This window comes from Choloepus didactylus, chromosome 1, assembly GCF_015220235.1.
Source record: "Choloepus didactylus isolate mChoDid1 chromosome 1, mChoDid1.pri, whole genome shotgun sequence".
Taxonomy (NCBI): domain Eukaryota; kingdom Metazoa; phylum Chordata; class Mammalia; order Pilosa; family Megalonychidae; genus Choloepus; species Choloepus didactylus.
In genome coordinates this window covers 178,575,430-178,719,608 of record NC_051307.1, presented here as the reverse complement: position 1 = coordinate 178,719,608, position 144,179 = coordinate 178,575,430, and the positions used below count along the sequence as shown (strand labels likewise).

General features: G+C 40.0%; 1 protein-coding gene across 2 annotated transcripts; it reads right to left on the bottom strand.

Annotated features, from left to right (window-relative positions):
• Window positions 1-60,381: 60,381 nt before the first annotated feature.
• On the bottom strand, window positions 60,382-143,968 carry LRRC3B (leucine rich repeat containing 3B). 2 transcript variants are annotated; one of them, XM_037828363.1, is made up of 2 exons: window positions 143,383-143,968; window positions 60,382-61,636 (listed from the first exon to the last, which is right to left on the bottom strand). In XM_037828363.1, exon 2 carries the CDS (start codon window positions 61,473-61,475, stop codon window positions 60,696-60,698), a length of 780 nt encoding a protein of 259 aa, XP_037684291.1. In that variant the 5' UTR covers window positions 61,476-61,636; window positions 143,383-143,968; the 3' UTR covers window positions 60,382-60,695. The 2 variants fall into 2 exon arrangements, with proteins under 2 accessions (XP_037684291.1, XP_037684302.1); XM_037828374.1 differs by lacking the exon at window positions 143,383-143,968 and adding an exon at window positions 141,162-141,182.
• Between the last annotated feature and the right edge of the window lie 211 nt (window positions 143,969-144,179).

Sequence of the window (144,179 nt, the reverse complement as noted above, 5' to 3'; positions counted from 1 at the left end):
TTCCATATAGTTAGTGCAGAGCCAAGATTTAAATCTAAGCCTGTATGGTTCCAAGATGGTGCTCTTAGTCACAGTGCTGTATACCTTCCTTATTCTCTAGATGTCTAGCATTGACAAGATGTTAACAAGACATGAGGAAGAGGTCTCTCTGTCTCATCCAGAACTTGCTCTGACATACAGTGCCAAAGAGAAAAGTGTATTTCTTTGTTCTGCCTCCATATGCCCACTGGACATGGGGCTATGGAAGGCATGCTTCTAAAGGACTGTGAAAGAACAAGGACATAAAGGATATCTTTTCTTATTCATGCCTCACTAAGCTGTATAGTAGGGAGTATACTGTCAGAGTATGACAGACCTAGGTGTGAATTTTCTCCTAAGTACTTACCAGCTGTGTAATGTTGAGAAAATTTTCTAACTTCTCTGAACTTCAGGTTCTGTACTAGTCAGCTATTGCTACAATATGCTCTGTAACAAAACTCAGTTACAACACATATTTATTCTCATGTTCATCAACTGTAGGTTGGCATCAGATTGGCTGATCTTGGCTGGGGTCATTTGGGTGTCTCTGCTTCAAAATATGGGTCCAGCTGGACTTGCTTCCTCACTATTGGTTAGACTCAAGTTTTCTTCATTTGGATTCATTCCGGAGTCCAGGATGAAGGGAGAAGGAATAGCAGCTGTCTGGGGGAAGCTCTTCACATAACAGTGGAAGACTCACAATAAGGCATATCCAGCATCACAAACTGGTTTTATGACTTTGTTTGCATCACATACACTAAACATTCCACTGGTAAAAGTCACCAACTCCATCATCAATGAGAGTGAGAAAATATACTGGGGGAAGAGGGGAGTATAAATATTTGCTAAATAATTCAAGCAATCATTATGTCCTTTATATAAAACTGGAATAATATGAGCTAGTTTTAAGGGATGCAATGACAGAATGAAATAGCATACACTGATATGTTTTATAGGGTATGAAGAACTATCCAAATAAAGTATTGTCATTTTTTTCTCCAGAGAGAGGGATTAATGGTCTGTAGAGTGTTTTTGTTTTGAAAGGGGTTGATATTTTCCAAAACAAAAGACCAACTAGTGCTCATGAGATGATAGCTGCTCAGCCATTTGAAATAACAGTGGTGAAATGTCATTTACAGAAAATAGCCTGTGTCTGCAAAGCTTGGCATTTTGATACTTGTTTTATTGTCTTAGATAATTAAATCCTGTGAGTAAATATTCGTTCATTCTGGTGGACTGGCCAGATGACGCAATACCTAAAATCAGTGTTATGTGAGGAGTCAGGAGTTCAGCGTGAGAATGAGCAGAGGGTGCCATCAGAGAAGTTGGAGGATAACCTAAAATCAAATGAAGTAAACCAACTCCTAGAATTGAAGGCAGGATAGGTGGGGAGAATTCCCTCCTCCTTCCATGAATCAAGTGGCAACGGCTTTTTTCTGCACTCTCAACCAAATCCTTCGAGTGATAATCCTGCAAAAATAAATCTTGCTATTCAAAGTACAGCTCATGATTGAGCATCATCAGCATCACCTGGGAGCCTGTTAGAAATGCAGATTCTCAGACCCCAAGCCGTCCAAGATCCACTGAATCAGAATCTGCATGCTAATCTGATCCTCATGTATTTGCATGCACTTAAATTTAAGAAACACTGACTCAAAGTTATTTTGTTATGAAGCAGCATAAAGTAGCTCTGCTTAACTTGAACTTCAAGGGGAGGATTTATTAGAAAGTTGTTCAGGATCTCAAAAAACTTGAGGAGTTGACCATCCAAGAGTCAGACAGGGAAGGAATCTCAAAAGCATGAGAACAAGGAACTTCTCTGTGGAATGTCACCCTTAACAACAAGCAGATCCATTGAGTTATTTTTTTTTTCTTTTTCTTCTCTTTCTTTCTTTCCTTTCCTTCATTAAATATATATTTACTGAATGTCTACTATGGGCCCAACACTGTGCGAAGCTGTGGGGATCCCATGAACAAATCTGACATAGTCTGCACCTTCATGGGACTTACGGTCCCATGGGGAACAGAGACATCAATGAAATATTCACACAAATACAAGCATAATTACCACTATTTAAAATTCAAGAAGGAGAGTCACTTTGTTCTATGAAAATATGTATAGTAGGACAATCTATTTTTGGAAGGTTTTCCCAAAGAATCAATGCTACAGTTGAAAGGATGACTGGAAGCTTACAAGGCAACAGTGGGATAAGGGATATTTCGTGTGAAGGAAAAGCGTATCTTCTGTGGCTGGAACAGAAGGAAGTTCTGTGTAAATAGATTGGATTAGATTCCAGGAGGCCTTAAAAGCCACATGTAAGAGAAATCTCTGTGTTCCACCAAATCCCTCCCTTTTCCTCATGAGCCCATGGCCACATTTGAAATTAGGTTCAGCCACCTAAGTGAATTTTGACCAATGAAATGCAGGTAGGAAGCAATAAATGTCACTTCCAGACCTGGCCCTTGATACTTCATGTTCAAATGTCCCCTTTATCGTTTCTGTCTGCTCTCCATTCTCTGAAGATCCAGTGGAGGACTCCAAAGCTCTAGGGAAGGATAGAGCCACAAGTTGGAAGAGTCTGGGCACCAAATGACTGCAAGAAGCAGACCTATTTTCTACCAACTTCTTTGGATTAGAAGCTGAACAAGAAAGAAATCTTTTTTAGATTAAGCCACTGGGATGTTGGGGTGTTACAGTGGTTAGCCTACTCTGACTAATACACACATTAAAGATTTTGTTCTTTCTCCTGAGAGGCCTTAGAGGGTTTTCAGTGGAAGAGGTCCCAGTTTCTGGCCAGGAATCATGGTTACATCCAGCATAGGTCCAGTAGGGTCTCAGCCCTACATTATCAGGGATGAGGGAAGATTTGTGACCAAGAAGTTACAACAAAGGCTTTCTCCTATAATCGCCAACCCATGGATTAAATAGATTTCAAGGTGATGATGCATGAGTAGGGTGGGATTTTCAGTCAAGCACGAGCAAGGCATGCTTCTTCTAGGATAATGGTCCCCAAAGTGCAGTCCCAAACCAGCATCAAATCCTAATTTGAAATGTGCAAATCCTCAGGCCCTACTCCATATCTACCCAAGACAGAAACTCTGGAGGCAGGCAGAGCAATATATAGTTTAACAAGCCACCCAGGGGGTTTTAATGCATGTTATAATTTGAGAGCTCCTGTGCTAGCTAATGATAGTAATTAAATGAGGAAAAATAAAACATGCACATACAAGAAGTTGCAGTTTACAAAAGCATTTTGCAAATAGTGCCCCATTTTAATGTCACAGAGTTTTCTGGTTGCTTTCCTGACATTTTCTCATTCCCAACTTGCACATTCAGTGCAGTGAGGTTGTTGCTATTTTCTGGAAGAGGAAATTGAGATACAAACAAGTGAAGGAATTTGACTTCCAGAATCCTTAAAGAAAATGGGCAGGTCTTTCCAGAATGAAACTGTGGGGGTCCTTTTAAATGAGGAGAGAGAGGTCTCTGTAGGTCCTTCCACATGAAGGACCACAGCCTCAGGCTGGCCAAGGCCTTGTCCTGCCTCTATCCCCAGAGCCCACCCTATCCCCACAGTATCTTTCACTCATTATAACCAGACAACAGAACTGAATTTGGAATCAATAGGTTTGGGCTCTAATCTCAGACCAGATATTTAGATGCTAAATGTTTCGGGGGCAAGTTATTAGAATACTGGAGGATTTTCCAGAAAGGAGAAGGGTAAAACCTTACAATGAATGGGAAAGCTTGAGGGCACAATGGGGACTATGTGTACTCAATAAATGGTAGGGGATGCTCAATAGAAGATGAGGCAGAGTTATGCCAAGCCCTTGTGTGGGCATCAGATCCCAGGAGACCCTGCTGCTGGTCCCTCGCTGACTGTGGAGGCCAACAATGTCGCAATGCATGTCCTGGACTGCAAGTTACCACAGAGCCCTGCTGGAGCAGATCTCGCGAAGAATAAGCCTAGCATCCCTCCAGCTTGGTTTGCTGGGTTGTGGTGCACTTTTTATGACTTCTTTCCTTTTTGTTGTTGTTACGGCTTTCATTATTAGTGCTGTTACGATTCCAAAAGCTTTTGAGCAAAGGGCAGAAAGTAGCCCTTAAAAACATCCCCAACCTCACATTTCTGGTAGCATAACAGAAAGAGGGCAGGAAGACACACCCCTGTGAGGTTTCCATGATGCTTCCAGCAGTCTCACAGGAATTCAGAATTCATTAGGACTTTGGCTTTACCAAGCGTCCTGATGTGCCCTCTCTGTCAGCTGCTCCCACCTCGACCATTTTTGTGCCAAATTCTATCTTCTTCCAAAGGGAGTTTCCCATTTACTCCTACCCACCCACAAAGGAATCTTTTGTCCCAACAAACCCATATGTTTGTGCCAGATCCACAGCTAAACTGTGGATTAGTTAAGTGCCTCAGAAAATCTAACTGAAGCTTCTGCTAAGTTTTCTGCTAATCAGCATTCTCTTCCTTGGTCTAAAGGTTTTTTCTTCCTGACTGTCTTTTCTATCACTTTTGAATATAGTAATAAAAGTAGACGCTAACTCTTAATGAGAGCTTATTATGTGCAAGGCACTGTGTTCAGTGTTTCACATGTTTTTCCCTTTTAATCTTCACTAGTGTAGTGCAAAGTACATATCATTATCTCATTTTAAATACAAGGAAGCAGAACTCAGAGAATTGAGTAATTGGCCCCTAATAGAGCAGACAACACACAACAGAACTCAAATCAGAATCTATGTTTTAGCTCTCACCAAAGCCCTGTCCACTGGGCCACTCTGTCTCCTCCAGGCACTTCATCATCTGGGCTATGTATAATTTCTGAGATGTACACTCTGCTCTTTGCCACTAATAGAGATGATCAGTGGTCAGACATATGTAGTTAAGTTCCTCTGGCAAATACATTGGCCATGAGCACAGAGTTTAATAAGTCACAGGACTGGAATTCAAACCAGAAGACTTTTTTTTTTTTTTTTTTTGGACTGATTGGACTGAGGAAGCACTGCAGGATTTTAATTTAAAACTTATTTTCACATACATGTAATAAAAACAGCAAACATTTATATGATGTTTACAAGGTGTCAGGCTTTATTCTAGGCACTTTATAGTAGTCTCTAATTTGATTTTACAACAGCCTATGATATAGGCACTATTACTATCCCTGATGCACAGATAAGGGGAACAACCATGCAGCGAGGTTACGTGACTTGTAAGAGCTGGGGTTCTAATCCAAGGGGTCTGACTCCAGAATCCCTGTGCTTACCCTCTCAGTTCCCACCGTTCACAGCTCTCCACTCTCCCCCACATCACTCTTTTTCTCCCCTTCCCTGCCCTGGCCCAGGTAATCCACGCTAACAATCTAGTTAAGGATCCTTCCATATCTTCTCTATCTTCATGGAATATATACAAACCTACATACATATATACAAACGTATTCATATGGGTTACCGTTGTTTGTTTCAATAAAATGCAATTTAAAGATGTGAACTTTTCTGCATCTTGCTTCCCACAATCAAAATAACCTTAAGAAAATACCCCCAAGTCAATGGATAAATAGCAAATTCATTCTATTTGGATAGCTGCATAGTGATCAAGTTCTAACTTTAATTTTTAACCAGTCTGATGGGTATAAGTAGTAGTGTATTGTTTGTTAACTTTGCATTTTTCCTGATACTGCTGAGTTTGAGCATCTTCCCATGTCTTTGCTGACTATTTGGAGTTCCTCGGTGGTGTGAACTCATTGACCATGCTCTTTGCCCATTTTTCCTTTTGGTTATTTGAACTCTCTTCTCTGTGTGTGAGAACTACTGCTTATCAATATTTTAGATACGAACCCTTATGATGTCTGCATCAAAAAAAAAAAACTTATTTACAAATATGCCCATCTCTTCTTAATAGCTTTTCAATGCCCAGTCTTGATGTAAGAATTTATATTTTTATCATATTAAAACATCCTATTCAAGAACATGTTATATATTTCCATTAGCTGAAATTTTATGTTCTTCAATAAGACTTTAAAGTTATCGTCATAGAAGTCCTATACCTTTCTTCAAGTATATTTTCTTAAATATTTTACCGCTCTTGTCACTATCATGAATGGTATATTTTCCCATTTCCTTTTCTTATTCCTTCAACTAGAATAGAGAAAAGCTATTGAGTTTTGTATATATATCCTCAACCCAGTTGCAAAGCAATAAAGAATTTATAAGAATTTATTTATATGTTTATTTATATAAGTTATTACTTCATGTGTTGTTTCATTGTATTTGTCTCATGTTATTCATTAGAATCACAGAAAACTGTTGAATAATAATGTTGACACTAGCATTGCTATCTTGTTCCTGATTTTAATTTTTTTTAATTAATATGGTTTTGGTGTTTTATCCTTTAGAATAACATCTAGTTTGGGTTTTGGTAAAAGTAGTAGTTTTAATTAGTTTATTTCTATTCTTATTTTATTTGGAATTTTATTAGGAATAGCTGCTGAATCTTATAAATCCATTTTTTTATCCTTTGATTTGAGCATTTGATTTTGTCCTTTAATTTGATATAATGGCTTGTTGGTGGGTTTTCTGATAATAAAACATTATTGTATCCCTTTTTATTCTTTGATGCACTGCTGGAATATTTAGCTAATATCTTATTTAAAAATTCTTCAAATTTATCATTGGCAAGATTAGTATTTTGTGGTATGATGAATTACATCAGTGTTTATTGATACTTCAGCTGGAACAATTCTTAATTATGTGATACTGTATAAAACAATGCAAGATTTTTAGTTTACCTGGCCACCTTCCACTAAATCCCAGGCCATACCCTCCAGACATTGTGACAACCAAAATTTTTCCTTTTATGCTTCTAAATGCTTCCCCACCTAGTTATGAACCTTTGGTATAATTTTCTTTCTTTGTACTATCTTTGTCAGATTTAGTATTAAAGTTGTGCTGGTTACGTGAATTGCTTTGGGAACACTTTTGATCTTTTTTCTATAACACAGAATAAATTCAGTCATTTTGGTATTATCCTTTTTTAAACTTCCAATTAATATAATTTACTTTTAGAGCATGTTTCGGTTTACATAAACCAACTTTTAGTATGTAGATCCAAGTTGCCCTTAATTCTTAAAACAAAAAACAAAAAACTTCAATTGTAGCTTTAAATATATTTTCTATGTTCTATTATTTCAAATTTTTGAGAACTCCAGTTATGGATATGATGGATCTCCTATCTTCCATATCTATTATTTTCTCTGTAATCTATGTCAATTTTCCTTTATTTTCATTTCTTTTGGTTTAATTTTCTTATTTCTATCCTTTTCTGTTGTTTCTTGTGTTTAATTTAGGGTCTGTTTTCCACTTGCTTCTTACAATTTAAACTTCATTTCTGTAATAGTTTTGCATTGTTTTGTTTACTTCTTTGAAAGGGATCAAGATCCCCTTCTTGATCTCTGCCATATCACATCTCATTTCCTCTGTATGTCTCATCATTTCTTCTTTGTGATCTTCCTGAATAGAGATAATTACCTCAACAAACTTTAAAATAATTCTCTCAATTCTGGGAAAAATGTTAAAAAACATGATTTTCTACACCATAGTTATCATACTTGTCTTGCTAAGTTTGACTCATTTTCTCATATTTTTCTGCAAAGTAGCTTTTTGCAAAGTTAGACCCATTCCTTTTTTTATTGCTCAACATTGAATAAGTTTCAGGAGGTTTCTTTAAGAAAGGTAGAGCCAGGATGACTTTCCAACATCACGCCTAAAAGTTCTCTCCCTCTTTGCTGCTGCACATACAGATGATTTCTTCTTAATATGGCTCCTATGTGTCATTCTTTGGATCTCCCTGCCTCTCTGCTTTTCTACACCAAACCAGTTTGTAATAGGGAGAGGGTTGTATTCTGATACTAGCCTTGCTCACCTCAGTTCTTCCATTGGTTGTTGTAAACAAAATGTGCAGCTTTTGCTACTTTGCTACAAAGGCTAAATTTCTCACCTTCAAGGAGTGTGTGTTTCTGTTGGGTATTCTGAGATTTGCCCTCCCTTGGTCAACTCACCACTCTCTGAGCTGCTTCTTTTGCTTGCTAGGCTTTTGCACAATTTGATCTATTTAGCATCCTTTACACATATTCTGGAGTCTGCAGATTTTACGACTCGTAGTTTTTCCAAAAATTATGTCCTCTGGGTTCTTTAATTTTTTATCTTTTCACCTTTGTAATACATTTAGGAGGAGAAGAGATAAAATTCTGATTTATACAGCCATATTTATACTAGAAGAATTGTACATTTTTAAAATATCTTGGTAGTTCCTGGCTCAAAATTGTTTTGGTGTAGAGGTTTAGCATTCTTGGTTCTTGCAATGGCCTTGGTTAACATCTCCTCAGGTTGGCTCAAACCTAGCAACCTCCATTGGTATTCACTTGACCTGAGTAGCCACCATCTTTTGTAGTGGATTTGTGTTTTATTTGCTATGCTGTCAGTTGGTTTCAAGGGGGGAGGTGCAGCCATGCAACTCCCCAGGAGGCCAGTTCATGATACTAATGCTTGTTCCCCCTATCTTTCTCTCTTCTTCTCATGATCTTCTACTCATATTATCTGAAAGAGAGTTGGTGCTGATTCTTTGATCAAGAATAGCAGAGTACTTAAGAGTATCTTTCTCCCCTGGATTGGGGTCTCATTGCAAATTCTAGGACTGCAGGAAAAGGTCCAGTTAGTTCCCTGCTGAATATCTATTATGTGCCAGGCTTTATGCTAGGGGCTAGAGTTCAAATTTTTATCAGTCAGAATCCCTGCCCTGAAGGAGAAGCCAGTTTTGTTGGGTAAATGAGAAATTTAAAAATTTCTCTAATGCAAGAACTATAATGAGCCCCCTGTAGAAGGCACAATTTTCCATAGGATTTTGGTAGAAGAATTCCAAAAGGTAAAACCATGGAGAAGAAAATATTTGACTTGGGGAATGTCGGGTGAGTAGGTAGTCTCTCACAGACCATTTTCCTCCTAGGATCATAGGATGCTTGTGCTAGGAGCCACTTCAGATCAATTAATCTGGATCTCCTGGCTTCTCAGATGAAGAGACAAGCTCAGAGAGCAAAGTTTGTTTTCCAAGATAGTAGAGTAAGTGTTTGAGCCAAGACTTATCAGGATCCTGAATCTGTTGCCTCCCAAAGCTGAAACATCATCAAGTTTAAAGGCCATCTCCTAACCAAGTACTGACTTGATCAGATACCCAGGTCAAAGGAATGAGATTGGAGGAATGAGGCCTGTGTGTGTGCTTGAATTTTATTTAATAGCATGTAGATCCTTACCTAGTCATGATGCCTTACCAGACACCATTAAAATTAACTCAGTAATTCCCTCTGCCAAGAATTTAAAAGACCAAAGATGAATTTAAAAGACCAAGTCTTCATATGCTTACCATACATCATCTTCATTCCCCACATTTTCTATCAACACACTCAATCTCTTTCAGAATATTAATCCTTTTCTCTGATGTTTGAATTCCAATGGCACATAATCACTGATGAAAAATAGCAAAAAGTTCAAGACAATTCTTCCCCAATGTTATTACTTAACCTTTGCAGAGTGCTGTGTGTTTGCGGAGCATTTACATGCTAATTAACTCTGCTTCACCATTACTCTTGGAAGGGTGCTAGGCTGTTTATTTGAAGGCCTTAAGTAAAACAGAGTTTAATAAAATGACCCTGTAGGACTGGAAGAGACTTCAAGAGACTGTTGAGGTATGTACTCTGCTCTCAGAGATGTCTGCATTGAAACCACCCTCTCCCAGCTTCTGATGTTCATTACTCTCTATATTCTCTTCATCTACTTTTTCTAGGAGTTACTAGGGCCAATTGCTTCCTTTAATCCCTTCTCACCAGGCAGAAATGTGAGGTATGAGGTTCTCTCACTTTAATTTTGGTTTCTCAAATCCATTATCTCCAAATGGTCATGTTATGAAGCAGGTGGAAAATCACCCAGGCCCACAGTTCATGAGACCTCTCAGGGTTTACATCCTATGACTCCACTTCATGGGATTTTAGATACAGAATAACATAGTAAAGAAATGGAAAGAAAAACGGAATTTACAATTATTTATTACAAGTTATGGGTCAATAATTTTCTAGACACCTCACATACTTGGTTTTATTTAGTCAGTATGATAACCATCCAAGATAGATATTTTTATCTCTATTTTCAGATGTGAAGAAACTAAGAGAAATTGAGTAGCTCATCTAAGGTCAAATAGCTCAGAAGTGTTTTGCTACAATTTGTAGTGGTTGACTCCAAAGCCAGAACTGTTTATGTTACACCAGTCCTAGGAGCTCTGAGCACCCTTAGGATTGGGAGTTCTGGAGGGGATCTTTCTTTGTTATCTGCCCCAAACCCATTCCCTCTTCTTTTGAAAACAGCACCTGAGTTTTGTATGGGGAACCAAACTGCCTCCACTCTTGGTCTATATGGCTTGGCTGGGGTTTACTTACCCCACATTCCCAAAGTAAAGGTTTGGACATATGTCTGAGGGATGGCCAATCAGAGCATCTCATCTCCCTAATCACAGAAGTTAGTTCAGAGATGGAGAAATGGTCTTCTCTGGGCCTTGGAGAGTCTGTGGAAGACAGAATATGTTACCTTACACAGCAAAAGGGACTTTGTAGACGGGATTAAGCCAAGGATTCTGAGATAAGAAGACTATTTTAGATTGTCTGAGTAGGTGCAATGTAAGAGTCTTTATAAGAGGAAGAGGGAGGCAAAAGGATCATAGTCAGAGAAAGAGATGTGAAGATAGAAGCAGAGGTGAGGGATATACAGAGAGAGATTTGAAGATGTTATGCTGCTGGCTTTGAAGATGGAGGAAGGGACAATGAGTCAAGGAACGCAGGTGGTCACTGGAAGCTGGGAAGATGGCAAAGGCAAGGAAACAGATTCTTCCCTAGCACCCCAGGAAGGAATGCAGTCCTGGCTGACCCATTTTAACTTATGGCCTCCAGAACTATAAGATAAGTTTATGTTGTTTTAAGCCATCATGTTTGTGATAACCAGTTACAACAGCAATAGGAAATGAAAAAGAACTACCCTTCTTCCATAGGGGTTGCTAAATCACTAGAATGCAAGATGGGAGATTTGGATGGTAAGTTTTTCTTCCACATTAGGAGAACCTATCTGTGAATAAGTCAACCAAAAGAAAAGCAGAGCTGATGTTCTCATAAACATTGGGGACTGATGGCTTGATGTGCTGAGCCCTCTGTCTTGGGGCTGGCCCCTATGAAGCTCATTGCTACAAGGAGAGGCTAAGTCTGCTTGTAATTGTGCCTAAGAGTCTCCCTGGAGTGCCTCTTTGTTGCTCAGATTAGCTAAGCCACCTTGGCGGGTGATCTCACTGCCCTCCCCCCTATGTGGGATCTGACTCCCAGGGGTGTAAATCTCCCTGTTAACGCACAATATGACTCTTGGGGATGAACCTGGACCCATCATCGTGGGATTGAGAACATCTTCTTGACCAAAAGAGGGATGTGAAATGAAACGAAACAAAGTTTCCATGGCTGAGAGATTCCAAATGGAGTCAAGAGGTCACTCTGGTGGACATTCTTACACTCTATATAGATAACACTTTTTAGGTTTTAATGTATTAGAATAGCCAGAAGTAAATACCTGAAACTACCAAACTCCAACCCAGTAGCCTTGACGCTTGAAGACGATTGTATAACAATGTAGTTTACAAGTGGTGACAGTATGAATGTGAAAACCTTGTGGATCTCACTCCCTTTATCCATTATGGATGAGTAGAAAAATGGGGATAAATCTAAATGAAAAATAAGGTGGGATGGGGGTGTGTTATGTGAGTGTTCTTTTTTATTTTTATTTTTTATTCTGATTCTGATTCTTTCTGGTGTAAGGAAAATGTTCAAAAATAGGTTGGGGTGATGAATGCACAGCTATATGATGGTACTGTGAACAGTTGATTGTACACCATGGATGATTGTATGGTATGTGAATATATCTCAATAAAACTGAATTTAAAAAAAAAAGCAGAGCTATCAGATGATGATGTACAGCTTTTATTGTTTGAACAACACTGTTTGAACATCTGAAGCCAATCATGCCTAAAGACTGATACAATGGACTTTTCAATTCCATTAGCCGTTAGAATCTTGAGTAAAACAAGAGTGTCAATTTTGATGTTTTTTTTTAACAGTGTCAAAATAGTTAAGCTAATGCTAAGCTAAACTAGATAACTGTCCAGCATTTCCTTCCCTGTAAGACTGCAATTTCTCTACCAGAGAAATTCACATAAAATTGGGAAGACAGAAGTGAAATAGCAGCCATTACACTCTCAAAATCATTGCCGGGCTCTGGGAGGTGTTGCATGTTATATCTGATATGCTGTTCCCACCTTGCTGGATGCGGTAGAAGGACTAGGATCCCTCTCAATCACCTCCTTCAGCTTCTCAGGGTCTTGGGCCAGATTGTGCAGCTTGTGGCAAAGCTTGCTACCTCCTTTTGCAGCCTATCTGCATCACTGAGGCTGGAGGCAGTAAGAAACGCACACTCAATGCAATTTGCCTTTGTGGGTTCCAGTTTTTCTTAGCAGGTTCAAGTTTGCCCTTACCTTTCACCACATCATGTCCAGCTTTCATTTCTGACTATTAGCCCAGTGACTTCAGACCTATGCCAGACTCAGAGGCCACTGCCTTCCATAGACTTCCTACAGCAACCACTACTGTGTAAAGTCTAATTCCTAGAAGCATCCTTATTCCATATGGGTCTCTTTTTTTTTTTTTTACTTTTTTACTTCACTGAACCCTGTCAAACCTTAACTGAAGCCTGAAACACAGAGTACCCCAGAGGTCATCAGCAGCAGGCAATAGCTAAATGGATTTCAGCAACTAGAATAAAAATTCATTTCGTTTAACAGGAGGTTTTAATGCCAGCCATAAATAACTTCTCTATGGGACAAAAATTTGTTAGGTGACCAAACTTCACAAAGTCAGTCTGTAAATAGGGGCAATATGGTCAAAAGTTTAAGGGTCAAAGAAAGCTACAGGTAACTTAAAATCTTTCTAACCTAAGAGAAAAGTGAGAATAAGTAATTCTTTATTAGGACAGAATTGGAATTTAAAGTTTTTGGTTTCCATGTTATACTAACACTTTAGGTTTCAATTTCTTTCTAATACCCTAAAATACATGTTCCTTTTAAGGTTTTAAGTTTAGTTTTTTTTTTCTTCACATCCTGACTGCAGTCCTATGTCATTTTCTAGGGAAACAAAACCTGTTGGAAGAGAGATTTCAAGAAATTTGAACAACAATTGTTTAGTACCCAAACACTAAATAGTTCCTACTTTTACCAGTTATACCTTATTTCCCTTACTCCAAATCTATTTTTCTGCCCCCCCCCCCCTTTTTTTTTCCACTGTTTCCCCCCCTGGGTGCTGACCCCTGCAGTCAGCATGTCCCATTTTCCCTTCCTGATGGCTTCCAATTGGTTATGGCCAATGGAAGGCACTGGCAGGAGATCATCGGGTGGGAGAAAAGTTAGGCATATGTGTGTTTGCTTTGGTGCTGTATCTCCAGTATAGCTCCCTTAGTGGGCCCACTCTGCCATTCCTGCACTTAATGGACTGCAGTAATGCTATTTCCTCCCCTTGCTCCTCAGTCAGGAGGGGGGTTGTATTGGTTCTTTGCTGTCACCATAATGCTGCATAACAAATCACCCCAGAATCTAGTGGCTTAAACTCCTGACACTTATTGCTTACAACTCTGTGGCTTGGCTGAACTTGACTGGAGAGTTCTTCTCATCTCAACTGCCCTAGCCAATCTGCAGATGAGTGAGATATAAAGGCTTATCTTTGGACACCACTGAGATTTTGTGAATGTTTGATATGCAGCATTACTATGGTAAGAGCTGACTGATACAGGAAATTTCTTTGCTCCTTCCTAAGTTCTAGATAGAGGATTTGAAGGAAGAACACACGTAACAATCTACGGCAAAAGAGAGCATGACCAATGTGTTAGTTTCCTAGAGAAGTTATAATAAAGTACTACAAACTTGGTGGCTTGAAACAATAAAAACTTATTCTCTCACAGTTCTGGAGGCCAGAAGTCTGATTGATCAAGGTGTCAGCAGGGCCATGCTCCCTCCTCCTAGGGGAGAATCCTTCTTTGCTTCTTCCAGATTCTGGAGGCTCCTGGCATTCCTTGGTTTGTGGCAGCAAAACACCATTCTCTGCCTCTCTCTTCATGAGGCCTTCTTCCCTGAGCCCCTATGCCTCAAGTTTCCCTCTCCTTTCTCTTATAAGGACACCAGTTATTGGCTTTAGGGCCACCCTAAATCCAGGATAATCTCATTCTAAGATCCTTAATTTAATTACATGGACAAAGATCCTATTTCCAAATAAAGTCACACTCAGTGGTACCACGGGTTAGGACTTGGGCTTTCTGTGGGACACTATTCAAACCACTACAGCCAATCAGAGAAACTGAAAGAAATTCATCAGAGCAGGACTCAACATCTCCTCTATAAGGTGGGGATAACAACATAACCCATCTCATAGTATTGTTGGGAGGGTTAAAGAATTCATTATGAAACAACATTAAAACTGTGTCTGGCCTATGGCAAGCATTAGCCAGTATCAACCTCATTATTAGTTATTGTTATTTACCTGTTTTGTCACTATTATTATTATAATTTAAATAATGATAATTGCCTTACCAACTTCAGAGGATTATCTGAAAATAAAATGAGATACTAGTTGGCTAAGCTTTTTTTAAAAGTGGTTTTTAAGCATCAAAACAATTCAGAATAATATTGCTCCTGAAAAATTCCCATGCACGTATATATTTTTAAATTCAGTTTTATTGAGATATATTCACATAGCATATAATCATCCAAAGTGTACAATCAATTGTTCACAGTATCATCATATAGTTGTGCATTGTCACAATTTTTGAACATTTTCATTACTCCAAAAAATAATAATAAAAGAATAAAAGCCAAAAAGAACATCTCAAACATCCCATCCCCCATTCCCCCTTATTGTTGATTTAATTTTTGTCCCCATTTTTCCACTCGTCTGTCCATACACTGGATGAAGGGAGTGTGAGACACAAGTTTTTCACAATCACACGGGTACACCATGTAAGCTACACAGTTATGCAATCGTCTTCCAGAATCAAGGCTGTTGGGTTGCAGTTCAACAGTTTCAGGTATTTCCTTCTAGCTATTCCAGCACACTAAAAACTAAAAAGGTATATCTATATAACACATAAGAATGACCTACCAAATGACCTCTCAACTCCATTCGAAATCTCTCAGCCTCTGAAACTTGATTTTGCTTCATTTCACTTCCCCCTTTTTGTTAAGAAGACTTCCTCAGTCCCACAATGCTGGGTCCAGGCTCATCCCTGGGAGTCATGTCCCACATTGCCGGGGAGATTTCCAACCCCTGGGAGGAGAGTAGTGAGGGCTGTCAAGAGGGCTTAGAGGGAGAGGCCACATCTGAGAACCCTGGGGGTGACGCTTAGGCACAGTTATAAGTAGGCTTAGTTTCTCCCTCCCATGCATATATTTTTAAAGAAAGGAAATCACATTAAACATGTAGTGGGTGCTAAATGGGAGATACAGTAGATAAATCTTTTATAAAGTATAGAAAAAATCAAATCCCCTGCATGATTCTTTTTTTTCCAGTGAATCAGACTTTTTTACAAATCAGTAAGCTAGAAGAGGAGAACATCTGTTCACTTTGCTGTTAATGCAACATGCTAAGAAGTTGATTTAAAAGTGAAACTTTTTAATTAAAAGAACAGAATCAGACAAGAATACAAGCTAGCATTTTTCTTGGTTGGAATCCCTGGGAACCCTGAACACTCCCACATAAATATACCATTGTCAGATTTTTCTTATGAAAATGCTTATTTATCTTTTTTTGGGATGCCTTTTGTGTGAACAATGGCTTTTAAAACATTTTAAAAGCTCTCCTACAGTTTTTTTAGTACCCTTCACAAGTGGGGTTGGGAAATGTCCTTTTTGCTGAACAGTGGGAGGAAATAATTCATTTCACCTTTAAAAATGAGCATCAGGTTTTACTGATGAAAAACAAAACTAAATAGGATTCAGTGTTGCTGCTTCTGGCACTGGCTTCACTCTTCAGCTCAAGAAGTATTTACTGAGAACCTACTATGCCCTGTGATTCTAGGGCAGAAAATTTTAAAAGACATTGTCTTTACTCACATTATGTACGTATAATTAAGGGCAGGAGACAGATGAGTAAATCAGCAAGCACTGAATAGTGTAATGAACATTTTAGGAGACCTGTTCCAAGGAAGCTATGGGGGCACACGGTTGGGCATCCTGATAAAAGGGATGGAGGGAGTGACTTGGCAGAGGGAAGTGTTGCAGAAGTTGAGCTCTGAAGGAAAAGAAGACATTAGAGCCCTGTCATGGAGAGGGGGCTGGTCTTGCCAGAGAGAGACAGAGCTCTATGTGCACATATATGGGGAAGGGATAGAGCCCACCGAAGTCAGGGATTTTTATTTTGAGTGCTAAGTGTTTGCTGAATGAATTTCAAATGATTCGTGAGTTTAGAGGGTTAGTGTGTCAGAGGATAGACAGAAACACAACCATGGAGATACGGCAGGTGCGGTGTACCTGTGTAATGAGCTTTGTACTTTATTCTGAACACATTCTAACCAGGGGATCCTCCAGCAGAGCATGAGGCAGAGACTGGAAGCAACTAGCTTAGAGAAAGGGAAACTAGTTAGGATACCAAGGCATCAGCTCAGGGACAAAAGCCTCCCCTAAGGAAGGTAAAAGGAGAGGGTAAGAGAATGTGAAGGTGGATAACATCAATAGAAAGAAGTGATCAGTTGAATGCTTGGGTAACGGGACAAGTTACGGGAGTCTAGAGCTGTGCTGTCCAATGCAGAATCCAACTAGCCACATGTGGCTGAGGAACACTTTAAATGTGGCTAATCCAATTTGAAATGTGCTGTAAGAGTAAAATACATACCTAATTTTGAAAACTTAATGTGAAAGTAAGAAAGTAAAATGTTTCCTTCATAATTTTGTATGATAATTATATGTTGAAATGATGTAATATTTTGGATATTTTGGGTGAAATAAAATATATTATCAAAATTAATTTCACCTGTTTCTCTTACTGTGTTTAATGTGGCTCTTAGAAATTTCAAAATTAACATACGTGACTCCCATTTGTGGCTCAGTTATATTTCTAATGGGCAGAAACTGACCTTAAATGATTATTTGGGTGTCTGTCTTGGGAAACTCAGGAACTGGATTTTCATCAACAAAGTACAGATGAAAGAAGGAGGAAAGGTCTGGAGGGATGACTGAGTGTTCTGCTTTTAACAGGTTAAGTTTGAAGTATTCGTAGAACATCCATGTGATGCTTTTTTACTTTGTAAATATGCTGCATAAACAGTTGGCAGGATCAGAATAGTGGCCAGCCGGAGATAAAAGATCTCAAAGAGGTGTGGATGTTTTCATCCAAGCACCAACATTCCATGAGTGTTTACCATGGACCAGGCCTTGTGCTAAGTATTTTACATGCATTTATTTTTCTCAACAATTTTATTAGGCATGTAATATTATCATCATCACCATCCCAATTTTCCAAATAAGGAAACTGAGGTCAATTTAAATAAGGTTGCAGAGGTATTAGGTATGGAGCACTAATGATGCTTAAGCTCAAGGGCCCAAGTCTTGCATGGGCCTATTCCCTTTCTGTGGATGAGGGCAGATAGGATGAGCACATAGCATCACCCCTATGCTAGGGGAATGAGGCAGTGCCCCAATCTGGGGTTCACTTCTGTGTTCTGGAGGTGGTCCTGGGACTGTCAGTATTATTTGTACATCCTCTCAGCTACACTGGCAACTTATGTCTGGTGGCAAGTATCTAGGCTCTATCTTTGTCTACAAAGGGAATATTCTGAAGGAGATGCTGGTCCACTCCCCAGTAGGAACCACTCTGACCAAGGCTTCATGGCCGTCTTATTCCCCAGGATGAGCCCTGCAGGGAGGTGGGGTTTCAGTGGGGGGCAGGGTCAAGAGAAGACCTGGCTGACCTAGACAAGCCACTGCAGTGGTCCTTAGAAGTCATTCTTTGTTGGTTTCTGATGCTGCTTAACAAACTGTCACAAATTTACTACCCTAAAACAACACCAATTTGTTCTCTTACAGTTCTGGGGTTCATAAAGCTAAAATCAAACTTCAGCAGGGCTGCATTCCTTTTGGAGGCTTTAGTGGAGAAATCCACTTTCTTGATTTTCCAACTTCTAGATGCTGCCTGCATGCCTTGGCTCTTGGCCCCACTCTCCATCTCCAAAGTGCATTGCTCCAAACTCTGGTTCCATCTTTACCTCTCCTTTTCCTGAATTTGATCCTCCTGACTTCCTCTTATAAGGCCCCTTGTGATTACGCTGGGTATACCCAGATAATCTAGGATAACCTCATCATCTCAAAATCCTTACTTAACCACATCTGTGAGGTTCCTTTTACTATGTAAACGAACCTATTCACAGATGCTAAGGGACCTCAAATGACTAGAGATATCTGAGACTGCTCTTGTGCAAGAAGCACCTCCTTAAGCAAAAACTATATAAAAATTCAATATGTGAAATCACCAATAATGATGGTGAAAGAAGCTAAAAGAAACTCTTCCAAATTATCAATAAGGAAAACAAATGCCATACAGCTATTCCAGAAGAAATAATGAATTTTCTAGTTTCTCTACAGAAAAATTATAAGCTCTTTGTTGTTTGAGCAGGCAATCAAAGAGTTGCAGATTATGTTACAAAACATTAAAAAAAAATATATAATAGTGGTGCATCAGTTATAATGATTATTACAATTTGATACTGAGAAAAATGTGTTATTTTTCTGATATGGGGATGTTTGTGATATTTGTAAGCTTTTTAGAATTTGTAATTTGGTGGTATTTATTAAGTCTAAGTAAACATTCATTTCTATACATTATTTTGTAATTTTTTTAAAATCAACTTTATTGACCTTTCATTTATATGAAATTAAATTCTCTATTTTACATGTATAACTCAATGAGTTAGACAAATTTGGCAAGTGTAACCACTTTCTCAATCAAGTTTTAGGACATCTCCATCACCCCGGAAAGTCCTTGTGTGCCCCTTTGAAGTCAATCAATTTCCATCCCCAGTCTCAGGCAGCTACAGATCTGTTTTCATTATAGATTAACTTTGCCTATTCTAGAACTTCAAATAAATCAAATAACGCATTCTGTACTCTTTTGTTTCTGGCTTCATTAGCTCACCAAAATGTTTTTGAGATTTAGCAAGGATTTTGCATGTATCATAAATTAATTCTATATACCACATTTTGTTTATCCATTCATCTATTGATGGACACTTGTAATGCTTACATGAACATTAGTATTCAAATATGTGTTCATGTCCCTGATTTCAATTCTTCTGGATATGTACTTAGAAGTAGGATTGCCAGGTCATATGGTAATTCGAATTTTGACATTTTGAGGAATCTTCAAACTGTTTTCCACAGTGGATGCACTATTTTACATTTCCACCAACAATGTACAAATGTTCCTATTTCTCTACATCCTCTCCAATACTTATTTTCTGTTGTTTAATATTAGCCATTCTAGTCCATGTGAAGTGATATCACACTATAGTTTTAATTTGCATTTCCCTGATGGATAATGACACTGAGTATCTTTTCATGTGCAATTTTCCATTGCATATTCTTTTTATAGAAATGTCTATTCAACTCCTTTGCCCGTTTTTTAATTGGGCTGTTTGTATTCTTGTTGTGGGGATATATGAAGTCTTTACATATTCTGGATATTAAGCCCTTTTCAGATATTTGGCTTCTAGATATTTTCTCTCATTCTGTAGGTTGTGCTTTCACTTTCTTGATAAATGTCCTTTGATACACAAAAGTTTTTCATTTTCATGAAGTCCAATTATCTGTTTGTTTTTCTTCTGTTATGCATGCTTTGGTGTAAAATCTAAGAATCCACTGACTGACACAAGGTCTTGAAGATATTTCTCAATGTTCTTTTCAAAGATTTTTATAGTTTTAACTCTTATATTTAGGTCACTGATACATTATGATTTAGTTTTTGTATGTGGTTGAGGTAGGAGTTCACTTTCATTATTTTGCCTGCAGACATCTAGTTTTCCCAGCACCACCTGTTGATGACACTGTTTTTTAACCCCATTGAGTGGACTAAGATTTGTGGATTTGTTTCTAAACTCTCAATTATATTTCATTGGTCTATAGGTCTGCCCTGTACCAGTACCACACTTTTTGATTATTTTATTTTTGTAATGTTTTGAAATTGGAAAGTGTGAGTACTATAATGCAATTTTTTTTTTTTTTTTTTTTTTTTTTTCAAAATGGTTTGGCTATTTGGGGCCACTTTCCTTTCCAATATGAACTTGATGATTGACTTTTCCCTTACAGGAAAGAAGGGTATTGGAGTTTTAATGGGCTTGTGATGTGTATGTAAATTGACTTGGGTAATATTATCATCTTAATGATAGTAAGTCTCCCAATCCATGAACCCAAGATATCTTTCATTTATTTAGATCTACCTTAATTTCTTTCAGGAATGATTTGTAGTTTTCCATGTACAAGTCCTTTACTTCCTTGGTTAAATTTATTCCTAGAAATCTTACTCTTTTATATGCTATTGCAAATAGAATTGTCTTCTTGATTTGCTTTTAAAATTGTTCATTGCTGTTGTATAGAAACACCATTGAATTTTCGTTGATCTTGTATGCTGCCACTTTGCTGAACTCATTTTTTAGCCCTAGTAACTTTCTTCTAGATTCATCAGGGTTTTCTAAAGATAAGATCTTGTCATGTGCAACTAAGGGTAGTTTTACTTCTTCCTTTCCAATTTGGAAGCCTTTTATCTCTCTCTCTCTCTTTTGTTTGTTTGTTTGTTTTTGTTTGTTCGTTTTGTTTTGTTTTTGCTTAATTGCTCTGGCAAAACTTCTGTACAGTGTTGAATAGCAGTGAGGAAAGCATGCATCCTTGTCTTGTTCCTGATCTTAGGGGAAAACTTTCAGTCTTTCAACATTGTGTACTGTGTTAGCTGTGCATTTTTCATATGTGATCTTTATCATGTTGAAGAAGTTCCCTTCTATTCCTAGTTTTCTGAGGAATGTGTTAACTATGGAATTTAGTCCCAGAGGTGTCTGTCCCTTAAGGGTGTACATAGCTAGTGTTATGTCAGAGAGTTTTAGTTACCACAAGGTAACCAAAAGAGAAAAAAACCACCTTATTCAGTCTTTTCAGAGTGACTCTGTTCTGGATGGTGTTCTGCTTCAGAGCTTGGCCAGCCTAAAAGCGAGACTGAGCAATAGTCTGAGGCAGAAGCATAGGGTTCTCTCTCATCTTTTCTGAGCATGCATTTTGTACTGGACATGTTCTCACAGCCTTAAGAATTCCTCTTGGCCTTAAGAATTAACACCGGTCCAAATGCCCCTTCATCCCCTAGGAAATAGTCTTTCCTCCCAGATCCCTGGCACTCTATTGTGTGTCTTACAGCCTATTCTTCGCCCCAGGCAGCTGTAATTTCATTGTTTCTTAAAGAAATCAACTGCCTAACAAGTCCCTCCTATGTGTAGGCTAAGTTCTGAGATGGCAATCCCCAGCAAGTGTCCTGGTCAGTCCTTTAGGCTCCACGAGACAGACTCGCACAGACAAACATGCACACCAATATGCAAATAAGGGTTAGTGTGCTCCCTCCATAACAGGGAACAGATACCTGCGCTGGGAGGGTGAACTGTCTCCGCACCAATCTGGGAAGGGTGTGGGGGAAGGGCTAGCAATGGCACCAAGAAATAGCATAAGGTTTTCCTATCCTACCATTTTTAGGTTGCCTCTTTTTTTTTTTTTTTAATTTGGCACTTCCCCAATCAAGACTGATTTCTGGAGCTCTGAGAAAAACGGTTCTGCCAGTTTTTATTTGTTGTTTAAAAATTCTGTTGGGGAACCAGGGAACTGAGACAAGTAAGGAAGAAGAAAATGGGAAATATTGTTGCCACTGTGTATCAGGAGCCATCACATATATTGAGGCCTGTGATGGTTAGGTTCATGTGTCAACTTGGCCAGGTGATGGTGCCCAGGTGTCTGGTCAGGGAAGCACTGGCTTAACTGTTACTGCAAGGACATGTGTGGCTGGTTAATAAACCAGAAGGCTGGTTTATTATGCAAAATTGCCCCTAGCCACCCTGGCCCTGACCTAACAGTGAAATTAGAGCCACAGGCATGGACACAAAGAGTCCCAGTACAATTAGATGCAAGGAGAAATGATCTCTGTCTGCAAGGAATAATAAAGGGGAAGGATGATTCTGGAAAAGGGAAAGCCTTCTGTTCTGCAGCTGGACATTGAACATTGCAGAGCTCAGGACTCGCCTAACTTGTGCATTCATAGAACTGAAGAACTGAAATTATTGCCATTTTTTTGGCCTTGATTTTGAGCTAAATGTGCTGTTGGTTTTGTAGCTGTGATCTATGAAATCAGTGGGACTGTTATGTTAGTATTTTCTATTAATACTAATGAGAGTCATTTTCCTGTGGCTTCCTTTAATAAAATTATTATTACTATTACTCTATTATTAATGGGCTTCTTCACAATACCATTTTTGCCAATCTGTTTTATCTGTACAGAAATGCACCCAATTTCTTTTAACTAAAAGCTAACAATAGAGCTAATCAACCCATATGGAGTAACCGATAGCAATGGAATTCTTTTGGCTGCATCATCAGGCAACCAAGAAGGGGAAATTCCTGTAGGAAGCCACGAGATCCACCAGACCCTTCTGTGAGGGAGTAGGAGTGGAAAGCAAAACGCTAATGAACTGCTCGCACCTGGGTTAATTTTATTTTTTGGTGTTTAAACTTTCTCATTTGTTTTAAATTCTAAGGGAGAATATAGGCAGTGGTGGGAAGTTAAATTACAGATCGAGCTTCCCCAACACTGAAAAATTCTGTTGTTAGGAAGGGGCAAGTTCTCGGAAGTACTGAAGATGAGCAAAGGAGCATTAACATTCCCACTGAAAATAAGACATTAGGCGATCTTTTTTCTCAGTCATTCCTATACCCTTACACTCTAAATACTGCTTTCTGAAGATGAGGTGTGATCTATCTTTGCAACAGGAAATTTAGGTGCTAGTCTCTTTTTTGCTTCATTTTTTTTTTTTCATTGTTTTATGCATCTTGCTACGTTGTACTAGATAAGTTCTCAGGATATGTTAGAAAACCTCCTTGAATCCTGGCTTTCCTCCCTTTAGTGCTTGTATGTCCTTGTCAGCTAATCTTTCTGAATCTTATTTTCCTATTCTGTAAGTAGAGGAAATAATAGTAATAACCACTTCAATGGGTTTCTTTGAGATCAAATAAGAAAATCCTTATAAAGTGATTTGCCAGTTGATCTCATGGCAGAGATGACTTGCGGGCCATCAGCGATTTATGGACCCCTCCCATAGTAATTGTTGGGAAATGATCACCCATCCAGGAACTACATTTCCTAGCTCCCTTGCATCTACGGAGGGTCATGTGATGAGTTCTGGCTAATGGAATGTGAGTGGAAGTGACGTGTGCTACTTTTGGTCCTATGTGGTTAAGCATGCCTATGCACCTTCCCCAAACCTTCTTTACTTCATCTTTCTTTTTTTATTCTTTTTCTGCAGGATGTCCAGGGATCTTGGAGAGTAATTGTGTCCCTGAATCACCTCTCACATGAAAGTAATCCCAAAGAGCCACACTCCACAGTGGACTTCTCAGTAGTAAGATGAAAAACTTTTTATTGTGTTTAAACACTGAAATACCCAGGCTATTTGCAATAAAGTTAGCATCATCTAATTAATAGAAGGATTCATTATTATTTCTACTGGTGAATCACTACTTATTATTAACCCAAACACTAACATTACTTCACATTTTTCTTCACAAATCATCACCACCACACAGGTGATAAGCTTTAACATCATTTAAATGTTAAGAGCTATTGGGAGGTTTCTCCCCAAGAAAGATGTCTAAGAATACTATAAATTTTATGAGGGCAGGAATCATGTCTCTCTTTCTTTCCACATTTTGTTAGTGCCTATTACAGTACAGGTGCTTAATAAGTATTTGTTGATTAAAGGATGCATTAGACAGGATAGGATAACTGCTGAACAACAACCTACCTAAAATCTCATTGATTTAAGACATTAGAACTTTATTGCATTTTTATGCATCAGTTCAATGTGATTCTTTGGTGGATTACTTTCCATGTGGAGATTTAGTGGAGCAGGATCCCTCTATTTCTGACTTTGGCCTCTCATAGACTCTTAGAGTTCTCTACTGCATCATTTTCATCCACCTAGCAAAAGGATAAAGAGAGGGCATAGAGGATCATGGGAAAGGATTTTATTGGCCTAGTCTGGAAGCAGTTCACTTCTTTTCTGTCACATTCCAATGGCCTGAACTCAGTCACATGACCACACTTGGCTGCAAAGGAAGTTGGGAAATGTAATCCACTGTGTACCCAGGAGGAATGCATTAGTATCTATTGCTGCTGTAGTAAATTACTGGTATCTATTGCTGCTGTAGTAAATTACTACAAACTTAGTTAATAAAAGCAGCACATCATTATTATCTTACAGATCAGGAGGTCAAAAGTCCCCAAATCAAGGTGTCAGCAAGGTTGCATTCCTTCTGGAGTCTCTATGGGAAAATATGTCTCCTTGCTTTTTCCAGCTCCTGGAGGCCATCTGCTTTCCTTGATTTATGGTCCCTTTTCCTCATCTTCAAATCCACAGTGTAGCATCTTCAAATTTCTCACTCTATATCTGACTTTTGCTTCTGTCATCATATCTCCTTCTCTTCTCTTACTCTGACCCTCTTACTTTCCTCCTGTAAAGACTTTTGTGAATACTGTAAGGCCAACCCAGATATTTCAGGATAATATTCCCAGATCAGGATCCTTAACTTAATCCAATCTTCAAAGTCTCTTTTTCCATGAAAGGTAACATGTTCTGGGGATTAGGATGGGGACATCTTTGGTGGGTCACTCTTCTGCCCATCATAGTCTACCCCTTGGCTCCCCAATATTCGATCCCATATGCAAAATAAATTCACTCCTTTCTGAGGATCCCAAATGTCTCAACAGCATCAATGCTTACCTAAGACTCATCAGCTCAAAGGTCTCAAGTCTCATCATCTTAATCATTCAAATCAGGTATGGGTAGACCTGGGTATGATCCATTCTAGGGCAAAATTCCTCTCCATCTGTGAACTCAAGAAATAAAACTTATCAGCTACCAAAATACAATGGTGGGAAAGACATAGAATAACAGTTACAGACGTTCCCATCCTCAGAGGTAGAAAACTGAAGGAAAAAAGGAGTTGCTGATCCCAAGAAACTTGGAAATCCAGCTGGGCAAACAACATTAGTTTTAGTTATTTATTTATTTATTTATTTATTTATTTATTTTTTATTTATTTTTTTCCCCATTTTTATTGAGATTGTTCAGATACCATACAATTATCCAAAGATCCAAAGTGTACAATCACTTGCCCCTGGGTACCCTCATACAGCTGTGCATCCATCACACTTAATTTTTTGTTCAATTTTTAGAAACTTTTCATTACTCCAGACAAGAAATAAAGTGAAAGATGAAAAAAGAAAAAAAGGAAACTCTAAACCTCCCCTATCCCTAACCAACCCCCCTCAATTGTTGACTCCTAGTATTGATATACGTTTGTTACTGTTTATGAAAAAATGTTGAAATACTACTAACTGTAGTATATAGTTTGTAATAGGTATATAGTTCTTCCCTATATGCCCCTCTATTATTAACTTCTAATTGTATTGTCATACCTTTGTTCTGGTTCATGAAGTGATTTCTAGTATTTGTACAGTTGATCATGGACATTGCCCACCACAGGATTTAGTTTTATACATTTCCATCTTTTGACCTCCAACTTTCCTTCTGGTGACATATATGACTCTGAGCTTCCCCTTTCCACATCATTCACATGCCATTCGGCACTGTTAGTTATTCTCACATCTTGCTACCAACACCCCTGTTCATTTCCAAACATTTAAGTTCATCCTAATTGAACATTCTGCTCATACTAAGCAAGAGCATCTACATTTCTTCCACAAGGCAGGAGGGAGAGTCAAAGAAGGTAGAGAGGCAAAAGAAAGAGGAAACAAACAAACAAAAAAAAATGACAGCTAAGAAGCAGCAAAAGGAAAAATAACCTTAAATCAAAGTAGAATAAAGAATCAGACAATACCACCAATGTCAAGTGTCTAACATGCCTCCCCTATCCCCCCTCTTATCTGCATTCACCTTGGTGTATCACCTTTGTTACATTAAAGGAAGCATAATACAATGATTCTATTAGTTACAGTCTCTAGTATATGATGATTGCATCCCTCCCCCAATGCCTCCCCATTTTTAACACCTTGCAAGGTTGACATTTGCTTGTTCTCCCTCGTAAAAGAACATATTTGTACATTTTATCACAATTGTTGAATACTCTAGATTTCACCAAGTTACACAGTCCCAGTCGTTATCTTTCCTCCTTTCTTGTGGTGTCTCACATGCTCCCCATCTTTCTCTCTCAACTGTATTCATAGTTACCTTTGTTCAGTGTACTTACATTGTTGTGCTACCATCTCCCCAAATTGTGTTCCAAACCACACACTCCTGTCTTCTATCACCCTGTAGTGCTCCCTTTAGTATTTCCTGTAGGGCAGGTGTCTTGTTCACAAAGTCTCTCATTGTCTGTTTGTCAGAAAATATTTTGAGCTCTCCCTCATATTGGAAGGACAGCTTTGCTGGATATAGGATTCTTGGTTGGTGGTTTTTCTCTTTCAGTATCTTAAATATATCACACCACTTCCTTCTTGCCTCCATGGTTTCTGCTGAGAGATCCACACATAGTCTTATTAAGCTTCCTTTGTATGTAATGGATTGCTTTTCTCTTGCTGCTTTCAGGATTCTCTCTTTGTCTTTGACATTTGATAATCTGATTATTAAGTGTCTTGGTGTAGGCCTCTTCATATGTCTTCTGTTTGGAGTACGCTGCGCTTCTTGGATCTGTAATTTTATGTCTTTCATAAGAGATGGGAAATTTTCATTCATTATTCCCTCTATTATTGCTTCTGCCCCCTTTCCCTTCTCTTCTCCTTCTGGGACACCATGATACGTACATTATTGTACTTTGTTTCATCCTTGAGTTCCCGGAGACGTTGCTCATATTTTTTCATTCTTTTCTCCATCTGCTCCTTTGCGTGTAGGCTTTCAGGTGTTTTGTTCTCCAGTTCCTGAGTGTTTTCTTCTGCCTCTTGAGATCTGCTGTTGTATGTTTCCATTGTGTCTTTCATCTCTTGTGCTGTGCCTTTCATTTCCATAGATTCTACTAGTAGGTTTTTTGAACTTTTGATTTCTGCCGTATACATGTCCAGTTCTTCCTTTACAGCCTCTATCTCTTTAGCAATATCTTCTCTAAACTTTTTGAGTTGATTCAGCATTAGTTGTTTAAATTCCTGTATCTCAGTTGAAGTGTACGTTTGTTCCTTTGACTGGGCCATAACTTTGTTTTTCTTAGTGTAGGTTGTAATTTTCTGTTGTCCAGGCATGGTTTCCTTGGTTATCCAAATCGGGTTTTCTCAGACCAGAACAGGCTCAGGTCCCAGAGGGAAGAAATATTCAGTATCTGGTTTCCCTGCAGGTGTGTCTTAGAAAATTGTTCCACCCTTTGATGCCTCGGGTCACTGTGCTTTTCTGCCCAGCAGGTGATGCCTGTCAGCCTATAATTCTTGACTGGTGTGAGGAGGTATGGCCATGTTCCCCCAGGCTCTGGGGTCTGGTTCTGAATGGAAAGGGTCCCACCCCTTTCCTCCTAGAGAAGACAGACCCCTCAGGTGGAGGTCATTAGCATTTCAATGGTCTCTCTCTCTGCTTGTGGTGTCTCCACCCTTCCCCGAGTCACAGCCCTGGAAACTGAAAATGACTGGGGCTTTCTCCACTGAGCCAAAAAAGAAACAGATAGTCCCCTTCAGACCCAGTCCAAGGCAACCCTCCAGCTCTCCCAGGTCAGTCGTCACCCAAAGCCTCTGTCTGTTTTTTGGGGCTGCGTACCTGTAGTGAGCAGTTCACACTCGCTACTTAAAACCCCAGTTGGAGCTCAGCTGAGCCGTATTCGCTTGCTGGGAGAGAGCCTCTCTCTGGCACCACGAGGCTCCGCAGTTCGGGCTATGGGGGAGGGGGTCTCCCGACCTGGTTCCACAGGTTTTACTTACAGATTTTATGCTGTGTTCTCGGGCATTCCTCCCAATTCAGGCTGGTGCACGATGAATGGATGGTCTCGCTTCTCCCTCCGCAGTTATTCTGGATTATTTACTAGTTGTTTCTGGTTTTTTGTAGTTGTTCCAGGGGGACTACTTAGCCTCCACTCCTCTCTATGCCGCCATCTTGCCCAACTCCGCCTAAGATTAGTTTTTGAGGCCAGGAATAATCCTCTGTGATTTGCAGCTTTACCTTCTGAGCTCACAGATCGGCCCTTGCAGTCATTCTTCCTTTTTCTTAAAGGATAACATGTGTTTACAGCTAAGTAGGTTTATCAGTCCATTTCCTGTCTGTCAAATATTGGTAGAGCCTTCTTTTATTTTGTCTTCGCTCTGTCCCTTTCACTTCTGGATGGCTGTGTTTCTGCTGGTATAATATCCTCAAGAGCCTTATGGTATTCCATGTATGTCTCAGAGATTCATTCAGTTAGACAAGAGGCTTGTCCACAGATCCTTCCTAGATAATCTTATCCCCAGTCCTGGATTCTGCTGAGGTGGCAGAAAGAATCTGAGTCACAAGCCTAATCTCCTCAAAGTGCCCTCAATGTGACTGATTACTTTGAACTTTTGACACTTCCAAGACACTAGGAAAATGTTGTCTGGCCACACTCTTGACTTTTTCTCCATGTCCTGCTTTCATGGCAAGGGATCTCCTAATTTTAATGTCTTTTGCAATCTGTATAAGCTGAGAAGTTCACAAATCATCAAGTCATGGTGTCGCTTTTGCTTAACAGTTCTTCCCTCAGTTTCTTTTCTATTTTGCTATAAGCTGCAAATAGAAACCAGGTTGTACCTTCAAAACTGCTTAGAAATCTCCTCACCTAAGTATCCAAGTCCATCATTTCGAAGCTCTGCTTTTCACATAACTGTAAGAGTCAATTCAGCTAAGATTTCTGCCAATACGTTACAAGGATCCACTTTCTTCCACTTTTCAGAAACATGCTCCTCTTTTCCATCTCAGCCTTCACCAGCAGCACCTTTAACATCCATATTTCTACTAATAGACTATTCAAGCAATTTAGGCTTTTAATATAATGCTCCTCAAAATTCTTCCAGTCTCTTCCCATTGGCAAATTACAAAGCCATATCCACATTTTTAGGAATTTGCTACAGTACCTACTCCTCTTACCAAAAGGTGTATTAGTTTCCTATTGGTGCTGTAAGGAATTAGAGCAGATTTAGTGGACTAAAACACAAATTGTTCATCTTAAAGTTCTGGAGGGCCAAAGTCCTAATATCTAGGTGTCAACAGGGCTACTTTCCTTCTGCACACTATGGAAAAATCTCTTTGACTTTTCCAGCTTCTAGAGGCTGTCTGCGTTCTTTGCCTCAGGCACAGTTTTTCATTTTCAAAGCCAACAGCAACCAATGTCTCTTTCTCTAAACTCTCCTTTGGTCACTGCTTCCGCTTTTCTTACTGTGACTCTCTTGCTTTCTGTTATAAGGACCTTTGTGATTACATTGGGCCTGCCCAGATAATCCAGGGTAGTCTTTCCATTCCAAGATCATTAATTTAATATCACCTGCAAAGTCTCTTTTTCCTTGTAAGGTCACATATTCATAGGTTTTAGGGATTAGGATATAGACACCTTTGGAGAGCCTTATATTGTCTGCTATAAGGAGGAAACATATATATTTATGTTTATATATATATGTATGTTTATATGTGTGTGTGTGTGTGTGTGTATGTGCTGAACATATAGCAGTCTCCACCACAGATGAATTAATTAATTATGAAAAGATAACAAGGATTACTCTAGGTAAACAAAGAGATCATTTTTTTACTTTGTTCAGCATGTTACATGCCCTATCAATGGTGGTTTTTAGAAGGATGATCATCACTAGGGAAGTCAAACAAGAATAAAATGAGGCTCCGATTTAGAAAGAAGGGGACAGGTTTCCAGCTCCCAGAACTAGGGGTAATTTGAGGGCTTTTTGCAAGAATCAGATAGTAGCCAGTAGCTAAAATGACCTTTGTCTCTCTTGTCAAAAATTAATATAAATGTCTCTGCTTCTTAAATTTGTTCTAAGACTGAAGCCATCATTTGCATGTAGTGCCTTAAGATCTTGGACCTGAAAAACCAAGAGTCCTATAACAAAAAGTCCTCAGAAGGGCAGAATATGGTTAAGGTTCAGTTAATTTTACAAATATTAATTGAAAAATATCTGTGCTTGCTATTTAGGAGGCTTTACTAACAGTAATTAAAATATCCTTATTAACTTCTGGCAGGCAACTGCTGTTCTTAATTTGAGGAAAACAGATCTGGAGGAAGGGTTTGGAAATCTTAAAGAGGAAAAGCACTTCCACAAAGAAACAACTTTATCATGACATAAACCTTGCATCTATTTAGCACCAAATTGGCAATAATCACAGGAAAATGAACTCTAATTCTGCTTCACCTTCATAATATTAGAGATATTACATGGAAATAATGTTTAAGAAAACACATCTGTTTACATTTTCCATATGTTCAATTAAATCTGAATCCAGTGGTTCTTTTTCACTCTCATAAGGATACCTTGATGGGGTATTCTTGGTTGAGAATCTTAGTCACAGACAACAGATCCCATGATAGCTATTAATCAGAAAGAGATATATGAGGGTATTAAGTAGTTCACAGAGATTCAGGCTTAGGTGCTACTCACTAAGGAACAATGCAGATCGGTGAAGCAAACCATACCATGGAACTTACTACTAGAAACATCACTGCGACGCCACCTACCACTCAACAATATGATGCCAGGGGCTAGATCTTAGAACAATCTCCTTGGTCCAGAATAACTAGACACCAGCTTGCCAAAAAATTAGACTTTGTCATGTTGGGTGCTGCTTCAATTTGCTCCTTTCCCTCCAAGACATGTGAGATTGGGTCCACATGGTGAAATTCAGTTCACTTGTGGATTTCTAGTTTCACGACAGTTTGTAAAATGTAGATTTTACTTTGCCAGACTCTATAATTCAGGAAGGGAAGCTAAACTATGGGTTGAGTCAAGCAATCTAAAGAATATTCCACAAATATTAAGATTTCCTCTCGGGAGTTACTTTTGTCCTAAAGCATTCATTGGACATGTATCTGGCACCATGTGCTCTCGCCAGGATGGAAAGCCAGTAATAAAAATCACATAGACCCTGGGGACCCTTGGCATCTGCCAGACCCATGATGATTCCGTGCCATCTCCATGAAATCTGGAGATTCACTGCTGCCCCTTGCTAGGACATTCTGTCTTCATTTCAGTGTGGTGCCGTGTTTATCTCAGTCATGAGTTTCAGAAATCAGAAGGGAAGAGATTTTTGCCCAAATATGGTGGAATGTATGTACTATAGGATGAGTGAGAATAGCAGCCCGTGGCAACCAACATGTGAATCATGCATAGAACCTGTCTGGGAAATGGGGAAAAAAGAAATCTATTAATACATGTTTATAGGTTTACAAAGCACCTCTTCAAAAGTTCTTTAGAGGCTTCAGAGGTAGGCAGCTGCAAGGGAAATGACTAACTTCATTTTAGAGACAAAGAAACTGATGCTTATTTTGAGTTACGCAAGTTCATAGAGTTGGTAAAAAGTAAAATTAAAACCCAAATCCATATCTTCTAACTACATGCCTAGTACACTTTGGACCACCCAGATTTGCATCACGTGGAAGAGAAAGGAGAGCACCTGAAATGTTCATTTAGAAACTTCTATGTGCTGGGCACTGTCCTAGACATGTTTCATTTACTAGCTCACATTTCATCAAAACAATCCCCCTGGGGTGGTGTTATTGCAGGTAAGGACACAGGTTCAGAGTTATCCCAAAGGTGTTAGTTCCTACATTCAGCATCAGACCCAGTCTTCTCTAAACATTTTGATCATCTCTGAAAAATCTGCTTCCAGAATATTGGTAAAAATAGTTTTGTTATGGAATGGAGAAGAACAAGCGGAAATTCCAAGAAATGAGGAAGAAGAAGAGAATGAGGAAGAATTGTTGATGACTTGCCCCACAATTGGTATCCCATTTGAAGGGTCTCATAGAAAACTCCTCTCTTTGCTGGCATTTCCTGCCCCACTGATTTCTGGAAGGTGGCATCATTACCTTGAGGGTTGGGGGTGTGGGAAACAGACTTAGTTATGGCGATACTCTCCCCATCAGTGCTAATTCATTCTTCTCACAAATTAAGCCCAGCTTCCTCCTCAGTATTCCCTATAGAAGTGGAGAGATAGCTAGAATTTATTTTGGGGGAAAATGTAAAAAATATATGTAAGTTTTATTCTCATGTGTCCCCCAGTATCTCAGTTTGGGAAGTTCCTCAAAAAATTAAAAATAAAATTACCACATGACCCAGCACAATTGAAAACATATGCCCATACAAAAAACTTATACATGTTCAAAGTAGCATTATGCATAATAGCAAACGCGTAGAAACAACCCAAATGTCCTTCAACTGATGAGTGGTAAGCAATGGAATGTAATTCACCCATAAAAAGGAATGAAGTACTGATACATGCTATAGCAGGGATGGACATTGGAAATATTATGTTAAGAGGAAGAAGCTGGGTACATAAGACCACAGAGCATATGATTCCATTTATATGTCCAAAATACATAAACCCATAGAGACAGAAAGTAAATTAGTGGTTGCCAGGAGCTGGGGTGCAGGGGGAATGGGAAATGTCTGCTAATGTGTGTTTATTTTTGAAGTGACAAAAATGTTTTGGGATTAGATAGTGATGATGGATATGCAACTCTGAATATGCTAGTAATTGCTGAATTCTACATCTTAAAAGGGTGAACTTTATGGTATGTGGATTACATCTTAATAAAAGTGTTATTAAAAACTTTAAAAAATACTCATTGTTAAAAAAGAAATATGTCAGTTACCTAATCATATGAAATTCATCAAGCATGTGACTGTAATCCTCTGGTGGACTTAGAAGCTTTCCATAATCACATTGGAGATATGGAATTCTTTCCCGAACATACCACAGTTCAAGGCTCAAAGTATTGAAGTAAAAATAAAGTCCTGAGAGTACATGCTTTGGAAAAGAGTCTATGCCTTCCTTTCAGTGTGTTTTGATTCAATTTCAATGGATAATTTCACACTTCATCAAGGTTGAAGTATCCATTTATTCCTTCAAAATGTCTTACTAGAGCAGCTACTGTGTGCGAGACACAGAGAGAGCTAAGGGCTATGGATCATTCAGAGAGAGAGGAGCACGGAGAACATGAGGACCACAAAACTCCTGAAATATTAATACTGGGTCTAGTGCTGGGATATCTATTCTTGACACCTAGGCTGCCATTCTCCTACTCTGGCTGCAGCAGTCATTGCTAATTAAACTCTTTCCCACTGATATCAAAGACTGTTTAGAATTCCTTTAAAAGCCCTGCTCCATATAAATGCTATGAATCACTAAGCACCATGCAAGCCCGATTCTTCAAGTCCCCTCAATAGATCTAGTGTAGTTAAGAGATTTGTTCATAATCTCATAATTGGACAGTGCAGGTTAGGACTAGAACTTGGGTCTCCTGACACTATGCCCCATGCTTTAGTTTGTAAATGTTAAATAATTATAAATAAGTAATAGGAGATTGGTAGCAGACGTTCTAAGTGATATTGTGCTTTAGAAGAGGACAGATGAAAATGAGCCAGCAACTTGAGGAGGCTTCTTGGATGGTTAGGGGCTTGGAAAAATGGGAGGCAGAGAGAAAGGCATGCCAGACGGCAGAAAGTGCATGATGAAGGGACTCAAGTTGAGAATGACTACATCTTTTGGGAGACACAATGGGGAGCATATGGCCACTTAGGAGATACACTGTCATGTGTTCCAGAGGACTCTTCTGCTCTTCATAAATGCCCTTGCTAGCTACTGGTACCTGAAAATCAGAAATTTTACCCTACTTTGTGCATTTCTGTTTAATAGTCAAAAAGGCTCTGAGAGAATCACATTGTGTTCCTTCATTTCAGAAGTATTTATTGAGTACTTCTGATGAGTTAGCCTGAGCATTCATGGAAGATAGAAATCCCTGCTAGGGACTTCTTATGGGGTGGGTGGGTAGGTGGGGGATTCCAACAGATATTGTAGATTTTGTGGACCTTGGGATAACTGTACTTTTCTCATGACTTCTTAGGGATAGATTTCTTGTGGGTAGGGAAAAGAAGGAGAGTATAAATTTGGGTTAGATTGCTACAAGCATGTAAATCCACTATGATAAGTTTGACCTTTATATTCCATAAACCACAGAGAGAAGCTGGGACTTACCAACAGACAGCCTCCATGACCTCTGTTAAGGGAAGAACTTTCAGAATGATATAACCCTAACCTTTTATTTTTATTAGGAGAACTAATTGTCAGAAGAGGCAATAGTTTGTCTGGGGCCACACTCTTGTTAGTAGCTATAACCAGGACTAGGTCCTCTGTTTCCTAGACTTGTCATACCACACCTGCCCCCTTCACTTCCCAAATGCCTGCAAGGGTTGGAGATAGATTTATAGTGAGGGGCAAGGTGTCATAGATACAGCTTGGTCTTGGATCTTCACCACCACACCTGTCTACTTCATTTGATTTATTTGTTTCATCAAAGCAAACAACGATATGAAAAGCATATGGACTAACAAGCGAGTTAGCTTCCCATGTGGTTGTTATCACCTCACAGAGCCATCTCAAGCCTGTACCCTCCATTTGTCTCAGATAACTAGGTGGTTGGAAGGGTGCTGGGGCTGTGCTTTAAAGGACCCAGCTGGATACAGCATATTTCATGATGTCATTTGCAATTAATAGTAAGAAGCTACTTGTATTAAAGGAGTAAGGATGCTCCTCAGTAGGCAGATGCTATATTTTGGGTGAAAGGGCAATTCTCAGCTAGGGCTTCAGCCATTCCTGCTGCTTTGAAAGGAGACTTTGGTGACCTCTAGAATGTTGGACTCTTCCATTCCTTCAGGGACTCTGGTCCCATTGATCATCTAGTGGTGTATCTATTCAATGGCAATAAATTAAAAATGGAACTTCCTGTAATCTCAACCTGAAACCTTTAGGCAGAATCAAGAAATAGTTATGAGAAGCAGGAACCTAGTTAATGCAATTTAACATGATTGAAAAAATGCCTCCCTGGGAGAGGAAAGTCAGTTACTTTTTAAGACAAGGGTAAGGATTCTGATGTGTAAATTTTAAAACTTAAGCAGGTGTTTGCTTCAGTTATGTCAACTGTAAGGAAGGCCACAGATGAAATCCAAATGGAAGAACTCAAATAGCAGTCTTTCAGAAAATGCCTCCTATTGTGGCCAGATGCCTCAAGAATGGTGATGGAAAGTTTGACATGAGCTGGGCAAAAATGGAGTAGAGGGAAGGCAAGCAGTGGGTGGTTGATGTTGGCCCTGCAGTTATATGAATCTCAGACACCATCCGGACCCTTTGTCCTATTGGAGATTTTGAAAAATGTTAGTCTCCTTGAGATCTCTACAAATTCCCAGTTACAATTCCTTAAGGCACATACTGCTTTGGACTTGTTTTTTTGAGGTATTCAATTTAGGCACTGCCTAATTCTAGCTTTTTGCTGAACTCTATCCTCTACCCATTCCAATGATTTCTTACAGAAACCCGGTCAATATTTGAGTAGAGTTTTATGGGAACACAGGGGAAGGAGGATGCATTTCATACTTTTCAACTCATGACCCTTTCTTCTGAGTGTCCAATCCATCCAACCCTACCCATGCTAGCTTCGGTGTTGTCACCAATGAGCTTCATTTGCCAAGAGACAAAGGGATGGTGACAGGTGCTGTCTGGTTGTAAATTATATACATCTGAGATATGATGACACATAAGATAGCCTTTTAAAATAAAGGAACAAAATTTTAGCTTCATTTTATTTGCTATACAGTGTTTAGGCATGTCTTTCTCCCTCCGGTCCTCAGGAAAGCTCCCTCTTAGCTCACTCAGTGATCTCAGTCAGAGTCATTTTTTTGCAGAGACTTGCCACCAAAGTTGATTATTAAACAGATAAAGCATTACTCTGCTGTATGGTTTATATAATTTCAAGCTGTCTTAAAATCAGTTTTGAAATGAAAGATGGTATGAATGAATAAAAGAATGAATGAATGAATGAATTAATGAATGAAAGAAGCCCCCCAAATGAATCCTTTCTCCCTTCTCCTTTACCTATCATAACAATTTTCAATTATGGCATTATTTAATCCATTATTAAAAACTGAGACCAGTGTAACATATGCCTTTATTTCTACCATCTTTGTTCCTCCACCACTGCATGACATGCACCCTGGCATGCACGATGAACATTGACAAGCCCCAATAAGAATCCTAGCTCATGTTTTATTTGTTTGTTGTTTGTTTGTGGTTGTATTTTATTTTTCCTGTTAACCCTGTTTGGGAGCTTTAATCTTTTCAGAACTGGCATTTTGCCCAGAATTCTAGGTACAAAGGAAAAACAAAAACAATCTTATCTTGGTATTTAAACCCATCAGGTGCACCATAATATTCAACTTTTAAATATGTTTCAATTTTTAAAAGCCAAGACACTGCTCTACCTTCATAAATGGAGACTGCCCCTCTTGTGCAGTCTGTGGTTGAGACTGGGATCTGTAAGATGCTGAGGGTCCTGTGAAAACAAGTGTTGGGTGTCTTCAAAGAGCTTCTCTTGAAATGGGCCTGTAAACACCACAGCTAAGGTTATTGCTGAGGTGGGCACTGGAACCTGGATTTAAGTGAATGGCATTTCCTCTAGTCCTTCACAATGGAATGGGTCTCTATAAGCCTTCTCTCAACAAATATCCATTCTTATTTTTAATAAACATTTTTTAAAGAGCTTAGTCTGAGCCAGGCTCTAAGGTCAGCACTGGGACTATAAGAATGAAAAAGAGAAGAGTCTTATAGGACCAATAGGAATTCACAAGGTGAAAAGCAGGGGAAAGACATCTTGAAATGGCAGGACTAGCATGTTCAGTCTTTCACAAATTTTCCCTTAGGCTCAGGATAAACCCTTCTCTCTACAAAGATTCTCTCAAGCCCTCAGGAATGTATTTGGCTGTGGAGGTGCCTTCTGGAGGGGTGGTGGGGTCCTGTCTTTCCCCCAAGATGCTTGCTTTATAAACCTTGTCTCTTTGGAGAAACTTTGTACACTATTAAAGGATTTTCATTTGTTAAGTGAAGGTTTAAAGGTACCTGTGGCAGGGCACTGAGACCATTTCAAGTATTCTTTCAATCACATGACTTAAATGACCACTCATCATTTTGCTTCTGATAGTGCAAGCCGTGAGCTTGGGGAAGAAATGCTTATAGGCTGTTGAACAATTTATGCATATTTTAGGATCCAAGGTGACCAGCAAAGAGTTTGGTTTGGTTCTCTGTTATGAACATTCCTGGCCACTTTTCATGTATCTTTTTTTTTCCGATTTCCTCATTGGTTTATAAGCAATTTGAAACCACTATGTTTTTCTGGAATTCAAGTGGGAACAAAGCTCAAACAGAAGACATTTCTACCTGTAAAGTGACAGTCAGTCACACTGATGACCATGAGGACTTGGCTTGCTTTAGAGTAAACATCATGTCAATTCCCAAGTTCATTTTATAAATGGTACATGTTTTGTAAACAGTATTTAATAAGTATTTTGTTAACTTGGAAAACTACAATTCACTTATTCAGCAACCATCTAATAGGTACTGCAAAAGATGTTTTGGGGTTGTCACCAAAGTGTCCATTACCCCTTTTCATACTAAATATTCCTTTGGAATTTACCCCTCCTGTATTTCTGGGGAATGTGGTTTGGAAGGATTTGTTCCTACCAAGCTCCAGAGAGAGAGATCTGATTGACTTAAGCCCAAGAGCACATCCCATTCCACTGTCCATGGATATTGGTTTATGCATGGGCAAGTGACTATAAGTTGAGGATACTATTACTATAGCTTCTCAGAACAGTTGTTTTTTGCTCTCTCCCAGTGATACTATAAGAGACGTTCATTTCTGAAAGCTATTTGTGAAGAAAAGAAGTCTAGACTTGCTGCACTCAGTGAAAAGACAGAGAGAAACCAGGTACTTGAAGACATCACTGATGCTTCTGGATCAAGCTTCACCTACAGCTAGACACACCTCTAGATGGTTCAGGTCCCTTTATTGTTTAAGCAAAATTGAGTTACATTTTCTCACTACTTGCCACGTAAAAATGCCTAACTCATGTAGGTGTCTGCTGCACACTGAGTATGTGGCCACGAAGATAAGTATGACATAGTCCTTGAATTCAAATAGTGAACAGCTGAGCCAGGGAGAGAAAAGCACAGAGTGATGTTTTCAATACAATGTGATAAGTACTGGGATAGAATTTATGTTCAGCATTTAGGATAGCATGGTTAACGTATTTAATTGACCAGAAAAATTCCTTCCTAGATAATCTACATAAAAGGGAGATTGGCTTCATCTTGACCCTGAGCTGAGCTATAGCTCTTGGCTAAGTTGATCACAAACGCCAATTCCATTGTGATGGTTTTTTCTGGAGATGACCACTTCTTTTCCCTTCCTGGATATCATCCACTTGAGTCATAACAATTGTCTTCCTTTGGAAACCTGGACATTCTCTTAGAAGAGTTCTGTAGAATTACAGAAACTTTGAGATGAAAGCAGTTTGTCCTTGAGAGGGCATTATTTTTACAGAATCATCACAATTGCTATGGATTTTTTTTCTTTAGAAAGCAAGTGGATCAACCTTTGTCTTCCTTAAACTTTTAACGTGATAAAAATCACCTACAAGCAGGGCTGTCTGTTGGAACCTCACAGATAAAAATATAAAATTGCCTCCCTACACCAGTTTCCATTCTTTCCTCCATCCCCAGATCCAAAGAAGCTGAGCAATCTTGACGAATCCTATAACTCAAATGCCACATTCCACTGTGGAGAAGATAGGATTTCATGAAAAGAAGCTGTCTCTGAAAAATCAGGGAAAACATCTCTAGAAATTTCATATGAAATTTAAAATTATGCTATGATGGCTCTATACTGGGAAACAGGAGGGGAAAGGGAAGTACTGATGAAAGAGAGAGCAAAGAAGAAGGACTGAAAATAGAAAAAGAAACGTAACTTTAAGGACAAAGAAAGGAAGTAATAGGGTAAAATATGCAATTACAGGGATAAGACAATTTTGTAAATGTATGCACATATTATTATGACACCTCTTATTCATGATCTTTTCTTTTTTATAATGAGACAAAACATTAAATGGGATAAAAACACTTTAAGTAAACAAACAAACAAACAAAAAAACACTTTAAGTCATGTAGTGTGTTAAGGATCTTGTTTGGGAAGCCTGCTTTTTGAGAATAAAACAGCAAAACAATATGTGGCAGAGAGAGGCCTTTATTAAAGGTTCCCTGTATGTTGATTGAAGTTTTGTAAATCTGTCCCTAACAAGAGTACTTGGAGTCAGATTATCCAGATCAACTTGCTTAGCCAAGGATTGATTGTTTTTTTATCCTGATTTTTTTTTTTAAGCCTAATGTTTAAACCCACAGCCTATAATATTCAATGAGTTTGTTGACTGGTGATTTAAAGAGAAGATGTCAATGGCTTGTCTCAAAACTGGGCTCCACTAAGAATGTAAAAAGGCTGGTGGAATAGGTGAGGGATTCGAAATCAGTCCTAGTAAGGATGGGACTGTTTTTCAGAAATTGCTTTATAAAGGTTTCAAGAAAAGAACTTTTTAAAAAATGGATTTAAGCATCACTAGATACCCATGTGTGATGACAATGAGAAATAAAATTGAATAGAATTCCAGTAGAAAACTGAGCACAAGCTTCACTTGCACAGATAAAGAATGAAAATCATAGAAAGACGTTAAAGTTTTAAGCCCTTTTGGGTTATCAAAGATGCTATTCACAGGATGGGTGGTTTTTTAAAAAAATATGTATTCTAGTATCATATGTACAACCTAGAATTCCCCCCCTTTAACCACATTGAAATATATAACTCCGTGCTGCTAATTACATTCACAATGTTGTGCTACCATCACCATCATCCATTACCACAACTTTTTCATCATGCTAAACAGAAATTCTGTACCAATTAAACATTAATTCCCCATTCCCTGCAACCATCCCAGCTCCCTGGTAACATGTATTCTAGGTTCTGATTCTGTGAATTTATTATTCTAATTATTTCATATCAGTGAGATCATACAATATTTGTCTTTTTGTGTCTAGCTTATTTTATTCAACATATTGTCTTCAAGTTTCATCCATGTTGTGGCATATATCATAACTTCATTCCTTTTCACTGATGAATAATATGCCATTGAATGTGTATACCACATTGTGTTTATCCAGTCATCTGTTGGTGGACCCTTGGGTGGTTTCCATCTCTTGGCATTTATGAATAATGCCACTAGGAACTTTGGTATGTAAGTATTTGTTCAAGTCCCTGCTTTCAATTCTTTTTTGTTAGTGAGATTGCTGGGTTATATGGTAATTCTTTACTTAACTTTCTGAGGAACTGTCAAATTGTCTTCCGCAATGGCTGCACCATTTTATATTCCCAATATTGAACATATAGTCCTATTATTCCATATACTCTCCAACATATTATTTTCTGTTGTTTTTTTTTTTAATAGCAGCCATTCTAGTTGGTGTAAAATGGTATCTCATTGTGGTTTTCTGATTTATATTTTCTTATTGACTAATGATTTTGAGCATCTTTCATGTGCCTACTGGCCATTTGTATATGTTTTTGGAGAAATAAGGTGTTTTGAAAATATGAAATATCATGACTCCCTGCTCACGCAGACCAGCACCAATTATTGTCCACTCTGGAGCATGGTGTTTGAAGGAAATCTTGTAACTAGTTGTCTGCCTGAGATTCTCCAGGGCAGTGGGTAAGGGAGGAATTGCCACAGCTGGACACAATCTATGCCCCACCATTCAGCCAGAAAGAGAGCAGGAAAAGTCCATTCACTTTAGTTATTTTTTCATGGGCAGAAGGACCACCTGGAAGTCCCATGATTGGGGCGAAGATGATGTGTGATTTTCCACAACTGCCACCATCTTTAATCATACAGCTGATACCATGTAAAGCTTCTGAAACCTGTGGATTTTCCAGAATCTGACCCTGTAATTTATTCAAATCAATTTCCCATGGACCCACATTTTTTATTCTACTGACCATGTGGGAACTGATCTTGTTTTCAAGGCTTCCTTTTGTCCCTTGTAGTTGGGTTTTTCAATACTAACTACATTTTCTTTTGGCTTCAATCTTAGTTTTCTTTTCTCAGTCTTAATTGTGGTCTTCTCCTGTCAATTGTTCTAACTGACCCCTAGGACATTTTACATTCAGAACTATTGGTGACTCCTGTCAATAGTATACCCAGTCCCTAGTTCAGACCTTGAACAGGGGCTTCCCAAAACTCCCAAGGAAACTGTGGAATTGAATTAGTACCTCCTAAAAACTTCCTGACTTGAAAATGGGCCGGAGCAGTGATTGGCAATCTTGGCTGCACAATGGAATTACCTAGGGAGTTTGGAAAAAATACTTGTTCTGATTTAATTGGTCCATGTTGTGGCACAGGCATCAGGACTGTTTAAAGTGCCCCATAGATCTCCTTGTTCCATGGTTTTTCACCTTCTAACCATCCCCCTCATCTCCCCAAATCCTTTCCCCCTCAAGTATCCCTGTTAATTTTTTTCTTCTGGGAACCACATTTAAAAAAAAAAAAAAATCAAATCTCATTCTCTATCCCCTCTGATGTCCTATAAATTTAACAGTGTAGCACACTGGATTGCAATGGATTTTATCCTCTGCCTAGTTGCTATTTTTCTGGTGTCAGCATCCACGGCTCCCACAGTGAGCTTGGTCCCCATGACCTCAGCATGGGGAAGTGGGGAGGCAGGAATGAGATCTGCATTCCACTCTGTGCTGCAGATGGTCCTCTCCAGGAAATTCTAAATTCAAACGTATCACATTACACCAAGGTATAATTTCCTGCCTGAATTCTCAAGTCTGAGCAACTTGAGAAAATACTATTCCTTATGCTAATTTTACTTTAACTCTTTTTCTGTGAACCAACAGCCAGACTTTATAATGATCGTGAAAGCCTTTACCAATTGCCCTGGGTTATAGCCAAAAACATCTCTCATTACCATGACAATGAGATGCTCTAACCCTAAATCTGTAATTCCTAATCCCAAGGAAAGGTTATGTCAGATGGCACAGTACTAGTCATGTGACTAAAGGAAAGCATTCTAAACTTCAGATTATTTAGAAAATTGTGAGACATTGAAACAAATGCATCAGACATAAACAGATAACATCGTTCTGGTCTAGAAATGATGTCTCTATTCTGAAACAGTAACTAGAGGACAATGTGTGTGTGCGCGTGTGTGCGTGCGTGTGTGTGTGTGTGTGTGTGTGTGTGTGTGTGTGTTGGTGGGGGCTATAGGTTAAAAGTTGCTACTCAGAACTATTTACATCATCCATAAAACATTTAAAAAGTATCAGTGAATAGTCTGTATCTTTCCTATGCACATTGAAGTTGGGATAATTTCTCAAAATGCAACACTGTATTTTATTCTGAAGGTTAGCAACTCTGTCGGTTGCTAATGGTATTTTGTCCATTAATCCAGACTCTTAAAAGACAATATTTCATCCTCTAATTCTAATATTTTGACATAGAACCACACCCCCAGAGTAAGAGAGAAGGAATTTGATTTCACGTCTTTTCCTAAAAGCATGACTCCTGGTTTCCTATTTCTAAAATGTGGATTTTTAAAAACATTTGAAAGGTACCATTACTTTCCTTTAGTGATAGTATTTTATGTCGCATTTCAACTTCTATGTCTCAGATATTTGTCACCTCAACATTGCTTTGTCAAGTCTTCATTGTGGCATGGCTCTCTTTTTATTCTGCATATAATAAAAAAGAGCATCGAGAAAAAACTGACACTTTTCATGAGTTTATTCCTGAGGTAGAAATTAATTTACATGGTATCAATGATATTTTAGTATCACACTGGGTACACTAAATTTCACAGCTGAGAACATTCAAAATTGATAATGTTGCTGTTTGAAAGAAAGTGAAATGGGACAAAATGACTCTTTCTTTTTGCAAGAAATCCTTTAATTTTCATACTTTGAGTATGATACAGAGAAGAAAATTTATTTTAAAGGTTCACAAGCATTTCTTGTAGGACATCATGTGCCTATTTGTCTACATTTTCATTTCCTTTCCTTTTTCCTTTTTCTTTTTTTTTTTTTAAGTAAGGGGCGAGAATATATAGGACATACTACAATGTGAAAGTATGGGCTTCTGTTCCCACTCTTTCCAGCCACAGCTGACTCCTTATTTTCATCTCACTTTCTTCTCAGATCTTTTCAGACTCAGCTCAGTTCCCAACTGTTGGGGATTGAATCATTTACCTCACAAGAGACATATTAACATCTTAATCCATATTCTTGTGGATATGAGCCTATTTGTAAATAGGGCCTGTGGAAGATGCTGTTATTAGGTAAGATGTGGAATCAGGGTGAATCAGGGTAGATCTTAATCCGTATTACTGAAGGTCTCATGAAGAAAAATGAGAAGGCAGAGAAATCCACAGGAGGAATGAATGAAGCAGATCACCATATGACACAGACTGCCATCACCAGAGCACTACCAATTCCAGGGATAAAGGATGGTCTTACCAACACCTTGATTTTGGATTTCCAGCCTTCAAAACCATGCGATAATAACTATTGTCGTTTAAACTAACCCATTGTATGGTATTCATCAAAGCAGCTCTGGCAAAATAAGATATCTGCTTTCTTCTAAGGACATACTTCAATGTGAAAGTATGGGCTTCTGTTCCCACTGTAACCACCCCAGCTGACTCCTTATTTTCATCTCACTTATTTCATCTCATTTCATTCCTTTCCCATACCGAGTTCCCCTTTTCTGACTCCTAGCTTCACCATTAATGGTTCGAGAATTATTCCACATATTTTTGATGTACTATAGGCTACTTAAGTGTAAAGACCATGTTTTATAATTCTTATACTCTTATAATGCTAAGTGCATAACAAATTCATTTCATTCATAGATTCATTCAAGAATTCATTCAACACATGTTTGATGAGAACCCTCTCCATGCAACCCTCTCCATGCTAAGTGCTATGAAGACAACAGTGAACAATATGGTTACTACATCTCATTTAGTGAGATGTGGAACCTTTAGGAGGAAGTGTTCTTATGGAAACAGTAGGAACCAGCAATTGAGGATGTGCTCCCTCCATCGTTAGCCCTCCAAGAATACTTAGAGGTCCTGCCTGCACTCTATCTTCTCCACATGCACTTGGGGGGTATATATTCAGGCTCAGACCAGGAAGCTTCAGCATACTGAGACTCTGCCAACAACTCTGACAGGTCCCTTGGATGACCTCAAAAGACGATGAGAAAATCATGGTGATTATGGAACCTGACTTTTTATTACTGTTCTCTTTGGGTTGAGGGCCCAAAAGTTTCCTTGGTACCTCTCTAATCATGGCCCTCAATCCTTTCCCCTAGCCCAGCATCCACATGTTAGCTTCTGGGTGACAAAGGACAGAGGCTGACTATCTGTAGGGGTATCTGGGAGCCTGGGGAGCAATAGTAAAGCTTATTTTTTTAAAAAACTATAACATCATCTGCCATACATTGTTTACAATGCATCAGGGATTCTACTATGTACTTTATACACATTATCTCATTTAACTTTCATAATAACCTGACTAGATAATTAGTTCTACTTTCCATTTTATAGTCAGGGAAATTGAGGTTTATAGATTTTAAGTGACTTGTCCTAAGAGACTTTCCAGTAAATGGAAAATTCAGGATTCAAACCTCGATCTAGCTTATTCTATAGCTGTGACACACACAATGTCACAACTTGTGAGGGATTCTTTATGAATTATCCCAGGCCAGTACTTCAATTAACTATGCATTTTGACATCAAGATGTGAATGAGAAAACGGAGTGGAAATCTTTGATGCTCCTGACACTTAATGTCTTCTCAAAAAGATATAGCTCCACTGTTGGGAAGCCCATGGATATAGCCAGTAGCTTATATTCTTAAGCAAAGTGCTAATCATCTTGCAAAAACCTCAGCAAACTCTATTTCCCATGGCATTGTGTTCCTTGAGTTTCATGAAGTTTTCAGACCAATTTCATTCTCAGGCAGGCACTTGGGATACATGTGCCTTGGAATGAATGGCTCTAATCAAGCCCATTGAAGGTGATTTTCAAAAATAAGCTAACATTAATTGATATTCATGACTAGAATCATTTGCCTTTTATATCAGCATCAGGTTGAACACACAAGAGAGGCATTTGGTATTGACGAATGGTTTGTCCAAAGACTTTTACAAAGGGAGAGCATCAATTGTTTCTATCCACATCAGACATATAGTTTATTTCTTCCTAAAATAAAGTGATTGCTGTCTTCAGGCTCAGAATGCATTTATCTAGTAGCATTTATCTATTTCTTCCCATTGATGTTTGGGGACATTTGCTTATCTCAGCAGGTAGAATCCTAAAGGGCACTCTTTTGTTCATTCCCTTTCCTTTGGGTATACTTTTGTGTATACATATGGATTGCATAAGTCAGCTACTCTGAGTCCTTTAAAGAAGGAAACATTTCTTTTTCTCACTTACAGTTCTTCAGCTCATCAGTAGTAACTCTGCTTCAAGCTACTTAATGGTCTGTTTCAGGACATTCAGGAAGTCTGTTTTATTGGTCTCTCATCCTCTTTAGACTAGTAGTTATCCAAGATATGTTCTTCTCATGATGAATAACAGGAGCGCAGGAGGATGAGCTTTAAGATGCTGATGCGCTTTTAAGATGAGGATGAGCTTTGATGCCTGTTAAAGTCAAGGCTCTGAATTTGCACAGTTACTTCTGCCCAGTTTCCATTGGCCAAAGAAATTCACATGGCCAAATCAAAATCAATGATGCAGGGAAACATTTTCACCCATTTTAGAGGGAGATACTGAAAGTCACATAGCAATGGATAAGAAGTAATTGGCAGCATGGACCAATCTTCTACAGGTATATTTGTTTTACTCATATTGATATTTAAATTTTGTCTCCTGAGTCCCCTGTCTCTCTGTGTGTTATATATAGCACAGTTAAGAGCTATCAAAAGACCATCTGAAATTGTCATTTAATGTTAGGGTTAAAACTCGAGGGAAAAATAACACCAAAATCATACAGGTATTACTTTACCCTTATGATGATTAAGTTCATGTGTCAACTTGGCTAGGATATGGTGTTCAGTTGTTTGGTCCAGTAAGCACTAGTCTGTGTGTTACTATGAAGATATTTCATGGATTTATATCATTAGTCAGTTGATTACATCTACAACTGATTCCATCTACACTCAACATAGGAGATTGCCTTCAGCAATGAGAGTGTCTTATCCAATAGTTGAAGGCCTTGATGGGAGAACTGATGATTTCAGCAGCCAGGAAGAAGAATTCTCTCTCTCCTTCAGCCATCCTGCTTTTACTGGAGAATTCATCCAAACTATCATTGGAGATGCCAACTTGTGACTCGTTCTACAGAATTTCTACTTGCCAATTCCTATAATAAATCTCAAAATATTTACATACATGTATCTCCTTTTGGTTCTGTTTCCCTGGAGACTCTGGAGATCCCTGTTTAATATATATTTAGTACTTGAAAAACAGAATCTTAAAGATGAGATTTATGAGTTGATTCTGGGGTTTTTGAAATTAGTTCTTTTATCTGATTAGATTAAAAGCCAATAATGACTCTGTTTACAATGATCCATGGTTTGAATTGGCAATAGAGAGATGCAAAATATCACCATTGGATACAGCTACTCAAATGTTTATAAGAGGAAAGGCTCTGGGTGACAAGTGTATTTGATATCTTAACAGAGTATTGTAGACTTAAAAAGTATAATGATGTTAGTTGGTTGTTCTTCAATGCACTGGATACAGTTATTAAAGAAAGGGAAGAGTTCAAGGCTTGAAATTCCCAGCTCAAGAGTCTCATGAAAGACATGAAAGTTTCTAGGTGTGCCTTGAAAAACCCTTATTTCTTATAGCCACAGACTTGAGATTTCTGAAAACAAGACCCAGAGTCTCACTGTGTGAGTGGCTGAATTAAAATATAAATTGAGTTCCCAGTCTTGCAGATGTTACTACCTAAAGTAAGGACATCAATGGGGAAGGAGTAGGATTCTGAAAATTGGAATGGGGACATATAGGCTGATAATGAAGATGACAGGGGTGCTGAAAACCTAAATTCTGCTGAGTCTTCTTTGCCAGATAAACCTGTAGTGGTCTGCTCTGAAGAAAATCCACTCAACCTCCAGTCTATCCTGAGGAATCAGTCACATGACCACAAGTCTACCCTGAAGAGTCAGCTGTCCTGGCCCTACCTGAAGAGATTAACCTTGCTATGCCCAATAAACCTGTACATGCTTCCCCTGAGGAAACATCTTTCACACCTCCATCTGAAAAGAATAACCCTGTTTTACCATATGAAGCTATAATGGAATGCCTTGAATTAGCTGGCTTGCAAGACACTGCTAATTCCTCTCATGACCCACCCCACCACCCTCTTTTCTTCAAGACCTATAACTAGACTGAAGTCCCAACAGGCACAACAAGGTGAGGTACAAAGTGAAACCCACGAGGAGGTGCATTACACTACAAAAGAACTGCGTGATTTTTCCAATTTATGTAAATAGAAATCAGGAGAATATGTGTGAAATGGATATTAAAGATATGAGATAATGGTGGAAGGAATATAAAGTTTGACTAGGCTGAATTGATTGATATGTTTTCACTAAGTGGAGATCCTGGATTCAATGTTGTAGCTTGAGGAATTAGAAAGGGCTCTAATACTTGTCTGGGTAGTTGGCTGAAGCATGGATCAAAAGGTGGCCTACATTACCTGAAGTTGAAAGCCTGGAACTGTCCTGGTGTAATACAGATGAGAAGATCCAAAATCTTAGAGAGACTGGAATGTTGGGGTGAATTTATCATGTAAGACCAGCTTACCCACCCCAGGAATGTGCAGAAGACACACCTATCACCAGTTCTGTGAGGAATTAATTTGTGAAAGCAGCTCCATCATCCCCGAAGGGCTCTGGTTGCGCTTCACTGTAGGTCAGATATCACTGTGAGAACTGCTGCCACTGAACTTGGATCTTTAAACACAATGGAGGTAATTGGATTCTGGGTTGGCAGAAGCCAAGTGTCACCACTTAATTACCAAAGACAAGGTGGGCATGTCTACCATAATGGACAACAGAGTCCAGCTATAATCAGAATAGTCTGAGCTGCAGAGAACTGTAGCATACAGAAGTGAAATAGATGGGCAGTCTACTAAATTCTCATTTGATCTGTATAGGCAGAAGAGTTCTATGTCAAATGAACAAAAGTTTCACTTGAATCAAGAAAACAGAATCACAGCCTCTCAATCAATTCCCAGACTTGGGAGAGTTTACAGACCCAGAACCCCTTGAATGAAGGGAAGGCTGGGTCCCTTTGGAGAAGGATCCTGCTACACTGACAAAATTTATACTATTAATCTTCCTCCCAGCTTTCCCCAAAGGGACATATGACCTTTTACCAAGGTGTCTGTCCATTGTGGTAAAGGAAATTATCAGACGTTTCTGAAATTTTTAGACATTGGCTCTGAACTGGTATTAATTCCAGGGAACCAAAATGTCACTGTGGTCTGCCAGTCAGAGTAGTTGCTCAAGAAGGTCAACTTATCAATGGAGTTTTAGCTCAGATCTGTCTCAGAGTGGGTCCAGTGGGTTCCAGAACTATTCTGTGGTTGCTTCCCCAGTTCCAGAGTGCATAATTGGAATTGACATGCTCAACAACTGGCAGAATCCCTAAATTTGTTCCTTGACTTGTGGAGTGAGGCTATTATGGTAGGAAAGGACATCTGGAAGCCTCTAGAACTTCTTCTACCTAACAAAATAGTAAAACTAAAGAAATACTGAATTCCTGGAGGGATTTCAGAGATTAATGCCATCATCAAGGATTTGAAGAATACAGGGGAGGTGATTCCCACCATATCCCCATTCAGTTCTTCTATTTGACCCGTGATGAAAACAGATGGATTTTGCAGGATGATAGTGGATTATTATAAACTTAACCAGGTGATGACTTCATTTGCAGCTGCTATTCCAGATGTGGTATCTTTGCTTGAGCAAATCAACACATCCCCTTCTACCTTGTATGCAGCTTTGATCTGGCAAATGCTTTTTTCTCAATACCTCTTAGAAAAGACCACCAGAAACAGTTGACTTTCATTTGGCAAGGCGAACAATATACTCGTATTTTCTTATCTTAGGGGATTATCAACTCACTGGCCCTATGTCATAATTCATTCTACAGAGACCTTGATTGCCTTTCTGTGCCACTTGGGACATATGATTCAGCAGAACCAATGGTGCTGGAAGTTTCAGAGGCAAATAGAGATAGCATTTTGAGTCTTTGGCAGGCCCCTACAGGAGAATCACAGCTCAGACCCTTAGGATTTTGGAGCAAATCTATGCCATCCTCTGCAGATAACTACTCTCCTTTTGAGAAACCTTTTTTTTTTTTTTTTGCCTACTACTGAGCCTTGGCATAAACCAAACACTTAACCATGAGCCACCAAGTACCATGGAAACTGTATTGCCTATTATGAACTGGGTGTTACCTGACATAACAAGACATAAAGTTGGGCCTGCACAGCAGCACTCCATCATAAAATGGAAGTGGTATATACATTATAGGGCTTGAGCAGACCCTGAAGGGACAAGTAAGTTACATGAGGAAGTGGTCTATGTGCCCATGACCCCCACTCCTGCCACATTACTTCCTCTTTCCCAGCCTCTACATTTATGGCTTCATGGGGCATTTCCTTCCTCAAGGGAAGAGAAAGTTGGGGCATAGTTTACAGATGGTTCTATATGATATACAGGTACCATATGAATCCCTTCCTGGGATATCCCTGAAGGACACATGTAAAGGGAAACACTCCCAGTGGGCAGAAGTTTGAGAAGTGCACCTGATTGTTAATTTTGCTTAGAGGGGGAAATGGCTGGAGGGGCATTTATATGCTGATTCATGGGCCATAGCCAATGGTTTGGCTAGATGGTCAGGGACTTGGAATGAATATGATTGAAAAATTGGTGACAAAGAGATCTTGGGGAGAGGTAATATAGATAGACCTTTCTGAGGGGGCAATTAAACATGAAGATATTTGTGCTATATGTGAATGCTCACCACAGTGTTACTTAGCAGAGGAGAATTTTTGTAATCAAGTGGATAGAATGACCCATTATGAGCATGCCAGTCAGTCTCTTTTCCAAGTCACTCCTGCATTGCCCAATGGGCTCATGAACAAGTGGTCATGGAGGTAGGGATGGAGGTTATGCATGGGCTCAGCAACATGGACTTCCACTCACTAAGGCCAACCTGGCTACAGCCACTTCTAAGTGCCCAATTTGCCAGCAACATATACCAACACTCAGTCTTTAATATGGAACCATTCCATGGGTGATCAACCTTCTACCTGGTGGCACTACCAACTATGGTGTTATAGAATGCCTTATCCACCACCATGCTATTCCATACAGCATTGCTTCTGATCAAGGAACTCATTGCATAGCAAATGAAGTGTGGCAATGGGTATATGCTCATGAAGTTCACTGTTCTTACTATGCTCCCCACCATCCTGGAGCAGCTGGGTTGATAACGCAGAGGGAATAGCCATTTGAAGACTCAGTTACAGCACCACTGGGAGGCAGTACCATGTAGGACTAGGGCAATGTTCTTCTGGAGGCTGTATATGCTCCAAGTAAGCATCCACAATATGGTGTTTTTATCCATAGGCAGGACTTATGGGTCCAGGAATCAAGGGTTGAAAATGGAAGGGCTACCACTCACCCCTAGTGATTAACTAGGAAAATTTTTGCTTCCTCTCCCTTTGACCTTAAGCATTGCTGGCCTACAGGTCTTAGTTCCAAAAGGAGGAGTGTGTCCTCCAGGAGACACAACAGTGATTCCATTGAACTGGAAGTTAAGACTGCCATCCAGCCACTTTGGGTTCCTCATTCCTCTGCATCAACAGGCAAAAAAGGGAATTACTGTACTGAACCGGGGTGACTAATCCTGATCATCAAGGGGAAATAGGAATGCTCCTAAGCAATGGAGGTAAAGAATAATTTGCCTAAAATATGGGAGAACCCTTAGGGTGCCTCTTAGTACTAACCATGCTATTTTGGTTTACTAAAGCTGCAGGAATGCAATGCACTAGAAATGGCTTGGCTTTTACAATGGGGATTTATTAGTTTACAAATTTATACTTCTAAGGCCATGAAAATGTCCAAAGGAAGGCATCAACAGGACTGATACCTTCTCTGAAGAAAGGCTGTGGGCATCCGCTTTTCCTCTGGCAGATAGCAAGGCACATGGCCTGTGTTTGCTAGTCTTTCACTCTCAGGTCTCACTGTTTTCAGCTTCTGGTTCCAGTGGCCTTTCTACCACACAACAAGGCAAATTAAAACACTGGGTTCATCGAGCCTCTCTGCACTTTAGCTTCTATTGTAGTTGAATCTGTGGCACAATGTACTATTTTCTAATAAGCTTCCCACAGGCTTCTAAGTTTCTTGTTTGCAGAAATCTTTTACTAGTTGAACCACAATCCTTGAAAGCTAAGTGGACCCATCTGTGCGTCTCATAGACCAATGGTAAGCCAATTCTATGTTTTTATTGCTTTTCAACAGGTAAGAAAAAAAAGCCATCATTTATAATCCTGGTCAGAGTTTTGGAGCCCCTAATCAGAGAGGTGATCATTGGAGTTCTAACCGGAGCCAATCTATTGTGAACATTGCTGGAAAGGAATTGATAAAAACTTCCCATTTTAAAGCACCTGCTCTTAAGGATTGCTATTTAAATGGAGTAGTTGGGATTTTAGCTGAGAGAGAAATGAAGAATTCTTGATGAAGCTGGGAAAGAACATGGAATAGGAATTTGGATGTAATTAAATATGGGAACACAGATACTTATATTATTCTTCTAATTAAGACAGTTTTATTACTTAAGGCCATTTTTCTCTTAAAAGTATTCTTAGTTATCTGGAAATGAAGCCAACACAACCTGATCATTTATTCATTTTGTTTCTTTTGCTCTCATACATCTGTTTGAAAATCTTCATTTCCCAGAGCTATTATACTTTCTTCTCAGCACTTGGGCATTTCTAGGAGGCAGAGGTAGGTTCATTACAAAAGCAAAGTTGTCCCTGAAAACAAAAGCAATGCAGAATGACCCAGATATGGTGCCCCAAAATGTGATGCCATTAATAGGGTAATTGTGTTTCCTGAGATTTTTCCTATTTTGCCTCCCAAGAAAATCCTTCAAAATGTTCCCTAGAGGTCATGACATCAGTTGGAAAGAATGAATGGAGGAAAAAAAAAAAAACAATAAAGCAACTAAATTTTTGCTTGTTGTTTTGTAATGTCTACAACATAATCTGTCAACTCTGAGTAAAAAGATAAACATGGTTTGTTTGTTTTTCATCCTCCAAAACAAATGTTCTTCTCCTTGCAATTATCTGAGGCTTCTCCAAGGAGGTTCTTGCCTCATAAATGAGAAGCGGACAAGAGATCTTCATGGAATCCCCAGCTATTTCCTGAGGACACCATGGACAGATTAATTAGCCTCTCTGAGTCTCAGTTTCCTCATTTGGAAAATGATGCTCTCATCCACTCTGCCTCTCTCCTTGCAATCTTGGTGATTCAGGTTCAGTTTCACAGCACAGTATATCAGGAATTTCTGGAACATGAAACAAAGTTTGGGGAAACAAATTATAAGGCATTAGAACTTAAACAATAAAGAATGTGAAATGAGTGTGAGAAAATCTACAAATTGGAGGGAAATTAAAAAGACAGTAAATAAATATAAATGTTTTCCTGCTTTACTACATAAAATGGTTTGAGGGGCCTTAAGAAATACTTACCATAAAATGGAAATATGCAAATAATAAATTAAAAGCAATCAACACCACTGAATTGTATACTTGAAAGTGGTTAAAATGGGAAATTTTAGGTTGTATATGTTACCAAAATAAAAATTTTATAAAGAATTATAGAACTGTTCAATACAAGGAGTGAACACTAACATAAACCATGGACTATATTTTATGACATAAATAAAATAACATTGGTTCGTCAGTTGTAACAAAGTTGCTACACTAATGTAAAATGCTAATAATAGGGAAACTGAATGTGGGGGCTTTTTGGAATCCTGTATGTTCTGAATGATGTTTCTGTAAACCTACAGCAGTTATATATATATATATAAAAAAAACAACAACAAGAGAAAAACAATCAGAATAACTGATGCCATATGTAAGAAAGTCAAAAGTGGAGGAAACTAGATGGCAACTGGGTGGGTTACGGAGTTGCAGATAATTATTAAAGTTTAAGCACAGACTTTTTATTCTGAATTTCTTGGCATTTAGGCCAAAAAGGGGAACTTGATTATGGGTTGACATGAAACTCACTTCTGATATAGCAAAAAAGCTTTGCCAAGCACAATGTTCCAAATGCAATTTCTAGTGCAGGACTCCCTGTAGATCAGTGCTTACCACCCTGCCTGATCACCCCAGATCTCCAGGGCAAAAACCAACAGAAAACAGAGATGCCTGAGCCCATTCTCTAGAGATCCCAACTCAGTAGGTCTGGGTGGGGCGTAGGTATATATATTGTCAAAAGCTCTCTCATTTCTCTGATCATCAGCCAGGTTTGGAGAACACTGTTGTAGGGTAAGTTTGGGTTCCTCTGATAAGCATACACTGAGGCAAAGATTTGAGTGCAAATAGTTTTTCCTCAGGTGAAGGAAACACGCTGATGGAGGAGTGGAGAAGTGAGACGAGGAAGTTAACACAGCTAAAAAGGTGGCCCACCAAACCCATTACTATGATGGATTGGTAAGTGGAACTTCATCTCACTGCGGAAACTCTAGGAGCTGGGTGTTTGTATACAACTCCCCAAGTCACTGGGTGAGGGCTGCTCCTACGGGTTGTAACTTCCTCTCATCTCATCTTCTTCTCATATCCATCGTGCAAGTGACGTGTGCTGTGGTGGCCAGAGAAAACCCTCTGGCAAATGAATGCAAGAGGTGCCAGTAAATGTGGCTGCTATAATTCATGGAAATGTTAAGAGTGAAGGCAGATGTGCCCGTCACAAAAGCAATGTACTGGATACTACCCTCACTACCAACCCTGGAGCAATCGTAGAACAAGGATCATTCCCAAGATTGAGAGGTTATTCACATCTGCCCCACCCAAGGCTGGGGATAGGAGAATGGGCGTGGAAAGGGGATTAACTATTCTGATCCCCAAACACCAGACCCTGCTAATTGGATAAGTGATTTAAATCTTGCTTTGCTCTTTTGGATGCCACTTCCCTCTTGTATAAATTAGGAACAATATCTTGCTTTATTTTCTTCCATTAATTATTTGGGCCTTACGATGGGACTATAAAAACGTTAAAGGATGATGCACAACTAGGCAGTGTGGCATAGGTAGAGCAAAGGGCTTTGAAGACAGCTACATCTGACTCCATTAATGCATACTAGTGGTGTGATCTTAGCAGGATGCTTTCTGAATGTTAGTTTCCTTATCTGTAAAATGGGAACAATTATAACAACTACTTAGCGGGACTGTTTGAGAACCAGAAAAGGTAAGACTAGAACTTTGCACTGTTCTAAGTAAATGACAGCCATTGTTAGGGAAAGGTGCGTTGATTTGATAAAAGGTTCTTTTATTTGTGACATTACATGGGATGCCTTAGTTCATGTTTTAGTATGAAGACAGAAAGTCTTTTCAATGGCAGAGTGCTGATAATTGTGGTGTACATACATCAGTCTTCTTGTCCCCTATAGCCTTGCTTCCAGGTAGCACTTTCCCATATTTGTCTTCTCCATTTCTCATTTTGTATTCTCCTCTTGTTACCATAACTCACTCACAGAGAGCCCAGGAATTGGCAAGATTATTTGTGGAGATGAAAGACTTTGAGAGCAGACTGGCATTTTTCAGATATTTTTCTTCCAGAAGAAATGTGGACAGTCCCAAGCAAGCTGGATTTGTGTAAATTAATCTCATCTTACTCCTCAAGGGCCATTTTATTTTAAAATCTATTGAAGAGTCAATGCCATTAGCTCAACAGATGGCTTGTTAATCTTAAGACCAAAAGCCAGATTTCAGTTTGTCTTCTATTTTACAAACTCTTCTCTAAGGGAAGAAGAGAAGAGAGGAGAAGAGGAGAGGAGAGGAGAGGAGAGGGGAGAAGAGAAGAGAAGAGAAGAGAAGAGAAGAGAAGTGAAGAGAAGTGAATGAATGAATGAATGAAAGAGGCTTTTGTTCCCAACCTCCAAAAGATCCACAATGTATTCATTTCAGGCCTACCCCGTAATGGCAGTGCTCAAGAACTTTTGTCAGTTTGATGATCAGACATCCACAGGAAAGGCAAGAAAGGCATTCATTCTTTTTTGAAGGTAGTGGGCAAAATGCAGAACATTTTTCAGCCAAGGAAGGAGCAGAACTTATGAACTTGATGAATCAGTTGCCATTAGTGGCAAGCTCAAATGTTTTCACTGAATTTTGGGACAGCTTATAAAATACATCTAATAATTTCCCCCAGAAACTCTAAACACAGGTCATCCTGGATTGTATTATTAACTAGATTTTGTTGCCATTGTTCCCCGTTTCTCCTTTTCTGATGATTTCAGGACATACACACACATACACACATACACAATTCTAAAGTGATTCACTTTGTCTCTTGGTTCTTTTAATATTGAAGAAGTTTCAGCCATAAAAATAGGTAGATTTCCTTTTACTGCTACTAGTGATGCAACTGCAGAACACTCTGTCCATCTTGTGATCTCAAGAGCATAATTTCCTTGAGTTGGAAAAAAAAAAACTTGAACCCTTGAAGAGTGCCCCTGGCTCAGTCTGTGCGATCCACCAAGCCATCTTGTGCATTTGGGACCATCCTTACGGTGAGTGTGGGCAAGTGGGGGTCACTTGGACTATGAGGAATTAAGGTCTTCCTTTTGCCTGAATCCCAGTTCAACTATCTGTGTGCAGGAAAGGGTTGGAGAATCATTTTCAAATGTGTGGTAACCGAGTTTTCCTCTGACTCGTTGTGACTGTGTCAGACCCAGCCAAGGTGAGGGATCAGTGATACCACTCTGGGGAGCCAGACCAACAGAGCTCTGGAGATGGAAAAGGGCACTGTGTTCGAGCAGTCTCTCTGGTCCTGCCAGGAGGGCTGCACCCAACCACTCATGGTTTATGTTGCTATTTAAGGAAACAAATGCTAATCATTTGTCACGCCCCAGGAAGTAGCTCCAAGATAGTTTTCTCCATGTCTCCACTGGGAAGCTGAGTCACGTACAGAGTTGAGCAACGTTACCCTGGTTCTATTAGTGAAGGGAAACTGATCCCCTCTCATATCCTGAAAGAATGAGAAACTATTTAGAATCATAAATATTTTTGATGATGCCCCTGTGGCGATGTGGGAGCCTGAAGTGCCATCTGACAGCCAGTGATGTTTTCATGCTACATATTATTATATAATTGTTTCTTTAAAAATGGCTATCAGGTTATTAGGAGAGGCCGTGGGGTCATGTAAGGGACACTAGATGGGGAACATGGAGACACTGGTCCTAATCCCCAAGCCTATAAAGGTAAAATCAGTGGATGAGATCACGTCTAGGTCTCTTCCAGTCCTGACATTCTAGGATGCCCCATCTCTAGTAACCAGAACATGCAATTAAGCAGGTTTTTCCATTCCCCAACTGTGCCAGATAGACAAGAGAAAGTCTTAGGCCAATAAGGAAAACCTGTCACATCCCAGACTGCCTTATGCTTGTTGATGTCAGAACAAGAATTACTGTGGGTAATCAGAGAAGGGCGTAAAAAAGTACAATACGTACCTGGCAGAATTTGTATATCAGTGCATTACAACTTGCCAAAGTGTTCTTGAAAGTTAAATCCTCCATTACATAACTTTTTATCACTTTCTTCAAAATGTTCCAGTTAGGTTAGCATGTTTTATGATTTGCCTTCCTTAAGAGATAAGTACTTCATCAAAGGTTACACTAAAATGCCCAGGTATTTTTGAATTCAAAACTTTGAGAGTGACGCCAAAGGAAAAGATTGAGAAAAGATGCTGCTATTAAAAGTATTTAAAACGTAAGATGATATGTACCTCTGATATGTAGGTAATTTCAATTAGATAACTAGTTAATTTCAAAAACCTTACAGCACCAAAACAGGTAGCTTTCCAGGAATACAAGCTTCTGCAAGAGTCTGGAAAGTTAAGGAGTGAGCAGTTTTCAAAACTGGAATTTGTGTTGCTACAGAATGCTGTGCCTTTTTCTGTATGGATGTAGGCCCCCCAGTAAATTTTTTCCACTTAGTGGAATCATACGCAATTGTTCTGGTAGGGTAGAATATCTCTACAAATTAGACAGGAAGAGAATTTCTTTTCAATTATGGACAGGAATGGGCTTTACCGTCTATTTGTTAAAATGTAATTAATTTGCTCCTATAATGGCTTATGTAGTCCAATTCATGGCAGCCTAATTTGAAAGTTTCAAAAAGAAAAAGCACTTAGAGCACCATTAACTGACAATCTGCATGTGAATACAGGCAAGGACATCATTAGTAACCTTCATCTCTGTGTATGTTGGGAATTACAAACTTAATAGGTGGGAACTTAAATGTCCTGCTTCTGAACAAGGATATGACTTTTTTTAAAAACATTCCTCAGAGATTTTGCCTTTATGACTTTCACTTGACTCATGCATTTATAATTTTTTGGCTATTAGGGAAATAAACTCTTGTTTGCCAGGATATAAAGATCATTTTTTAAGGAGCAAGCTGGAATGGATTATCTGATTTGTGAAAGCTTTTCTAAAATGAATGTGATTCATAAACTCAAATAAACACAATTTATTTAAAATTTTCATGGGTTAGCTTAGCAAAGGCTTAATTTTTATATTCTTTAGGAAAAATGTAACTATTCAATTCAGCTAGGCATTTTTCTGTGGTAGATCTTAAAGAGACGTATTATAACATTGTCCTCCAGGGGGTGTTAAGTCTTCAGCAAAGCTCTGATTTCACTGGCAGGTCCAGTTTAGCAAAAGCAGTTTGGATTCCTTCTTGCTGGAATGAGTGAATTCTAGGGCCCATATCCTGAATTTCACATCAGCCTTCAAGTTTCTAGACTAAACCTTGAACTTTTCACTACAGATGGGTAGAAGTGAGAAGTCCTTGGCCCTGGGGTGTGTGCTATGGGTCTAGCCTGGTTACATTGCTCTGAATGCCCTGTTACGGGTCTTAGATTGGCTGATCTTCATTGGTCCCTTCAGGATGGGTTGTATGGTGTGTGAATATATCTCAATAAAATTGCATTAAAAAAAAAAAACTATTGGGATGGGTATGTCCTCTAGTGCTTTGCAAGGGAAGGAACATGATGCTTGGTGGACCTAAGATTGCCTAATATGGGTTGGAAAAGGCTACATATGTGCTTCAGAATGGCAGTGAGTCCCTCCTTACATAAGCTTCACAAAGAGCTATTTCTGCTATTTTTTTCATGAAACCATTGCTTAGGAGTCTAACAACCTAGAGGTCTTAAGAACCAGCAATTTTGTGTAAGACAGTATACTATAAAGGAGAAGAGGTCCAGAGGTTTCTGGAGTTGACTAATTGAGTTTCAATATCTGTTATGCTTCTTATAAGCTCTAAGATCCTGAATTAATTACTTAAACTTCTTTGTCTCTGATTCCTTACCCACAAAATACTATCTCATAGGTAGTTGTAAGGATTAAGAAAATCCAAAGAGAGTACATGGTGCATAGTAAGTGTTCAATAAATGCTATTGGTTACTATTATTCCTTAGTTTGGAATCAAGATCTCCATCTTCTGGCTCCAGCATTATTTCTCACTTCTCCCCTATGTAGACTTCTTCATCCCAAATACCACCCCATATATTTATGCTTTACTCTCTCTCTGTTCCCTCTACCCTCCTCACCCTTATCTTAGTCTTATGAAATGCCACCCAAGTTTCAAGGGTCATCTCTAAAACCAAAAAAACAAAAACAAAAACAAAAACAAACCCACAATTCCCTACTCCAAAAACCGAATGATCACTCTCCTGCCTTTAACCAATGTCAGGGACACAATAACTTGATTGTTGTGGTAGTTAGGTATACACATTTGTCAAAACCCACAGAACTGTACACTTAAAATGGGTGCATTTTTTAACATGCAAATCATTCCTCAATAAACAACCCAGCAGGAGTGTAATGAGAAGACCTTCGGATTCAAGAAGATCCGGTTCAAATGCCAGCTCTGCTACTTTCTACTTGGCAAATCACTGAACCTTTTTCACCCTCCTTTTTCTCCTATGCAAATGGTACTTGTCACTTTCTCCTATTATCTTGAAGATTTAGAGATATAATAGTATAAAAATGCCTTGCACAGTGCTTGACATACAGTTGATGGTACATGATTATTAGGGCCTTCCTTTCCAGAATAGCTATTTCTATATTTGCCATGTACACCTCCCACCAGTCTGTAATCTTGAGGACAGAAAATGTGCCTTTCCATTTATTTTCCATTGTGCCTAGCGTAGAGTAGAAGCACGGTAAGTATAGTTTATTACTAAACACATCTACTTTTAGACAGCAAACACCAAAAGGTATCTCACCTTAAGCCTCTGCAGGATGCCACCTTGTGCATTAACACCTGGGGTTGCTAAGGCTCAGCATTTGAAAGTCTGACAAATACACTTTTCTTGGTCGATAATTCAGCCATGGCTCCCCAGTGCACAGTAGGGCTTACTGACACATCTGCTATTATGATAGTATTATGATAGTTCTTTAGGTCCACAAGGTTTGTTGTTATTTTTCTTTAAAGCAAGTGGAATGACTACTGTTTTCTCAGCCAATAAGTCACTCTGTTTTCCATGGTTCAAAGTTAAGCTTTTATTTGGTTTTAAATTAAAAAAATAAATTTCATTATTAAATAGTGGGATGGATCTAACTAACGCTTGGATAGTAGCTTACTCAAGGATATACCACCAGGGGTACAATTAAGGGGGTGGAACACCTAAACTAAAATGAATGTTTTTTAATGTTGTAGTATTTGTTAAAGTTCAACAATGGCATAATTCAAAAGAAACTGAAGTACAAAGTTAAATGTTTACAATGGATGGGACAAGTAAACAACTTATTCTACTGCAAATTCAAACTACTTTCTTTCTCACTGCCAGTTAGCTTGGACACTATACCACAGTGCTAATGTCATCAGGTTCATCTGCTTTCTTTTGCCTGCTTGGCAGGGATTTCAAGTATTCAAGGTGTCTCCGGGCGTCCTCCTGATTTTGCCTCACATAATATACCACATACGAGATCACCATGGTGAACCAGCCAAACATGGTGACCAACATAGCATAATCGGTAGTTTTTTTAGGGAGGTTACAAAGGTCGGCGTCATTGGCAGCATTGAGGAAGGGTCTCCCGGCATGTTCATCCAACACGGAGGTCTTACAGATGATGTTGTGGGCTGTCTCGTGATTGGACGCCATGCTCCTCAGAACTTGCTGTAGAGTACAGTCACAGTGCCAGGGATTGTTGGCAATTCTGGCCCTGGCCTTCAGGTTATTGAAGGCATTTTTGTGCACACTTTGAATCCTGTTGTCGGACAAGTCCAGAGTCTGCAAGGTTTCAGCTACTCCCTTGAAGGCATGCTCGTCAATAAATTCAATGCCATTTTTGGACAGGTTGAGAACTCTCAGTTGATGGAGGTCCTTAAAAATTTCATTGGGAATAGAAGTGATCTGATTGGAGTCCAGATACAGTAAGACTGTTTCAGGAGGAAGATCCCTAGGTATTTCCTTGAGATTTGCATTGCTACAGGTGACATTTAAACCCCCAGAGGAAGAACAAAGACAGCCCTTGGGACACATGCTGGCAGAGTGAAAGCACAGTATCATCAAAACAAAACTTTGTAGGAGGAGACACATGGAGAGGGAACGAGTTAACCACAGGTCTACCAGATTCATGCTGGAATGTCAGCATAATCACAAGCCCATTCCTCATTTACTCCAACAAATGTAGCAATGGTTCCAGCCCTGTCCACACCGTTGATTTCCTTCTTTGCGTGGTTCAAAAGGCTGCAACTAACACACTTGTCTCTTCATCATTCCTGTCCTTGCTTGGGTACCTAAAGGAAAGGGAAGCAGATGCAATTAGCTCTTTTGCAAAGGGAGGTACAGTGCAATTAAAAGGGCTCTCAGGCATCTTTTATTCTATGTGGGTAGGAGGGTTAGTTATGCAGGTAATTTCCATTAATGCCACTGGGAGTTTTCTGCATAATGGGAGTCTCCAGCTCAAATCCCAGGTGCTGGGTGAGAGGACACTATTTCCGAATTAGGTTGCTGTGTTTCTAATTGTGCAAAATTAGAGCAAGCAATCCAGATTTCTCCTCCCTATGACTCCTCTTCACATCTTGAATCCCTTCTAAATTCTTCAGCATTAAAATTTAGTTACATCTTCCCCTTCCTATAGTAACAGATGCATTAATACAATTTAGCATTGCACTTGTGCAGCACTGAGAAATAATACCAGTATCAAAGTTAACATCCACAGTAGAATATCTTTCATGGCTTTAGAATGGATACCCAACTTGAAATATTTTCTCTAAAAATCTTACTCAAATTAAGAAGTAATGAATGTACTCCAACCTTCACAGCCAAAATCTCCAAAAGAGTTGCTTGCCTTGTGACCACCTGAGATTATATTATATCTGTGAGGATGCCTTTAATTAATTTTCCAAATGATTCTCTGTTTTCTAAACAATATATCCCTTCCTCCATAGATCTTAAAAGTATGACACATACCCACAAGCCTTTTCTACCTAAGAGGAGCATTAAGAAATACTAGCCTTTAAGAATTCTCTTATAGCCTGTTTCCTTTTTTCCAACTAGAAGTATCCAAATACTGTTGGTATTGGAAGTGGTTTCGGAAATTGCAAAAATTAAGTTATATGTGCAAACTAGTTTTAAAGCTACTCAAAAGCACTGATAAGACTACAGGCTAATCCTCAAAACTGCCCTCTGAAAGAGAGAGGACAGGCATCTTTGGGACAGGTTCACAGACGGGGCAAATGGATCTTGGAGAGATATGTGACTTGCCCAAGGTCAAACAGCTTGTCGGTGGTGAAACAGGACCCAAGCCAAAGCCTTTATGCTGACTCATTAATCTCATAACTCTTTCCACTACCCCCACAGTTCTCTCCCAATCCCATCTGCTCTAAGAGGACAGTCAGGATCCAGGGAGAATTGCTTGTGATTTCCGAGGCTGTTATGTTGCAGTCCGGTCCCTTGTGCTATAGACTTGGTCCAAGTTAAGTGCCCCATGGAGGTCAGCTGAGGGTGTCCTCCACATTTTGGGGGCAATCACACCTGACTTTGAAGGCTTTCCTCCTAGGATCTGAGAAACAAGGAGAGCATTCATTCATTTTACAGCAGTGAGCAACAGATGACTTTCTGCAAACTTATCTTTTCTAAAGCTCCCAGATGGATAAATACAGAAGAAAATGACTCCAAATGTTACCAAACTAACAGAAGAGAAGATTAATGTGAGCTGAAAACATAATGAACTGGGTTGTTAATCATGGAAAAAATGAGATTAGCAACAGCAGAACGGAGTGGATGTGCTTTTGGAATCCTGAGTCCCTTAAATGCCAGAGCATGCTAAAGGAGGACCCCTAGGCTTACTGAGCCATCCATCAATAGCTCATCTCATTTGCAGTGAAAATTTCTCTCCTTTCCATGTTTTCCTTTAAAATTGCATTGCTTGGCATTTGGGGACTCGAGAAATTTTTCTAGAGAAAAAAACAAACAAAAAGTGTGGAGGGGAGGATACTCAGAGAAGAAAGAGAGGGACAGAAGGACAAGGAAAATGATGCTTGAAAGAGGTCATGAGAAGGACACGTGGAGATGGGAGAGATGAATGTGAGAAGAGAAAATTAAGGGAGTCTACGTTACTAAGGGATGCCTACCAATCGACAATGTGCACCAGCTTAATGCCTGCTGAGGTTGATTAAAAGAGTCTATCTGAAGAAAAGTATTCTTTAATTTGGACTCTAAACTCCTCAAGGGCAGGGACTTGTTTGTCTCACAAAAACGAACAACGTAAAGTGGAAAGTACTTCCTATTAGCATTGTGCCCCTCGGCAAGTTACTCAACCTCTCATAGCCTCACTTTCCTTATCTTTGTATAGAGATTTTTAAAGCACCTAATTTACAAGGTTTATTTGAGGGTTACATGAGATAATCCATGTAAAGCACTTAGCACCGTGCCTAATAGGTAGTAAGAGTCAATGCATGTTAGCTGTGGTTACTAGTATTACTCCTGGATATGTTCCTAACACCTAGCATAGTGCTTCGCATAGAGTAAGGACTAAATAAATATCTGTCGTGTGAACGAGTGAATGAAATGTTAAAGAGTCAAGCTGTACTTCTGCTTCCTGATGGTGATTATTTCTAACACAGAGACTGGTTCATCAGAAGCCTGTTGGTTTTACATGACAACATGAAGGTCTTTGGAAAATTCATGACCCCTTCCTAGGAGATTGAAGGAAGAATGGAACTTTCTCAGCTGGCTCCTCTAGTTTTAGTCATGGTTTCTCCAGAATGGTCAATCCAATGGTCATAGTCACAGACAGAGGCTACTCAATTAAAAACAAAACAAAAAAATGATTAGGACACATCTTGAGTTCTCAATACCAGGGTGCAAAGCCTCTTGTTATGGGTCCCACATGCCCCAAATGGCCCACCCACTGGCTCGATGGAATGTCTCTTAGGATTGAATATATAGGGCGACCCTTATATTTAAGGAGGTTGAATTCAAACTGTAAGTAGTGAATTTTCTCTCTATGATGTTTGAAAAAAGGTAAATACACAACTTTTGGGATTGGCTAGATTGATGGGCTACTCTGACTCAGTATTTAAAGCTTCCACCTTAGGCAGGACAAAGTGATAAGGGAAGAAGGATGTAGGGAGCTGAGCCCTTGGATGTCAGACGGAATCTAAAGATATCATGTCAAGGTCATCTTCAATAGGGAAGATGAAAGAGTTGCCTCTACTCTTTACTAGTTTGAGAAGAGAGTTCCAGCTTGACATTGCCTTAAATTACTGTGTAGGCCACAGTAGCTGCTGGAAAAGGAAGACATGAGGATATGTGCCTCAGACAAAACAGGTGGCTTTTTTCCTGACAGCAGTTATAACCCAGTGGCTTACCAGAGCTAAAGATGAGCTTAGAACCCTCCCCTCGTCCCTCGCCCCCACTCTGTTTCTGGTCAAGTCTGCCCAAACAAGCTTTGCTGCTGGGAAAAAAGAGCAACTCCTTACTAAGTTTAGAATGAGTGGGTAGAACATAAAAAAGGCCCTGGTACCACACGGTAATTGCAACAACAGCAACATCAGTCTCCACCTGTCACTTGTCTTTCCTATCAGGAACTCCCCTCAGCATTTTTCAGTCTCTTGGGAATGAAGGAGGCAGACGGCACAATCAAGTCCCACCAAAGGTTCAGACCTAATTAAAAGGCATCTTTTCTATCTCCCACCTCCTAATTTCCTCCTGCAATTCTCAACTCCATAGGCTCTCCTGTCCTCATTCCCTCATTCCCTCCAAAGATGCCTAGGTCAATCAGGAAGCCATGATACTTCTGGATGTGGTGTTTAGACATGAGTTTTGTCCTCACAGAGAGCCATTTTATTGCCAAACCCATCATGCCTTCCTTGCTCACCTGTTTCTGCCATTCAGGTTTCTGAGCTACAGTAGTTAGTGCTGTGCCTGGGCAGCAACCATCAAATGCTGCTTCCAGAATAAAAGTGCACTTAGCAGACTGCCTGAGAAGAGAGTTCATTCACGACTGATTAACAACTCTGTCTTGCTTCATATCTCTTTCTTCTCATCATTAGGAGATAGTTAGGGACACTCAGCATTTCCAATCCAAGAGCTTTTGTTAGCCCTTTCTGACTGAGAAAGAAATGTCAGACGTACCAATTACTTCCAATTAACTTCCAAGCAACTCTGTTACCAAGCAGGAGGATTTGATTAAAAAGCATAAAATAGCAAAACAAGATCTTCTAATTCATGACACAAAATTCAAATCAATAAAAACTCATACATTCAAATACTTAAAATTTTAAACTTCTGCATGACAAAAAGTAAGGCCATATACAGAGTCGAAGGAAAAATGACAAAACAAAGGGCTAATTTCTTTAATATGTAAGAAATTCTTACAAAGGAATAAGAAACTCATCCAACAGAAAAATTGTCAAAAGGCATGAACAGTCAGTTCACAGAAAAACAAATGCAAATGAACAATAAATTACAAGAAAAGGTTCTCGAGCTCACTGACAATAAGATACATTCTAATTAAAATACTTTTATATTGGTTAAGACCAGGCACCTTGACAATATTTAGTGTCAATGAAGGTGTGAAGAACAAAGCGTTCTCAAACCCTTGATGAGAGGATAAACTGGTATACTCTATTTGAACAATTTCACAATAGTTAGATTGACTGATGTAAAAATTTAAGAACAAGTTAGATCGACTACGTTGATGTAATAAGATGTCAACAGTTGTCCAGAAAAAGTAGCTTGAAAAATGTGAGCTTACAGCATAAACCCATTTGCGTAAAAGCAAAATAAAGTTTAAAAGTAGGTAAATATGCATGCATAGGCATATAATATATTTGCTTGTATGTGCATGGATTATTTCTGAAAGAATATTTAAGAAACCATTAATAGTACTTTTAACTCCAGGAAGTGGAATTGAGGGCTGGCAGGGGTGAAGGGGAAGTGTCATTTTATTTTGTACCTTTCTGGATGGTTTTTAATTTCTTGTGGTACAGGGTTTTGTTGTTCTGCTGTTGTTTACAATAAAGATCAAAAGGATAATAAAACAAAATGACAGAGGCTTAACTTAACCAAACGAAATTGAATGCCTCAGAAATGAACTTTTCAAAACATCAGGCAACGGAGGCCGGGAGATAAGGGCAAATGATAAGACAACAAATCTTAAAGATTAGAGCATGTTTCAAGGCTAAGGACAGAGTACTTGATATTTTCAATGTAACGTTTCCAAAATTAGTTTTATTACATGTTAGAGAAATTACATGCTGCTTTCTTTATATATCAGGTTTTCTATGTACGAAGTATGGATTGCATAGACCTTTAATCTGTATAATTCTCACCCCTCAAATAAGGGACACTTGAGACCTGAAGAATTCAGGTGAATGAATCAGGTAGGGAATTTTCCCCACTGCTGTTCTACTAAATTTGTAGATGCAACCCCTTAATCCAACTTTTTGCTAGAGTCCTGCCACAAATTTCGTAAGTTTTATGTTGCCATTCACAGCCATCTACTACCAGATACTTCCATCAGGGCCTCATATAGTTCACCTTGCACATGGGAACTGCTTTAGACACCTGAGTTGGGGGAGCAAGTCTGCAGTTATGGTCTCATTGGATTATGTCTGAACAGCCCTGTTAGACAGACATGGTGGAAAGCATTAGTCCTATTTTAGGACAGGAGAGGAACTCACCGACTGGTGCAGTAAAACAGCTTGCTCATAGTCACACAGCTGGTTAGCAGAAAGACAAAACCTAGATCCCAGATGTCCCCTAGAACAGGCCCCATTCAACAAAATTGGTTCTTACATCTCCTTTACTGGCCACACTGTGATATGGAGAGTCTGTAAATACAAGCGCTGGGTTTCAAAGGCCGAACCAGGCCTCTGTTGACTGCTTCCTAAGAAGTTTGGGAAAGTCAGTGAAGGCAGATGTGACTGCCATTCTTCTGATAGAATCTCTTTAAGGCCACTCTGATACAAAGCTTTTATCAAAATGACATGAAATCCATTTGTTCCAGATCTCAGTCTGTTCAGGCACTGCTTTTCCTCTTTTGAAACCTATTTCACAAAACAAATCTTTAAGCAAACCCTCAATTTATTGGGAAAAACAGACTTTTATGAACATATTGCCTCCTTCCTACCTGATGTAATGCTTGTGGATCTCGATGGTGGATTTAAAAGTTCATCCTACCCATGAACCCACTGGAAAAACAAACAAAAACAACACTTTATTTGAACTCATCTTCTGTTCCTCTATGGATATAGATATGGATATGAAATAAAGATAATACTAATATCCACATTTATTATTCAATATATGGCAAGTTAATCAGGAGACTGAGTGGGAATCCATCCATCTTGGTTTCTTTCTGCTTCTCTTTTGCTATTTTTCAGCACTTGTCAATGGCCTTTTACAACAGAGGGAGCTTTGCAAACTCACAACACGTAATCTGCATAAATGTAGGCTCCCAAATACCCAGTGGTGGTCCAGGGGAAACTTGAAAGCTGCCTTTAGAAAGACCTAACACATAATGAATGACATTTCTGAGTTGGATGAGTGACTTACCATTTTTAAAAAAACTTATCCTGCTTAACCCTGCATTGTCATTCTTACACCAGATATTATTACACTGCGGCAATATTCATTGGCTTGGTGGGGAAAGCACAGAACTGAAATCCAAAACCAATTTCAAGAAACAGATTCAAACCCAGCTTCTTGAGGAATGAATTCCAGGAACTTAGCAAATCACTTACCCTTCAATGCCTTGGTTGCCCCAGAACTTTGGGACTACCATCAATATTAGCTGCCTCATCAGTCCCACAATTACAAGAATAAAAAAGAAATAGATGTGAAATGTGTTTCAGAAACTGTCAGTGATTATACAAAAATTAGGCTCTATCATTGGTTTCAGTATTTAGTTGTTTTCCAAAAACATCAGATCATTCTGTTTCCAATGCCTCACATTTCTTTTTCCTAAGCATAATCAACTAGAAAATGATTCTCACATCACCTACACATTATTCTTGCCAAAATATATTTAACCTGAATCTGACTGACGAGGTAACAATCTGACTAATCCAGAATTTGAGGCATTTTATGGAATGACTGGTCTGGACTATTCAAATGGATAGTGAAGGGAAAAAAGAAAAAAGAAAAACAGTTTGCAGAACTGTCCTAGATTAAAGATAAAAGAGATGTGACACTCAATGCAATGCAAGAGTTTGAGTCTCAATGCTTTTTAAAAATTACCAGAAAGGACATGAATATTGGAGAAATATTCAGATTTCTCCATTGAAACAAGTGGAGAAATCTGAATATAGACCATATGCTAGATATTACTGCACCAAATTTAAATTTCTTGGGCTTTATCGTGATTCCATTAGGAAAGAGACAATCCTTCTTATGTGGTAACTGCTAAAATATTCTGGGGAGGGTGTCATGACAATTGAAACTTTTAAATTGTTCAGTGAAATCAAAATTATATCTATCTCTATGTGGAGAGTGAGCCAAATCACAAGTGGCAAAAGATCCGCAATTGGTGCACGTCAATGTGATGGATAGGCATGTGTTCATTCCATGAATTTCTCACCTTTTCTGAGAGTTGCAAATTTTTCCAAAAGAAAAATTAAGAGAGGGGAAATTCTTAAACAAACAAACAAACAAACAAACAAACAAAACAATGTCAAAAGAAGAAATCCCTTTCTTGTGAATCAGGAGAGTATTAGGAGCCCTAGTCAGGGTGTGCCTTATCTCCTCAGAGTGACTAATACAAAATGGAAACCCAAGGGGAAATGGGCAGCAATTCTCTTAAAATGCATTCCATGAACACTGAGACTAGAAAAAGGACTGGTCCTTTTGCCTTATGAGACATGTGCAGGGTGGTCCTGGTTTTAATTGGGCGGCAGGGAGATCATGCCTTGGCCACTTACCAACTGGGTGGTGTCTCTGTCCTGCAGCTTTCTCATCTGAAAATGGGGATAATCATTCTGACCTCACTGTAGTGTGGTGAGGATTAAATAAGGTAACATGTAAAACTTAGAAAAGCTTCTGGTTCATGATAAACTCTCAGTAATAGTTACTATTACTGAGTACAACTGAGCACAACTCTTACTACCATCATCATCATCATTAAGTCGTCATCTCATACTTTGTCTTCTCTCTGACATTGTGGGCCTACAGAGTGCTGCCTTCCTTTTATTGCTCCTATTTTGCTAAAGAGTCAATGCTTTATTTTTCATTTATTCATTTATCATTTACTTCTTCATTTTCTTTCAAGAAGAAACTGAATGGTCCTATGCAAAGACTTAGCCACACTGGAATCATGGAATGGTAGAGAACATAAATCATATACTGAGGGAAAAGTGTGAAAGGGATAACCCTGATAGTGGCTAACATTTCATGGGCAACTACAATGTTCTAAAGACTGGGACAAATGCTTTACTTTAAAGATGGAGATGAATTACATCCCAAGATGAACTATACCCAGAGGAGTCTGTTTGAGATGATGTAGATGATGAGATTTGGGACTTTTGAGATGATGATATTTAGATGAGATTCTGGACTCTGAGTTGATGCTGTAATGGGTTGAGATTCTGGGGGATGTTGGGATATGGTGAATGTAGTATTCATGGGAAATGGATGTGAATCTTTGTAGGACAAAAGGAGGCTTGCAGACAATAATGCCCCCCTCCAGCCCTCCAAGAAAAGATATACATGTCCTAATCCTTGGAATCTGCTTGTTAACTTCTATGGAAAAAAAGACTTAGCTTAGATGCGATTCATTTAAGGGTGGGCTATAACTGCAATAACAAGTGTCCTTATAAAAGGGAGGCAAAGGGAGATTTGACATAGGAGTGGAGAAGGCAATACGACCACAGAGATAGAGACTGGAGTGATGTGATTCCACAAGCCAAGGAATGCCGGCAGCCACAAGAATCAGAAAAGTTGAGGAACGAGTCCCTCTGGAGGGAGCACAGTCCTGCTGATACACTGGCTTTGGCTTAGTGCAACTGATTTTATAGTACTTCTGGCTTTCAGAACTGTAAGGGAATAAATGTGTGTTGTTTTAAGCAGCCAATTTTGTGGTAAGTTGTTACAGAAGCCTCAGGATACAAAAACAGTAAAAAGTGGAGAATAGAACTAAAACCTAGTTCTATCTGACTCCCTGTAGCACTGGGCTAAGGACATTTGCTGCAGCAAGTGCCTGGCTTAGCTCTGAATTTCCTGACAACTTAAAGCATAAGCTAAAACAATGTCAAATTACAAAATGATTATTATCTAATACTGTGAAAGATGGTCAGTTATTAGCAGAGATAAAATTCCTAAATTTTAGAATTTCTTAAAGATCCTGTGAAAGTCCACAACACAACATGGTAGGCAATGTCTTTAAAAATTTCACTGAAGATGCAGAAATATTCTTTTACAGCTTTAGACATAAGGTGAAATCACTGATCTGTGAGAGACTTTCAATGCCATGGAAAGCTAAATTATTATCTAGGGATGATGCTTACTGGAGATGTAGGATAAAACAGGGATGGGAGGGAAAATGTGGTTAGCAGGTCCCTCCAGAGAGGGGGTCCATATAATTTATTATACAAACCAGGACACTGTTGAGAGGGAAGAGGCTCTGGTGGCAATCCTGCTGGGACAACAGGCTTAAACAGGAACCATCCCAGACAAAATGAGCCAATGTTGTCATTGTACTTATAGACAACATCCTTATGAGTTTGAAGGGAGCCTAGTCAGAACTCAGGATGCCACTTTAAGACAATATGTCAATCCCAGACTGAGACTAAAACAGACCTTTGTTCAGGGTTTAGTCTTTCTAGAAATCAATAAAGATTAACTTCTGTGCACTTCTGAGTTATCAATTTTACAGATGATATTTTAATAAATTAAAATGACTATCCAGATTTTAAGCATCCAACAAATCAAATACTTTGTTCTTCCAGTCCTTACAAAATGAGGTGTAAATGCATCATTTTAGAGTTGCCATCTTAGCCTAGATAACATTTTTCTTTTTTTCTGTCTTTTTAAGGTCTTAAATAGTCATAAACCTCATCATTTCAATGGCCGCATATTGTCCCAGTGAATGGGGTTATGTTTTAGATCTATTTAAACATTATCATATTGTTAGTTGTTTAGGTTGTCACCCACTTTTGTTATTGTGAAAAAAGTGGAATTGAAATGAATGCTTTGAGTCAGTGTCTCTTCTTTTTTGGATCATTTCCTTAAGTATCTTAAGTATCTATTCTCAGAGGTGGGATTTCTTGCATCAGAAGATGCTGAACTTACCTGAATTCTGTTCATGGTCTACATCATTGAAAGGATTAGTACGTAACATAATGGGCAATGTTTTTAAAATGAGGAAGAGTTGGTGCCATCAGTCCAGGGCATGTAGAGTCTGCATCCATAGCTTCAAAACCAAGCTACTGAGAGCTGATCCCCAAGGAAGGTAGCAGCTCGAGGAGGCTGAGTCGCCTTCTCTGGGTTTCAGCCATTGTGAGTCTAGGTCATGAAAACAACTGATGAGAACCATCAGCTCAGTCCTTTTGCTCCCTGGTTAAAGCAGAGGAGAACAGAGAGGCAGGGAGCTGTTTTTTGTTTGTTTAAGAATCTACATTTTTAAAAACTGTTTATTGTTTATTTCCAGCTCTTATAATTTTTTTTTGGCAATACTCCACTATTTTTCCCAAGAGGAGTCATTAGGGGAAAATGACATCCTTTATGTTTTGCGTTTTTTCCCTTCCATTAAAAACACAACTGTGACAAATATATGTACAAGGTTGTTTCTTCATTGAGGCATTGTTTGTTATAGCAAAGAAGAAAAAAAAGAAGGAATAAAAAAAAAAAAAACAACCCTAGAATTAACCAAAATATCCATCACTAAAACACTGATTAAATTACGGCAATCAATACAAAAAATGAAGTAATATAAAAGTACTGCTGAAAAAGATGTCAAGTATATACCAAGTGAAAAATTTGTATGCATGATCCCAACTGTGTAAAACAGAAGGATCTACACTCACAAATACACACACACATATTCATAGAGACACACACACAGTCATATAAGATTTAAAAGGCTATGGAACAACAAAAATAATTTCTAATCAACTTACCTCTAGGGGATAGTTCTGGGGGCTCATAAAGATAATTTTTGTTTTTTATCTTATATTCTTTTCTACTGTTGCAATTTTTCTGCCTCAAGCATGACCATAATAACTAGGTAATAAAAAAAAGGGATAGGCCAGCAGGCAATGACCAATAATCCCTTCTCTGATAGGAAGTAAGGGGAATACAAAATATTCTTACCAGCTGAGCCATACTCTGCAGTCCTTTAAGCTTTCTGAATCTCAGCGAAGTGAACTGGCGACACCATAGACTTAAAAGTTAGATAAAACCAGGTTCAACTCTCAGATCTAATACCAGCTGGGGGATCTGGCACCAAATCAGTTTCAGTTTCTTAAAATATAAATAGGAATAATCCCTATCTCATAGGTTTCTGACATGTTTCTAATAATATCTGTCTCATAGTAAATGCTTGGCAAATATTAGTGACTGAATATACCTTCAAAAGGATCAGAATCAAGTTCAGCTCTTTCCAGAGTTCCATAGGTTACTAGGTACCTGAGAGTTCCACAAAATGAATATTCTGCAGTCACATAAGTCCAAGAAACATTTTCCAAACAAACTTGGTCTCCAGACCCAGGCCATCCCATGCCCCATTACTCTTACAGTGTAACCACCCTCAGAATAACACATTTTCAAAAATTTAGATCTAATTGAACAACATTTAATGCTACTGCTACTACACTACCACTACTAATATTAATAACTTTACCCAAATATTCTGGGGGAGGTACAAGGTGACAAGTTTTGCAAATGAGAATTCTAATTGCACTTGATCCCTATTAGGCTGCATAATAAAATATTTCCAAAGAGATACACCCAAAGTGGCTAAAGTTGATTGCAGAGAGAGATGGAAAAATTAATAATCCGTGGCTACTCTAAGGGTCATTTCTGATTAATTAACAAAATGCCCCTTGATTAAAACTATCCATGCCTATAAGTAAACGAGAATGAACAGGATAATAGTATGTTTAAATTTTATACTCTCCTATTGCTGATCCTCACCTACCCCTTTCAGTTTTGAAAATTTCATCAAATAATGTGGTCCTCAAAGACCTTGAAACTTGTAGAGTCGTGTTTACAAGAAAGGGCTTTGGAGTTAGACACACCTGAGTTTGGACAACCACCTACTAGCTACTAGTTACTGCTAATAATTTGCTACTTATTAGTTTTGTGAATTTAAAAAAAAAAATTTTTTTTCCTGATCTGTAAAATGGGCATGATAATAATTATTTCATGCAGTATGATAGATTAGTTGCAAAAATGGCTGCCAGTATTCTCCATCATGTATTATCCCTGTTCTTTTGCTACGTGACTTTGACACTATTCCCATCAAAGTAAAGGTGGTCTATTTACTCCTTCCTTGAATCTAGGTTGGCCTAAGGACTTTCTTTGTTCATAGGATGAGGCAGAAATGACATAACGCCAGTTCCAAGCCTTGGCCTCTTTAAGAAGCCTGAGGCACTCCTGGTTTTGCTCTTGGAACCCTGCCCAGCTCCCATGTGGACAGGCCCAGGTCAGTCTGCTGGACGAGGAGAGACCATGTAGAGGACAGCCCTGTGGTCCCAGCTGTGGCACCCAGCCTAGAGCCAGCCACACGTCAAACACGTGAGAAAACCCCACCTTGATCCTCAGAGTGAAATACCTAACCTACAGCTGACCATAGATAGACTCATGAATGACCCCAGCCAAGGGCAGAAGGACGCCCAGCTATTCATGGATTTGTGAGCAATAATAAATGCCAGTGAGTTTTGGAGTAGCTTGCTATATAGCCAAAGCTAACTGATACATGTGGTTCTTATAAAAATTAAATAAGCTAATATATTTATGTATCTTATCAGGTCTGGTTGATATTTGTTTAATACATAGACAGCCAACAACTAAAAGGAAAGTATGCTTCTTAATAAAAAGTATAATAGAGGCCTTATTCAAGGGTGTTGTAATTGCTCGATGCGGAAGGACATCAACAATTACATTATCATTAGAAATGAAATTACTTAATTTTAATTGATGACAGTGATAGTCAATAACATTCCAGGTTGTTATGGTAATATCCAAGCAGCCCAGAAAAAAACAATACACAGATGAAGAATTTTCCAGGCAATTATCAGGTCAAATCTGAATAATGCATTTAAATATTGCTTGCTCACATATCCCTGGTGCCTAGCGCAGTGCCTGGCATGCAGCTGATGCTCTATCAGTGTATCCCAGCTGTTAAAAACAGGAGCTCAGGAGTCAGACTGCCTGAGTATGAATCCCAGATCCCTCAACAACTTTGCTTTCCCTCAGTTTCCCCACCCGGAGCATGAGAATAACAATAGTACTTCTATCTGCAGTGAGGATTAAATGCGATTATTCAGGTGAAGTACTTAGAACAACACCTGGCACATGGTACGTGCACAATAAATAGTATTGATTTTCTTTTGTTGAATGACTTTTTGTTTTAAACATACTCCTAGAAACAAAGCCCGTGTGGTTGTTCTGCACATGTATGTGTAGCCATTCTAGTGCTTGCTGGTTGTTTCTGTCTCTCAGAAACTGTCTCTTGCAAACATAAAGACTAACATCAAAGAGACAACTCCAAAGGAAGCTAAGTTTCTAGAGATTCAGTGAAGGATTTAAAGGCCATGTCTCAGCAACCCTGATGAAACAGAAATGAAAGAAATAATATTTTATTAATTCAGGAGCTTTCACCGGCATGTAAATACCATGAGGTTCTCAACCAACAGCTTGTCCACAAAATTCTCCCCTCAAAATGGCATCTGCTCTCCATTACCCAGGCTTGAAGGATAGAACCCCAAGCGACTGCTCTCCTTGATTTCTTCTGGTCATGGACCCCCATCCAGCCTTGCTATGACCTAATGCAATTTCTCGCCAAATAATCCAGGCTGATGACCTGAGGCAGATGCCTGGATCCTGACAGCCTAACCTTCTTGCCTGGTCTTGTCCTTCTCAGGAATTCAAAGTCTCATTATACACTCAGAGAAGTGGGTAAAGAGCTTGGAGTCAAAATAGATTGCATTGATAAATTGGTAACATTTATCCAGATTATATACAGATCACACAGGGAGTCAAGAATCACCTCATAACTAAAGTAGCTCCCTTAAGTCTCATATTTCCCTCCCAGAACCACTGTCCATCAGGACAATCGCTACCCCTCCCGTCTGTTGGCAGAAGCCAAATGGTGTATGAATCATTCCTAACTTTCATGTAATTTGCTCTTGAGTTCAGATTTAGAGTTTTCATTCTGTTTGGCACCCTAAGGTACATTATCAAATTTCACCTTCTCAGTGATCACATAGGGGATCATATGAAACCATTTCTTTTCTCATTTATTTTATCCTGTGTTATATGGTTTTCAAAAAAACCTAAGTCTTTCTTAAAGTAGAAGACAAAGGAAAACCAAACAACTTATCTCTGTAAAACAATAAAGCCATACAAACAACTTGACTGAATATTATCAATGATAATTTAATTCTAAAGTGGATCACCAGACAGGCTGCCTCCTCTTTACCTAATTATGCCAGCGGATAAGGGAGGCAGCCCTTTGTAGATCAATGGGTTGACTCTATCTGGAAAAGTTCTTGCCTCTCCCTGTTAGTTCTTTACCTTCCCAGTTAGACCAATGTTGAAGAGAAATCTTTCTTTCACATACTAAGGAAACCCCACCCTCCCAAAAAAAAACCCAAAAAGGAAATTAGAACAGAGATTTATGGCCCACCTTTTCCATACTGTACAATTCATTGAAGGTCTACAGGGAAATACATGGCCCTGTGTTGGCCTTATTTTCCCCTGGGAACCACCCGGAAAAATTAACTGCTACCTTGGGACTCAGCTTTTGTCAACAACAGACCAAATAAAACTTTCCAAACCTATTTATCTGTCTGCATGAAGGAGCAAGACTTCTCCTATCTCCTTGCTCAGACATAATGCACAATTTTAAATAAAACGGAATTGTTATTTTCCATCCTAGCATTTACTCCAGCTTGGTGAATCAACCGGTCAGGTAAGATACATAAAATGTCAGGAATTGGTCCAGGAGAAACTAAGAAAGTCAAGAGGAGGAGAGATAGCTGTTTCCAGAACAAGAGAAGGTAAATTCCCACATTGTCTCCTCTATGCTTGCACAATTATAAAAAAAGGAGACCATCACCATGTTAACATGCACACACAGTCACAAATTTCATTACCTGTGGGATGGTTTCGGGAATCGTGACCAAGTTGCCACTGTATCAACTCCATTTTTCTAAACATTCAGCTCAATTCACTTTGGTCAGGTGACAGCACGTTACTTTCACTCCACCTGTGGCTTTTTGCTTTGCACAGATTTTCAGGATGGGAGAGTGGGAAGGGGTTGTGAGGTAGTTCTGGTTTCCTTGATGCCCTGGTTTCCTAATGGTGTGAACACTGCACACTTCTTTCCCTTTTTCTCTTTCCACTTCATTAATTCCCAGAGTTGCAGATGGAAGGATGTGTCAGAACAAAGCAAGACACCCACATGTGGACCTGTCACACTTGTGAGTATCCCCAGAGCTGTCTTGGGACACAAGACACGGGGGGTTACTTGGGTATGTTTGCTCAACGAATAGTTGAATGGCTGAAAACACTGCTGGAAGCTTCTCAGAAGCTAAAAGCCTGGCCTGGGTGCAGGACTGGAGCACTGGGGTGGACAACCCTGCCCTTAGCAGTACACACTTTCCACCTCTCATCTGCTCAACAGCTGTGCTGGAAATGGAGGATGAGGGAGAGCCACTAATTGTGAGCTGCTCCTCACATAGTCAGGTTCAAAATCAAAACCGAGAGCCTCTCACAGTGGGGAAATGGGGAAGGCAGAATCCAATTAAGGAAATATGACATCAGGTAAAGTCAGAAGGATGTCGCCTGTGCTCCCTGCATATCCCCCAGGGAGGGCCACAGTCAGGGAGGTCGGTCTCTGCAAGGGGTCAGCATCGTTCAACACGTCGGGCACACTGACATGGAGCCAGTGACACTGACCGGGCCTAAACATTTCAGAAACACATAGTCAAATCATGAAGGTTCAGTATTTATGGGGACGAAGAGGCAGAGAAAGACTGAATCTGTACTTTAATTTGCTTTAAATTCACTAGGATTTCCCACTTTGCCTCTATTTTATCCCAGCTTTAGAAGGTGAAACATCATTATCAACCTTTAGGAAGGTGGAGCATTTGAGAGTCCAGAAGACCTCACTGTGCTCAGTGGCTGGGAACTCCCTGGGGTTGAGCACACATTGCAGGGGTGCGGATGCTGAGTTCTCTCCAGCTCTAAGAACAGCTGGCACTCATCCCATGATGGGGAAACTGAGGCCTTGGCCACATGAAGAGCCAATCTTTCTACTACCCAGGTAGTAGACCCTTGTCTGTTTGGAAATCCAGGTAAGTCTGTTTACAACAAACCAACAATTATTTATTGGCTTGCCCTTCTATAATCAGAACTAGGAGAGTGGTTGAAAAGTATACTCCGGGCCATAATTATGGGTGTGGGGTGCAGAGGGTCATTATTGTCTCCTAGTGGTGGCAAATATTCCTGGACCAGACTGAACTTTTCCTCCTGGCACAAGGGAAGAGCAAATATTATTTTTTCTGTAGTTCTTTATTTAAAATATGTGCCTGCTACCTGCTGACTAAAGAAAAACAGTTGCCAGGGTGTCCTTTTCTATTAATTCTATTAATACCTTTTCTATTAATCTGTCATCATAAAACTTTGAGGTTATGTCCGTCCAGGTCCCCCTGAGATACCTCAGTCTTGTTCTGACATGTTTAAGATGGAAGATTCAATGAGGTGTCTTTAGTGCCAAAGCAAGGAAGAACCTGACAAAAATCTTTCCAGAGGGTACTTGTGAACTGTCTCTTTGTTCCATAGCCCTATACGGTGGCCAACAGAGAAAAAGCTGTGGGAGGCAGAGGTGACAAGGCTAATTCTCGATTATTCAAACTATGGATTAGCTCAATCCCTGGATTTTCTTCCCCTTCCATCTTCCTCCCTGATTGTGGGTCATTTCCACTGCTCATTATCGCCAGCACCAGAGGGAAGGCAGAGGAAATGAAAGGCGATGAAATTCCAGTGAATCAATTCTGCCACTTGTTAGCAGCTCAGCTCTCAGATATACAGTGGGGGAGGAAGCTGAAGCTCTTCTGTGGGTTTCAATCTCCATGCTATTCCTGTCCCCCATGCTACCAGGCAATATCCAGTGGGCTGTTAGAAAGGATCTGTGGGATGAAAGAAAAAAAGGGGGAGGGGTGCTCCCTCAAACAGTAGCTTCTTTTAAAAAACTGGAAAAGGAATTGTGTGCTCAGCTGCAGAAAGCTACATGAGGAGCTCAAATTTTTACCAAACAAATTCTTGTTTGGAAGCATCCCATACCCTCAGAACTAGAGGCAAAGAAAGCTGAGACCATATTTAGGGCAATTATAATGCAGAGGGTGCACTGATTGTCATAGCAGCAAAAAGAAAATAAGGAAGTATCCTTAAAAGACTATGTGAGGTCAACAAAAGCAGAAACAAGCAAAGGGCTGTATTAAAACCCCCCCAAAAAAAACAAAAAGGAAGAAAAAAAGGCCTTTAAAACTACCATCACCAGCCAATGTAGGATGGCAGGGAGAGGACAGAATCCTAGAGCAGGAAGAAATGTCTTCTCTCTCAGCTTAAGAAAGGAAGGAGACAGTCTACCGTCACCAATGTCCTGTCCTGCTCAGACTGTGGTGGACACTGTGAGGTGCCACCCAGATGCCCCTGCTACTGTCATACTCTTGGCCCCTTTGGGGGTTCTGTCTGCTGCAAAGAGCCACTTTGCCTTCCAGAGACAATCTACATCCAATGACTGATCAACGTGGGAGGTAAACACCTGGCCATTTTGGCCCAATTTGGGACAGCTCTGAAAGGCCATTGTAGATCTTGAGCTGCCTGTGGGGTCGTCTGTGTCACACCACTTCTTCTTCCTCAAATCCTCACCATCCCATCCACAAATGTTGACCGAGGGCACTCCTTAACACGCCCTTTGCCTACCGTCTCAGAGTCTTCTCTCCTGGACTCTCAGTGCAATAGTTAATGGTCACTGCTTTGGTCTCACCCTGCCTGGCATGTACATTCTTTCTGAGCTGAAGATTTACTTTTGTGTGAGGTTGGTATATACCAGAAGAAGAAAAGCAATGGAGCGTATCAGAGAAGAAATGCAACTTGGGGAGGTGCAGGAGAGAAAAAAGCCATGAATGAGTCAAATGGGAATAGAAGAAAGAGATTGAGATTCAAAATAAATTTTAAAAGAAACAGTGTTGAAGTCGCCATAAGGAATATGGAGCCCTAAGAAGTAACATCTACATCATTCATGAAATGTTTATGGTGCTCATATCAGGTCCAAGCCCTGGGTATCACACTGGGCAGAGAACAGTGAGGGGACTAGTCATAGAGTTTACCTGGGTAAGGACAGAGTCGTGTTCTGTGTGCATCCCACACCATGACTGAGTCTAGTAATGTGCAGGTAGCCCTTTTTGGCCAAACCTAAGCACATGATATTTTCTATATGGGGGGAACAGTTGGAAGTACAAACTTAGGGAATGTCTGCCACGAGATAAATCGTAACTGAGTGGACTAAGTTATCCACAGAGCATTTCTGTGCATACTACCCCACTGAATGGCATTAGACGCTGCCTTTAAGTCCCACTTCTGAGGGAAGTAAAGCAGGAAACTGCTCCGTAAATAGAGATTCATGAAACCAAGATATTCCTGAATTGTCTTATAGGAAATTTCTACCATATTAACTGCCTAAGTAAATTAAGGTATAGTCATAAAATAGAATAGTATGTAGCTGTTTTTTAAATGTGATGGAAATATACATGGGGATATTTTTTAAAGTCTACCACATATTCACATTCAAACTAAAAAAAAATCCAATTGCAAAACAATGAGTGGCGATAGAGTTACATTCAATTTGCAAACACGTATGTAGAACTGACTATTAGGTGCTGCTCTGATCATTTCACAATTGCTGACTCATTTAACACTCATAACCTCCTCTTGAGGAATTTACGATTATTGTATCCATTTTCCAGGAGAAGAAATTGAGACAAAGAAAAGTTAAGTGGTTTTCTGCCAGGATTTGAACCCAGGCATAATCCATGCTAATCATTACATGGAGCTTTCTCTCACTCTGTTATCATACCTGTGCAAATAAAGAGCATTTAGGGTAAATTAAACCATGTCATCCATCTTTCTTTCTGTCACTGTCTCTGTCTCTGCCTCTTATTCCATCTCTCTGTCTCCCATCTATCTGTCTCCCTTCCACCCTCAACAAATTGAAGCTGGTCCTTGTAATGAGGAAGTAAAGCAACACGACCTTGCATTCATATGATGTTTTAGGGTTTACCATATACCTTTACAGGCATCTCAATTTATTCTCACAAAGCCCCTGTGAGTTGCATGGTCATCATTATAGTGCTTCACAAAATTTCAGTCTTTCTGGGCAGTGGTAAGATTGCACTACTCCATCCTCTGTGAAGTTAGGTGTGGCTGTGGGATCACTTTGGCTTCTGAATTCTGAGCATAACCTACATGAATCTTTCCTGTATGAAGTTTTGAGAACCTGTAAGTCATTTGCTAATGTCTCCTTTCCCCTGGCCTGGGCAACATATAAATGCTGGTCTATATGAAACCTCCTTCTTCTTAGGTCACTGAATAACCAGGAAAAGCAGACCTCTCACTAACCCATGCTGGATATGTAGCATGAATGAGAAATTAATGTTGTTATTTTAAGCATTGAGATTTGGGCTTCACTCTGAGCCCATCCTGACAAATACAGTCAAGTATCCTCCTTCCACAGATAAAGAATCTAATCTTCAGAGAAGTTTCACGACTTGTCTGTGGTCACATACTAGCAAGACGTGCAGGACTATGACAAACAGAGACTGAGGGAAGGGATCATTTTAGAAAGAAAGTCAAGGAGTCAATAAAAGCATATATGAACAACTGAAAATACTCCAGTGTGTATGGAAATAGAGTGCCAGAGAGCTGGTGATGGGTGAATCAGGGCTCTGAATGCCATATGGATAACTGGGGCTCATTCTGAACTTATGAAATATGTTTATAGCCTAGTAAGAGATCTGAAGCAGAGGATAGGGAATTGTCAAAGAAGAGACAGAAAAGTGTGAGCATATATGCAGCCCAGATCATGGTCAAGCACAAGGCACCATAAAGATTTTCCAATCAACCAGCCGGATCCCTAATACTGCAATATTCTTTAAATGCCACATAGATTGAGATTCTGATTTGATTTCATGGGAAGCAGCTGACCAGTTCCATACAAACTGCTTTTACTCTAGGTTCCTTGGACACCATCAGACAAAGCCCACAATGAAGGCTGGAGCTTTCCCAATTTTGTTTTCAAAAAATAAAATTAAAAAAAAAGAAAAAAAAAAAAAGCTTCTGAGGGAATTGTTTGTCCGGCTGTGATACTGTCTGAATAACTTGAGCAAACCATCCAAACTGGCTGATTCACCAGAAGAAATGGGATAAGTCCACAACAGACAATTCTGCCAGAAGGATCCTGAGAAAATATTGAGAGAAACAAGCCCTGTAGACTAAGAATCAGCCTCTCTCAGACAGAAATACGTCTTACACTCAGAAAAAAGCTCACAGAGCTGGCACCAGGACCGTCTGGCAAAGTACTATTAGATGATTCCTGAGCAATTCTACTGCAGGCATCTTAGGAAAAGTGGGCATCCCAGTTCTGCACAAATAGGCAGGAAAGTTATAAAATGAAAATCTGGCCAGGCCTATCTCACAGGCCAGGAGAATTGGTGACAACAGAGCTGGACAGAGTGGTGGAAGCTGAGCTGCCTTGAGTAGGTAGTATTTTAGGTGTGGAGTCTAGAATTAGTTTTATTGCCTTGAAATGGTATAAAAATCAGGCACCTTTGGGCCCAGCCAGCCACAGCCCTCCCACCGCCATACTGGATCAGTGTGCTTTCATTTCTGATCTGCATTCTACATCCGCTGGTGGGGCACTGCCATAAATCCCTGTCCCTTGGGGATCCAACACCCTGCCTAATCCTTGCCAAACAACTTTTTCATTTCTTTACCTCTTGCTGGGGTTTATGCTTGATCCATACCAATGGGCTCCTAGGAACTGTGATGCTACAACTGCTCAAGTCCAGCATTGCCAGTGTTTGGAGACTCCTGCTGCTGCTGCTGCTGTTGCAACGTACTCAACAGATCAGATGGCTGCGGTGTTAATGCCACTCAGTATCAAGTGTTGTGATTCCAACTGCTGTCCCCTTTCCTGATGGGGGGAAGGGCAGTCCCATAGCCTAGTTATTTTCCCTTTCCCTGTTCCTGACCTTTCCTAGCCTTCTCCATTCCCAAATGGTGCCGCTAAAGTCCCAAAATGCCTTGGAACGAAACATTCCTAGAATATAAAAGATCTCAGAACAGAGCTGCAGGGTTTAACTGGTATAAGGAATGAAGACAAGTTTGTTTCTGAATGTCAGTCCTAATGCATGCTGCAGAGTGCTTGTGTAGAGAAGCACAGGGGGTAAATTACAAAATCTCAGATCTTGCATTGTTTTTGGTAAACACAAAGGAAAAGTGAAACGGGAAAAAGAGCTAATTGGTATAAAAGAAGGAAAACAGCAATCTTTTGATGCTAATATTCCGTGGGTGAAAACCAAATAGAATATGCAATGGGAAGGGAAAGATCCAACACACTGAGGTAATGACTCCCTCAGTGTGGAAACCCTGAAGTAAGGGGCTGTGCTGAAATCTAGTGGAATTTAAAAATCAACAATAGCTACTATCAAAGGGAGCCATAGATTTTTATCTTGGCTGGGGAATGTCTTTCCGGTGTTAACTTGGCCAAGAAACATATTTTGCCATCTAAAAGACAGGACTTCCTAGGAGAAAATAAATAGCTCTTCCTCTAGGAACAAAAGCAAAAGGAAATGTAGTTACACAGCAAACCAGGTGACAAAGGAGTGACTGAAGAATTTCTCTTTTGCTGGTGACAATGTATATGTATGTGGGGGTTGGAAAATAGTTGGGGGAAGAAGCAAAGGAAAAATAGGCAGTGTGTGCTGCAAGGGAAAGTCCATAGTTAGAGGGGTGCAAATTCTAGATAATGTATAAAAAAGCAAAAAGAGCATGAAATTATCAGGTTGAGCAAAGAGGGGCTGGCTGTGAAGCAATTGCCAAGTCAAGTCCTGCATGAGGCGGGACTGGGGGTTAACTGTGTAACTTGGCTGTGGCATAAAATGGACCTGTCTTATAACTGTTAAATCTGGTAAACATTTTGCACATCCTGATTTATTAAATTAACCATTTTGTTTAGATATTCAATTCAAGAGCCTCTGCTCATTTCTGGAACACTTTCATTTATACCAAGCCCATCAACCATCTGGTCGTTACTTTAGTACCAGACAGTGATTGACACTGATAATAATACAGTAATAAGAATAATTATTATAATTGTAGCAGCTGACATTTTTTAGCCCTTACTTGGGACTATATGCTTTATTCACATCACATCATACCATTCAACCGTCATAGCAACCCTGAAAGTTGCGAACCACCATCATTACCTTTTACAGATGAGGAAATCAAGGCTCAGAGAAGCCTGCTCAGTTGCAGAGCTCAGATTTCAACCCAGATCTGTCAATTCCAGAGACTGAGCTTGTAAATATTATGCAATATGTCTCTTGCTGAGCAGCTATCACTGATAGGGCTTATGTCTATGTCTCCTCATTAGACCACAAGGGAGGGAGAACACACAAATATGTTCTCATAAATACATTTAATTTAGCCTTGCTTTTTAAATCAATTTCCCTGTAAAACTATATATTCAATACAATTTTTTCCCCACAAAATGTACACCTATAATTAGGTTTGTTAATACAATTTGGTGTGATCCAAAGGATTGACTTTGTATTAACTGTGTCTCAAAGAATTTTCATAAACACAAAAGAACAATAAAAAATATCAACAAATGTCAATGAGAACAGAAACTATATATTAATTATCTCACCTTCCAACCTTCCTTTTCTCCTTCTTCATTCTCCAAAAGCTATGTTTTTAAAAGCTTGATCCAAACCACAGTAACTAAGCTGTCATCTATAAGTATATAAGCGACAAAAATACACATTTGAGGGAACAAAAGAACAGGTTCGTCTCTTCTTTGCCCATGGCTACCTCTGCTCTTTTGCTTCCATAACAAAATCCTTTGACTACTAATGAAGTTGGAAAGATAAAGCCATCCTTCTACATTAGGATATTTTTTTCTGAAATATTTGCAAATGCGAATCTTAGGATCTGCCAAAATGGGACCCTTCTCTTGGCTGGCCTGTAATTTGATTCTTTTGATTACAATGAAATAAAAGTTTTTTGACACTAAGAGGGAAAAATCGGTTACAGACCCCCCAACCAATGCAATACCCCAACAGTTTTCGCATACTACCAACAGACTTTCCATCTTTTTCCTGATGATGCAAAAGTTCCAATTGTTTGAACAATTCTGGGCTGCAGAGCAGAAATTACATATTTGCGACTAGAGGTGACAGAGAGGGATCCAGAAACTTCAGAGGCTCATGCCTTACATGCGGAATTTCTGGGCTACTGTTTCAGCCAATGGATGAGGCGTAGAATATTTCCCAGGCCCATGGAGAAATTTATAATCTCTGCCCATGGCATTTGACCTCAACCAGGAGAAATCTCAGCAGAACTTTCTTTTACTTTATTTCTGAAGCAATGACATAAGTCTGTCCCTAAATAGATTAATGAGGCATACATTTTAAAAGTGCAATTTAGTGGAATTACTGAACGTAGAAACTTCAAGTAGCATTTAGCACATATTTTTTCTCCCCCAGTGCAGATTTTTACTTGGAAAGTCCTAGAAACCTAGAGACAATGATCATAACCTATTGATACCTTTGGATTGACATAAAGAGGAAAAATTGTGATATGGCAGGGAACCAGGAGATTCACATGCCTGTCGAAAATTTCCTGAGGAGATCCCATCAGTTTCAGTGAATACTAAAGCTCTGGGAATCCCTTTCTCTATTAAAAACAATAAAAAATAATTAGTTGTGACTGTCAAGGACAGTTGACTTTTTTTCCTTAAAAACAAAATTGTCATCCTGACTTTGAATCTGCTAGTTATTAACTGTACAACTTTGGGCAAGTTACTTAATCTCTCCAAGTCTTAGTTTCCTCATCTGTAAAATTGGGACAATAATTGTCCCTACCTCAAGATTTACTTGCTCATCTGCTTCCACAGTCATTCTACTAACTCGAAGGTGAAGCAGTAAGGACAGGTGATTCAGCTCTGCAGGTGAAATGGAAAAGAATCTCATACTGGCCAGGTAACTTCTGATTCTCTCTAGCACTCAGAACTTCTCCCTTAAACAGTAAAATTAACTTCTGGTGGAACAGACCCTCAGGGCAGCTATTCTTTTCTGCAGCAGGCCAAAAATGGCATGGCTGTTTCCTACATTAATTTTCTAATACATCCTTGAGATTATAAAATTATGGATTTGTATGCTGGTGTGATTTGTCTGGTTTCTAACCACAGCACTCCCACATGAAGCAAAACTCTGAACTGGGCCTGGCTCCCTTTCCTTTTATCTGGCTGGGGTGGGATAGTGATAGATGAAGGACCTAACCTTTTTTCATAAGGATACTGGATGTGGATCCCAGGGCCAACTTTGTCCCTCTTGAGTTTGAAAGGTGGAGAAGAGAAGATATGAATACATGCTTAGGAGACCAGGAGGATGTGCAATGCTTCTGAAGAGAAAGAATGTGACTCATGAAAAACAACCACAGCAGTCCCACTCTCTACTTTCCTACATCCTCTAAGTCCTGAACAGTTCTCCACAAGGTGGAATATTCAGCTAAGCAAATAGCAATGACATTCATTCATTCACTCATGCATTCATTCTTTCACTCAACACTATTTATTGGGGCACTACTATGTACTAGGCACCATGCAATGGGCTGTGGATGCAGAAATGAATAGGTCAGAAGCACCTGCCTTCATAACAGGGAAGACAGACAGCACAGAAGGAAGACGGCCACCGCCTATCTTTTTGACAAATAGCTCCTGTGTCTAAAGGACAACAAAGCATCATGGGTGGGGATGGGGGGAGAAAGAGCTCGATACTGAGACTGGGATTCTGTGAGGTTGTTTATAAAATGAAGGCAAGACCATATGGTTTCTTAGTGTCTTCTTTAGTCATCACCCGTTTCTTATAAATGAACTACAGAGAGAAGCTAGTTTCTTTTTCTGGCAGAAAAATCTTTAGGAGGACCATCAATACAGAATACTTATCACCATCCAACACACAGTTCTCATTTCCTAGTGGGAAAGATGACCAACCATCACACATTTCACTGGCTACCCCGCAACTACGAGCTGAAAAGAAATTATCCATTCATCCTAACACACACTGTACCAAAGTCATAACCAGACTGTCACAGTAGGTGTCTTGTCCCACCATCAGATGAAACAGAGTAAAAAGGATCATAAATAACCCTATGTAATTTGATTTTGCAATCCATTAAGGAACTATCCAAATAAAAACCACACACTATTTTGACTCTTCAGCCCAGATGAAACACACTGAAATTGAAATTACATAAGTTTAAGGGGGGGAGGAGGATCCAGGACAAGGTTTTTGTTTTTCTCCTTGAAATGACCATCAAGAGATTCAAAACAACACCTGGGAAAACAAGGTTTATTTTTTAAAATAAATATAGTCCAAAAACATAAATCCCAGAATTACAGGCAGCCTAATGTTTGTTATTTTACAGTTTCCTTTCCCTTTAATAACTTCCTTAAAAATAAAAATAAAAAAAAAAATGGATGGAATTATATCCTCGTGCTAACTCAGGGGGCACTACCTCAGGGGGATTTTTTCCTAACAGTTGCTCTGGTGTGAGAGGCAGATTCACACCAGTAGCCTCCCTTGGGTTCCCCCTTTTCCCTTTCACCAATCCTGACTCCACCTGAGAGCCACACCTGCGAGCCAATGGTGAGGAAAGGGGTGCAGGTGGGACCTGGAGGGCCAGGAAGGGCCTGTGTTACCTTTATCTTTCTCTGGCCTGTGGACCAACAGCATCTACATCACCTCAGGATTCCAAGAAATGCAGAATTTCAGGCCCCACCAGACCAGCTACATCAGAATCTACATTTTCACAAGAACCTGATGATTCCTTCCTTATACCTAAAGGTTTGAGAAACTCTGCCTAGGCCTCCTCTGTGAAGGCTGAAGGAGGAAAGCAAGTGAGCATGGCAGAGGGCGGAGTGGTGGGTGAAGGAGAAAACAGAGCTCAAGGATTCATATTCTCCCTTACGTGCCATTCCTTTGCTTCCCCCTCCTCAGTCCTGGCATCACACCACCCTCATCCATCCATTCTCTCATTCAACAAATATATTCTCGTGAGCCTACTAGGCACCAGGCACTGTTCTCAATGCTGAGGAATCAGCAGTGGGCAAGAAACACCAGGCCACTGCCCTCATGAAGCTTAACGTTCTGGTGGAGGGATGGTGGGGGAGACTGGCGCGAAATCCATACACATATGATCTAATGTCAGGGAATGATGGAGTGACAAGTGTGATGAGGGATAATAAAGCAGAGTAAGAGAATGGAGCCTGCTGGGGTGTGATGGTGCTATTTCTGACAGGGTGGTTGGTAGAGGCCTGTCCAAGGAGTTAATGTTGGAGCAGAGAGTTGACTGAAGTGAGGAAATGATCAATGAAGAGAGTGAGGGGACAGGGCTCCAGGCAGAAGGAACAATAAATGCAAAGATTCTGAAATACCCTTGGCTTCTTTGAGGAAGATGAAAAGTCCAACGTGGCTAGAGCAAAGCAGGCAGGGGCACAGTGGTAGAGAGAGGTTTAGAGAGATTAGCAGGGGCCAGACCATGGAGGTCTTCCAAGACCACGATGGAGGATTTGGATTTTATTCTAATGATGAGAAGCCACGGAAGGACTGTGAGCAAAAAGCAGTATGATCTGATTTACACTTTGAAAACAATCACTCTGGCTCTTGTGCTCACACCCAGGCCCTGTGCCATCCCCTCTCCTGCAGAAGCACCTGCAGACTGTCAGAGTCTTGAAGATTTTGTACCTCTCTGTTCAAATAGTTGATGAATGAATGAATAATTGAATGGACAAGCAAGTGACTGGTTCTTGTTGTCCAGGTTCTGGCTACCCAAGACAAATAATTCTATGTTCTATTCACAAAGGCCTGTTCTCATCAAGTCAATTGGGATTTCTTACAAGACAGAAGGTATGTTGTCAACAGAGAGTTCACCTAAATATTTGTGAAAGATCTGACTTCCTGAGAGAAATTCCAGTTCTCATTTCATTTCTAATGGGCGACAACAGAAAAAAAAAAGCTCATTTTTTTTCTCACTGGCAGAACTTAGGAGAGAAATTCATAACCCTTCCTCCCAGAAAGAGCTTACTCCTCTTCTCTACTCTCAAAAGTGTTCACATGAACCTTTGACAGAATATAAATTGGGCACTGGATGACCTTCAAAGTCATTTTTATCTTTGGTTCTATGAATCTATGAGTTTATGCCCTCCTATTGTGCTATTTTTCCAACTCTTCTTCCAGAGTAAGCTTCCAGAACCAGCACCATGCTTATCCTGTAGCTTTGAGGGTGGGTCTCCCCTTGATCTTGGGTGCAGTCTGTGAGGGCACAAGATTCTCCAGGATGCAAAACCTGTCTTTTCAGCATTGACTGAGAACATCTGCTTCTGCCAGATGTTCACACATGTCACCAAGAAGGCCTTTGTGGCATTCATCTGTACCTAAAACAACTTATATGTGGCATATTAGAGGATCAATTTGCACTAACAATAAGAATGTGTTATATGTGTATAATATGCTTCTGTGGAATTAGAGCACTATCATTGACCAACTCTAAAGATTCTTCAAATGTCTGTGGCATCAGTGCAGGGGGTATGTCCCTACCCCCCCACAACCTGGCCCAGGGGTCAATCTGCTTTGACACATGAAGACCCTCCCCTCCTCATATACAAGCCCTCCTGTCCCTCCTGAGTGGACTAGAAGCAGGGTGGAGGAGCTTGCACCCTGGCAGCAGGGCTGGCTCTGTGACAAGCAAGAGCCCGATGCCCCTCGCCCCATCCCTCTCACCCACAGCACACCACACCAGTGGTTAAATATTTTCAATATCACTACCTGCGCACTCCCAGACCCCAGAGGAAAACATGGCCTCCTCATGATTGATGTCTTATTGTGGTGTCATATTATTGCGTTTTTCAAAGTGTTTTATGCACATCATTATTGTTTTTTGATTGTTCAACATTCCCATGAGGAAGATGGGTATGGTTTTATCTCCATTCTGCAGATGAGGAGACTGAGACCCCAGTTTCATGACTAGAATGGGAATCCAGGCTCTCTGACCCATAAACTCGTGCCATTTCCACTCCACTATGATACCTTAGCCAGTTCCTCTATTTATAATGTGATTCTGAAGCACAGACTTCTCTGTTCTACATCTCTTCCATTTAGGGAGGGTCTGCAGTGAAACCTAGATGCCTACCTTCCCAAACCCTGCTGCTAGGTCGGTGCATTTCTGACTTTTGGAATTTGCAGACCTGCAAAATTTAAAAATAAACAAAGGACTAACAGGGTGCTGCATTTTACTTTGCCAACTACCACCATTATTTCATAAAAGAAGCAATTTTTTTTTTCACCAGAAAGGGTAGGAAGATAAACATTTAGAATAAGGAAAAGTCTTTCCAAAGAAAGAACCATGTTCAAATTTTATATCACCATAGCGAAAATACATATTTTCAAATTTAGAATCCAGAAAAATTAACACAATATTACTTTAACTACACTTTGTATTTAATTAATTGACAGAAGTTTGCCGATTTGAGAGTGTGTACATACATGTGTTTATATATATGTATATATGCATTCAATAATAGCAATAGTCATTCCAGTTAAATTCATTTTTACCAGTATCACTGTCAAACTTCCAGTTTCACACACTTGCTGGGGCGTCTTCACACAGCATGGAATATTCTGGGCAAACTGTAAGAAGTTGAGAATTAATTGTTTCCATGCCACCAGCCACTTCTTCCACCTTCCCTCTCTCTGGAGTGCCAGGAAGACAGTGGGTAGCTGGCAGAGTGTGCGTCTGCCCGAAGGCAGTGAGCGCTGCAGGGAAGCGGGTGCAGCACCTAGAGCCACTGCCATGACCCAGGGCTGATGGCTGGGGGCCTGATTCACAGCCCGTCACCCTGTCAGGCGGGCGTTCACGAGAAAACGGTACCCAGGACACTTACACTGCAGACCCAACTTCAAGGATCACTGCTTTTTATTTACATACTATGGTGGAATGTCTCAATTTTATTTTAAGAAAATGACAAAAGTTCCTCTCTATATGATATCTACCAATCTATACAGGCATTTACCTATATGCCATCGAAAATGTAGGAAGAAAACAAGGGGGAGGCATCCTACCGAAGTTCCCAGAAAACATCTATGAAAGGCAAGAAAATGTTGAAGGAAGGTTTGCTGGGTCTCTTTGCTTGTGATACCCCAGGATGTTTCCGATTATTTCAAATAATCCGAGTCAAGTCATGGAATGTGAACATAATAGCTCAATAAAAACTCCTGTGAATTCATTTTAAACTATTGTTAAGGACAGTCTACTTGAGAAGTATTTGGGAGGGGCAATGGGCAGGACTTAGTCCACGTTGCCTCCCCGTTGTCACGCCTGGTGACTCTTTACTGAGAAAGAAAACATGGGAGAAGCAGTAGGCTTTGGTCTGAAAACAGATAAGGAAGGGGGTGATTTAAATTTTCCAAAAAAATATATACTAAAAAACAAGTTTTCCCAAAGAACAAAAACATTCTTTCAGTTTCCCCAGAAAATGAGTTCATCATTAGAAATGTTCAGTTCAAGGGGCCTGTGGGACTTCTAGATTATCTAGTAAGTATTTACAAATCCGTTTAGTCATCTAAAAATATTTATTATATACATTTATTGAATGTCAAACCCTGTGCTAGGTGCTAGGGATAAGAACCAGATTTTAACAGCAGCAATTTCTAGGATAACTGAAAGAATGTTTTTGTTCTTTGGAAAAACTTGTTTTTAAGTACATAATTCATTTGGAAAATTTAAAAAGCATCTTTCATTCTTTTTTATAAATAAACCAGAATAGAAGTCAAGTACTAACCATTTGCCATATCTTAATGATTGGCTTTTCTTATTTTGACCTGGCTGAACTAGTCAAAACCTTAAAATTTAATTTTAGCCTATTTAATTTCATCTTAACTTTTTTCACATTTATAAGTAAATGTGTTTGCTTTAGTCCTATGACAGCATAACAAAAATATTTACCAAATATCCATAATTAATGTATTGAATTGGAGATAGTGCAACTTTCCACAGACTTCAGAAGGATCTTTTCCACTAGTTAACTTTGGGAAATGATAAAAGTCATCATCACACTTCTGATAGTGCCACCTTGTTAATCCGAAAACTAAATCAACACAAATCTCTCCTGTAAAATGCATGGTAGGCCTGCTCCAAAATTCAAGTGGTTAAATGAATTCTACCAAATCACTGGGTTGACCTTGTCCAAAACCTCATCACGGGCAAACCTACTTGTTTCCTTTATTATTTATACCACACTGTTTTCCAAAAAGGATTGTGGTTCTTTTCTGGTGAGGACAATCTCCCCTGGACCAGGAGATGAGATCGGACCTTGTCCTGCTTGGCTTTCTGATGTGCTGCACCACCTGTGATCCCATTTCAGGAACCAGACTCAAAAGAGTAAAGTGGAGAGGGTGAAAGTCACTCATGGATTCATGTGACGTCATGGAGAAAACTCGCCTGTTTTCACCCAGCCTTCCTGACTGAGTGGAAGGGGCTGCTTTCGGTGGGTTGAGGCAGGGACAGAGACAATCTCAGGGAGGTGGCAGCTGGGACCCACAGGGCATATGATAGAACAGAGAAACCCAAGCCAGAGAGCAGGACTGAAGGCCCTGCTTCCACCTCATCCCAGGTAAGCAGGCTGAAACCGCGAGAATATTCTCTATATTATTTTACAGGCTTGGAATGGGGATAGGACAGGTAAATAATCACACAGTATGTATCCATGGCACCTTGTTGCACTGCTCCATTTTCTAAGACTGCATCTCAAACCCTCTGCAAGCAGCTGGGACAACCTTAGTAGAAGTACATTTTTCATTGCGGGTCTATGCCTTGATTCTGGTGCCATTTTCCTCCCTATCCACAAATCTCTCAACCCCCCTCTGCAGCATCATTGGGTTTTCATCTCACATGAAATGTGTCTAAAGCCACACTGCTGCAATCAATTTCTGCTTGAAATGAAAACCTTAGCAGAAGAGAAATAAAAGGCTGCGTAAAGCCAATTTTAGATTCAGCATGTTCTGATTTTTTTTTAAGGATATGATCTCTAGAAAAAATAAAACAAATAAAAGCAACCAATGAATACTTTCATTTTTCTTGATGTGACATTTGTGCAAAAAAGAGTTCTCACCACTGTGGCAGATCCTTTTGTTTGGGCCATTCGAGAGTGATCTCTAAGGCTCATTTTACATGGCAATAATTAAATTTGCCAAGGTTATAATTTGAATCCCAAGTGCCATGAAGCTTGGCTAGTGGGGTGAACTTTTGGAACAATGAGTAAGCCTCACCTGTCACCCAGCATCCACATCAGCAATGGATAATTTTACTTGTCAACTTGGTTAAGGTTATGGTGTGCAGTCGTGTGGTCAAGTATCGGCTTAGTTATTACACTGTGGAGGTATTTCATAGACAGGATTATCATCTATAGTCAGTTGACCTAAGTAAAGGAGATTACCTTCCAAAACATGGGTAGGCTTCATCCAACCACTTGGAGGTCTTAACAGCAAGAACCGAGGGTTCCAGAGGTCAGAAAAATTTCACCTCGAGGCTTTGACCTCAACTCTGACTAGAATTTCCAGACTGCCAGATTCCCCTAAGAAATTCAGATCCACGACTTCAACAAGAACATTACCGGAATTTCCAGCCTGTGGCCTGTCTCACGGAATTTGGAATTGCCAGCCCCATAATTGCAAGAGCCAATTCCTTATAACAAAGTTCTTCATGAACCAAAACATCTCGTAGCTCTTGTTAGCTCTTAATTATTTGCCTCCAGTATTTATGTAGTACTAGTATGGTATGCCTATTAATTATAGTCCCTAGTATGCAGCATGTAGATTTTTCCCATATACCCTTCTGTTGTCAACAATTTGTGTTGGCGTCATACCTTAGCAATATATGGGAATTGTTTAAAATGGAGAGTGATGAGGATTGTACAACTAAGTGATAATAATGTGAGATATGATTGGATCATCGTGCACATAGCATATGCTATGTGAACTTAGGAACCCCCTACTTTATAAGTCAAGCCCTTGATCTTGAGGCCTGCTCAGGTGAAACTTATAGTTGTAAAGGGGAGGCTAAGCCCACCTATAATTATGCCTGGGAGTCACCTCCAGAGAACCTCTTTTGTTGCTCAAATGTGGACTTTCTCTCTCTAAGCCCAACTCTGCAAATAAATTCATCACCTTCCCCCTGAGAGGAGACAGCCCCCTCCCCCCCAATGAATGAGTCTCCTTGGCAACGTGGGACACGGATTCTGGGAATGACCCTGATCCTGGCATTGAGGGTTTGAGATTGCCTTTTTGATCAAAAGGGGGGAAAGAAAGGAAACAAAATAAGGTTTCAGTGGCTGAGAGAATTCAAATAGTGTCAAGGGGCTGTCCTGGAGTTTAGTCCTATGAAAACTTCAGCTAGACATGCGAAATGACCACAGTATGATAAGCCCAAGTAAACAGAAGACCCCAAAACCTTAAAGAATACTTGGCTCCCTATCTGAGACTACATAAAAGTTTCACTCACTAACTTAATTCATCAGAAACTTAAATCCTTCAGAGAACTCCTATGCCAGCTAAGTCACAAAATCCAGAGACAATATAGCCTCTTCAAGAACATCAACTAGATGTGTCCCCTTTTCTCATAAAGTTGACACTCCTTTTCAACATTAACAAGTTAGGGTGATCACTGCCTATTCATCCCTGAAGATTGGAACATGATTAAACTAGAGGAAGGGGTAGCAACAGACAAGGTGGAATTTAACAAAGGATTATGAATACTGGATCTTTATATCATTTTCTTTTTCTTAGTTGCTAGGGTATTGGAATAGCTAGCAGGAAAAAACTGAAATGGTGGAAGTGTAATACATAGCATCCTTTGAAATTTGTTCTATAGCTACTTGTTGTAGTGTAATTTGAAAGCTATCACCTTTTTGTATATATGTTATATTTCACAATAAGGAAATAATTGAAACTATGGTACTGGCATACTTTGTCCCTATTGTATACTTGGGAAAACTGAGGCAGAAAAAGTTCAACTAACTTGTTCAAGTTTGCACAGTTAGCTAGAACTGGAAATTCATACCCAGGATCACTAACTTCCTCTACAATAGAGAAATAAATACAAAATAAATTATTTTTGCCTTATCTTGTTAATAAAACCTTTGACACAGTAATAATTTCTGATATTTTTATAGCATATGGTATTTCATAGGATTTCCGAACAAACAGGGAAGTAGATAGGAAAAAAACAAACTTTAGTTTCATTTCATAGATTAAAAACCCAAGGCTCAAAAAGAGGAAATAATTTGCACAAGGATATAAGTGGCAGGGTGAGTGAGAAATCATGACTTCATCTTTCACCTGGGAACCAGTCCCTATCCCTAAAGTAACTCAACAAAATCAAACTGAACCGAACCCAACCAAACCCAAATATCCAAACAAAATCAAACCAAACCAAACTCAACTAAAACAGTGGTCATGGAATGTATATCTGTTAGCACATCCTGCTTATGAAAAATCCAAGAAATCATCTTTCACCAGCTGCCGTGAGAGGAAACTGTTACAGTTTGCTAATTCTGCCATCATGCAAGATACCAGAATAGACTGCCTTTTATAAAGTGGACTTATTAGGTTACAAATTTGCAGTTCTAAGGCCACAGAAGTGTCCAAACTAAGGCATCAACAAGAGGACACCTTGATGAATAAAGGCCAGTGGCATCCAGAACACCTCTGTCAGCTGGGAAGGCATATGGCCAGCGTCTACTGGTCCTTTACTTCTGGGATGCATTTCAAAATGGCTTTCTCCAAAACGTCTCTGGGCTTTTGTCTCTCTCTTAGCTTCTCTGTGAGCTCCTGCATATCCTTGCTTGTTCTCCCAGGGCATTTCTCTCTAAGCATCTGGGGGTCTTCTCTGGGGCAAACTTGGGGTTTCATCTCTTAGCTTAGCATCTCCAAAGGTCCTTGTGTCTGCATCTCCAAGCATCTGGGTCTGTGTCAGCTTTCAAATTCTCCCAGGGGCAAACTCTGAATGACATATCTTAGCTTCTCTCCAAAATGTGTCTCTCAGCTTCTCTGCTTTGTTCTCCTGGAGTGTTTCTCTCTTCTTAAAGGACTCCAGTGATCTAATTAAAGTCCCACCCTGAATGGGTGGGGTAACACCTCCACTGAAATGATCTAATCAAAAGGTCTCTCACCTACAGTTGTGTGGGTCACATCTCTGTGGAAACAACCTAATCAAAATGATCCACCCTAATCAAAAGACTAATAAGTCCGCCCCTACAAGATTTTATTAAAGAACACAGCTTTTGTGGGGGACATAATATATCCAAATCAGCACAGTGACTTTAAATAAGATTCAACTTTGGGCAAAGAAAAGTAATGAAGTGTGAAATAGTCTCTTTCTTTAGAATGGCAAGTAGGAAACCACTTTTATTTTCTAACTTATCAGTTTGCTCTCTTCAAAGAGAATGTATTTTACTGTGAGAGTAGATCTTAAAGAATAGAAACAAGTAATTAGTGAAAACTGAGGTTCTTGGGGTTGTCATGGTATAAGATTAAAATTATAATATTCTCACCCCCCCCATTTTTTTAAACAAATAATAAATATTTGAGCAATATTTTCATCTCAAGAATCAAATCTTTTATTTTCTGGATCTAGATAAGCCAGTTCAGGTTGATTCATCCAACTATGGGAAAACAACCCAAATTTGCTTCCCCTTAATGAAGTGAGCTAAAAGAGAAAATCAAAGGAAAGGAGGTGTTCTAGAAGCATGCAACTGGCATGGGCTGAAGTACAACATAGTGGAAATATCAATGACTCAGCAAGCCAGTCATCCTCTCATCACATTTTTTTGTTTCCAACTTCATAAATAAAAGGACCCCTTTGGAACATTAGTACATTTGTGGACCTATCATAAAATAATTGAACTTATTTAGTGTTCATTAACTGAAAAAATAACTAAAGGCAGCAAGCTACATTAAATTCAGTAGGACTTTTGAATACATTTGCATTTATTAATCCCAATTAACAGCATCTTTGTATGCTTATCCAATGACTGTTATATTAATTTGTTCAGGCTAGAGAACAAATGTTTGGTGAGCATAGTTTTTGAGGACCCTTGTAAGAAATCCGTGGCTCCCTAGGGGTCTTTGCTGTCAGATGGGAACTAATGAATCCTTTCTCTTCTACACTAAAGATTATATGGAATAAAAACAGACTTTTAGGAGGCATTCCCGCATGTTCTCTTGCAAGCCTTTGCAGTGTACATGCACTGAAAAAGAGCCAGAGGATCATAAATAGTAATAATGTTGGTTAGAATACTTGAGGGAGATTTATTTGCTTTTCTGCATTTTCCAAATTTTCAGTGATACTTATTCTTCTCTTTTGTAGCAAGAACAAACAACAAAAAAGCAGAAAAAAAAATTAAGAAAAAGTCTCTCTGTCACTACATCAGGAAGACCCAGGCAGCCCTCTACAAACTTAAAAGCCTAGATTCCTGGAAAATGTCCCTAACCTCAAAGGCTCATCTCACCTTTTCCTGGGGACCTATTCCTGCAAAGTGATGGAGGAAACTATGGAAATCTAAATGTGAATTCTGCTACCACTATGACACATTCCACAAAAATTCAGTTTCTGGCCAGAACCACCTTCCATTGCAAAAGTAATCTAGTCACACTCCTGTTTAAATCTTTCAACAACTCCCCTGGATCTGTGGGGTAGTTTCATGGCCCCAAATGCTTTCTGACCCTGCCCCAGCTAACCTCTCTAGCCTCACGTCCCACACTGCCTTTTGTAACCAACTTTGGCTCTGTCATGGCCATTCATAGACGTCTTGCTTCCTATCACTTTGAAAGAGTCTACTCATTTCTTAGTTCACATCCTCTAGAACAAAGGCTCTCCAATTCATTTAACAGGGTTCATTAATTCAACGAAAAACACAACGTATCTGCTCTACACATCCCCAACACAGAATGCAAAGAGAGCAAGCCCATTTGTTTAGGTTGAACTGCAACCGAGATATGCTCCTATCATCTAGCTATTTGCAAATTATAGGTCCAAAACACGGTTGATGCAAAAATTGACAATAGGTTCAAAACACTGTTGATCGCTGCACACAGTAGGATTAACTAAACAATTGCAACACCAACATTGATGGCAATGACATAAAATGCTAATGTATAATTGAAAAGCAAGTCCAGCAGTGATTGTGAACTGGTTTAGGTAATAGGTGTAAAACCCTGGGCTCCTAGCAGGGTCTTGATAAATGTGAATACCCTTTCTTTCAAGTGAACCCTAAAAATTCCACTAACCCTTAACATTGACTGTTATCAAATGTTTCTTTTGATGTATACTTCTGTCTTGGCATAGCAGAAAAATCCATTCTCTTATAATGAACTTTCATAAATTTGAAGACAGTTATATGTTTTCCTGCCCTTTTCTTCTACACCATCAATAATCTGTCTTGAGCTTTTCCTCCTAGTAACTCTTCTGTCTTCCTTGGAGCCTTTTCTTCTCTGTAGTCTCTCTAAATTCCACATATTTGACTAAATTTAGGAACCAAATCATACTTGGTGCTCCCACAAAGGCATCTTGTAGTAAGCTTCTGAAGGAAGAAGATCCTCTTTTCTCCATGGTTCTCTCTCCTTCTCCCTTCCCAGGGTTTTCCACAGACTAAGTATTCCATACATTTCTATTAAATTGATTTGAATTAATGAACAGTAAATACAGTGAAAGGACTGTTTCATAATTCTTAAAAGATTTACTACCTTTGCACACATTCCAGCATGATGTCAGATTTAATTACAACATTAAACTTTTAACTCTGTCATATTTATTTCAAAGTGCAAAGTGAGGCAGATTTTCTAGTACATGAGCTTCTCTTGTGAACATCAGAAGCCTTTGGGAGCGCCACGAACTCTTTCAAACAACCAGGATGAATCCAGTGAAGGAAACCCGCCTTATGAAAAATAAAAACATACATAAGGCTTGACCAGAATTCCCACAATTGCCAAAAAATTCCTCATTTATTTCACAAAGAATGGCCGGCAAATCAACACATATAATTCTTTTATGCCAGGCCCTTTCTTGCTCATTTAACCAATTTTAGTGTCTGATTATTTATTTCCCACATTGTATTCTTATGATTTGTTGCCTTGGCTCTCCTTTTATACTTGTCAATACTGAACTTCATTCTTTTCCAACTAGATAACATCATTTTGAAGTTCATTTTGGTATATTATAAAAAAAAAAAGACAGCATACACAGAAGTCAGCTGTAAAGAAAAACAAGTCAAGAAGACAAAGCAATGGTGTCTTCAGTAAGGGTTTTTGACAGAACTACAAGAGGAGAACCAAAGACCATAAACAGAAATAATTTAGTGAAAGTGATTTTCAGGCACAGCAAAGTGAAGTTTGATTTAGAAGTTAAATCTCCAAATGAGTCAGTCCTTCAAACTGGGTTCTGGCCATGGATTAGAAATGGGGCCAGCAGTAGGCTGCTCTGGGCAGCTGAAATCCTCTTGGGTATCAGCCAGTCCCCAGTCCCCAGAAGCAGACAATGCCAGTGCTCTACACATATTTCCTTGGATCCCTTGATGAGTTTCAAGCACACCACCTTCTGGTGTGCTTTCACTCCCAACAGCCTTCACCCAGGCCTCTACTGAAGGACAATCCACAGACTGCTAGAATCCACTTTGCTTAAACCAGCAGCACTCACAGTCTGATGTGCAGATCAACAGCATCGGTATCACCTATGAACTTGCTAGAAACACAAATTCTTGGGACCTACCCCAGATTTTGCAGATTAGAAACTTTAGAGCTAGGACCCAACCACCAGTATTTTAACAAGCCTAGATGATTCTGATGAATGCTCAATACATGGAGACACAAGGGACTGGGAATTTATATTTTGAGATGGGGGCAGGGGAGGCAGCCCTTAGTCAAGGCTGACAGGGATATCAAGGCCACAGCTCCCTTACCCCTGGTGAAGACAACTCAGAGGTGGAACTCAGAATTCCCCTGCAGAGGTGAGTCAAAATTACCCTCCATGTGACTCTGTTGATAGCACAACCATACCTGTTCTCCTTCCCTTCACTCCCTTGTCCCACTTCCCCATCCCCCTGCCAGAAGTTCCTAAGACTGCTTCCTAATAAATCAGTTTCATATGAATGCTCAGCTCAGGGTCTCCTTCTAGGGAACTATAGCATATATATTTCTTTAGTGAAAACCTTCAACTGGCTGCAGCCCAGTGGCCTGGCATTGCATTATCAGCGGTTATTAGATGCAAAGCACCACACTAGATGCTGGGGATACCAAGACAAATAGGTCATTCTCTCTTCCCTTAGAGAAGTTGGGACTAGTGGTGGCAGTGGCGAGGAGGCAGTCTCATGAATGGAGATATTGTCAATAGAACAATATTGCCATTCTCAACAGTGCCAGGGAAACACTTTGCCCAAAATTTCTGGAAGAAGCAATAGACCAAGTAGATTGTTGAAGGGTGGAAAAGGATTAGTGTCAGAATATGAAAAAGGTACAAAAGATTACAACCAAAACTATGGGCCAAACGTGGAAGTGAGGAGCAGAGAAGCACTGTGTGCAATGTGTTATTTGTGTGGTGTCAAGTTCAAATTGCAGAAATGCAGGCGATGAAACTGCAGACATGAGAAGTCCTAAAGCATAGGGCAATTTCTGTGTTTATTTCATATCATGGACTTTATTCTGAGAGTGACTGGTAGCTATTAACAGATTTAAGCATAAGAGTTACATGTTTAGACAGCTCATAGAGAGATCCTACTAGCTGACTTTAAGACGGGCAGCTCTATTGGCCAGGAGACCAGATCAAAGGCTATAGTCATAGTCAAAGCAAGACATGACAAAGGTCTGAACTAGAGGAGAATATGGAACCTAAGAAATATTTGGGAGCTAAGAATGGCAAGATTTGACTGAATAAAAGTGGAAATGAACTATGGGGAGGAAGGAGGTGATGATGTATACAGGTTTCTTATTTGAGTGGCACAATTAACTTAGAGGCATAATCATTTCCATTTTGCCAGTTCAGAGTGAAGACTAAATAAAACAGCCATTCTGAGAATTTCTCCCCTACCTTGGGAAAGTTAGACCCAGATAATATTTTAGTCAATGAAAAACTTCATCAGTGCTGGAAAATACAAGATATCTCTGATTAGCACTGATACAGAATTTCACCGATACTGAATTGCCTAATAAACAAAAACACAGGGCACAATTAATACACAAGTAAGGCATGATTACTTTAAATTGAAAAGATTGTGCAATTTTCCAGTATTTTTAAAGCAATTAATAAAATTCTAATTCTTGAGATAATTGGCTATAGGGCCATACAAAAGTTTTATTAGAAGAGCAAACAATGGAAAGAAGATGTATGCTAGTATGTTGTGGGGATGGAGAAGGTGAAAATGTACTCAACGGGAAATTGAAACAAGGCAAACAGCAAAATGAATTCCACAAATTAATATATGGACAGAAGCAAATGAAACACCTATATTTGGTTCATATATATTACCAATGTTCACCTTTTTAAAAGAAAGATATAACTCAATCAAGCCAAAAGCTCCCTTCAGAAAGTGAGAATCCTCATGGAAATTGCTTGGAAGAGATTTTTTACTGGTGTCACTGGAATAGAACCTTAGTATGTTATGCCTGGGAGGGCTCTAACGTGCAAACCAATCTAGATCTCTCTTCTTGTATTAGTACCAAAAATACAGAGTGGGAGAGTCAGCCCAGGACCTGGTCCCCCTCTTGCCCAAGTGTTCAATTTCCTGCTTCTTAGGAAACAGCTCCCTCCAACAACTGACACAGATGCACCATCACATCCCTCTTCTGCTCTATTTGACTTCATAGTCCTTGGGAGCTGATCTCAAAGGAGTAGCAATAGGGAAATAAATGGACCAGTTTTGGGCTTTCCCCAAAATAACAAAGATGTCAATTGGACTCATCATCCTGCCTCCATCTGAGAAAGGACTGCCCACCAAAGAACTGGATTGGGTAAGATCAAGGGGACAGTGATAGGACTCAAGACACATCCTCACCACCAAAGTAACCACACTGTCTCCAAGAAGTTTATAGTTAAACACTCAATCCAGTTTGAATTAGGTGGTGGTGGTGTTAAGATATATAGTGTGCGTGAGCGCATGTGTGTATGTATATGTGTCTGACTGCCTGTCTGTCTATCTTTCATAAGACATGGACAGCAACTAGTCAGAATGGACAATACCATAGCTACAGCAGGGTCCAGAAGATTTCAGAGGAGAGGCTGGGACAACCAGGAGAGGGAGGAAGGTGAAGGGAGAATGGGGGTCTTTTAAGGGGCTTAATAGTAGAAGCTATTTTTAATCAGTACTAATGCATTTCAATATTTCAACAACTGGCTTGCTCTTGGCAGTGCATAGCAGATGTGTATAAGTCATAGCAGACAAGAGTATTTTTCTTTATTAAACTCTGCACATCCCAGAATGTGGAATATAAGTGGGGCATGGCAGAGAGTCTAAGGACAGTAATGAATTGACTGTAACAGTCTAGGAAACAAAAGATAGAGCAGGCTAGCATTAATAGCTGGAGGAAATGATAATTATCTAATTCAAGAGAAGGATAAAGAAGGGCTTTCATTAAAAGATCTGAAATTCATATTTCAGTGGCAAAGTTAATCTGCCTGGTTTTCCGGAACAGATAAGTGAATGTCAGGGTGAAATATAAGGGACGACAGCATGTCTCAGAGGAGCCTCAGGACCTTTACATGATTACTGGAAGTTTCTGAGGTGTCACAAAGATCAGAACCTGCAACTCCCAAAACACAGTTATCTGTGCAAGTTATCGGAGCAGGACGATGAGTAATGATTCTCCATTCTGGTCCTTTCTTCACCGGCTTGAACTTCCAGGCTTATATCAGCACAGAAATGTCAGAGAACAACTTTGGGCTTTGATCTTGGGTTGGAGGAATCTAAGGGAATCAAAAAATGCAGTGCAAGAAATTGATGGTAGCTGCATCAATCAACTTCCAGATTTTTACAGAATTGGCACATGCAGGTCTGGTGTGACCCTTGCCATAAACACTGCAATTTTAGAAAGCACAAAGATATTCATGGCAGCAGTGTTCAGGATGGCAAAGAAGACATAATGTTTTACTCCATAGAGTTTGCAAGACTAACAATAATACACTCACTAGATGTAATATGACACACACATTAAAATGATGTTTATAAAGCCTTTGTAATAATGTTTGAAAATGTTTCTGTAATATAGTGAAAAGAAAAAATATAAAATCACCTATATAAAATGATTACAACTAACAACAACACAAAACCTAACAACTTAAAAAATCATCAAAATATTAACAGCATTTGGGTATGTGGAATGAAATTTTGAGTGGTATTTTTGTTTTGTGTTTTTTTTTTTAATTTTTATTTTGAAATACCTGCAAACTTGTGAGACAAAATATTACAATCCCATATAAAGAACTCCAACATATCCCTATCCCCCTCCACCCCAGATATCCAGATCCACCAATTTTAACTTTCTGCCACATTTGCCATATCATTCTAACTAGCCATCCATCATTCTATCAGTCCATCTATCTATCTATCCATCTATCTGTGTATCTATCTGTCTATCCATCTATTTATCAATACATTTTCTGAACACTTGAGTGTAGGTCATATGTACATCATGCTCCTTGAACCCTTACTATTGCCATGTACATTTCCTAAAAAATAAAGATGCTCACTTATGTATCCATCTTAAGTCAGTTATCAAAATTCAAGAACTTTAACATTGAGTTAAAGCTTACAGTCTCTATTCTATTCTCTCCATATGTCCCAATAATGTCCTTTTGAGCCTTCTCTCTTCCTTTGTTAGTTCCCATCCAGGATCATGGATTGCCCTTAATTGTCAGTCTCTTAGGTTGCTCTCTCTTTCTTTTTCTTTTTATATTGCAGGAACATACATGTAACATAAACTTTCCCACCTCAACAGCTCCTAAGCATACTACTCAGTGGGATTAATTACATTTACTATGGTACAGTACAAGTGACAGTTTTTCATTATTCAATTTATTAGAAATATTCCAATTTTCTTCAAATAAGCATGTAGTAACAAAATGAACTAAAAACAACAGTGAGCTTTGAATGAAGTGTAGGGAAGATCTCTGTAGACAGTAAACATGGACTTAAAAGAGCAATCACCCTCTTGACTCCAAATTGGTCCAAAGATAGCATAACACTTTGTAGTCCCTTTGCACAAGACCGCCCCTAAACAAAGGCCAATGTCAGGCCTGAGTGTGTATGTGTGCGTGTGTGTGTGTGTGTGTGTGTGTGTGTGTGTGTGTGTGTCTGCTTGAGGGAGATGAGGTGAACTCAGTCAGTGAAGCACACACCTCTGGGATCAGTATTTCTACAGTCTGGCTTGAAAGGTGCTCATAATCCATTCAGGCTGGCTTTAAAATATTTCAGAAATCCAGGAAAATTGTTGGAGCTAGATTCCACATGAATTAGTAACAGGTGAGAAATCACTATCTCAAAATTAACTCCTATATTAATAATTTTTAACTTTTAAAAAAGTATTTACCAATTCCACAGTCTGTGCTTGTATAATCCTCACCACAACCCCTCTCAGGTACATACGATTATAATCTCCATTTTAAGGATGAGGAAACTGAAGCTTAAGCTTAATAGATAACTGCCTAAAAGATACACAGCCAGGAAATGAGGAGGGCAGGATTGGAACAGCATGCTCCCAGACTTCAGGTCTGTATCTTTGACTACTATGCTATATTGTTTCATATTTTTGACACCAGATATATGCACCCAGTCACCATGGAAGTCAGTAGTCTTCACAGATGATCCTTCTTTACCAATGTTTGCTCTAGAATAATACCAGAGAAGGTATTGCATCTTAACCACTAGAGTTTCATACACTGGCCACTTCAAAAATCTAAATGGACCCTATCTCAGAAGTTACAGTTAAAGGAAAATGGTGTAATTGTCTGATGGTTTGCCCTTTTGTTAAATCAGCTTTAAAATGTCACCTATTAGCACATATAAAATCCACTCCATCTTTGTTCTGTTGTGAATTTGATAATTTATTTGAAAGAGTAGATCATATCTCTGAAAGAAATTTAATGGTCTTTGGTCAGAAAGGAAACAAATTCTGACTTGGCTAAGTGAGATGGAACACAGAATATTTCTGATTTACAATTACTTGCTTTATTATCACGGCTCTCTGACAAAAAGAAAAGAAAATTAATCTATAAGTAGGAGGTTCCTCCATCACATGCATCCAGAAACCAGACATATAGAAAACCTGGCCCAAGCAACATAAAACACTGGGAATTCTTTTCCCATACAATTCCATATTCTGAAATCCCCTGAACTCTTGGGCCAAGTAATATAATTATGAGGCAACCTTACACCATCTCCCACCAAAATTTGTTGGAGGAAAAATGTGTGTAACTGGAAGATGAAAACTCTAATAAAAGTGAGGTCTTTTGCAGAATGAGAAATAAGCTGGAATGAGGCAAAAACAACAATGAAAACCATGGACTAAATCTGAGAACAAAATTCTATGGTGAAATTGATTTCATCATGAAATACCTTCCCAAATCAAGAGTTAAATGCAGGAGGCCTTTCTGTGTTTCAGTTCCCTCATCTATAAAGTGGAAACAGTAATAGTACCTACTTCATAGGGTTGTTGTGAGGATAAAATAAGTTAATATCTGCAAAGTGCTTGGTACTCAGTAAGCACCATACACATGGCTGTACCATTAATATGCATGCAGATATTCTGCTCTACCACTTCTTTTAACATAAAAACATATTTGTGAAATTATGTACTCAATATTTATATTTGGATCCCCCCAAACTCCCAACTCACTGTGCAAAACCTTGGCAAGATAGCATCTGATCCCAAGCCAGCTCTTAAGCGCCTGTGGATCCAGATACATCCCTGCTCTTACGGTTAAACATCCCTTCTGTCAGATAATTTGTCGCAGTTATGTCCACACCACCACTCAGATGGAACGGGATCTGCTATCCTCCTGCTCATTGTCAGTCTAGATGCAATCTGAGAATTGGAGCTGCCTGAATTATGCAAATTCGCAGTGACCCAGAGGAGGCACTTCGTAAAATATTGTCCACTGAGAAAATAAAAGAACCCATTTTCCCCCGATTGCATTTTCTTAAATCTATTTCCACAAATGTAGTCTGGTTATTATTCCTTAACACAGAAACCATACCATCTGAAAACGTTTTGTATAAAGAATGAGGCCTTGGTAAGAAGGAACCTGCTTCACCAACTCTTCCTCCTCAAAGTGTGGTACTTAGACCTGCAGCATCAGCATCCCTGCGGGCTTGTTACAAAATGCCAATCTCATGCTCCACCCTGTCTATCGCCTCAGAATCTGCGTTTTAAGAAGAACCCAGAACATTCCTATACACATTAAAGTTTGAGAAGCACAGAGCTACCCAAGCAGGTACTTTATCTGCAATGTCTCTTTTATTGAAAGGGCCATTTGCAGAATGATACTGGGCTGGTTGTTGGGTGGGCGAATAAAGTCAAGATTAGGCTAAATTGATAGTCAGCATTGCAATGCACCTCAGCAATCATTTTGGAACCAAAGACAGCTAGCTAGCCTCTCCTTGATTTTCTCTAATGTCCCTTGTTATTTACTTATTAAAGCTTGAAAAGGCAGATGCAGCCTCACCTACAGCAATCCAGGAAACAAAAGTGAGTCATCCCACTCCACGATTAGAACAGGCTCTGCCTATCGATTCCTAGCTGGGTACGCCCACAAAGATGAATGAGAAGCCCGGCCAGACATTCACCCCTCTGCGAAATGCAGCTCAGAAGGCAGCCTCCAAGGTAATGAGTACCTCGGCTGGAATTAAGGAATTTCAAGAGATTCCAACAAGAATAAAAAAGAGAGAAAGGAAAATAGCTCAATGAATCACTCTAATTCTGGAGCTACTCAAGACATGAAAGAAAGCATGAGTCTATTTACACGACTAACACCAACAATTCAGAGAAGTGACTTAGCAAACAAGGAAGCTGGAATGCGATCACTCAAGATAAACTTAGAAGGGAATTGTACCCTCAAAGAGAGTCATGGGAGATGTCCGAGTTTCAAATTATACCTCAGGGTTGCCAGTCACTAGAATTGTGCCAGTCCCCTTGTCACTTTTGTCTTTGTCCAGAAAGTATATTTTACTATTGAATGTAATTCAGCAAGTAACAATTGGGCACCAATTACATACCTGGCATGCTGGAAATTTCCAACACAAAGGTGATTCACTCTGTTCCCTCGAGGAGTTTACAGTCATTCATGATGCTGTGCTGAATGTGAGCATCTATTTCAGTTGTTTGACAAAATTTGCTATTTTCACTCATAAATGCTCTATTTAATCCGGAAGGGGAGGACAGTGCTGGGAGTTGGAGGTGCAGAAAGTACCCTCTAGGCAATGGGTCCTAAAGAAGGCCCTGATGATATTAAAAACAAAATCTTTAACATCTTTAACATATGTAGTGGTTTCCAAAACACTTTCAAATAAGCTGCTGATTTTTATGCTTCCTATGAAGCAGGTGGTAAGTGCTTTTACTCCTGACTTAACAGACAAAGGCTTGCCGCTCAGAGTGCTCAAATGAGCAGCAATGCTAAAGAGTGGCAAAAAAAAAAAAAAAAGTGAACTTAGATTCCATCTCTCAATCTACGTCTCTGTTTATTTTTCCAACTTGTAAAGCAACTTGTCCACATACCTTATTTCACTCTAAATTAGATCTTAAAAGACTCTGGGTAGTAGAAAGCAGTAGGAGCCATGGAGTCTGATTTTTGGATGAGAAACTGAGATTCAGACTGGTTTATTAACTTTTCAAGTGGCTCTAGCAATGGGTTGTCAGAAATGACACTGGGCACTTTCTTCTGCACTCTGCTTCCCTGATGTGGGTGCTCTAAAATCCATTTCCTCTTCTTCTTTTGCACCTGACTTGAATATATTTCACATCCTCTCTTGCAATTAGGTGTAGTAATGTGCCTGAGTTCTGGCCATTGCAATGGCTATGTAAGCAACATGTGCCTCCTCCAGGCTTGATCCATAAAACACGCTCCTTCAAGCCTTTTCCCTTTGTGGCTGACCAGAATGGAGATGACAATGACAAACTTGGAAGATATGCACTGAAGAACACAGAGCCACAGTCAGCCTAGGTTCCTGAATGAGTGCTTGGAGCAAAGTCACTTTCTCTCCTACCCACCAACAACCTCAAACTGCCCTGAATAAGAAATAAACTTCTTTTCTCCAAAGAAGATATGCAAATGGCCAATATATACAGGAAAAGATGCTCAATGACATTAGCCATTGGAGAAAAGCAAACCAAAACCACAATGAGATACTATCACACATCCACTAGAAGGGTTACTGTTTTTTAAAAAAATAGAAAATTACAGATGTTGGAGAGGATATGGAGGAATAAGAACACCCATTCATTGTTAGTGGGGACATATAATGGTGAAGCTGCTACAGAAAACAGTTTGATGATGCCTCAGAAAGTCACATATAGAATTACCATATGACTCGGCAATCCCACTTCTTGGTATATACCCAAAATAATTGAAAGCAGGGACTCAAACAGTTATTTATTTGCACACCAATGTCCAGAGTGGCATTATTCACAATTGCCAACAGGTGGAAGCAACCCAAGTGTCCATTAACAGAAGAATGGATAAGCAAAATGTGATATATACATACATTGGAATATTATTCAGTCATAAAAAAGATTGAGGTTCTGATGCAGGCTAAAATATGGGTGAACTTTGAAGACATCATGTTGAGTGAAATGTCAGACACAAAAGGCCTAATACTATATTATCTCACTGTTTGTGGTAATGGAAGAGTTTTGGCAATGGATGATAGTGATGGAGGCAAAACTTTGTGAACGGAATTAACACTACTGAAATGTATATCTGAAAAGGGAACAGAAGGGAAGTTTTAGGTTATAATGTAAATTAACACAAAAAAACACATAGAACTGTACAAGACAAAGAATGAATCCTAATGTATACAGTGGGCTAAAGTTAATAGCATAATTATAATAATATTGTTTCATTGATTATAACAAAAGTATCACACTAATGTAAAATGCTAATAGGGAAAACTGAGTGTATGACGGGCATATACAGTAATTCTACTTTTTACATGATTTTTCTGTAATCCTAAAACTGCTCTAATTCAAAAAAAAAAAAAGAAAAATTTTTTTGGTGTTGAGTCATTCATTTGGGTCTACTTGTTACAGTGGTTAGACTATCCTAGCTACAACACACAGCCAGCCCCGCATGCCAGCTCATTTTGGGCATCAGTAGCAGCAGCTCACCTGTTCAGCTTTACAGAGATTATCACACACATCCCTGCACTGATGCTGCAGGACACTCATAATTCATGGAGCCAAAATAACTTGGGGAGATGAGACCAGGCACAGCCATTTAGAGACAGCATGGGAAGGCTTTGCAATCAAACATCCCTCGGGCCAGCTCTGCAAAGTCTGGCTATTAGCTGAGCCTTGGTCTCCTCATCTGTAAAATGGGGGTTAAACATAGCAATAAGGTTATAGGGAATTTTAAGCCATATCACAATCTATATTATATGATATGTTTGGCACAGACCCTGGGACATAACGGATACTTGGTAACAAGCAGATATTTTAGTATTTATCAGATGCACTATCAACACTGTACAGCTAAGGTGGTTAAGTGTGGAGAAGCACAGACGTGGGCTGCCCTTCACTTGTGTTCAAAGGAGGGCACGGCTAAGAAAGACAAATCAAATGACAGAAGTTAGGGCTATTGATGTGAACAGGACAGACAAGTTCATAAAAAGGAACAAATGTATATTTGGTTCCAGCACTACTGAATTTTAATAATAATTTTAGACCAACCCGTCAACATAAGCAACAGCTACTTATCAGTAAAATGTCTTTGTCATGCCAGTCGTAGGAAGGCTTTAGATTGCTTTTTACTCACAGACTACATAAACAAAACAGCATGTAACTCAAGACATTATTATGCCTCTCACAGTCTTTAAGGGAACTCTAGAGTGTTAGAGAGAATTAAATTTCCTTCTCAGATGGTCACTGGCCTTAAAGATAGGATCATAATGTTTGTTTTATGGCTTATTTCTTTTATTCCTTTATCTAGTAATTTTGAAACTTTATTTTGGAAAGTTCCTGTTTACCATAGTGCTTAATAAACACAGACACACAGACACACAAACAGATACATGGTCTTCCCATTGCTTCAAACCTAATCAAACTACCACCTAAATAAAATGTGCCCTTATCAAATGATAGTCACGCAGTTTTCTAATTCCAAATCTCACATCATTCAATACTGCGATATAACCGTATTTAGTTACATTGTATGTTACCAGTTAAATTCATTCACATTGACAGCAAGTACCTTCTTCCTGGATTCTCAAACCATCAGGAGCTGTCTTTTCTGCAGAATAATAGATGATTAGATCTGAAAGCACCTTCAAAGATGGGCTGTTGGATTTTTATGCTGTTGCTCAGCCACATTCCCTTCAGGTATTTTAGCGTTCATGCTGACTTATGGCAGGCTGAGCTTGCATTCTCTGCGGCGACACTGACAGAAAACCCACCGTCCCCCATGCACAGCCCACAAAGGGGGCTGCTGGCTGAAGCCTGGGCATGTCTGCTCTGAGCTGTCTCATTTCAACTCCCTCTTCTCCATCCTCGGGGCCACCACCCTGCTCAGTGCTGCTGTGTCTCTAACACCACAAGCAAATCTCCCCTTTTAACAAAGAACTGTTGGCAGGTGAGTACATCTAACAAGAAATGACTTTGTTTTATTTTTTTGTTATTTTTTTTTTAAGGTTAAACTATTTTTGAAAAATGATACCAGTTTTCAACTGAGTTACACAAAGTGTTCTTTACATGGGTATAAATAGATATTCTTTTATAGATATATTTAAGTAAAAATAAATAAGTCTATGTAAATAAAATTATTAGGAAATAGTAAACAAAAATCATGGGGAGGGTAAGGTAATGACTAAATAGGGAAATATCATTTAAAAGCAATGATAGTCTCTTAACCTGATACAGATTTATAGTATGCAAGTGCTATATTCATTAAAAACGAACAAACAAAAAAAAACAAAACAAAACAAATTCTTTCTCCAATGCTTACCTTTGCCTTCTAAGCTCTATATAAAATTTCATCAGTCTGGCATCCAAGCCCCTTTAGAGTATGTTCTGATACCACTCTGATATTCTCTCTTACTATTCCTTTATGCCTCTAGACTATAACCAAAATGAACTTTGAAAGTCTACTCCACACTTTCTTATCTGTTTTTGCTTATGTTGTTTCCTCGGCTTAGAACTCTCTCTTTATTTTCTTCCAAAGAAGTCTTTGCAATCCCTGTTTTCTCTAAAGTACTCCTAGAGCATATCCATTGGCATTTATTATAACTTCCCTTATTTAATAGCTTTTCATATCAAAATTACCCAGGAAGTTTTTAAAACTCAGATGCTTTAGCTCCAGCCTCAGAAATTCTGATTTAATTTATATAGAGTGCAGCCTGGGCATGCAGATCTTTAAAACCCCTCCGGGAGAGTCTAGTGTGCAGCAAGTTTTTTATTTATTGAGAACTACTGTTCAGTAGACACTCAGGATCCCCCTAAACCCCTGCTGCTGGACAGCCAGCTCCTCACGCTGGCTTGTCTTTGCATAGAAGGAACGGTGTTGGGGAAAGACTTGAGCATACACTTCAGCTTTCTGAATGGAGCTGGGCCTGAGCTTCCTAAATCCATCCTGGTCCTGTTCCAGGACACCCAAGTCTCTGGTGTATTTAATATCATGATTCTATTACATTATTGTGCAGCTGATTAGAAACAGAGCACCAGGAACAGGAAGGCACCACAGTGATTCAGCCAGGCTTTGCACTGCTTCCCCATCTAGGAACTGTATCATGCAGGTTATTTTAGGTTGTTAATTAGACATGGGAAAAATAGCCATCTGGTGCCACCAGCTACGGATACCATAAACTTTTTCTTCAATATCCATATTATATGTCACTTTTTTATAAACCAATCACCACCGATTAGATGAACCACTGTTTTCAGCATGACCACGCCATGACACATGTTGAGTACAGTCTATTTCAAGAGCAAACAGTTAGTTTAAATGGGTGATATTATAACTCATGGTTTATCAAGGCATGACCCTGAGCTGTAACTGGAGAAATGATTTAAGGACCGAAAACATCCAGCATGATCAAGAGTTCCTGAAATCTCTGCCAGACTCCAAGTTATCTCGTCATTGTTTAAAGGACACTGTCGGCTTTCTTTTCTGTGAGTTCTTCCTTTTGACAGTTTACATGTTTTGTTTTATGCTCCATCTCTCTCAGCCTCCCAGAGGCCTAAATCAGTGAGAAATGGCATGCCATTTTATCCCAAAACATTTATTAATGACAGGCCAATTTCTGTATCATCCAAACTCACGTGTATATCCAAATCCATCTTTGAAAATATTTCAAGTCGGCCTTTCTAAAGTCTTCCATTACTCTGCCTGTAGAAAAATGACATAAATTCTACATTTCATGGAAAAACTGTTCAGGGGTAGGCTCTGGCTAGCTTAACTGAAAGCCAGAAACATGCAAGTCATTTTCTTTTCAGTGATTGCCACTAATAGCTTCCTATTTTCTCATTTTTCTCTTTCCTCATCTATGTCTGCTGAACATTGTTACCAAGTCTTCTAGGCATCTCTCTTTCCACTTCCTTAGCATATGCTCCAACATCGCACTCTTTTTTATCCCCCGAGTTTGGCCTCAGGTTTGGGCACCAGCTCTCCTCTAAGTGTGTGGGTCTACCAGGAGCACTGGCATCTCCCTCACGTCTTCTCTGACTCTGGCAGTGCTTACCCTGGTGACAGGGAAAGCCACAGCTCCCAGGATAAATAGATTCCAGCACAGTAAAGACATGGGTTTATGCCATAACAAAAATGTGCATGAACTAGAAAGGGGAAAAAAAAAAATCCCAAAAAGTAAAAATACTTTTTTAACACTCTGAAATTTAGAGAACTGCTTGGTTTATTTTCCTTAATGTTATTATAACTTTACTATTAGAATGTTAAACTTTTAAATAAAAATTTGAGCATTTAAAAAATTTTTCAACCTGAAGTCTCTAAAATATCTATGGATCATTTAAAAAAAAGGAAGTGGGGTTGTGTGGTGGGTACTCCAATGAAAAAGTCAGAAAATAATGAATAATGAATACCTTTGCAGATGCAGATTTAGTGTGCAGACATAGGAAACTGGCCCATCCTCCTATGCATAGCTGACTCTATGAATTAAAGTATACTTCCTTCCCACTTTGTTTTCCTGTATCTCTGAAGCCTTGCATTTGGTTCCCCGGCTCCTCTGCACTATTTCTTTTGCTTCTCTCTTCCACCCCACTTTACAGCTGTAGGGTGACATCTAACACATCCTGGCAACACATGCTGGCAGGAGCAGGTGCCAAAGCAGCAGACTGTGGGAAAAGCAGAGGATCCCATGAAGGTTGGGCTCTGCCTCATCGGCCCCAGCTGACCTTCTCTCCCCATCCTGGTCCCAGGGACAGGGCAACCCCAGTATAAAGACACTGATGTTGCTTCCAAATATACAGCATTCTTCCAGGTTTATGGAAAGCCAAGCATTGCCTCAGCTGGTCAAAACTCCTCTGGATTTTCTTCCACCTCCCAGGAACTGCTGAGGGATTGCACGCTCTGTATTCCCCCACACCACTACCCAGTAAAAGGGAGCAGCAGAGCATCAGCAGTTCATAAGAGCTAAGAGCCAGGCCCTGCAGTTAGATCTGGGTTCAAATCCAACCTCAGGTACTTGCTAGCTCCAGGACCCTGGACATATTCTAGTGTGATCAGTTGTCATTTTCTCATTTATAAAATGGCTTTTATGAGAATTCATTGGTATACTCTGTATTAAAGGGCTTAACCACAGTAAATGTTCAATGCACAGTAATTTTTATCACATGACCACTTTCGGACTTAGGTTTTCAGGCTGAACTGACAGGCAGGGAACTTGGGGCAATTTTCTATCTATTTCAAGAGGGACACATTCTTTACGTTAGGCATAAAGGTACTTTTGTAACAGATCTGAAGTTCTGCTTCATTCTCCCCACTCAAAGAGGATCCAGAGAAGAGAGAATAGATAAAAGTTCTATGTAGGCTATATTATGACATTTCTTTCATTCATTCACTCATTCATTTTTTTATTCAACAAGTATTTATTGAGCATCAATTATATACCAGACTGTGTTCTAGGTGCCTGGGATATAACATTGATAAAAGTAAATTTCCTGACCCCTGGAACTTAGAGACTAAGGGAAGAGATACTAAATAAGTAAACAAATACACGTGCACACATGTACACATGCTCATTTGTTATACCACAGGTGGTGATGGGTGCTTTGAAGAGAAACAAAACATGGTAGGAAAAATAAGAGAGCTGAGATGGTGGGGGTTGATTACCTGTTTCAGATGGTTTGTAAGGGAGCCTCTATAATAAGGTGATGTTTGAGTAATGCCTTCTCTGGGGACCTCCTAGGAAAATGTTCTTAAGTAAAATAAAAACTCCACAGGTACCCAGAAACTATAGCATACACAAAATGCAGAGAAAATCATTTTTAACATCTGCCATTCCTCTATATGACAAAATTAGTTTTGGTGATAATCATGAAATGGAATGAATACATTTCATGTATACACTAAAACATTCACTCACCATACACCTCCTTCTACTTCTAATGTATTTCATGGTGTGTCTCTGTGCACACACTGAAATCATCCAAACTATTACCTGACTTGTTAACACAGTCTGCATTTTCTTACACCTCTGAGGTAGTCTCTGCTTGTAACTTTCTCCCTTTCCTTCCTCTATACTCATTCAATACTATTGTATTCTTTTGCAAACCAGGTAAAATACTGATGCAGAACTTTTCCTTGTCCTCCCTTGATGAAAGTAATACCTCCTTTTTAATAAACTTCTGTCTCTTGATGGCAAGCAAGGCAGTGAATGGGAGTACACATAATTATGAGACATGATGTCTTATAATCAAGTTTGAGAGACAAAACATAGAAATATGCCCAGATTTTACAAGGCAGAACCATGTACCTTGCAGTATCCAAATGTTAAACACAAATAAAAACCATAGAATGACAGAACTGACATAACTCAAGGGCTGTTTCTTGGTCTTTACAATCACTGTGCTCTCATTGTTTATTTGGGATCTACTATTATTAGCATATAGGGAAATACAGTACCACAGAGGCTAGAGACACAAGCTGTGCCTGAAGCAAGAGAAGGATTCCAGAACTGCTATTACTTATTCTCGAATGAAAAACCAAGGCTGTGTGTGCCGTTGGCATAACTGGGACTTCTCTGACTTAACTTCCACGTAGAATACAATGTTTATTAAATATTAGTGATATTAATTAGAAGGTGTTAATTTGGAGCTTCCAAGTATTATTAAAACTTAACAGTAACCACAGCAACAAATTATTTGTTGGGGGGGGTAGTATTTTATCACTAACATTGTTTAGAACTGCTAGTGTTTGGTGATTCATAAAAAGCAGAACAACTCTTAGTGGGTTATATACTAGTTTTTAAATTCCCTATGCACCCTTAGTACCTGCACCCAGTGTGTGCTGTCCCACCACCCTGCCCCAGGTATGCCAATGATGAGGTATCTGTGACCCCTCTCTCCTCATTTCCAGATACAGTGAGCCCTTCTTCCAAATAGGTTTCAGACTCTCTCTCTCTCATGAGCACTTCAGACCTTGGAACACAACAGCATGTATCCTGAAAGTAAAGGGATCTACACAAATGCTGACACTCAACAGAAAAGTTTAGTTGATGCCCATAGAAATGAGAGTCACACCTTCATGTTTCTAAGAAAGATTATCATTTCACTTTTAGGGGCAAATAACAGATATTTACTGAGTGCCTATAAGGTGTAAGATGGCAAGCAAGGCAGTGAATAGGAGTACACATAATTATAAGACACGATGTTTTATAATCAAGTTTGAGAGACAAAACATGAAAATATGCCCAGATTTTACAAGGCAGAAAACATAGAGCAAAAAATTCAAGAGACAGAAGTTTATTAAAAAGGAGGTATTACTTTCATCAAGGGAGGACAAGGAAAAGTTCTGCATCAGTATTTTACCTAGTTTGCAAAAGAATACAATAGCATTGAATGAGTAAAGAGGAAGGAGAGGGAGAAAGTTACAAGCAGAGACTACCTCAGAGGTGTAAGAAAATGCAGACTGTGTTAAGAAGTCAGGTAATAGTTTGGATGATTTCAGTGTGTGCACAGAGACACACCATGAAATACATTAGAAGTAGAAGAAAGTGTATGCTGCACAGTGGGGTACTGTTAGGCAAAATATATGTCTGTTATTGTTATCTACTTAGAGATAAAGTATGGTTTTAGGTGACGTGTATAACTGCCACATTGACAAGGGGTGGACTGTGATGGTTAGATTCATGTGTCAACTTGGCCAGGTGATAGTACCCAGCTGTCTGGTCAAGCAAGCACTGGCCCAACAATTGCTGCGAGGACGTTTGTGGCTGGTTAATAAACCAACAGGCTGGTTTATTAAATTATCAGTCAGTTGGCTGCAGCTGTGACTGATGACTCACCGAAGGGCATGTCTTCCACAATGAAATAATGCAATTAGCTGGATTTAATCCAATTAATCAGTTGAAGACTTATAAGCGAGACAGATAGAGGACCCTCACTTCTTCTTTGGCTGCCCAGCGAAGCATTTCCTGAGGAGTTCGTTGAAGTTGCCAGTTCATTTCCTGAGGCGTTCATCAGACATCTTCCTTGGAGTTGACAGTTTGCTGACTGCCCTACAGAATTTGGACTCGTGCATACCCACAGTTGCGTGAGTCACTTTTATAAATTTTATAATCATAGATACCTCTCATTGATTCTGTTTCCCTAGAGAACCCTAACTAATAAAGGGCCCTAGGGTGATCTGCAAGGCCAGGTTAAGGAATTTGATTTTATAGACAGTTGACAATCACCAATACTTTAAGAAAAGAGATAACAACTAAAGTGGCATTTTAGGAAGATGAATCTGGTAGTAGTATGAAATAAGGGCTGAGGTAGAGGGAGGAGAAAAACTGTAAGACTTAATGAAATCCAAACTCAAAATGTGAATTTATTTCTAATTTGAAGAATATAGAGAGAAGGATCTAAGGAAAATAGCCATACAGGCATCTGGGAAAGACCTTTTCAACTCCTTGATGTGGTATTCCATGTGAAATGTTCTTAACTAAAGATTCCTGAAGAATCCATATACAGCAGAAGTCAGAAAGGCAAATAATTCCCTTTGAACATTAGAACTCAAATGTTGGTTTCTCCAGTAAAGCCAACAGAAGCTGTCCATCCTCAAAACCGAGCTAAAGAATCACTTGCATGATGTTCCCAGGAAATTCTGTTGGGTGGTTTGTCCCACCATGGGACAGCCTGGCCATAAGTCAGATGATACACTGATGAAACCTTTGGGCCCTTTTAGGGCCTCTATTTCTAACTCTATTATAGAAAGTAAAAGTATCTTCTATGATATGCATTAAAAGACCAAAGCCAAAACCCAAACAAAAAAAAAACAGCTATATTTTGCTCCTCTGGATAAGCTGTATTTCAGGGCTGCCCTTAATTTGTGATTTCTCCTGTGTTGCTTAATTCACCTCTCCTCTTTAAATAAAGCTCCCTACAAAAAACACTCAGCTATCTAAAAGAGAGAGAGAAAAAAAAAATACCCCATTCTGATTTTTGAGTTGCTTTAAAGGAAAAATGTAAGCTAAGAGGGTTTAAGGCAGCCAGTATATTTATTGTCTTTATTATAGATAATCTGCTTATTCTCAAGCATGGTCCCTATTATAAATTTGGTGTTGCAATTGTCCTCTCTTCATGCTACTCAAATTAAAAGTGAAAAATAATGCAATTAAAATATTTCTGAATCAAGCATCAACATCCTTGTGCTAAAGCCATTTCTTTTTCCTTTTTTTTTACCAGTAAATATGAGTATTTATGTGAAGGTTTCTCTTAGGAGTTTACCAAAGAGACCCCACATCCTAGGAGGTGTGGGTAGGATTTTGAGTTTCTGGAAGGCTGAGTGAGCAGACTGGATGAGTGATCTCCTCTGTCTCAGCATGCCAAAATCCTTAAGATTATACTTTAGGAAGTGGGAGAATATCTATTTTGAGAGCCACAGGTAAAGAGATTTTTCCCAAATTCAAGATGCGGCTTCATTTTCTTAAACTGCAGATTTCAATTTCCACTGAAACAAAAATAACCCACTTTTCAATTCCTGTAAAAATAGAGAGAGCGTAAGAGTGGGAATAAAAAGGCACAACACCAAGGTGGCAGAGAAGGAGAGGTTTTCACCATCTGAAATCAGTGCTGTTCGTTGCCTGATTCAGTCTCTATCAGGGCGATTTTCACACTTTAAAAAAAAACACATCTTTCTAAACATCATGAATAATGGATTGAAATTTCTGAAATCCCCTTCCTTTCCCTCCACAATTTAAATCAAGCTCTTTCAAAGCCAACATACTAAGTCTTGATTGAAGTCTGAAAAGGTTATAAATAGTGAAGGTTGAAAGTTTTCCACAAAGGTAGACAGATGAAAAAAATTTTCTCATACTATACACAGGCGAAATGTATTCAGCAGCTCATTATCAGCACCATCCTCCTTCATCACTGCTCTGTTGTCTTGAAAGAACACAAAGAACAAAACTGGGCCGTGATAGCATTGCTGGTCTCCAAGATGAACCCTCTGCATATATTTCTTGCCTTCCCCAAACTGGGCATATAGTGCCATTGTTTTAAGCCAAATTTATCACAGGAAAGCTGTTTGTGGCTTAAATTTTAATACTCTCTCCCTCTGCTGCTGTGCATTGTTTAAGAGCTGAATGCTCTGTGTACTCCATGGGAAAGAAGCTTACACCTGTAAACCATTTGCTGAGTGGCAGTTTCCAAGCTGGAAGATTTTTCCTCTTGCTTCAAAATTCCTCCAGGTTTCATCTGAAACTCTGCCCAATGAGCTGTATCTGGAGTTAAATCATGTCTCAGGAACACCAGGTTTTACAGAGATGTCAAATGCTGGAAGTCTGGCTGGGGCAATGGGAGAAGATGCTTCATGGATTGGGTGGAGTGGGCTTCATAGTAAGTGGCATTTGTATAGTGTTTTAAAATCTCCAAAGTATTGTCGCAAATCCTGTGTTCTCAGAACAGCCAGGTGAGGTTGTTCTGTCTCTCATGCAGTTCCGAGTAACTTTCATCCAACAAATATTTATTGAGCGACTAATAAATGCTAGGATACAGGGGTATACACATGATGGTCAATGTCTCTGCTTCCATGAGCTTCGGGTTGAGAGAAGAGACACAAATGAATCATCAGGATAACTCAAGATAGTGAGAAATTCCATGAAGAAACCCCTTCGGGGTAACGTGTTAAGAGAAGAGCCACAGGTGGGAAGACTTCTCTTAGAGGTCACCTTGGAGCTGAGAACCGAACAGCAAGCCATGCAGTGATCCAAGGGTGGGGCATAGCAAGCAGAAGGAAGTGCAAGTTCAAAAGCTCTAAGGCTGGAATACACTTGGCCTGTTCTAAAAGCAGAAAGAAGGCCACTGTGACTGGAGCTGAGGGAGAAATGATGAGAGCTGAGTGAGTCAGAGAGGTGTGAAGGTTCTACCTGTTTGTAGACCATACATAGAGAAAAAAGAAGGAGGAGAAGGAGGAGGAGGAGAGGTTGGGCTCGTATTTGTTAATGCTTACTATGGGACAGGCTTTGGACCAAGTTCCCAGCCATGGTGGGGCTGGGGCTCAAACCAGGTTCTCTGACTCCAAGTCCTGTACATCCACACCATGCTGCCTCACCCACACCAACATCTGGAAGGCCAGGTTTGCTCCACACAAGTGGAAAGGAAGGGAAATAGAAGGAACATGGGTATCCTCAATCCTATATAGGATCCTTTTTACTGCTGGCCTATCTCCTGCATAATTTTACATGAGGGTCATATTTTTGGTTCAAATTTTAAAAGTTGGAATTTCTCTAAATCTTAAGGAATATTTGCCATCATTTCCTATCCTTGGAGGCCTCCAGGTTGGAAAATCAGCTGACTGGTTCTACAGTTTGGGGTAAATCCAAGCACTACAGATAGAATATAATTATCAGAGGCAACTGAAAAAGTGACTGAAAGAAAAGATAAAACATATTTAATGCCTCCAGGAAATGAATCCAAATGGATCTTGATTGGTGTTGCAAGGAGAATGCAATAAAACTTCTTTCCCCCACCCTCCTTTAAGCAAATTTGAATACTCTATTTCTCACAGCTTTTACATGAAATCAAATTGCTTTAGAAACCTGTCAGATTGAATTAGCAAAAGCAGACAGTTATTCAGAGGGATGCCAATGTAGCATTATTGAAAACTGATGGTCGGAGGACTTCCTGCAGCATTATTCAGGGGCAATAACTTACTTTCATCACCATGTGTCAGTGTGAGCAAGTGATGAGCTTCCTGTGGTTTGGGGATTAAACTTTCTTAAAAGTCCATCGGTAAAGATGAGAAGTCCTACACTGTCAGTGAAGAGCGCAGAGAGAATATCTGCATTCATCAATGGCTTGGGAGAATAATGAAACAAGAGCACCCCACAGGTTGGTCTCACATGGTGGTCACTTGGCATGGACTGTAACCAGCAACAGAGACCCTTTTGGTAACCCCGTAGAACATCCAGCTTCTGGAAGACCCTTGGCCTTGAAATCAGGGCAAACTCAAAGGCTATGAGAATTGGTGATAAGTAACATGGACATGTGAAATAACATGCTCTCCTTTCTGATCTTAATGGTTGGCCATCTCCACAGAAAACCCTTCCATAATTATCCTATTTCACCCTGCCTCATCACTTTCTGTAATGTTACCCTCATAGGTTCTTTTCTTTCTAAGTCTTGGCAATTTTTGACTTCACCTTATTCATTCTGTTACTGGCCTGGCTATTTTCTATCCCTTCCACACCAGAACATAATTTCTATGAGAAGTGGGATTTTAACCATCTTAGCGTCAGTCCCCAGGAACAAGTGTGCATAGCTTCACTCAATAAATATTTATTGAAAGAATTTTGAATTCACTAAAATTGTACTGTAGCAGAAGCCATTCTGTGTGTCCAGCTGAAATACAAAGTCTGCTATAAGCTGATATAGGCAGTCACTATGAACTGTCCTCAGCTCTTGATGACCAGAGACAGGCTTTATGTCTAATGGTTTCTTTCCAGAGGAAATCTTCGCTGTGGAATAGCTGTGGAGGAATTTTAAGTCTCCAGATAATGTAAAAATGCTCCTTAACAGGCTCAAGAAAAATTCCATCCAACTCCTCAAGTCTGCTTCTTTGTCAATATGATGAGAACCTTAGATTAGATTTTCTCTGAGATTTCTCCAGCTATAAAAGTCTAATATTTTGCCTGCAACTTTGTATTTTGGAAATGTTTAAGTAAACAAAAAAGTTGCAGGAATTTCACAATGAACACTCAGAATTTCCAACTGTTAACCTTATGACACATTTGCTTTTCATTCCATGTACATATGTATATATGTCAATGAATGTCTGCATGTGTGTAATTATGTGTGTATGTGTACTCTGAGAGTTAGTTGTAGACATCGTGACTTCACTCTTCAATAGTTGAACACAAATCTCCTAAATACAAGAACAGTCTCCTATAATACAATGATCACACATAGGAATTTGAAATTGATAATACTATTTTCCAATATTCATTTGGACATAAAATATTTTTCATAGATTTTTTTTTTATCTAGGGCCCAATCATGGATCACATATTACATTTATTTGTCTTATCTCTTTAGGCTTCTTTAATCTAAAAACTTCCCCAGAAATGGTTTTCATTTTTTCCTTTTTGTCCTGTCCTTTAAAGAATCCAGGACAGTATTTTTGCAGGATTTCCTTTCATTTTCATTTGTCTGACTGTTTCCTCCAAATTACCGTGAGGTTAAAATCTAACATTCTGCATATCTAACATGACAAATATAAAATATAATTGAAATATCACAGGTTCCCAAAAGGAATTTTTAGCTTAAATTATCAAGCTAATTGAAAAATAAAGACATTATATTTGCATAGTTGCTAAAAACAAATGAGTAGGCTGGCTTAACAACAGGAATCTATGGAAGCATTGTTTCAGAGACTAGAAGGCTTGCTTCCTCCCAGGGTCAGTATCTTCTTAACTGGCAATTTTGGGGGGTTCCTTGGCTTTTTTGTCACATGGCAATGCACTCGGTGGCATCTTCTCCTTTCCTTCCGGTTTCCATTGCCTTCCAGCTTCTGGCTGCTCCACCCTGGCTTCTCTCTCTGTCCTTCTCCATTAAGCTTCTAGTCATTGGATGAAGACCAATCCTGACTGAGCTGGGCAACACCTTAGCTGAAGTAACCTTATTAAAAGGTCCTATTCACCATGGGTTCATACCCACAGGAACGGATTAAGATTAAAAACAAATTTTTCTGGTGGACGTAGCTCCAGGCCACCACATATAGATACCAGATATCGCCTGATAAGACGATCTCTCTTCTGAATTTGCTAATACAAAAGCCTCATCATACCTCACCCAGCATTTTTTTTATCGATTAAGTTAGTGTGTCCACATTAGCCACTAACATATTACCTTCAAGATATTTGCTACATCTAAATTCTACCTTTATTAGCACTTAAACATTTTACTTTTAAGTACTTTCAAAACACAGAGAACTCCCTCAGATACCCAGATCCACCAATTTTAACATTTTGTTATATTTGCCACATTTTATTTATCATCTCTCTCTCTCTCTCTCTCTCTCTTTATCTATCTATTTACCTCTATCTGCCTGTCTGCCTGTCTGTGGATCTATCTATCAATCCATTTTCTGCACACTTGAGTGTAGGTCATGTACATCATGCTTCTGGAACACTTAATACTGTCACATACATTTCCAAAGACCTAGGATATTTACTTATGTAACCACCTTAAGTTCAGTTATCCAGTTGAAGAAATTTAACGTTGGTATAAACTTATAGTCTACATTCCAATTTTTTTCATATGTCACAATGATATCTTTTTGAGTATTTTCTCCTCGCTTGTTAGATCCCATCCAGGATCATGAATTGCATTTAATTTTTATTGTCTCTTTAGTTGCTCTATCTTTCTTTTTAATTGGGGAAACATACATACAACATAAATTTTCCCATCTCAACCATCCCCCCAAGCATACTATTCATTAGGATTAATCACATTCATAATATTGTGGTACCCTCAACCAACTTACATTACTAAAACCTTCCCATCTCCACAAACAGAAACCCTATATGTTTAACTCTCATTCCCCCTGTCCCTGGCAACTTGTACTCTAATTTCTGTCTTTATAGATTTGCATATTCGCTGATATTTTCTTTGTAGTTTCCACAGGTTATGGGATCCTACTGCTTTTAAATAGCCTTTTCTTGATTTGGCATTTGCCCTGTTTCTGCAAGGCTTTAACTATTTTTTCAAACTTTTATAAACTTGTTTCTGCCAATTCTTGCTGGTCATTCAAAGTTTCTCTGGGGGGATGGAGCTCTGAAGCTTCTCTTTCCAACAACTTGAGCCTACCTGAATTAGCATTTATTCAATCTTTTCCTTAATACCAATTTGCAACTTGAAACTATTTCTTATCCTTAGAAATATCTATGTAATGTTTTTTGCTATGCTTGCTATATTTTTCCAATACTTACCAAAATAATACATAATTTTTTTTTTAATTTGTACAAATCTAAAACTACCTCCCACACCACAGTACACAGAAGTGTACTTAGGAAAACATTGATGGATAAAGTGTGGCCAAATTGCTGTGTTTGTGTGTGTCTTAGAGCTGAGTGGGTATGAAAGGCCTTCTCAAGAAGTAAAGAAACAGGAAGATCCCAAGGTTGCTGGGTCAAGGCTTGGGACAGCATTAAAAAAAAAAAAAGATAAGACCTGCAAATCTTGAGAGGCACAGCTGCTATATTTAGTCCCCTGATGTAAGACTGATCACTTCTCCACTCATTTCCAAATCATTCTACAGCAAGATTGAAAACTGGGAACAGGAAAAGGCTACTTAGGCAAATTCTGACACTGATTGAATCACTGTGTCCTCCAGAAAATCACACTTCGTAGCCCATAAAATATGCATATTGGATCACAGGATTCCTGACATTTCTGCTCCCACAGATTTCCCAGACAAGGGAACCAAGGCCCAGAGATCCTTGGTGAGTTGTTGAAGGTGACACAGGTAATTGGTGGCAAATTGGGAGCTTCATTCACAACTCCTAATTCCCAGGCCAGGATTGCTCCATCATCCCGTGCTGAATTTGGGCCAACATAATCACATGACAGTTCTGGCTTTCTGAGTCCTTCCTAAGTGATCTTTCAACCACGAATGTGACCAGTTCCAAGGAGAGAGGCATTCTCCAACCTTATCCCTTGTCTTCTTTGCTGCTCCGCCATCTTTCCCATTGTCACTACATGTGTAAACTGTGCAGGCTGGGCCAGCCCACACTGGAATGCTTTTAGTCCCTCTGCCCATTCTAATTCCTGCTAATATGTAAACATACTATAAAAGTCAGCTTCGGACATGCAGATAATTATTCTAAGACTAGACCTCCCTCATCTTATACACCTCAGGTCAAAGTCTTTTAGAGCAGATGCCATATCTGGCTCAGGGACGGGTTGAAGAACACAGCTGTACATATCCAGCTATCCCTTGGCCAGGGGCTTCTCAAGGACTCTTGCCTCTCCTTTTGTGCTTCTATCCCTTTAGCATCTATCCTATTCATCCTTTCTTCTCCTTCCCTGTTGATATGCCAATGCAGCCTCTCATCTTTCTCCCCTAAAGCAGTTATAAAATCTCCTTTCTGGAATCCCCACCACACTGCTTGTGCTCCAAGCTACTTTTCTATATTGGTGTCTCTCAAGCTGTGATCCAGAGAATTCTAGAGGCCCCTGAGACCTTTTCAGGAGATACATGAGGACAAAATTGTTTTCATAATACTATTAAGATATGATTTGCCTTTTCCAATCTTATTCTCTCACGAGTATATAGTGGAGTTTCCCAAAAGCTTGAAGACATGTGATACCACAATCCCGTGAAGGCAGAAGCAGATATAAGAAGCAGATATAATGTGTATAAAGCCAGACATTAAAGTGTAAAATAATGTTACTCTTCTCTAATGAGTTTTTGTTTTGGAAGATATAATTATTTTTCATAAAAATGTGCTTTTATATTAACAGTAATAGTGTTATTGTTTTATTAATGAATTAATAAACATTTAAAAAGTTATCAGTTTTAATTTTTAATATGGTAAATATGGGTAAATACAACCAACATAAACATAAAGCTCTTTGGGATCCTCAATAATAGTCTAAATGGTCTCAAGGGATTTTAAAACCAAAAAGTTTGAGAACCTTTGCTTGGCTCATCTATCAGAGTGATTCTTTTTACAGAAAACACTATTTCTCATATTATTCTACCATCTATGATCCATTGATATCCAGAGGATAAAGTCCATAATATGTACCAAGACCCTCAAGGCTATCCATTGCAGCTTTATCTCTTCACATAGGCTGTCATCCCTCCTCACTACCCCATTCCCACCCTACATGTCCTATGCTCTATCCAGCCACCCCCAACATGGGTTTCCTACACAAACTGTGGTAGTTTTGTATTGTGTTGACTTAGCTATATTGGATTATGTTTCTCAGAATCCCCTTCCCTGAGTAGTTCAAGTCAAGGTTGGCCACAAGTGAAATCTGCATGAGGTTTGGAAGGCAGAAGTAAAGTAGCAGATCACTGTGACTGATCTGCTGGCTTACCTCACTGGCGAGGGGCAGATCTGGGCCCACAGCTCTCCCAGCTCCCACTGGATCTCCACCCTTAGATTCTGAGCCTGTGCTAAGTGCATGTGCAACAAAGGGCACCAGCTTCTTCCACACGTAACTGGAGTCCCTGGGGCACAGGCTCCAGTTTGTCATCGCAGGTTCCAGTTTGTCTTTGTTTTTTCTCAATTCAGTCCTGATTTTTTCCCACCCTTCAGTCCCAGTTTCTTCCCTTCTTCAAGCCTTATAACCTACAGAGCAACTTGAGTTCCACCACAAGTGTTAGAGACAACAGCCTCCCATAGATGTCTTCACCAGCCCCCTTCATAGTGCCTTATAAGTGATTTTTTGCCGCCCTTTTCCACCTATCCTCGGCTGAACCTTTGCCACCTTAACTGTGTAAAGTTTGACTCTTGCAATAAATCTGTATTCTATATCATTCATAGTGGCTCTGCTTCTCTGATCACACCTTAATTCACACCAAGTCTTTAGGTATCTCCTCCTCCTCTGTCTGGAAAACACCAATTTTACCTTTCCAGAATCAACCAAGGATCTTTGAAGCTTTTTTAAAGCCATTAGCACCAACTCATAGTCCAGGTAGATATGAACTTTTCTTCTTTGTGTCCTTACTGCCTCAGCACATACACATAGCACTCCACCTGCAATGCTTCGTGAGCTCAGTTTTCCATAGATCTGCCTTTCCTTACTAGGTCTGCAAGCTCTCTAAGATCAGAGATAGGATCTCACTTTCTATATCTTTGTATCTCCAGTCCCTGGACAAATACATATTTGTTAAATCACCTGAACAGATAGGAGGCAGAATAAATATGGTATAGTGTATTTCTAAAATGGCAAAGGCAAGGAAAGAGGGTGAAAGGGAAAGGGTGGGATTGAAGAATTCCATATTTCTAGACTAGGGTTCTATATAAAGCAGTGGTTTATAGTTTACGGGCATAAGAATGACTTGGGGAACTTGTTAAAAATGCAGGTTCCTAGTGCCACAGTTCCAGATATCTGATTTAGGTCTGCAGCAGGGCATTCTGATGAAGGGGGACCTCACTACACACCTTGAGAGCCACCGGAATAAAGAATACAGGGGGAGGAAGAGTGGTTCAGACAGTAGTTCTTAAATTTGGCTGTTCTTCTGAATCACTTGGTTGGGGCGAGGGGCTGGCAATGGGGGACTTGATAAAAATGCAGTTTCCTTCCTGAGCCCTAACCCAAATTTTCAGAATCAGAATCAGAGGTGCTTCAAGGGTGGTAGATGTCCCAGTGGGGCTCAGAGTCAGGAAAATTGGCTTCTGTGGTTTAACTGCTTAGTCATAATAACCAGGGCTAGAGGTGGTGGGCATTAGCTTCCTGTCCTCATCAAAAATCATCTCTGAACCTTCCGAACCTTCCCTCTAGGAAGTAGAGACCACATGGTGCCCTGGGTATAAATGATGCCAACTCGTAAGTAAAAGTCCTTTGGGGAGTGATACAAAAGGATTCTAAAGAGAAGATGGGAAACATTTGGAAAAATACTATATTAACTAAATAACTGATTCAGAGAAAGGATAACAAAAGCTGGAAGGAAAAGCATCTTTCCTTTCCCCATAGCTTATACTTGCGCTGTCCAATAGGGCAACCACTCGCCATATGTGGTTACTGAGACTTGAAATACGGCTAGTGTGACTGAGGAACTAAATTTTTAATTTTGTTTAATTGTGATTAATTTAAATCCAAATTCAAAAATTACTGTTCAAATCAGTTATTTGGAAACTTTTATGTATATCTGGAAAAACCTGGGTACGTGAACCTGATTTTTCAACTATAAATTTCATGAAATCTAAATATAGGTCAAGTATCTGTAATGAAAACTCAGCATCCAAAGTGTGATGCACTGTAAGTATAAAATATATACCAGACATAAATGACTCAGTATGAAAAAATATATGAAAGATCTCAATAATATTTAATTTGATTATATGTTGAAATAACAAGTTTGAATACAGTGGATTAAACAGAACTTATTAAAATCAATTTCATCTTTTTTTTTTTTTACATTTTTAACGTGTCTACTAGAATCTTTGAGATTATATAAGTGACTAGCATTGTATTGTACAGTTCTATTCAAGGCCGTATAGAAAGCGACTTTGAATGCTGTGACTAAATCTTTTGAAATCATCTTGGAACATTCACATAGAAATGAGTATCCCTCATCAAAGTACTCACCCCAGGAGAATATAGGCAGGTTCTGAGGATACCATCAATCAGGAAATGTAATCTTTCCACATATCTACCCACCCTAACTCTACCTGCTATGAGGCAGCCTTCAGGGTTAAGTCGACAGGTCCTATTCGAAAAGAAGCCTTAGGATTTCCAAGTTCCAATCTGGTGTCTGGGCATCTTGATCACCCTTTACTTCAAGACTTTGGCTTATTTCCAAAAATCAACCCACTCAAAAATGGTTTAAGATTTGTCATTGATGAAAATATCTGAAACACTGTACCCCTGGAAGAAAACCAAACATTTTGAACAACGGCAACAGCGTTTGTCTACAAAATGATCAGTTATGAAGTCAACCATACTCCTTAGTTTGAATTCTGGGATGTGTGTTCAATAAATCAGCAAATAGAAAATGATGTTATTTTTTGATCCCATCTGTAGGTCTTTTGAGTCTGAGGGCTGCTCTGTTATTTTCCGTGTTGTCAGGTGTTGATTCACACCTTGAGGAGATTTTTAACTAGGGTTCATGGCCCCCCAAAAAATCCATGGTTAGAATGCAGGGAATCCATAAGGACTTTTATGATTTTTCTTTACACTAACCTCTGTTAAAATGGCAGGCATCAAACTACACTACTATTAGCAATACCTGTGACATCACAACAAAAATCACAGCCATATATATATATACATATATATATATATATATAGTTCCAGATATCCCAAAATATCATTTATGCATATCTCTACTTTAATATCATAATTGTTAAGTCCCCCTGACCATGGCCTCTCATACTACACAGAGACAACTCTAGCGGTCAATTAGGCAAAGGGGGAAGGTGCACATTGTCACCCTGATGAGCCAGACATTAATGATGCTTTGTGGTCTTCCCAGTCTCTAATTGTTTTTTCATCATCAATGCATGGAAAGAAGTCAGTCATTTAAATTACTTGATACAGGTTTGCAAAATTGGACAGTTCAGATGAGAATAGTTAACTCCCTATAAGGTAGCATTGTCTTTTGAAACATGAATAGCCATGCACGTCAGCCACAAGTGTAGACCATGCAATTCAGACACATCTGAAAGTTACGATAACTGTTGAAGTGTTTTAAAATAATTTTTTATCGCTGCCAGATTGGGTAGGAATATTGGTAATGTATAATGTTGCAAGTTCTGTGGGAATCAGTGTGTTTTTGTGTTATTTGTTTTCTTCTTTGTAGTCACATATATGTATGACTTTTATGTGTACATTTAAAAGTATTATTCCAGGAAATGGTCCAGAGAGTTCATCAGACATACAAAGGGATCCCTAACAGAAAAATATGATCCAAGCCCCCTGATAAAAGCCTTACATGAATAAGCCAGGACTCTGAATATCCACATATTGTTACCAGAGCCACGTGTTACATGCAGAATCCTCAAATGTTACCCAGCACTGGTCACAGTCATACACTTCCCACGCCACCTACAGCCGAGTAGAAAGAAGCCTTCTCTATGTTATTCCTCCATTGTTGTCAGCACAAAGAGAGAAAGGTACATGACTTTTTAAAAGAAATAATGGTGCACAATTTTACCCGAAGATGTCTTAGAAGTTAACTGATCTTGAAGTGTTTCAGCCTGGGAAGCAAATAGCAACTTCCTAGTAACTCAATAAATTACCTCTAATTTTTCTAGAAACCAGTTGGCTCTTCTCCCCTCAATATGAAACGTGAATGAATCTTACCTGTCATTACTGAAGCTATTTCTCTCAGTCAGCTGAGTACAATACAGATGTAAATTTAGAAACACTACAACACCCTTGAGTTAGAAAGAAAGCTATGTGGGGCTTTCACAATAAACCCACACGGGCAGAAGAAAGCAACGCATATTGGAGGCCCATATTTCTCAGCACTGTTGTCCCAACATTTAGAAACACCCCTGGCATAAAAACAACACTGTTGCTTTTAGAAATTTTGTTCTGTTTTTTTAAAACACCATAAACGAGATTCAGCCCACAACTTTAATACTGTCAATACATAATCGTCATTACACAACTGGCATACCAACTGTTACCTAAGCACTCAGACTCTTCAAATCCCACACCCACACATTCTGAACTCCTCTGCATCTAGATATGAATAAAGATGAATAGCATCTTGAGGAAATACCATCTCCATTCTCAAATGCTGAAAAGTCATGGAGCAAACACCTCGTAATTTCTGAGGGATTTCTCAGAGTAAAAAGACAGAACCCTAAAGCCACCATTTTGTTATAAAAATCACATCCTTCTATGTCAACCTATGCATTGGGGATTTCAAATTAAAAGGGACCTCAGGAGTTCCTTCCAATACCAAGGTTCTATGGATCTCTTATAAAGAAATGACTTTTTATTTTATTTTATGAAACTCAAGTTAATTAGATTTTGGCAGGTCAGCAGCTCAACTCAGCATCTCTTTATTGAGAATAGTTCTAGGAGACCTTGATGAAACAGTTACTTGCTTGCATGCTGGGTAAATAGGAAAGCATGCTGACTGTATTTATTTTGATATCATTATATCTCCATGGGGTGAGCTAGTAAAAAAAAAAAAAATGTGGGTTTTTAACATCTTTGTGTGTGTTATGTTTAACATGTCCTAAAAGAATTTTTTTCCTTCCTCTCCAACCAATATTGCAGGAAGTTCCCAACACTCAAATAAATTATTTAAAAAAATATTTGCTTATAAATTGGGATATTTTTCACCCCACTCATTAGTGTTCATTCATTCATTCAACAAATAGCTATTGAGAGCTTACTATGTGCCAGGCTGGTGGTGGACACTAGATAAATGGGTACAAAAACAGGCACACAGGCACATCTTTACCCAGAGATGTTTCACAAAGTGGGTAGGTACCCAGGTTAACCCTAAATAACCGCTTTAACACCAAATGCTCTATTCATCTAAACTATTAATTTAATAGACCAAGAAGTTTCAAACCCATATCAAAAGAGCAGACCTTGGCTTCTCTGGGCCTCTGCTCCCACAGTGGTTGAAGGGTGCTAGGTCCTGGATGCCAGCAAAGGATGGGGGTTTCATTGGCATCAGACACCTTAATTCTGAGGACTCCGGTGACCTGGGGCTTGGAGGAGAGTGTGATGGACTCTGAGGCTCAGGTCAACTCACGAAGCAGAGGTGGGAAGATCTCTGCAATGGAGCCCAAATCCAAAACTGATAAGCTTTTGTAAGACCTGCCTGTATTTTGTTTTCTTTTTTTAAATTCAGTTTTATTGAGATATATTCACATACCATACACTCATCCATGGTGTACAATCAACTGTTCACAGTACCATCTTATAGTTGTGCATTCATCATCCCAAACTATTTTTGAACATTTTCCTTACACCAGAAAGAATCAGAATAAGAATAAAAAATAAAAATAAAAAAAGAACACCCAAATCACCCCCCCACCCCGCCCTATTTTTCATTTAGGTTTTGTCCCCATTTTTCTATTCATCCATCCATACACTGGATAAAGGGAGTGCTATTCACAGGGTTTTCACAATCACACTGTTGCCCTTTGTAAGCTACATTGTTATACAATTGTCTTCAAGAGTCAAAGCTACTGGGTTGGAGTTTGGTAGTTTCAGGTATTTACTTCTAGCTATTCCAATACATTAAAATCTAAAAAGTGTTATCTATATGGTGCATAAGAATGTCCACCAGAGTGACCTCTTGACTCCATTTGAAATCTCAGCCACTGAAGCTTTATTTTGTTTCATTTTGCATCACCCTTTTGGTCAAGATGTTCTCAATCCCAAGATGCCAGGTCCAGATTCATCCCTGGGAGTCATATCTTGCATTGCCAGAGCGATTTACAACCCTGGGAGTTAGTCCCACGTATGGGGGAGGGCAGCGAGATCACCCACCAAGGTCCTGCCTGTAGTTTTGAAGCATCTTATGATCACGTTAAATCATGCAATACAACAAAATAAATGAAGATAACACAAAATCAGAATGACACCAAGATTCAATGTATTATAATAAGCCTGAAGTTTCTGCAAAGCTGCAATTACAGAATGCTTTCAACTGGTTCGATGAAGCAGGCTAGATGTGTAAACACCTCTCTGTTGCATGAAAGCCAACATCTCCCAAGCTTGGCCCCTCTCTAGAGAAAATTCAACCCTTCAAGGGTTTGATCATTTCCTTAAAAGCCTGCAAGATCAAAGCCATCCTGGGAATGGAAAGAGATCAAAAGAGGGGAAATTACACAAATGGAAGTACAGATTTGACATGACCCTAACTAATACCTAGTACAACTGACTCTTTTTTAGAGACTTGTCCCCACTTCTCAAAGAAATAATCAACACATACCATAAAGAGGTTAAGTGTACCTTTTCCCTATACTCCTCAATCCATGCAAAATAAATCAATAACTCTTAGCCAGATCTGACAGACTGGCTTCCAAAATGGAATGTCAAGCTCCTTGTAATGTTTTTAACAGAATGAAGGGGGGAAATACACCTACGTTTTTCTTCCCCTATATATTATTAAAATTAAAAAGGCAAATGAGGACATTTGAGTATCTTTGGGTGATTTAAACTACACTTGTGGTTGTACTGAGTATATGGCATTGCCACAGCACATGAGGGCCTAGGAACAATTCTCAGACTTATCTGGTACTTTGCAAGGGTTTTATCGTCATCATCCAAAAGGCTCCACACAGCAAGCTATGCAAGGCAAGAAATACAGTAACCATTCAGCAGATAACTAAGGCTCAGGGAGCTTAAGGGACTCTCACCTGTGGTCACACAGCTAATGGTAGAATCATATTCAAGATCAGGACTCCCAATTCCAGATCTTAGCATCTTTAAACACACTCAGAACCAAGAGCTCTAATCTTCTGCAGGAGGCTCATGCTTTACCTGGATTGGACAGTGTTTTTCATTTTGTTTTGCTTTGCTTTTAATTAAATTAAATATCAGGGGCTTTCATGTAAAAAGCTGAATATCTGACTTTATTTTGAAAAATTCAAAGCTCACACCCTTACTGGTACAGGCAACAGAAGTGTGGAGCTAAGCGAGACTGCAGCTCACTCCCCAACGGATCTTGCCATATCCTAAATCTAATTAAAGACTCCTTCCCTAACCATTTTATGCTCAGCTCTGCAAAACTCTAATAGACCATGCTGTTTCCTCTTCTGTGCTTGTGCTCCTGTGGTTTGCTCCTCCTGGGATGCCCTCACCTGTATTGTCAGTTTGGTGGGTGTTATGGATTGAAACTTATCCCCCAATAAGAAATATCAAAGGCCTAATTCCCAATGTCTCAGAATGTGATTTCATTTGGAAATAGGGTCACTGCAGATGGAATTAATTAGATGAGGTCACACTGGAGCAGGGTGGGTCCTTAACCCAATCTGACTAGGGTTCTTATAAGAAGAGGACAAATGACACAGAGACACACAGGGAAGAAGGCCACGTGAAGATGGAGGCAGAGATCAGACTTCCGCAGCTACAACTCATGGAATGTCAAGGACTGCTTGCCATCAGAAGCTGGGAAGAAGCAAGGGAGGATTTTTTTCCCTAGAGCCAGTGGTGACAGCATGGCCCTGCCCACACCGTGATTTCAGATTTCTAGCCTCCAGAACTGTGAGACAATAAATTTCTGTTAAGTCACTGCATTTGTGTAATTTCTAAAACAGCTCTAGGAAACTAAAACAGTGGGTATATATGAATGTGATCATCTTACTGGACTCAGATCAAATGTCCCTGGCTCTATGAAGCCAAGTCCGATATTCCAGGAACAACCAGTCAGGCTTTGTTCAGGGCTTCTGAGTGTTTTCCTGGGCTTGTTTACTGAACCACTTTTGATATTTGCATCTTCAGTATTGGGCACAAAGTAAACAATCAATAACGTTTTGATCAATACTAATAACAAAGACTTACATAGTACTTATCATGTGCCAGAAGCCATTCAAATATCTCATACGTGTTAATTCAATTAATCCTCACAACTACCTGTTATTATAATACCATTTTAAATGAAGAAAACCGAGACATATTAAAGGTTAAGAAATTTTCCCAAGAGTCACTCACTCAGCTAGTAAGTGGCAAAACAGGAAATAGAACCCAGTTCAGCTACCTCCAGAGAGATGGGTGAATGGGTAGGTAGAAAGACAGGTACATAAAAGGAAGGGAGGGAAAGAAGGGAAAGGGAGAGGGAGGGAGGGACAGATGAATTGTCAGGGATAGGGAATGGAAAATGGAAAGAGGTGTGAAAGAGCATTTTTGGTTACAGGAACTACAAAGCTTTTGGTCAGGCAGGGACAGTGATGTGTGCTGGTAAATTTAACCACTGACTCTATGGAAACAAAGCAGTGTCTTCCAATTTCAGTGGTATAAATACTGCCATGGCTGATTTCAAATTATCAACATGATGTCAACTGAATGCAGAGTTGGAAAGAAATGTGATGACCCCAGTACCAGACAGCTCCAGCACCCCAGGGTGTGGGATACGGTGAGGGAAATGACAGACGAAGAGGCAGGCAGCAGCCAGGTGATCAAAGACATCTCAAATATACAAGGGATGTAAACCTCCCATATGCAACCAAGAGTAATTTAAAAGTTTTTAGCACAGTGGGAGTGACATGGTCACATGATTCTAAAGAAGTATATACAAGATGGGTACACAGTCAAAAAATTAGGAATCATTCCTCCATCTTCCCTGCACCTTACCTGAGTAACAATGTTATCAATCATTATACCTCTTGCCTTCTTTATCCCTTGCCCAGTCGTTGTCCTCCCGGACCCCTTCCCCCACTCCCATCCTCTTTGGGGCTCTCCAAAGTACTCCAGTTGTCACAAAGAAGTGAGTCTGAACCAGCTTAAACAGCGAAGGCATCTTATAGAGTATAAACAATGCCAGATACCTCCTTGATATTACAGACCATGCATGGAGATGGAAGGAGCCTTAGAAATCACCTTGTCCCAAGTCATCCTCTTACAGATAGGAAAGCTGAGCTGCGGAAGTTGACGTAACTGGCCCAAAGGCACCCAGCTAGTTAGGGCCAAAGTTGGAAATAGAACCAGGTTGACTTGTTCTCAGTCAAATGGTCTACAATCACGAAAGAAGGGCATTTTCTGAGATATTGTCTCCTCCTGCAAAGCCAAAGACTTTATTAGAGGAGCTTGTTCTTTTACTAGGCAGGTTCCATTTCACCAATTAGAGCAGATAGAAACATGTTGATCTCCAGGAGGGGGGGGGCGTTACCTTCCCCCAACACAGTTCAATATGAGCCATCTGTTTAGGAAACACTGCAAGACCTCAGTCCCCTGTCTATCACTTGAGGCCTTATTAACCAGTTTGAAAATTCTCCATATCCTGGCCTTTTCCCCATGGTTCTCCAACAGCCTGCCTACCATGAGGCCATTTCCTGATAAACAGAAAGTGGGCAGGGAAAGGAAGTGAACCTTTAAAAGCCACTGTGGCAGCTCTGCTAAAAATAAAAAAGTGTTGGAGGGGAAGAGGAGCTTTTGGCTGAAATGCAACACACTGTGATAATTCAAACTCATTTCAGGTGATATTGTCTGAGGCTACAGGGCACCTGGCCAAGGGGGCAATTGGAAACTGAAATCCAGGCCAATGTTGACCTAGAAAGAGCCAGGAGGCTGCTGCCCCAAGGGAATGCCATTTTCCAGTTCTCACAAAGGTATCCCAGGGCCTGCCTGGTTGTGGCCCTGACATGGGAACCCTCTTTCAGCTGAAGGTGTTCTCCACTTCCCAATGTCCTTCACTGTCCACAACCAGGATCCCTATGATTAATGCAGATGGGCCAATTCCTTGGACCAGAGAGGGGAAAACTGGTCTGGGGAGAGAGGGCTCAACTAGGAGGACCCCATGTTACAATATGCTCAGGCTTGTCCCAGTTTACACCTACTACTGTCTTGGAGTAATTACTAAGACCCTTTCCATTCTCAAAAGTATCACAGTGAGGAGGATAACTTGATATGGTCACCTTAGTCCAGGGTTCTTGGAATCAGAGAACCCCAAGGCATCTACTAATAGAATTCAGGGGATCCATGAATTTGCGGGGGAAAAAAGTCATAACTTTATGTTTAGTAACCTCACATTGCAATTGAGCACTTCATTCCATTATGAATGGAGGCCACAAACCCCAAATGTAGTGCAGTAGTATAATTTTGTCATCAATATATATCAAATATTTTCATATCACAATACAGTTGTTGCACATGTCTTACAATAGCAATTATGCTGTTCGACATCAAAATTATGGCTTCCTTTAAATAAATATGTATAGCTCAATAAAACTGGTTTCTGTTATACCTTTATGTATTTTATTTTTTATGCATTTAAACACCTTGCTCTGGGGTTCTTAGGTGGATCCCTAGGCTTTACCAGACTGTAAAACAGGACCATGGCATAATTAAAATTAAGAGCCCTTGGCTCAGCAATTGAGAAGCACAGAAAGGGGGCCATGGGGACTTTAGAAAGAGGTCATGCCCACTGGTTGAGGAGATAGCCTTTCTTGGAGTTGATCTAAACTATTAGGAATTATTTAGGTACATTCTTCTTCCTTCCACACCTCCCCTTCTTCAGGTCTTTATTGCTCCCATTGCTTTCTTTGTCTTCCTTCTCTTATTTTTATGCCTTTTTTTCTTATCCTTCAGTTTTAGGTTTACCAGCGACTATCTCATAGACTTCCTATGCTAATTTCTGGGTTGTCTTCCATCAGGCTGTTTGTTTTTCCTCGTGGCTGATCCTCTCTTATCCCTCTTTCTCTTCTACCCCCACCCTTCTGTTCTGCTTTTCTGCTGGCTCTCACTTAGCCCTCCTGAACCGGTTGTCTATAAACCATCCCTCCGTTAACGGTTTTTGGGCCAGATGCTTGGGGCACTGAAAGTCTACACCATCCTTCCATTTGGGAATGAAATTCATTTTGTTTACAGGAAGTGCTTCTGAGAGGCAACTAAAAAATAGACCGGACACCCCAATAAATTACTACGAAACACTCCACAGCAGGAGGCTCCCTAACGTGACAAACCCAAGCTTAAATATAATCTGTAGAAAGGGTGAAAAGCATTCCTGCTTGATGGTCCCTGATGACTAGCTGCGTAGGGAAGGTCAGCAGGCTGGACCGGGATTCTTGTCAGTGCATAAATTCCCACGGAGCGAAAGGAAAGCATCCTGCTTAGTCACTGCTAAAGGGTGAGCCTCCTGTAAGCAGCAGGCTTACACAGTGATTGTTTTTCTAAATCACAGCTGAGGTTGGAAGACTAGGGGGAAAACACCATCTTATAACCTTTGTGCTTTAGCTTTGGACAAATAAACAAATGCACTGTGCCTTCACTCTGGCCCTCACCAAGGGAAATATTTGTCCTCAAACAGCAGTTTATTCCAGTAAGATACTAAATACTTGAACACAGACTGAAAATTCTATTAATGATGAAAGGAAGGAGGGAAGGCGGGAAGGGAAGGGAAAAATAAAAAAGGAAACTAAGCTGTATCTGAAAACATACTTACTGCTTTGTCAAGTACTACTACATAATTGAAAATGACTTACAATATTATATTTTTTGTTATATTCATTTCCATTTTACTTCTAATAAAAGGCACTGAATATCCCTTCTTAAAAAGTGTCCAAAAGTGTAGTGTCATTTGCACTGGACAAGTATTAACTAAAAGGTTAGCTTAGAGAGTTCAGGATAAAATGAAACCAAAAATTTCATCAATTTCACTATGTTCATTTCTTCTCTTAAAGAAAAAAAGATCTGTTTTTATCGGGGTGTTTCTTTTTCAGTAATTATTTATTTAAGAAGAGTTATACACCCTTACTATTAACTTACTAGCTTTGGAAAACAGTGTGTTTCAAATCTGTCAGCTGTTGAAAAGATTCATTCTCATCTGAAATGACCATTTCATATATTGTGTTGAGATGTACTAATTCCCTAAGTTTTTGCAAAGTACATACACACACACATATGCACACACATCTTGAGTAACCCAGATACAAAATCCTCAATTATGGCTCCCAACCACTTGTCGAATAAAGCTCACCAAGGTCTCAATCTGCAGCTAAAAGTAACACTAACTGTGCTAATCTTATGGATTATTCAATTCCAAATACAGAATACAATATTACATTTTTATTTAAAATAAAATCCATGTGGGTAAAGTTTCTCAAAAGGTTTCCCTTTGATCTCCCGTCCCCCACCCAAATTTTGTATAAAACTGTTTCTAAAGAACCTTAATATCTGGCTTCTTGTTATTAAAAATAAGTCAAGGTCAGATGCTCTTGTTCTTGACTATTTTTTTATTTTAAAACATATACCCCAAATGAGAATTTTAACTCATGTATTGCATGATTTGTTGTGCTCTGAATTAAAAGGTCTTCATATTTTCATATCCTTTGCCCCAGAACATGTTGCTTAATAGCAGCTGTTATTCTAATCATCAGCACACTCATAGTGACAGATGCATCCATGCCCAAGGAATTGTCCCTGCAGAAGTGCTGTGTGAGCCTGTTAGCACTGCACCATGCAGGAGACAAGGTACAGTAAGTAGAGGGGTACATACAGAGACTGAGGATATAGCCCACTCCCTTAACACCCCCAAAAGAGTAGGAATTAGGAACCAGGATGTCTGCCCAGATCCAAACAGAGTCTCCTTCTTATGGATCCTAGAACAGAGACTGCTTATTTGGATTTTGTCAAACCCGATATCAAGATCACCACATTTTTCTCAAATACTGCTGTTATCCCACTTCACCAGTGTCCCCACCTTCAGAAGGTTATCCGTCTGAGATGATCTGATTTCCAGTGGCTCTCCATGAAAAGTGGAGCCACTATCTATTTCTTTTCCTAAGTACATAAAAGCAATGTTCAGTGAATGCTTCCCCTTGAGATAACTTGGGACTCGGGGATTCAGATCCGTCAACCCTGACACAAATGACAGACTGAGGTGGTGGGTAGGAAGGGAAGTGGGAAGAAGATCATGTATTTGTGCATGCTCTCCGTGGACACTTCTGGTGGAGAGGACCACACTGAGAGGCAGTCTGCCCCCTATCACATAAGGGCTCTTCACCAGTCAAGCCTCATCACCATCTTCCCCCAACCCATTCCACCTCTGGCAGCATTGTTCCCTCACATTCATCTTTTCTTCCTTCATCCTCAGTCACTACCTCAGGGCCTCTGTTCTGGTTTGTTACAGCACCAGGGATGCAAACCCTGTTCCTTGACATGACAGGCATCAGGATTTTACCTTATGCCTATCACCCCTGCTGTCCCCACCCTCACCCCCCGTAATTCTGAGAAACAGGTTTTTTCCAATCCCCCTGCCTGCTTTCCTGCAGCTGACTTTTTGTTGGTATGTCCACAGGGGGAGGATGCCCTAGTACTGTAGCTAAAGGGAAGCCTTGAGATGTTCTTAGAAACCAGAATTGTATTCTTCAAGAATGGCTAGTGGTGTAGGGAATCCCTAGGAGGCTGGAGAAATTTCCCTTTGTTGAAGGGATTCAATGGGTGAGAGAATTGCAAAGAATTAATTTTTCCTCTTCTGAGTCCCTACTTTTTCCCCAATAGCCACTAGAGAGAGATTGTTTTTCCTCAGATTTACATCAGCCCAAAGGTCAGAAGACCCAGGAAAATATATCAGTTCTTTTAATCATATTCAAAATGGTTTTCACTTATGCTGTACTACATTTTCTCTCATTTTCACAAATACTTGGGAGAGGGGCAGGACAGAGGTCCTCAACTCCACAGAAGGATTTTGCTAAAATTGTTGGAAATCCATTTGATCTTGGTTAGAATCATCCAAAGAGATGCACAGTTGATTTCTGTTGTTTTGAAGGCTTATAAATACTTTATGCAATTTTTTTTTTTTCAAAAGAAGCACATTTATGATGGCTTGTCCATTATATAATAGTGACTTTTCCTGGTTGAGATCCTGATTGCGGTATTTATCAAGTATTGGCTAAAAAGTCTATTTTTTTTAATAAAAAACTTTTTTTCCTAATTAATTTCATGACATTGAAAGACAACCACAGTGAACATAATCTATTCATGCATAAACATAGTTTATCTCGACCAAGGGTCAGGGCACAGGGGTTCTAGCACCAGTTTTGGGAGAAACACACAGAGAGATCTTGGCCACATCACTGAATCCCCTCTCTGCACCTCCATTGGGAGGGATGATGTCTGAGATCCGTTTTAGCTCTACCATTAAACGGTCAATCACCAGAGAGGGACTCATTTGCAGAATACAGTTTCTGTCTAAAACTGTCTTTTGACCATAGAACAAATCTCTGCTCACATATGGAGACTTTCTTCCATTTCTCCTCTCATCTAAAAATGAACTGCCTACCAAAAGGTTCAAAAAAGAAGTACAATCCCAGCAGCCAATTCCTAAGGCTGCTATCGGAACTAGCATTTCATCATACCAAGGCACATCCCAACAGACTCCAAGGTGGGCAGCACGCAATGTCAGTATCCCCAGTACCGCAGCACCCCACCAGGCTCACAGATAAGAACTGGCATTTATAATATGCTCCTGAGGTTTGGGGTAAAGGGCAAGGGGCTTCATCCAGACTTCTTTTGGGACAAGAGTCTTTAGTACCAAATAAGGCTGGTGGCATGGGATATACTCAGTGTTTTCAGACCACTAGACAGACCATCCCCACTATTTACTCACTGGCAATGAGCAAAAAACTTAATTTCTCCATGGTTTTGTTTCCCCATCTATAAAATGTGAAAAAAAAAAAATTGTACCTGTCTCTTAGGGTTGTTGTGAGGATTAAAACTAAAACAATGCACATAAAATATCTAGGATAGCACCTTGCACATAGTAAGAACTCAATAAATCCTAGCTCTGATTATTATCATTATTATTATTATTATCATTATTATTATGTGGCTCCCCATAATGGCTCAGCAACCTGAAAAAAAAGTCATTGCAGTGTAGATTTGGAATCTTTCTTCAAGAGTTCCCAAGGGATATGTTCTACCCTGTTTCTACACGTAACGGGAGGTGGCCTGAGCACAAATCCAGGTGATGGGCATCCAGAAAGAAACGGGTCCTGGGGTGTGAGAAACTAAATCTAGCCCAATGAGGGATTTGAGTCTGGGATCCTACCTCAAGTATCCAGGTAATCCTCCGGGCCTGGCGTGTGAGGGTGTGGCCTTTATGCTCAAGAGCTGCACCTGGAGCAGGCTCAGAGGGAATCCCCTTTCCCACTCCTGGGGCTCAGGAGCTTTCCATGGGAGGCGGGAAGCTCGCTGCTCCAGGGGTGCCCGGGGATAGGAGTGACCGACCTCGGGATTCCTCCCGGGAGCCCTGGCTAGTCGGCGTCTTCTCCAGAGGGGTATGGCCAAGGCGTGGGGCCCAGAAAGGGGGACTGCGCTGATTCCGCTTTCTCCCTGCTGGTGCAGGAGAGCAGGAGGAGTCTGCAGGGCACCCGCAGAGACTGATGTGCCCCCTAGAAACCCGCAGGTGGGCGGTCTGAACAGGGGGGCTGGAGGATTCTGCACGGCTCCAGACCCTCGCAAGCTCCAAATTGTTACTCTAAGGGGCCAGTAGGAAAGAAGGACCGGACTTCCAGCCAAGCTCCTTGGAAGGGGTGTGCACCTCCTCGGGAAAAGAAGGGTTAAGTCCGGTGCTTCTCCGTCTTGGACAGTCCTATGTATTCCCTACCCCGGAATAGCGGCCTCCAGGCCCCCTGCCGCAAATGGTTTTGCATTGCAGACTGCTATGGTGCAAAAGACCAAGGAGTCGCGTTTCCAGAATCCGCCAAAGCGGTCTGAAACAAGCAAAAAAATCTACCTGTAAACTGAAAGGTGGACAGACCCACCTCCGCCCCAGGCCCGGGCCAGGGCGCCTAGATCTGGCCTCACATGACGCCGGTACTCCCTCGCTTGGCGTTTCCCCGCAAACCCTCCGGCTCCGCGCTGGGGAACCTCCAGGGCGCAGCGTGGGGCTCCCCGATTCTCTCGCTCCGCCCAGGTGTGATTTGTGGAGAGGCGGGCGGAAAGGTGGCTCTCACCGTAGCCTCCGCCCCTGTACTCTCCTCCAACCGGTTCCGAACCCTGTCTAGTCGCCTGGCGTTGGGGACTTCCCCCACCCGGCACAAAAGACTCCTCCTGGGAGCCCGGAGTCCCCTACCCTCCCGGCGGCTGTGAAGCTGGCCTTGATTCCCGAAAGCCTGGCAGAGAAGGTGGGCGTGGGTCCACGGACCCTGCCGCGGAGGTGGAAAAGGTATAGAAGGAGGGGTTGACGGAGAAGGAAAGGGACTAAGATCCTCTCATCGCAGAGAAAGCATCCCTGGTCCATGATCTGACGACCCAGTCACCGCCCAGGAAGCCAAAGCATTCAGATTCTCCCGGGGATGTTTATTTGCTCCTGGGGAGGGAGATCACCCCATCCCAGGCACCCAGCAGCCTGCCTTCCCAAGTCCCCTTGGGCTCCAGCATTCCAGGGCTCCATTTCGCATCTCTGCGCCTCACCAGGTACCCAGCCCCTCCCCCATCTGTATTTGCACACCCGGGCCAGCGCCCTCCGGACTCAGATCCATTCTCCTTGTCGCCAGATCCACAGTTCCAGGGCTCTGGCGCTTGCCTACAGTAGCAGAGGCTTTTCGTTCCCCCTCGCCAGTGATCTATCCCCAACCCCCAGAGTGCTTCCCTACCCCCACTCGCACCTTACCCTCCTCAAACCACTTAAATCACCCACCCAGATCTGCACTTGCAGTTCCCACGGCGTACAGCCGCAAGCCACTCCAAGGGTTTCATTACTGAAGTTGGGGGTATCGTGCACAAGACGCGACCGACCCTAGCGGCGTTGGACAGAGCCCCGGGGGTGGTCCCAGCCTTGCCTCCAGGTCCCACCTCTCTCGTTTCACTTCTTCGGTTCCTACCCACCCCCTACAGGCAAAATGAGCACTACTGGGTCCCAAACCCTCTTGTGGAGCGGATGCTGCAGGAAGTGAAAAGTCGACTGGCAGTAAAACACTCAGAGAAAGGGGCAAATGCATATGGCAAGTGGGGCTGGGGGAAGGGCGCACGCGAGAACTAGACGTGCAACTTGTGCGGCCCGGGGTGAGCACTGCCGCAGGGAGGGTGGAACAAAAGTTTGCAGACTATCGCAAGGCAGCCTGCTGCGCTGAGAGCAGAGGGTCGACACCCCCTCGCCAGGCGGGATCTCTCCAGGTGTCGGGCCAAGAGGACCAGGGGGTGTGGACAGACATAGATCAGTAATGGGGTGACAGTCCCCTTCTTCTTGTTCTCGGAGGGACGGCCTAGGCGTCCGAGCCGGGAACGATCCCGCGCTCTGCGAAAAGCAACAGGCGGCTGCACCTTACCTTGCGCCAGTCCCGGGCTGGGGCGGCAGCTCCATCCTCGTGGCGCAGGGAGGAGGCGTTGGGTGCGTATGCCTGGGAGTGTGCGCGCTGCCAGGGCTGCGGCGATGTCTACGTCCAGCCGGCTGCAAGCCGGGCTGCCCAAGCCGGGCCGGGCGGACAGTCTCCGCTCCCTGGTGGCGGCGGTGGTGGCGGCGGCCGCGGCAGCCGCGGCGTTTGTGCTCCGCGGCTGGAGCGCGGGACGCAGACGGTGTGTTGCGCGGCTGGCGTCCTCCCGCGCCTCCACCCAACGAGGGTGCGGCCCCCGGCAGCGGTGCAGAGCACGGCTGGACTCCTGCTTCTGCGGTGGCTGCTGCAGACCCTGCACCGAACCCCAAAGCCTCTCAGGAGGAGACAAAAGACGCGAGGGTGGCGAAGCGCTGCTCGCCCAGATGCTATCGACTCAGTCACTAGAGGGGAATCGCCTCCAAACCCGGGCTGGGACTGAAGGAGGAGGGGCGAGGCGGCTGGGGACTGGAAAAGCAGCAGGGAATGAACGTGACTGTCAGAGCCCTGCAGTTGCCCTGCCAGTGCTGCCCTCTTGCCTCCCGGGTGGGGGGTCCGGAATGGGGAGAGGGGGCGGAGGCTGAGCCTTTGCTGGGGGAGGAGATGAGCTGAGGTGAGAGTGTTAGCTCCCTCCGCCGCCTTCGCCTTGCTTCCTCACACTCCTTTGCAGAGCTCTACTTGCTTGATGCTACAGCCCCATTCTTTCTCCTATTTTTCTAACTACTGAGATCAGGGCTGAATTCAGCAAGCGAAAG

What these genes read in the sequence shown, in the direction of transcription:
- LRRC3B (XM_037828363.1), bottom strand. Translation starts at nt 61,475, where the DNA reads ATGAATCTGGTAGACCTGTGGTTAACTCGTTCCCTCTCCATGTGTCTC.